This window comes from Cibotium barometz, chromosome 33, assembly GCF_041138505.1.
Source record: "Cibotium barometz isolate CiBa-2024 chromosome 33, ASM4113850v1, whole genome shotgun sequence".
NCBI classification, from domain to species: domain Eukaryota; kingdom Viridiplantae; phylum Streptophyta; class Polypodiopsida; order Cyatheales; family Cibotiaceae; genus Cibotium; species Cibotium barometz.
Window position 1 is genome coordinate 25373185 of NC_141078.1, and position 144179 is coordinate 25517363.

The 144179-nt window shown below is 43.0% G+C and overlaps 1 protein-coding gene across 5 annotated transcripts; it reads left to right on the forward strand.

Annotated features, from left to right (window-relative positions):
- The first annotated feature begins 16018 nt into the window (after window positions 1-16018).
- Window positions 16019-102489, forward strand: HAG1 (histone acetyltransferase of the GNAT family 1). Of its 5 annotated transcripts, none has more exons than XR_015261851.1 (13): window positions 16019-17036; window positions 38383-38447; window positions 38531-38611; window positions 39220-39291; window positions 39429-39597; window positions 57190-57233; window positions 66207-66306; window positions 100799-100867; window positions 100957-101031; window positions 101159-101277; window positions 101373-101466; window positions 101660-101801; window positions 101872-102489. XR_015261851.1 is itself a non-coding variant. In XM_086773096.1 (13 exons), the coding sequence occupies exons 1-13, from the start codon at window positions 16269-16271 to the stop codon at window positions 101930-101932; spliced, it is 1839 nt and encodes a 612-aa protein (XP_086629222.1). In that variant the 5' UTR covers window positions 16019-16268; the 3' UTR covers window positions 101933-102489. The 5 variants fall into 5 exon arrangements, 2 of the variants coding, with proteins under 2 accessions (XP_086629222.1, XP_086629224.1); XR_015261852.1 differs by having other exon boundaries at window positions 101159-101254; XR_015261850.1 differs by having other exon boundaries at window positions 100957-101011; window positions 101159-101254.
- The last annotated feature ends 41690 nt before the right edge of the window (window positions 102490-144179 follow it).

A 144179-nucleotide genomic window follows, 5' to 3' on the forward strand; every position in this document is an offset into this window, starting at 1 on the left:
TGGCGTTGATGTTGAGTGATGTTCCATGGTCTTTGTTCCTCTGGAAGGAATAAGAAAAGCTAGTTAATGAATGAATAGGTTAGTGGTGTATTGGGAATTCCTAACGGGGTGGGGGGTGGGGTGTTTTGCAAATGATTGCATTTTTATATTTATGTGAGCCCCTTTTTTTTGGGCTCAATTTGTTTTTGGCAATCATCGACAAGGTTACATGTGATTTATTTTAGTGTGGGGACACTAAGAGTTGTTAATAATGGGAGAGAAGAGAGGGAAGGATTCAAAGGAACGTAGACTGAATCATCAGAACGAGTTGGTGATTCTCAATTCCTCATTTGATTCATTGAAGGGGCAACATTCATCATTTGAAGTAATTGGATTGTGATTATGTTCCTTTGTGTGGCAGGATTCTTGTCAAATGTTGTTGAGTAGAACTTGATCCTGTCTTCTTCTGCCCATGTGCTTTTTATGTTTTTATGTATATTTAAGTGCTCTTATGAAGCAAATTTATATGAAGTAAAAGAATTGAGTCATATAGACTCTTATTGAACTACTCTGTGTTGAAGTAGCCACTTGTTAGTGAGGATTGAAAGAATTATGTTGACTTGTGAGGCTAATATAAGTATCTTCACTATAAGGATTGAAGATCATGGACTTGTAAAGATGGTGGCGTCATTTAGAGAGGTTTGTAATTTGAAAGAAAATTCCAGGTGATGGGTTGTACCATTGACTAGGCTTTCGCCCACCCTGGCTGGCCCATCCAGAGATGTACCTAGAAGTTATTGATGGTGAGGATTTAGTGCAAATGTTCTCCACCAGTGCATGAGTATGGATATGTACTCATGGAGCAGATGCTACATTAATTTAGCCAAAAGAATAGTAAGCAATAAGCTTAACAAAGATATAATGGTGATTGCGTGATATGGCTTAATTCGAGATGAGTCTTAAATTGTGAAAGTGCAGGTTCTTAAGCCGTGAGATGGAACTCCATGAATTGTAATTCCATGAGATGGGATTCCATGAGTTGTAATTCCATGAGATGGGATTCCATGAATTTGCAGGTTTTGACCTTATGAAGTTATAGGTTTTGACCTCATGAAGTTGCAGGTTTTGACCTTGATATTATTTTTTAAAACATTGGTCAGCTAGGTCATGACTTGCAAGCAACCGCTTCTTATGTACTTATTTCTCACATCCAAATGGGTGAAAAGAGCATTGTTATTTTGTCCTTGATGCGCTCATAAGTCTCCGTTGTTGCAGATGTGGGTATTGATTCTGGAATTTGTTGCTCAGATGTTGTCGAGGTAGTAGGGAAGACTATTGATTGTTTAGTTGAACACACAAGCTCTTGTGTTGGTGCTGAATGCACGAGAGTTGTTGAGTGACTTGCTTGTCGTAGCTTGGGCCTCCATTCTTGTCGTACTTTAGGTGAAGTTGTTGGGGTTGAAGTCAGTTGTGAGGTTTTCTTCACATTGTTAGATTTTGGTAACCATATGATGGAATTACCATCATAGTATCCTTGTTGTTGTTGATGCATATGCATAGGCACCCATCTTTGATGAACACTATAAATTAGTGGCCGATGTGCTTGGTGTTGAGGCTTTCTTCTTTGTGTAAGCGTAGGGGACTTTGTGATACACTTGGGGACCCAAGCTTTGGTATTTCTTTGGTAGTACCCTTGTGTGTGCAGCAGTGTTTTTGGTATCCACACTTGTTGCATTGGTGGAGTTCTTTTTTGAGGAACTTGCATAGGCTTTTGTGGACGATGTTGTGGAGTACTCTTCTTCTTCCTTGGCCTCTGAGTGCTGCGTTGGGAAGAGGTTTTGACTGTCGAGGCACCCAAATTTGATTGGCACCTTCATAGTAGCCTTGAGCTACAACTAGCTGCTTCTCCACCCACATTTTGATGCTATTAAGATATCGTGATTGTGGTAGTCTTGGTGGAGTTTTCTTTTAGGTTGATGTGGAAGGTTTGGGGCCCTCCTTGACTTTGGTTGGCGCTAAGGCTGTAGATTTGAGACTCATGGGCAATTGCGATGATGATGAGGTTAGAGTCTCTTGTTGATTAGCTGTCTCGCGGATGACGAGGCCTTTGAGCATGTGGTTGTCTCCTTTGGTGAGGTTTGTCTCGATGAAGATGCATAGGCTTGAGGGTCTTTCCTTTGATTTCCTTGTTAGAGATAGATGGTTGGGCTTTGGGAACTTCTTCAAGAATAGTTGAGGTTCTGGCATCCAACTTTGTAGTGAGGATGGGGTTGAAGGAGTAGATGCTTTATCAGAGTCGATCATGGTAGGTCATTGTGTAGAGGGGCTTTTGTGGAAGAGTCTTGTATCCTTTTGCATTCAGCATCATAGATATCCATTAAAGTTGGATCCTCTTCCTTGCTGTATGGTATTGTCAACTTTTTGTCGTTGACCATCATGATGACTCTATCGCTCGTGCAAAGCACAGTGGTGCTTGGGCAGCAAATAGTCCATTTATGCCCCAAGATTAAATCTGCTTCCAACACATACTCAACCATAAAAAACTTGCAAGTGAGGGGGTTAGTTTCAATATACATTGTACGTTCAAAGTACCCCAAACATGGCATGTTCAAGTCTTGTGTAAAGGTAATCCTTTCAGGATGAGCCGTGAGTGTTGGTTGACCTAATAAATCCCATAGCTCGAGGGTCATGAGATTGTGTTCTCATGTTGGATAAAGTTGTGCTTGAGCTGTGGTGATTTTATTCGTAATTTTCAATCCGACCAGAATCCTAGGGATCTTTTCACTAAGATATGTTGGAAGTTTCAGCTCTTGCAAGGTCTCTTCCTCTCATAATAGCAATTGTAAATTGCCTACAGGAGTGTTCAAGGTGACTATTTGCATGGATTTATCTAGTGAATACAATGATTCATTTATCCAAGTTTCGCCAAGGACGACATCATACTCAAGGAAATCTAGGATAACATGGAATGTAAATTCTATATCGCCACCATCGATTGTTTGAGTAGTGTGTCTAAAGCAACCTGGAACTTCACTGTTTTATCCATTGGCTCCTCTTGCAAGACTATTGCTTGTAGGGATGAGTTTCGGTTGTTCGAATGACACCCAAGTGTCTATTATCACAATGTTATGAGTAGCTTGAGGGCTAATCAATGCGTGTTTGCACTTAACATCATTACTTGTGGGAAAATCCAACCATACCATGATAGAATCTTCCAAAGGAACCATGGGTGTTTTTATTATTGTCTCGGCGCTTTAGATCTTGTTTTTGTTTCATACTCCCATTCACTTTCATCCTCATTTTGGCTTTCAGCTTTTTCAAGAGACTCAATGCGTACACTGGCACACTTGGCCCTCTGACAATTCTTAATGAGGTCTGTTTGGAAATTTGCGAATCCTCACAGTTCTATTTTATGGAGTTCTTTATGTCTTGGTATAACTCAGGTTGAGCCATTAAAGGTGCAAGTGCTGATGTGATGATGGCTTTATCATGAGAGGAGCATTCCTCTGAATGAGGTTTTGAGAGACTATTTTAATCTTGTATGGGAATTATCGAATTCCTCACGTGCTTTCTCAAGCGTATAGTTTGTACAATCTGTTTCAAATGACTCTTTTGTAGAGAGTATGTCTTCCTCTTGAAAGAGGAAGCGGTACTCCTCTGGGCTTTGTATTTTGGTTGTTTTAGGTTTGGCATTATGAGGCTCAATCACAACTGGTGACCCTGTAAGACATTCAACCAAGATAATCATGCTCTCCTAAGCTTGCTTTTTGCGTTCCACATTTGTCATGTGATCATTATTATCCATTTGGGGTGGTTGGGTGGGTTCTAGTTTCTTAATTGGTCTATGTGGTGCACTGAGTGAAGAGTAAGAACTTATTTTATCCTCACTTAGTGATGTACTAGAACTTGTTTCATTTTTTTGACAGTTTGTTGTCTTTTATTTTTCTTAGTTTTAGAAAGTTTTGTTTTCTCTTTTGGGTTCTGTTTTAAAGCATGTTCTTCTACCTATGTTGAGGTGTTGTCTTTTACATTCTTTTTTACTGTTTCTCATGCCTTGCCTTGTAAGTGTGTAAGGACATTCAAGGGTACCATGGCCAGTTGCTCGTTTTGTACACTTAAGATGTTAAGAGTTGTATTTTGTGAGACAAGTTGCATTGAAGCAACTTATCTTGGACAATCTTGAAACATGTGATCAATGCCACATCATTCACACATTGGTCACAAAGTGTTAGTGACTATGGGCATGGAAGTATTCCAAACTGTGCAGTCTGCCACCTTCTCCTTAATGCGCAATCACAGTTTTTTTTTCTTTTTATACTTTTCCATAGCCCATTACACCTCAAGAAGGCTTGGCGTACTCTTCTTGGATCAAACGAGTGTGCGTTTGTCCTAATTAGCTTAGGTGTACGCACGTGAACCTTATTTTCTAAAAAAAGCGTATGCTAGGAACTTCCCAGATGGAAGAGGAGGTCCTAAAACCTATTTTCCATCACTCTCAAGACGAAAAAAAATTTAAGAATTTTTCCCTGTTTCGCAGCATGTTTTTTAGGGTGTTCCAACAGGAATTTTGAAAATTTCTATATGAGGGAGTTGTAGTATTTTTGGAGTACTACAACTTTGTTTCCTTGAGTCGTTCATGATTTTGTCGTTTGGACCCTTTAAAAGTAGCTTCAATATGGCTTGTTGTTTTCGCGCTCTTTTTTACGAGTTTTCATGGTTTTTGGGCTGTTTTTTACCTCGATTTTCAGTCAAATTTTAAGACTGCTGGTCGGAGGCCAAAATGGTTGATTTTGACTTCGGACAACCTAGTCCAATGTTGAAGAGCTCGATGTTGGCTTTTCGATGAGCCCTAGAGCACCTTCATCGAATATACGATTTAGGAGATACGGGCCTCCAAACACGGGTGGTTTCCAGAGTCTCTTTATTTTATTTTTTTGCCGATGGACCCCTTTTCACGTCGACGGACTTCACGAGTTTTATAAATTTTATTATTTTTTTTCGCGTGAAACCTTAAGCTTTCATGCCGTGAAAAGTTAAATGGTTCACGCCGTTAACCGGACTTCACAGAATATTAAATTCGATTTTTTTTCCCGCGCGAAACCTTAAGTTTTGACACCGTGAAACCGGACTTTACAGAATATTAAATTCCGAAAAAAAATTCACGGCCTGAACTTTCACGTCGGACTTTTTCACGGCCGGACTTTTACCGACGGACTTTTTCACGGCCTAAACTTTCATGGCCTGGTTTTCACAGTCCACCTTTTTTTTAAGTCTAGTGAGAAATACGAATTTTTCTTTTTGGAGGAAAATATTTTTTAATTTAAAATGAAAGGGGTATGTGCATTTTCCCAAAAAAGTAAGTGGGAATCAAAAAAGTCAACCTTTTAATGACACCCCTTACACCCTTCATAAATGACCCCCAAAATGGACAATTTTGACAACTCATGAGCATCTACTCACATCATTGAATGCTCATTAGCCTTAATGAGTTATGTAAAAAAGTGATTTTCACTAATCTTTTTCTCTTTTACACTAATCAAGGACTCTAATTAACCACTAATCCTTAATTAATTCACACTATTGAGTACATCATTGGATAGAGCAAGGGAATGCTAATCTTTGTGCATCAAAAATTATGTAAATTAATCTAAAATAGGGATTAATTAGACTCTCAATTATGGTCTCCTCTTTTAAGGCAAAATTAAGCAAAGAGAGTCAGATTTCTCCAATTGATGTGATTAGGTGTTTTGATGCATCTAGATCTCAAAACACTCAAAAACACCAATTTCGACTACTCATATGATTAATTTAGACCCCAATTAACATATTTCCTAATTTTTTGGTCTCTTGAACAAGATTAATCACCCTTAAATACAAAACGAGTCTATTAAGAGAAATTAGTCAAATTCAAGGGTTTTTTATGGTTTTAAGAATTTTTTTGAAAGATTAAGCTACTCCTAATGCTTGCTAACACTCTAATCCAAATAATTTCAACAACAAACACATAATTAAACTAGAATTAATGATCTTAGTTCCATGTTTAACACTAAAGAGAGCTAACATTCACTAAAGAGAGAATTTTTTTGAAAGATTAAGCTACTCCTAATGCTTGCTAGTACTCTAATTCGAATAATTTCAACAACAAACACACAATTAAACTAGAATTAATGATCTTAGTTCTATGTTTAATACTAAAGAGAGCTAACATTCACTAAAAATTGCATTCTCTTGCATTGTTTGATGCAATGGATGCAAACTAAGCCTAATACAAACTATGCGCAAGCCCTAAGAACATGAAAAACCATAAAAGCAACAATAAAAATAATAAAATAATCTAAAAATTAAGCAAAAAAAACATTCTATTAAAAACAAAAAAGAGAGCTATTCTACACCATTATTTGATGCAATGGATGCAAACTAAGCCTAATACAAACTATGTGCAAGTCCTAAGAACATGAAAAACCACAAAAACAACAACAAAAACAACAAAATAATCTAAAAATTAAGCCAAAAAAAACATTCTTTTTAAAAACAAAAAGAGAGCTATTCTACACCAAATCTCACACAAATCCACATCTTTTTCATGGGAAAACATTAATCAAAATAATGGGCAATGGGTTACACGTAGATTAGAGATAAAATAATGAAAAAAGCCAAGGGATGGCTCCCTAGCACAGCAACGGCGCCAAAAATGTTATGGCTCACCCTAACCCTCCTTGAAACACATCCGAAAAGTGATTACCTAGTGAACCGCAACAACAGTCAAGGATCTTTCCAATGGCCGAGCTTATAACCCTTGAGGTCTCCAAGCTCTACAACTCCTTGAGAAGAAATTCCATCGCATCTCCCACGAGCATTGTCACACCGCCACGTTGCACTACGGGTCCTCATCCCTCCTGTCACCTCAGTTCACTCACACACTCACTCTAGCATGCATTAGAGGGAGAGAGATTAGCAAAAGGATGAGCAAGAGCAAGACTCAATTGCACAATGGGAGAGTATGTTGTATTATGAGATAAATTCACTTATATACATGGCCATAAGTGTTCACACTCACTTAAACTATGACCGACCGGGCACTTTAGGCTCATAAGAGGCCTAATGCTATTACAATGACTACTCTCATAATATATCCACATGAAGTACATCACTTAGGACTTCATCCTAGCTTGCTACCACACGCTCTTGAAGTGGGAATAGCCTTGAATACTCTGTCACACCATTACGGGTGCCCGTCCAAGTTGTAGCTTTGGACACTATTGCTTCATATCTTGAATGTATGACCCTTTGGTGTATCTGTTGTGAGTCCTTGATGTAAGATAATGGGCGGTAGCTCTTGTTAATCCTAGAATTGGATTAACAGACCATTGAATGCATGAATTTCACATGTCCTATAGTATTTTGGAAATTTTGTAACCTCAATAAAAGTAACCTCATTGTAGAGGGTTAGATTGTGCAATACCTTTCTCTCCCCCCCTCCCTCTCTCTTCCCCCTCTTGCTATTGGTTGTGCATTTTCAAACATGTATGGTATTGTAGAACATGGTCATCTATTGATGAATGGTATTCACATTACGAGCATTAAATGGTTAGAAATCTTAGGGAAATGAGAGGGGAACGGTGAGCTAAAGAGAGAAGAGAGAGGCAAGGTGTTCCACAAAGCCCACAAACCCTTATCTGAAAATTGCATGTATAAAAAATAATAATACATACTCGCTCTTCTCCAAAAAATTACAAAAATATGCCTTTATTATTGTGGTGTAGAAATTCGAGGAAAGATGCCTTTATTATTGATATTAAAAAAGATAAAATGTTTTTTTATTTTATTTGTTGTAGAGTACACCTCTCCCACTACTATAAATATAGAGATAAGCTCCATAGCACTTTTTTAATCACCATTACCGCCAAGCCTTGTTAATCACTTTGTTAGTAGAGTATACCACCCAACCCTCCTTTGTATTTTTTGTGATGGTCTCATCAAATATTAGCATTAAAGTTGTTGCTGTGCGTATCGTGAAGGGAGGCCACCAATGATGCGGAGGTCAAGCAGAAGATCGTAGATAGTGCACAAGCATGGAAAGGTCTCATGTCCTTTCCACTTCCTGGGTAATGATATGATATTTCTCTAGTGAAGACCAAAGTGGTGGGCTTAATTTTGTAATATGGCGAGTCCATGGTTTTATTGATGATGCATCTGAGCGTGTCTTGCCAGAGGAAGTGCGGAAGGGTACGAACGTCATTCGCTTACTTTATGCCTACACCCAAGAGGATAAGTGAGGCCTATAGAAGTAAAGATGATGATATATAATAGTTCTGTATTTAGAAATTATATCTAAATGAACTTGGTTCTATTTTCACTTTGAAGCAATAACCTTGATGTAGTAGAGGATGTTATGTTGTCATGTTTTTCTCTCTTTCACTCCCTTTACCTCTCTCTCGCCCTCTCACTCTCAAATAATTACGTCATGGATCCCTCTCCAACTCTCTTCGCCCCTCTCTCTCTCTTGATGGAGAGGGGAGGAATCTTTTTGGAATCCGCTCGTCCGATTCTAAAAAAGTGCTAGAAAATGCTCACTAGAAAAAATCCCCCCTTGGTGACACCCACCCTTTTGCACCAACAAGGAACCTCTTGCTATAAGAAGTAGTACCATAAAAATAGTTTTGTGGATGAATTTTTGTATATTGCCCTTAGGTAAGGACAATTTAATGTGCAAAGTGGTTACATCTATAGCCAACATTGTTTATCTTGAGAAATATCTTGTGCGCTTGGAAGGAACATGTCAATAAGAAGAAAAGGAAGCACAAATGATAACAAGTTACTATTTTGATATATAGTTTTTCAAAAAGCAATGGATTATTGAACTTAGATGTAATGATGGCAAGAACACGTGCTAAATAACATGTTAAAGGTAGGTTTCTAGATGGCTTCTTTAAAGGAAAGCTCTAGAAGAATGATACTAGAATCTATGTTGAAACCACTTATATATGAAGATGAAAAGACATGTCATGCATGGCATCCCTTCAAAAAGCATCAATTATACATGGGTATATTGAGTAAACTCTCTTTCAATAGAAATTTCCTCCATATACCAAAAAACCACAAGCATAATCTTCTTGATACTTAAGATATCTTTAGCTTGGATTTATACATGTCCTACATGAGATAGTGACTTTTTGTTGAATCACATGAGTTTTAATCAAAATATTAATTACGTGTAACACATGCTCATACTGTGTAGTATTCAAAACTAACTAAGCTATTTAATGGAATGCAAAAAATCTTGACAACCTACAATCAAGATTACTTAACCACAATTTTAACACCCTTACTCTAATCACATTTATGCTTCTCATCCTCAAAGTAGATCAAAGAACATTGTATACCATTTCACAATGTAAGGGTCCAATGAACCCAAAAAACTACTACACTATCATGGTTGGCCATTTCATGGACCAACATTTTTGAGATTAATACTAAAAAGCATTCAAGTGAATAAAAGAAGTGGTATGGGTCCAAGCTATGATCCTCCTTAAATGTAAAGGAGTTTAAACATAGAAGGTGTTGCCAGTGTGTGGATTCCATAAAGGTTGCGACAAGATCAAATTTTGTTTTGGGTTTTTGTATCATGTGTCGACATATGGGTGTTGAGGTTTGTGTGGTTGTCTTTGATGTGGATGTTTCTGCATCATGTATAGCTTTTGGCTCTTTTGTGTTTATGTCCCCTTTTGGGCTTATATTATGCATAGACTCCTTTTCCCTTTCTTTTAATTCAACCTTGGTTTTGACAGTTTTTTGTCCCTTGTTTTTCTTGGGTTTAGAAGGTCTTGTTTTCTCTTTTGGGTTTTGTTTTAAAGCATGTTCTTCTACCCATGTTGAGGTATTGTTTTTTGCGTTCTTTTTGACTGTTTGTCGTGCCTTGGCTTGTAAGCGTGTAAGCACATTCAAGGGCACCATGGCCAATTGCCCATTTTGTACACTTAGGATGTTTAAGAGTTATATTTTGTGAGACAAGTTACATTGAAGCATCTCGTCTTGGGCAATCTTGGAACATGTGATCAATGCCACATCGTTCACACATTGGTCGTCACAAGGTGTCAATGACTATGGGCATGGAAGTATTCCAAACTGTGCAGTTTGCCACCTTGTGAGGTCCACGACAATAGAAACACTGAAGTGTTCGATTAACTGCTTTCTAAGCAGTTTCTACCCTTTGAATAGTTTCTGTTTTGTGCACGAGAGGTTTTGAGTCCATCGTGGATGAAGCAGGACACATTTTAGTATCATGGTCAAAGGTTTTACAATAGATGCAGTATAGAAAAACAGGTGCCTTGTATGCACCATGAGGATTGGGATGGTCATAGTAATTGCATTCAACACAAGGCATTTCGCTCGTCCCTTTTATAGGCATTAAGGTTGTCTGGTTTTGAAGGTTTTCATTCTCTCTTCGAGATGTTGGCTGTAAGGTTTTAAGCAAGGCTGCATAAAATTTTGGAAATGTCAATTCTGAGATCGATCTTTTTTTTGCCATTGCTTCATTTGGTTTAGATGAGTAACATCTCGTAGCATGATCATCTTCTAGCATGTTGTTATCTAAACGTATTGCTTCTTTGCAACACTGATCGAATGTTTCCGGATTGGATACAATGACCAAGTTATGTAAGCTGTTATTCTTTAAGCCCATCATGAAACATCTCCTCAATTGAACATCGTTTAATTTTTCCCATGTCTCACAACATGAGTCCAAGAGTTTTATCCGAAGATCAAACCTCTAATGGATTCATTGGGTTGGCGTTCAATTGAATAAAGTTCTGTTGTTGCACTCCACCGATCACCTTGTTTGGAAAAGCCATGTATAAAGGCTGATTTCAAAGTTTTGAAGTTGGTCTTGATCACCGGCATTAATGCGATGAACCATCGACTAGCTTTTCCCTCTAAGCATAAGTTCAATGCATGTACCTTACTGGGGCTGTTGGGATTTCCAAAGGCTTCACATCTCTGTTCAAACTTTTGAATGAATTGAACAGGGTCTGTTGTTCCGTCATATTTACCCATAATTTTAAAAATTTGTACGATCGTATTTTTGTAAGTGTCATTGAAGTCGTATGTGAGTGCTCTTGTTGTAAGAGTCATTGAAGTCATTGAAGTCGTATGTGAGTGCTCTTGTTGGAAGAGACTCACTGAGTCCTTGGCCCACCCCCTTCCTAGACTAGTCAGTATGTCCAAGGTGTGGGCATCCAGGAAAGGGTTGGTACTTATAGGATTTTCGAGAATGTTAGGCAAAGGACCAAAGCCCGGTTGAATCGAAGTGACAGAGGGTGTAAAACCCGATGGCACGCTTGTTATAGGCATGGCCAATGGCATGGGGAGGTGAATTAGTGGCATAGATCTCAATGGCTCGAAGATGTCAGCCATTGGGTTTAGTCCTTGTGTAATTGCAGGCAATCCCTCTATTGTGGCCATGTCAGAGTGCCTAAATGCTCCTTAATGAGCAATCACAATTTTATTTATTTATTGCTTTTTATACTTTACCACAGCCCGTTATAGCCTCAAAAGGCTTGGTGTACTCTTCGTTGGATCAAACGGGTGTTCGTTTGTCCTAATTAGCTTAGGCGCTATATGCACGTGAACCTGAGATATTTTTTTGGAAAAAGCGTATGCTAACTTCCCAGATGGAAGAGAAGGTCCTAAAACCTATTTTCCATCATTGTCTCAAGACGGAAAAAAAATTCGAGAATTTTTTCCCTGTTTCATAGCATGTTTTTGAGGGTGTTGTTTCAAAAGAAATTTTAAAAACTCTGTATGAGGGACTTGTAGTATTTTTGGAGTACTACAACTTTGTTCCCCTGATTTGTCTGTGATTTTGTCATTTAGACCCTCAAAAAGTAGCCCAAATATGGCTCGTCGTCATCTTTGCGCTGTTTTTTTACGATTTTTCGTGGTTTTTGGGCTATTTTTTGCCTCGATTTTTGGGTCGAATTTCGAGGCTACTGGTCGGAGGCCAAAATGATCAATTTTGACTTCGGACGACCAAGTCCAAAGTTGAAGAGCTCGATGTCAGCTTTTTGATGAGCCTGAGCGCCTTTATCAGATATACGGTTTAGGAGATACGGGCCTCCAAACAGGGGTGGTTTCCAGAGTCTTTTTTTTTTCCCGCATTGAACTGCTGTTTCACGCTGTGAAACACTCTTCACGCATGAACAGCTTCACGTGGAAATTAAATTTTGATTTTTTTTTAAAAAATTTTGCCGTGTAAACTTCTGTTTCACGTGGTGAAAAACTCCACATGCGTGAACTCCATGGACTTCACGAGGGATTAAATTTCGATTTTATTTTATATTTTTGCGTCGGATTTTTGTTCACGTGATTTTTTCGTTTAGATTTCCATTCACGTGAGAATTCCGTTCACGTGATATTTTCGTTTTCACGTGAGATTTCCATTCACGTGATATTTTCGTTCACATGAGATTTTATTTTTAAAATTTTTTCCCCACATGAACTTGTTTTTCATGCCGTGAACCGGACTTCACATGGGATTAAATTTCGATCTTTTTTTGGAGTCTGGTGGGAAATACGAATTTTCCTTTTTGGGAGAAATATTTTTTTAAATTTAGAATGAAAGGGATATGGGCATTTTTCCAAAAAAGATAAATGGAATCAAAAAAGTCAACCCTTTAATGACATACCTTACACCCTTCATAAATGACCCCCAAAATGGACAAATTGACAAATCATGAGCATCTTCTCATTGAATGCTCAATAGCCTTAATGAGTTATGTAAAAAGGTGATTAAAAATTAATCCAAGATTAATTCTTTCACTAACTTTCCTTCTTTACACTAATCAAGGACTCTAATTAACCACTAATCCCTAATTAATTCACACAATTGAGCACATCATTGGATAGAGCAAGGAAAAATTAATCTATGTGCATCAATAATTGTATAAATTAATCTAAATTAGGAGATTAATTAGACTCTTAATTATAGTCTCTTTTTTAAGGCAAAATTAAGCAAAGAGAGTCAAATTTCTTCCAATTGATCAAACAATTGGTGCGATTAGGTGTTTTGATAGATGCTCTCAAAACACTCAAAAATCCTAATTTCGACTATTCATGATCAATTTAGACCCCAATTAACATATTTTCTAAATTTTAGCCTCTTTGAATAAGATTAATCACTCTTAATGAGACAAAAACCAGTCCATTAAGAGAAATTAATCAAATTTAAGGATTTTTTGATGGTTTTAAGAAATTTTTTGAAAGATTAAGCTACTCCTAATGCTTGCTAACACTCTAATCCAAACAATTTCAACAAAAAACACACAATTAAACTAAAATTAATGATCTTAGATCTATGTTTAAACTAAAGAGAGCTAACATTCACTAAAAAATGCATTCTCTTGCATTGTTTAATGCAATGGATGCAAACTAAGCCTAATACAAACTATATGCAAGCCCTAAGAACATGAAAAACCGCAAAAACAACAAATTAATCTAAAAATTAAGCAAAAAACATTTTTTCAAAGATAAAAAAGAGAGTTATTCTACACCAAATCTCACACAAATCATCATTAAATCCACATCTTTTTCATGGAAAACCACTAATCAAGATAATGGGCAATGGGATATGTGTAGATTAGAGACAAAACGATGGAAAAAGCCAAGGGATGGCTCCCCGACAGCAGTGCCAAAAATGTTAAGGCTCACCCTAACCCTCCTTGAAACACATCCAAAAAGACTTTACTTGGTGAACCGCAACTGTCGTGAGGATCTTTCCAGTGGCCGAGCTCATAACCCTCGAGGTCTCCAAGCTCTACAACTCCTTGAGAAGTAATTCCACCGTGTCTCCCACCGCGAGCGTTGTCACATCGCTGCGTTGCACTACGGGTCCTCGTCCCTCCTCTCACCTCACTTCACTCACACACACTCACTAGCATGCATTAGGGAGAGAGATTAGCAAGAGCAAGATTCGATTGCACAATGGGAGAGTATCTTGTATTATGAGAGAAATTCACTTATATACATGGCCATAAGTGTTCACACTCACTTAAACTGTGGCCGACCGGGCACTTTAGGCTCTTAAGAGGCCTAATGCTATTACAATGACTACTCTCGTAATATATCCATGAAGTACATCACTTCGGACTTCATCCTAACTTGCTACCACACGCTCTTGAAGCAGAATTGCCATAAATACTTTGTCACACCATTACGGGCGCCTGTCCAAGTTGTAGCTTTGGACATTTTTGCTTGATATCTTGAATGTATGACCCTTTGGTTTATTTACCGTGACTCCTTGATGTAAGATAATGGCGGTAGCTCTTGTTAATCCTAGAATTGGATTAACAATAGATCATCAACTTATGGGAATGTGAGTCATGATTTCCTTTAATGGTAACTTGGTAGCATCTTGGTGGCTTCTTCCTTGAGTTGACATTGCAATATGCTCATTCTAAGCTCTATGTGTTGACTTTATCAACATAGTACGAGTGGCAACATGCTAGTCTTCATTGTGTGGCCTTTGTGATTCGTCTTCGACACATTTCTATGATGTAATTGAGTGTGATAACTTTTGTAAACATTCTCTAGGTACTCGTTTCCTATTATCTCCTATTAGTTAGAGAGAGATCATGAATATGTAGCGGAGAGAGAGAGAGAGAGAGAGAGAGAGAGAGAGAGAGAGAGAGAGAGAGAGAGAGATGTGTGGATGAGTCCTTGGTCAAGCACACCCTACATGCTATGGATGCATGATCAAGATACATGTTGAAAGTTTGGGTGAGTTAGCATCCATTAGTTAGTACGAATCTTATGTGACCTTAGTCTAAGTGATCCCAAGGCGTGTGTAGTGGTCCATGAACCATCATTCATTGGATCATTACTATTCATTGAACCAACATTCATTGGATCATTACCATTAATGAGCTTAAGTTTTAAGTCGCTTGTGTTTCAAAACCATCATTGGTCTTCACTATGGTTGGGCTCAAAAGAAGCACCACCTATGGTTAGTTCGCATCTATGTGTGTAGTGGTCCATGAAAAACATCATTCATTGGATTATTGCCATTAAGCATTGCTTTGTCCAGATCTATGTGTGGTGTAGTGGTCCATGAATCATCATAATCTTGGTTAGTCCACATCTATGTGTGTAGTGGTCCATGAATCATCATAATCTTGGTTAGTCCACATCTATGCTTGTAGTGGTCCATGAATAATCATGTATTAGATTATTACCAGTAAGCAGCTTCATTTTTTAGTCACTTGTGTCACGACCATCATTTTTCCAGACACCATATAGGTACAATGATTCGTGGACATGTGATTTCCTAAAAACTTTGTCGTGGACTTAATTCCCTCCAAATTTTAGAAATATAAATTAGACTGCGGTTAGCCATTATATAGAATGGCATTTCTTTCTATGTTAGGTAATACATCCATTCTAAAGTAGGAAAGCGAGAAATCGTCGGCATCCCATACTACAAACGATTTAACCTAAGAGTGACGTTGAATCTCTCGCTATCATTGTTGAGCTCATGAATAAGGGTCCTTATCACTAAGCCAATAAAGCCAACCACCCACTTATATAGAAAGCCTTGCGATCCCATGCTATTCTTAGCTCTCCATCTATTTTTATAACTTTTCTCTAACCTTAGTTAGTTGTAGTCACTTAATCGAGCCCTTTAGGGCTAATCCGTCCTTAGTTAGTTGTTGTCAATCTCACAAAACTTAGTTAGCCCACTAACTCTGGTTAGTTCCAAGATGTAACGTGCATGTTGGTGCCCTGAATATTTAAGAATTTTATCCTTGTTAAGTTTGTGGAGAGAGGCCGACAGAGTTGTAGCCTAGTGGTAGGTCTCACTCGGGACAGGGGGTCCTGGTTTTGAGCCTTCGCAAAGCTATCCGAAGGCCACTGTCTACGGGTGAGTTTCTAGATCGCCTACAGGCGTGGCTCTCTACACACCTACGGGCATGAAAAAAGTTTAGTGATGTTTGTGGAGAGAGAGATGATTTTTTTTTTTTTTTTTTGGAGCTGTTTTCTTAGAGATTTGGAGACTATTTTTTGAAGCTGTTTTCTAAGAGGGCGTTCCTGCTAGAAAAAGAGAGAGAGCACTTAGCGCCTTGTTGCCCTTCAAATTTAGGATGGCGTGAGAGAGAGAAGCAGCTGGATATTCAAAAGGTTCATGCGGAGACAGTAACAAAAGAACATCATCAATTCGCCAGCAGGAAGAGCTCTCTACACAGCTACACTGTTTGCACTCTGCGTGGTAGACAAAATCAGGCAAAATAGGAAGAAAAATGGATGGCTTTTCGGGGCCTTCTGCCCCGGCCGGCTTGGGCCCTGGCTTCTCCCTCAGCTCCCAGTCCCCCACCCCATCGCCTTCCCCCTCCCACTCCGCATCCGCATCCCTCAGTGGCTCTGGCCAGAAACGCAAACGCAGTGATGACCATGCCTCCTCATTAGGGTTTGCAGGAAACCCTAACACTGGCCACCTCCCCCACACCTTCTCGAACCTCCACCCCACCGCCCACTCCCACCCTTCCTCTGTGTCCCATGAAAGCCGTGACGGGCCCGGAACCTCCCTGGAAGAAGATGATGAGAATGGTGGCACTGGAGGCGATGAAAGCGGCCTTAACCACTCCCAACTTGATAGCATCAGTGCAGGTGACCCTGATGGCAGAGAAGAATATGAAGAGGAAGACGATGATGATGATGGCAATGAAGATGATGGTGAGCAGGATGATGATGACGCCGATGATGATGATGAGGAGGGTGATGATGACGACCCCATGCGTACCTTCACTGCTGCACGCTTGGAAGGTGCTGGCACCCCTCGGCCACCCGGCACACTGAAGACAGAAGGCCTCCAAACTCTATCCAATGTGAAGACGGAGCCTGCTGTTGAAGCTTCCAAAGATGCAGCTCCTGCCGTGCATTCCGGGTCTGCGATCACGGCTCCGGCTGTTGCTGCTGCCGTGAAAGATGAACCAAACAAAGTTGCTGCTGCAGAGGCCATTCAGACAAGTGGAGCTTATTGCTCTAGGGAAGAGAACTTCAAACGAGAGGTACGACTCTTGGCAATTTCAAATGGAAGGAACACTTGGCTTGCTTGTTAAGGAATGTATTTCAAAGATGTCAATTGTGTCGAATATCTTTAAACAATTTGAAATACTAATTTTAGGTTAAGGATGGAGTAACTCTTAGTTAGGAGTATTTGGAGAGTAGAAAGGTCATTGTGATGTGGTCAATCTCCATAGTTCACCTGAGTTGACTTGGCCATGACATCGTAGAATCCATATGTGAGGTGGCTGAAGCTGAAGCTCAATTGTTTCGAAGTCTTGTTGCGACAAAGTTATTATTAGAAATGGTGTAGGGAAAGGCCAACCCCTACGCCTTTCTTGGTTGGCACGGTGGCTGGGAGTGGAGAGAGCACGACATGAGGTTTTGCAGAAGTTCAGTCGTCAGTTTTCCTAGAGAGACAACGATTGGTGGAGCTGGAGATTTGTGTAGCATCAAGATTTCAAGGAAAAATTTATGCGTGTTGAGTTCTCAACATTTCATATAGATTCTGCAAAATAAAGTTACTAGATTGGTTGGTTGTAGAGCATGGTTGCATTTGCATATCATTCATCCCACTTGTACATAGACCATGGCAGAAGCATTAGAAAATTATTCAGCATTTTACTACATTTATTAGTATTTTTTTTGGCATTTTCTATAATATTTCAGCATTTATCCCATTTATACAAGTCGTGTAGCAGCCGGCCAGCTTTCAGCCAGCCGACCAGCACATGAGAAGCATATAAATAGCTCAGCATTGCAATCATTCATTCCATCTCATAATCATTGGAGTCAAGCATTTTCCTTTAGCACAAGGAGCATCAACGCATGAGCATTAAGCCCTACATCATCAAAACAAAAAATCAAAAGCATGCAACCAGTAGAAGCACTTCAGTACCTTGCATTTTCAGCATACATACAGTTTTCAGCTTTCACACACTTCATTGTTTTGCTATAGCCCTATCGATGAAGGTAAAACACACGACCACCGACTTCAGTAACATGTCTACAGAGTCTCGAGAGTACACATCAGTAGGAAGACGTCTCCCCTGAAAGAGACCTTGCTCTTTCTCCTACTACAGATACCATAGCTCTACTCTGAGCTTAGAACCAGCTTCTTATGGAGCGTTTCCATCTCTTGGAGGCAACGACACTAAAACCCACTCCTCCAGTTACCCCCGACTTCGTCGACCTCTTCTTTGAACAACAAAGACAAGAGGATGAAGCCAGACAATGCGGGAAGAAAAAGCAGACAGACGGGACTATGAGGAAGCCCAACGCAGCCTTGAAGAAGATTGGCGTCAGGCTAAACTCGTTGCTTAGGAGTACCAATGAGAGCTCGATTGCGAGCGCATGTCACTCGAACACCAACGGGAAAAGGAGACCTTACATCTGAAATATTATCACCTCTCTTCAGTTTCCCCACCCATAGGTGCCACCAATTAGAATCCTGCGACATCAACAACCGTCATCCGAACTCAACCGAATTTTAGTAAGTATGATGTTCCTGTTGGCTACGGTATATATATATATGATTTATTTGTCCAAGAGCTGGCCGACCAGCAGTCGGCCAGTCCATGAGTTGTTCTCAAGCCTATATAAGGCGTATGTGCTCATCATTGTGACTCATTCAACTCCTTTGAGTTGGGTCCTTAGAGTAGGATAGATTTTGGCATATTCCACCTTTTATGTAAGGCAGCCTATGGCGTAGATTAGGGTACCTTTTTGTACCATAAGAATATGCTGAATTTCCAGCATCTCTCTCTCTCTCTCTCTCTCTCTCTCTCTCTCTCTACTCTCCCTTCTGTCTACGTTTTTGCATCAGCATGCTCTCAGTGGTGTTTAGGGCTGAAAGAAGACCCCCAGAGCTTCCGCATGTTACATTGGTATCAGAGCATCAGGCTCAGCAAAGCTAAACATTGATTTAGTCCCATATGGTGGTGTACAGGTCCAAGGTACATGAAAGTGCACGGGTACGAAGCCCAAGGCAAGGAACATAAGATCGGGAAGAGCTCCCAGGAGGTTTGTTGGTGGTGTTCCACAAAGCCAGAGGGGATGGCAGTCCTATCAGCCAGATAGGTTTTTGGGCAACGGTCCCAAGGGAGGATTATCCTCTAAGGGGTGATGTGAGTGCCAGATTCATTTCTCAGGAATGAAGACAAAGACAGTGTTTAGAGTTAGGGCAGGAACGGATTGGGGACTAGAGGGAACATATGCATAGATCTTATTCAAAGTCAGAGTGGATTTGGAGACCGGCCCGGGCATTCAGTGAAAAGATTGCCAGAGTAGGAAGGATGACACAGGGACTCTGAGAATAGAACGGGATGATGACAGTCATCCAAGAAGCAGAGTGGAATCCCATCATCAAGTTTAGCAGAGGGGGATGTCATGTGCACACACATGTACATACTTATCTGAGAGGCTAACCCCAAGGAGGCAACAAGATAAAGAAGAAAAGATCAGAACAGAACCAGATTTTTGGAGCATATACTGTGGAGCATCTTGTGGAAGGACATAGGGGCTGTCAGCCAGGCAATATTCCTTTTGGCTACAGCATATATATATGATTTATTTGTCCAGGAGCTGGCTGACCAGCAGTCGGCTAGTCCATGAGTTGTTCTCAAGCCTATATAAGGCTTATGTGCTCATCATTGTGACTCATTCAACTCCTTTGAGTTGGGTCCTTAGAGTAGGACAGATTTTGGTGTATTCCACCTTTTATGTAAGGCAGCCTATGGCTGGAGATTAGGGTACCTTTTTGTACCATAAGAATCTACTGAATTTCCAGCATCTCTCTCTCTCTCTCTACTCTCCCTTCTGTCTGTGTTTTTGCATTAGTATGTTCTCAGTGGTGCTTAGGGCTGAAAGAAGACTCCCAGAGCTTCTGCATGTTACAGGCTTTGTCCAGGGCCGCCAATTTATAGTCCTATTTGACATGGGCAGTTCTGAGGATGCCATCTCTTCCCAGTTGGCTACCAAAATGAGTTGCTCCACTGGTAGGAGGTTCGGCTCCACAAAGAAAAAAAGAATAAAATTGACCTATTCTACATCACAAAAGTGACCTAATTTTGCCAAGCTCTAGATACCATGTTAGCATTACCAGGCAACGCTGGTGCTGGAAGTCAATGATCCTGGAGAGTGGACCGAATCCCTCACGAAATAGACAGTGAAACCTCCCGCGGATCTCATAGTATACTGGGTAGCGGCATATGTAATGCTCCTCCGTCTCAACCTCTGTGTGGCATAGTCTCTCCTCTCTGGGTGTTCGTACGATCTTCCCGGCTCTGAAGATGCGCTCAGCTCTACTTGTCTCCACTTTGAGGCGGTGGGAAGATACCCGTATCTGGCCAATCGCAATCCGCATTGCATGGGACATGTGAACACTCAAGTAGCCCGGCTGTTGGATGAATCCATCCTTAGTGAGTGTGAGGGAGTGGTCTCTGTAAAATTGCATCTTCGTGGGGAGCTCCAGGGGTGTGATCCATGTGCAATGTGTGTAGAGGCTAAGAAGATCTGACCGGATAACTCGGTTGGTATCCTCGTGAGATAGCCGGAAAAAAGGGGAGTCCAAACTGTACTGAAGGGGGGGTAGGCGATCCATGCAGAGCCCATATACTGAGAACCAAGTGGAAACTAGTGCATACCATACTCTAGAGTGCCTCTCAAGTGCTAGCTGTCTAGAGGACTCCAGGGCAAGCCTGGGTTACCTGTGGGGATCCATGTGACTAATGCAATGAAGGTACGTGACTGTTTGGAAGAGTGCCTCCACTACCATCGGGGCTGCAGCAAACTCTGCCTGGATAATCTGGTATGATTAGTTTACCCTACTTCTAATTGATTGATTGATGGTTTAGAGAGAGAGAGAGAGAGAGAGAGAGAGAGAGAGAGAGAGAGAGAGTTATGTTGCTGCCTTGGGGGCCTGAGGAAGGGTGAGTGGGGGTCGGATTACGGAGGTGAACAGAGAAGACGGGGGCGAATGCAGGCGGGCGGACAGGGAGACGGGCAGAGAGAGAGAGAGAGAGAAAGAGAGAGAGAGAGAGAGAGAGAGAGAGAGAGAGAGAGAGAGAGAGAGAGAGAGAGAACACAGGTGTATACCTGCTCTCAATATCACCAAACCAGAAGCACAAGCTGGTACAAGTCCCGAGCAAGAGGGAAAGATGATCTCGTATGTGAGGGGCTGCAGCAAGCCAATATGCAGAGGTAGTAAGGCATGCAAGAGGCACAAAAGATGGAGAGAGAGAGAGAGAGGGAGAGAAAACACAGGTGTATACCTGCTCTCAATATCACCAAACCAGAAGCACAAGCTGGTACAAGTCCCGAGCAAGAGGGAAAGATGACCTCGTATGTGAGGGACTGCAGCAAGCCAATATGCAGAGGCACTAAGGCATGCAAGAGGCACAACAGCAATGAATGTGAGGGAGGGAAGGCCATATATATGCCCAAATAGGGGCAGCTGACCAGCTCCTCACGATTAGGAATAAAACCTAATGACTCCATAAAATAGGGAAAAAGTGGGAATATGATGTGAGGGGTGACCAGCCCCTCTAGCTAACATGGTCAGCCCTAAAGGCTAAAATAGGACACCACAAAGGAAGCCAACAGATGATGTCTAACAGCTACAGCAGGTACACAATCAATCAGGTACAACAGGTATAGTAGGCACCTACAACAGGTACAAAGGCGCAGAAGGCAGCTACAACAGGTACCCAGTAGGTACAATAGGTACCTACAGCAGGTACAACGGGTACAAAAGGCAGCAACAACAGGTGCAGTAGGTACAGAAGGCAGCTATAGCAGGTGCAGCAGGTACAGAAGATGCCTGCAGCAAGTACACAGCATGTACACACTGAAGCCTAGTCAATTTTCAGATAGAGAGCAAGGGAGGGATGCGCCAGCTGCCAAATGTGTGATAAATGAGAGACAGAGTTGTGAAGTAAAGTTGGTGGAGAGGTGGAAGGGGTCCAGTCCCACATGGCAATGCCCTTAAGTATAGGGCACTGCCCAAGCCATTAAATGGCCTCACATGGATGAGAAAGGAGGTGAGGGTGTCCACTAGGCTGGTTAGACAATAGTTATGGAACTGGGCCCGAGCATTGGCCAGCAGGCGGCCTGGTATTTAATGTGAGTGTGAACTCCTAAGGTTATAAAACCTTTGTAAATATAAATAAGGTTAGAAATGATACTTACCACTTGTTCACATGCTACAAACTTAGTTAGAAGACAGGGCATTGTCACGGTTTAGGGGTGGACGCCCCCTACCCATGAACTGGACACCTCATAGCAGGTAGTCACACAAAAACAAGTCACACGAAATCAGTCTCAAGAAAAAAGAAATGTGTGCACGTGCATTATACAATGGATATATCTCCCATTCGTGGAACCAGTAGGTCTTCCCAAGCACTAGATTTGGTTCAGTTGGAAGTCTAAACTAGGATCCCTGACAGTGGGTTCCACATCCTAGCCACACTACCAAGGTTGGATCAAAACGTACGTACGGATCCAATCCGTACCGTACGGAGATCCGTACGTGCGGATCGATCCGTACGCCTTTTTTTTGGGGGGGGGGGGGGGGGGGTGCTTTGCTTGCCTGCGATAAACGTTTTTTTTTTTGGGTTTCGCCTGCGATAGCGTCTGGACTCTGTACGGCGCACACCTTCCGGTAAGGGCCTATACAGTCGCACTCTCTCTCTCTCTCTCTCTCTCTCTCTCTTCGCTACTGTCGCCACTGCCATCCTTTCGCTTCGCCTCCTTCCCCACCCACCCACCCACCCTTGCTCAGGCCCCCAAGGCAGCAACATAACTCTCTCTCTCTCTCTCTCTCTCTCTCTCTCTCAGAGCCTTAGCCCACCCTCTGTGGACCGTGCATAGAGCTCTCAGCCTCTCTCTCCTTCAAGTCTCTCTCTCTCTCTCTCTCTCTCTCTCTCTCTCTCTCTCTCAGCTGAGCTGCCTACTAAATATTATGCATTGCATGATTGCTGAATCCTGATTGAAATTGTATGGCATTGTGCATTGAATTTGTTAGAGCAATCATGCATTGACTTGTGATTCTAATTTCTCACTTTTGAATTAGTATGTTTTTGACCTTGTTGTGTCTCTATTTCGAAAGTTTTATATGTCAATGTGGACATGGACTGAAATTTTATGTAGGTGGCTGAAATTTCTGAGATTTTATGTATTTTTACCAATGGTACGTATTTTTACGTACCTTATTTTTTTTCCGTACCAAACAACGTACAGTACGTAAGGATCCGTACAGTACATAACGTTTGGAACCACCTTGCACACTACGGGTGACACAAGGCTTGGCCTCCCGTAGGTGACGCGAGTCCTGGCCTCAATACAGGTGACACGAAGCTCCTTGGCCTCCCGTACCTTAGCAGGAAATAGGGGAAGACCACTTGGGCAGCCAAATGGTGATAGCGCTACAAAGGTCATAGGTGCAGCTAGAGAGGCGGGGAGAAGAGGTTTTGATACCATGTTCATGTTTAGGGTTTGCACGGTGCAGCTAGGAGCTAGGGGGGATGGAAGGTATCCAATTGCACGACTCAATGATGATTGATATGGTTGATTATAGCCTTCAACAAGGTCTTCCTTTGTCCCTTGTTAGGCCCAATGTGGCATTTTCCCTTCAATCTCTTTTTATTTCAAGTTAAGCAATGTTTTGTTTGTTTTTTTTTTGAAAAATAACTGTCCTCTTTTCAACTCATTTATTTTCTTCACTCTCTTCATCGGCATATTTGAGTTGATGCTAGTCCACTTATAGTTGGAATAATGCTGTGCATCTTGAAGTCTTGCGTATTATATTTAAGTGTTGAGTTATGCATTGTTCGTTGAGCTTGTCATAAACTGTGTACTCTCTTTCTCATAGTTAATAAGATATTTAAAAAGGGCAAGTTCTCTAGCTATTCTAGCTCCTCTTCAATGGAAGGGAGATTGTGATGGTTTCTTCAAAAGTTACAATAACCACTGAAAAATTGTCAAATCCCCATAGGATCTTCTCGTAGAACGCTCCTGCACAAGACTAGCTTCGAGGTTGGGGAAGCTTGGAGCTAGGCAGGCTGATTGACGAGCTGAGTTAGGGATAGACTAACGGGCGGGCACCCAAGTATGGACGGGCGGGCACCCAAGTGTGGACGCCCGATGACCGGCCAAGAGCCTATAAAAGGGTGGCCAAGGTTAGTCATTAGTCATATAGAGTCTCGCGTGTCTTTGTGAGAGCTCTATGGTCAGGAGCCTGGATCTAGTGTAGACATGCACCTGCTTCATGAAGCCGAGGCCGGCAGCAGTCTCGAGGCCTGCAAGGGTAGCTTCGTGGCAGTATGGGACGTCACGAGGTAGAGATTGGTCAATACGTCCATCTAGTTAGCTCAGCTCGAGGTTCGGTGGGGACAGCCAAGACTTGCACCCCCTTCATGTTTGTTTGGTTTGTTTGCAGGTTTCGAGTCTTGTACCAGGAGCGTTCTACGAGGAGATCCTATGGGGATCTTAATTGTCAGCTTGTTCAATCTCTTGTAATCTATACACATTCTCTAGGTGTTGTCCTTCTTTCTCCTAAGCAACTCAGGTGCACTCCAAGGTGATTTACTTGGACGGATCTATCCCATCCTCAAATAATCTTCGAGTTGTTTGGCCAACTCATCTTCCTCAGCTTGGCTTATCCTGTAAGGTGGAATACTAACAGGGTGAGTACCAGGGATCAGGTCAATACGATGATCTACTGCCCTTTCAGGTGGTAAGCCCGATGGCAGTTCCTTAGGAAATACATCTTGAAACGAATCAAGTATGTTCTGTATTTCTTTGCTTTTAAATACACTTAATTCATTGACATCTATAGAAGGTATGAGAAATGAAGAAAGTGGAATCAATACACAATGGAAAGCAGTATACAAAGAAGAATCCATTATATTACCAAAATCAACTGTATTTACAAGAGGTCCCTGAGAGGGATGTATACAATCACCTAAGGTACTATACTGGGTGTTCCTATGTTCAAGAGAAAAAATATGACTAGACCAATCTATATGGACTTGAAGAGTCTTAAACCACTCAATCCTTGATAACAAGTCTACATGTTCTAGGTGCATAATATAGCATTCCAGAGTATCTTTGTAGTCCTGAATCCGGATCGGTAGCGTCTCCACCTTTCGATCCCATACTTGCCGACCCGCAGGTAGATGTACCTCATAGGTATGATCGTTGGGTGTTGTATCAAGACCCAATTTTTGCACAAGTTTGTAATTAACAAAGTTGTGTGAGCTGCCAGGGTCTAGAAGAATGTGGATTCTATGGCCATTCACTTCTCCATAAACTCGGAGAAGATCATGCAAGCCAAAAACTTTAGAGTTGAATAGACAATCAGAACATGTACTAGGACGAGAAAGTACAGTAACTGACGTACCTGTCAAAGACAATTGGTTAGCTGCCTTTGGCTTGGGTCCTGCGTTGGTCTTTGCACCCTTTTGCTTCGGGTACTCGTTACGTATATATCCTTTTTCTTAGCAGATGAAGCAACGTCCCTCCTTCTTGAGCGAAGTTTTGCATTTGTTGTTTTTAACCTGTAAACGGTATGAGTCGAGTAAACCGGCTACGAAGAAACCCAAAAGAGTTGTGGAATCCATCTTCGTAGCTTTCATCTGCAAGTCCCTAAATTTCTGGAGATAGACCTCATAAGTGAGGTTTCTGCGAGGTCATGGTCAAAGTAGTAAACCGGGCAACAACATCGTAGTCATCCTCTTTCTTGAGGAATTCTTTCTTGAAGACGTCTACGAACTGTGTCCAAGTCGTTGGTTTAGGGTTGAGTTCCTTTCACCAAAGCAAAGCTTTGCCTGATAGGAAACGTGCTGCTAATTGGATCTTTTTTCCATCATCATATGGATGGAACTGAAAATGGGCTTGCCACTTATGTAGCCAAGTGTCCACTATCTCCTTGGTACGCTGCTTTTGCTTGCTCCCAAATTGTTTTGGAGTAATATTGGGGCCTAAAGGAGATGCCAAGTTATCCATACCCGAAAGAGTAGACTCTTGGAAATCTGATTTTGAAACATAATCGTCGAAAAGATCGGCATCGGTGGCTTCCGTAGTTGGCAGGTCTTCACGTTCGAGAATGGGCTCCAACTCGGATTCTTGTGTCGACATCTTAAAGAGGGCAAGGTGAGAGAAAAGGTTGATCTTGCACAAATAAGAGTGCTAGACAACTTGAGAGCTTGAGAACTTGAGGAGATGTGTGGCAAGAAGCCTTCTTGAGGGAAATTTTATAGGCTTTCCCAAAAGCATGTATAGCTTTAAAACTTTACTTTTGTGTTTTTTTAATAAAATAAAAATACCCATAAAGCTTGGTAAAAAAAACTTTAAACAAAAACACATAAGCTAGAGAAAACAAGGCACATAGAAATAAAAAAAATCTACATGCTATGTTCTTCTAAGGAATACATGCGAAAAGAAAAAAAAAAACATTTGCGTTGATTTAAACTCACACGAAGCGTTAAAAAAAAAAAACGTTGGTTGCGTGTTAAATTCAGAAAGCATACGGCTGAAGAAAAAAACGCAAGGTTAAAAAAAAAACATATGATGGCTGCCCACGCCACATGTCAGCGAATTAAAAAGCACTTTTCGCTTTTCTGAGCAGTACGGTGATCGCCGATTGGAAACGAAGTGCTTCACCAACTCGCCGCCGTCGCCTGAGTCGTGGAGATCTCAAGGTTCGCTTAGGTTATTCAGCCGCGATCATGTTCAGCCGACTCCAAACGCCACAACTCTCCTTTCTCAAGCTGTTCACACAGCCCTTAACTCTTCGCCTGTTCTCTCTCTTTTTCATGCTCCATGCTTTTCTCTTTCATGACTGAATTCACAACCTTTACCCTATGTTTCTCTCCTTGCCAATCACTTTCTTCTTGATTAACATGACAACGCTTTACAAGACCAAAATCCCCATCACCACGGGCTCCTACGATAAAAAAGCAACATGCTGAAATTGAAAAAACAGCAGTATACTCAGAAAAACAGCAAGCTTCTCGAACTCATACCTTTCTTTTGACCTCATCTTCTCTACCTACCGACTTGCTCGTTCACGAGGCTTGCTCTGATACCACTGTCAAATCCCCATAGGATCTCCTTGTAGAATGCTCCTGGTACAAGACTCGAAACATGAAAACAAACCAAACAAACATGACGGGGGTGCAGGCCTGACTCACCTTGTCACCAATTGGCCGACCATTTGGTCCATCTCCAGTTTTTGCGTCTCGTTCACTTGAGGCCAGGCCGGTGTCTCATGTGAAGAGGCCAGTATTTTGCTGACATGGACGGGAGCCAGACTGGTGCCACCCGTGTGTTAGCAGGATGGTGTCGTATGGACGGGAGCCAGACTAGTGCCACCCGTGTATGACCTGGACTGTGTTCGACCCATGGGATTGTCACGCCATGGAAGAGCCAGTATTCGTGCCGTGTTTTGCCTATGGGACTGTCACACCATAGGGAGACTCGTGGCTGGAACTGTGTCTTACCTATGGGACTGTCACTCCATAGGAAGACTAGGTTTTTATGTTTTTATGTCGTGCCAGTTTTGTGCCGACAGATATTTTGTACTTGTTCCATGAACGGGAGATATGTCCATGTTACTATTTGCACATGCACACATGTTTTGCATGTTTGAAACTGTTTTCGCATGACATGTATTTGTGTGTTTGCCTGCTTGACGTGTTACTTACTGAGCGGGGACGCCTGCCAGTGAGTCGTGAAGTCTGCTCTGTATTCTGACGAGTTTTGGTGCATGTGAACAGGTGGTAAGTATGTTGCACATGTTGTTTTTATTATTTTATTTCTAACCTTTAGTTTTATAAAGTTAAGTGTTCACATTCACTTAAATGTGGGCACTCCCTTTGGGCACACACTTAGGGGCCAAGGTGGGGAGCCCCACTTAAGTGAGTGTGGGGGTGGGCATGGTTACCTACCACATTCCCTTGGAACTGGCCACCCACATGCAAGCGTGGGGGGGGCCAGCCAAATCAAAGTGTTAAACTCCCTCTCCAACCTTATTAAAAAGAGTCATCATCTCCATACCACCGGCGTGCTCTCCTACCATCCTTCGTAGAAAAAGGAAAAAGAAACGACCGGCGCTTCATCTCTTCGCTCCCTCAGGCTGCGCTTGTACACGGGCAAACTGTTTCTGCACTTCTGTACGTGGCTGCTCACAGGCTGCCCTACCTTCAGTACAGACGAATGTACTTGCAGCAGGCGGCTGCACCTGTTTCCTCTGCAGGCGGCCAAAACAGGCTGCGCATGTTTTACCTATACAGCTGGCAACTGCACTTCAGGCTGCTGGCTGCGTTTGTGTACAACCAGGCGACCAACTCTTGTGCGTGTAATCCCAGGCGGCTGTTATACTAGCTGCGTTTCTGCTCTCCAACAGACGCCTGCTGAACAGGCTGTACTTACTGCTGATTGCTACGCCTCCAACAGACGCCTGCTGAACAGGCTGTACTTACTGCTGATTGCTACGCTTGTTTACTACAGGCATCTACACCGCCTTCTCTCCTGCAGGTAACTACGTAAGCTGCAGCCAAATATTACACCTCTCCAGAAGCGGCATGTGCCAACACTAGCAGGCCGCACTTGTCTACTGCAAGCGCCTCCTTTTCCCTCTTCATCTGGTGGCTGTATTCCTACAGCCAGGCGATACCTCTCCTAAGGCGGCTGCTTCATCTTTGTTTCCAGCAAGAGGTTGCACTTCCTTTCCATAGGTGGTGTTTTCTTTCTTCGAGTGGCTTCATCTTCTACACAAACACCACGAGTATTGGTTTTCTATCAACCATCCACAAGTAAGTGAATTTCAGATTTAAGTAAAATATTGTGTGTTTAAATCTGATAAGGGATTCCCGACTCCCACTACGGCCACACCCGTTCGGTGCAGGGTTGTCCAAGCTCTATTGGAGAACCTCGGTCCAAAGGTGCTGAGATCGGGAGAGCCAGGCGTTAGTACGAGAGCGCCTGTTTGTGTGTGGTCTCGGAACACCAGTGAGGCGCTCTCCGCCGAGTCCAGTGAAAGCACAGGACCGTAGAGACTGGACCACGCTAGTGGTCATTCTGCTTCGAGCATCTACTTCGAAATACGACTTCGAGTCTATTTGTTTGGTACTGTTTTCATATGTACATGGACATTATCTGGTTCGTGGAACCCATGGATCCCAATAAATATATCATATATTGAGGGGGGGGGGTCGGCCCGTTCCGGCCCCGGTGCTGGTGTCCATCTTTCCATTTCATTTCATTTTCAAATTCAAGTTGTATTAAGTTGTCCATTTCAAATTTGTGGTTTTAAAGTTGTGCTATTAAGCGTGTGGGTGTCCAACGGAGTCTTTCCCACTTGACGGGATCGGTTCCATTGGTATCAGAGCACGGTTGTTTCCCTCTTCTTAGTGGGGAAACGAACCTGTGTACTGGACATCCCGCTTTTAGCAAACTTAAAACACAATGGACAGCCAAGGCAACCCTTTGGAAGTGCCTAATTCGAGGGGTCCATCTAGTGCCTCTCGTGGGTCTGATGCCCTGCGAGGTAGACACAAGCCCCTTGAAAGGGTTATTGATAGTGAATCAAAGGGTCAACTGTCTCCAGGAAAGACAGTTATGCTTGAACAAGAGCCTGATGCTATGAGGGCTGAAATGGAACATATGAGAAAACTTTTGCAGGCTCAAGAGCAAGAGTTAAAGTTTTTGCATGAAGATCTCCATGTGCAAAGTGCTATTGAAGCCAAGAAGGCTTATGCTATGGTAGATGTAACTTTTGAATCAATGGCTCGTGAAGTGGGCAAGAAACCAAGGGAGTTGGCACTTGCCTGCCTCCTCCGCAAAGGTGATATCAAAGAGGGGGATGACGGAGAGCTGAAATTCAGAAATCCACCTCGTTTGAAGCATGGAGATCCCGCATCCCAAAGGTTGAAATCTTTTATGCAAAAGGAAGAGGTGACAGTCACCTCTCGACATGCATCCTCTCCACAAGGCACAAAGCCTGATAGATATATGTATGCCAGTGCTCATGGAGGGCATGAAAGTCACATGCATGCCAGACATGTATCTCATGGTGACAGGTCTACTTCTAGAAAAATTTTGCCTTCTGAGTTGTCTCATGGAGAGAGAATGCCATATGCAGGTAAGTCACATGCATCTGAATTTCGAGTTCGTGGAGCACATGCCACCGTGCTCCATGAAACTTCTATGACGGCCCATGGAGCCCATGCAGACAGGGCTACCCTGTTGGATAAGGGGAAAAGAAAAAGAGAAGACCATGAGCCTCATGCCAGGAAGCTCAAGGAATTCAAAGCAGGTGACAAATCTGTCAAATTTGATGTCTTTCATGGTGAACATGATGCTTCTAAGGTGTTAGCATTTGTGGCACAGTTCGACATTGCTTTTAGCGATGAGGATTTCACAGAAAAGTCAAAGGTGCGCCATGCTAGCATGTTTTTGAAAGGGACTGCTGCTCATTGGTGGATCACTGAAAAGATCACCAAGAATCCCATTTCTACTTGGAAGGAATTCAAGGATAGATTTTATGCTCAGTTCTTGCCACCAAATGCAGAGCAAACTCTCACTCAAAAGTGGAACAGGCTGGAACAAAGAGACAATGAAAGCGTGCAACAGTATGTTAACAAATTCTGGAAAGTGTTGCTGGAAGTGACTCCCTTTATGCAAATTAGTGAGGATGAAAGAAAGAGGAAGTTTCGTTTTGGACTGCAACCAGCATATCGATCGGGCATTGAATTGCACCCGAAACATACGTTGCAACAACTCACAGCTTCTGCTCTTGCTACGGAGCAATTGGTGCTCAAGATTAAGCAGGATCAAGCAGGTTCAAAGGGGAAGGACAAGGCTGTCCCAAATCAGCAAAAGGGTGGACAGCCACCTAAAAAGAACTTCTGGGAGCCTTACAAGGGTGGTAAAGCTGAAAATAACACATCTAAAGAACAGGGTCCGAGGAAGAACAAATTCGGCTTAACCCCGGAGTAAAGAGAGCAATATGCCAAGGATGGAAAATGCTTTTCTTGTGGTAGCAAAGACCACATGTTTCGACAATGCCCAGATCGCAAATCAAAAAACGAGGACAAGCACACCAAAGCTAATGTACATGCAGTTCCTGATGTGCAAGGAAATACAGGTCATGATGCAAAAGAGCGAATGGTTTGCAAGGCTTGGTGGCAAATCAAGGATCAGCCCGCACTCTTCATGTTTGATGACTGTGCAATTGACAATTTCATCTCTATGCAAATGGCAGCTGCATTGGGTATTGAGGTTGAAAACATGGGATCTCAGATTGAAGCTGAAGCTGCATTTATTGGTAAAGAGGTGCAGGTTACCCCTTTGATAGGGAAGTTGCGCACCCATATCCAGGGCTACCTTGATAATGAGCATTTCCTAGTTGCTCCACTGAATGGATGTGATGTATTGTTGGGCAAGCCGTGGCATCATAGGCTTGAGCCCCGCAAAGACTACAAGTCTAATATGATTTCTTTTATGCATAAAGGCCGCATGCATTTTATTGATGCTGGCAAAGAAGGGGATTCCATCCCACTTGTATCACACATCCAAATTAATAAAGCAATGAAAAAGAGTCTTTCAGCGTACTTGGTTTTTGTGCGTGATAGTCTTGTGCCAAATCATCAAAATGTGGATGCTATGTCTAATGATAGGCTGAATTTTCTTAATGCATTCAACGATTGTTTTGCTGACTCGTTGCCAGGTGAATTACCTCCCCAAAGGCCCGAAGATCATCGCATAGATCTTGTGCCAGGTAGTTCTCCACCCAACAAACCCGCATACCGAGTGAGTGCTGCACAACAAGAAGAAATCATGAAGCAGGTCAACGAGCTTTTAGAAAAAGGTTTGGTTCAGCCCAGTTCCTCACCTTACTGCTCTCCTGTGCTTCTTGTTCAAAAGAAGGACGGATCATTCCGTATGTGTGTGGACTATAGAGCTTTGAACAAGCTTACCATCAAGAACAGATTCCCAATTCCACGTATTGATGATATCTTGGATAAGCTTGATGGCTCAGCTTGCTTTGGCAGACTTGATTCGAAGAGTGGTTATCACCAGATACGCGTGGGGCCACAAGATGTCCATAAGACTGCATTCAGGACAGCCTTCGGATTATATGAATTTTTGGTAATGCCTTTTGGTCTCACCAATGCTCCTGCTACTTTTAATCGTATGATGGATAGGATATTCCGACCCCATCGCAAGTTTACAGGAGTCTTCTTTGATGATATCTTGGTTTTCTCCAAGAATGAGCAAGAACACAGAACTCATTTGGTCACAGTGTTCGAAGAGTTGCGGAAGCATAAACTTTTCGTCAATGCCAAGAAAAGTGAGTTTTTCCTTTCAGAGATTCATTATCTGGCACATTTTGTATCCAAGGATGGAGTTACAATGGATCCTGCAAAGATAGAGACCATTCGGAATTGGCCCGAATTGCAAAACGTACATCAAGTACGTAGTTTTCTGGGATTATGTTCGTACTACAAGCGTTTCATAAGGCATTTTGCTATGATTGCCACTCCTCTACATGATCTCACGAAGAAGAAAACTGCTTTCAAATGGACTTCAAAGGAACAGGAGGCTTTCTTGCAGCTCAAGCATGCGATCATATGTGGTCCAGTATTGATTGTTCCTGACTTGCACAAGTCATTCGTGGTTGAATGTGTTGCTTGTGGTGATTGCATAGGAGCTGTCCTAAATCAGGAAGGGCATGTAGTTGCATACGAGAGCCGTCGTTTGCATGATGCCGAGCTTCATATGGATATCTATGAGAAAGAGCTCTTGGCTGTAATTCACGCCTTAAAGATTTGGAAACACTACCTTCTTGGGGTTGAATTTGTAGTCAAGACAGATCATCAAAGCTTGAGATACTTTCTATCTCAAATCAAGCTTTCAGAGAAGCAGATGAGAATGGCAAACTTTCTTTCCATGTTTCATTTTCAGATTGTGCATACTCCAGGAAAGAAAAATGTGGTGGCCGATGCACTATCTAGGAGGCCTTATGTTGTTGCAGTCTCAGTGGCCTCTTATGGAGACTTATTTGCTATGAGAGATTTGTATCATTTGGATGCTGATTTTTGCCATATATGGACTGATTTGATGGCTGGTCATTCACATGCCTCTTATGCTATCAACGAGGGTTATCTCATGAAGGATAATTGCCTATGTGTGGTAAAGGATTTGCGTCCAAAGGTTATGGACGAATGTCACGCTGGTCATCGAGGTATTATGCCTACTACTCGCATGATTCAGAGGTATTTCTTTTGGCCGAGCATGCGTAAAGACATTGAGGCTTATGTGCGTGCATGTGTTACTTGCCAAAAGGTGAAATTTGACAGGCAAAAGCCTCTAGGTTTGCTTCAGCCATTGCCTATTCCCTCGCAACCTTGGGAAAGTATCACGATGGATTTTATTATGGATTTGCCTAGATCCCAGCATGGGAATGATGCTATTTGGACTATTGTGGACAGGTTTAGCAAGCAAGCTCATTTCTTGCCCGTCAAGAAAACCATTAAAGCTGATCATATGGTAAAGCTTTTTCTTGCTAATATTTTCAAGCATCATGGTATGCCTAAATCCATTGTTGGGGATAGAGATCCCAGGACTACAAGCCTATTTTGGAGGGCTTTATTTGATAATATGGGTACTAAGCTTGAGTTTTCATCAGCTTATCATCCCCAAACGGATGGCCAAAGTGAAGTTGCAAATTCAGCTGTGTTGGATTTATTGAAATGTTATGTGGCAGATCAAAAGACTGCATGGGAGAAGTATCTTCCACTTGTTGAGTTTGCCTACAACAATACGATCCATACTTCCACAGGAAAGGCTCCGTTTGAGATTATTTATGGCAGAGTGGTCTTGCCACCCATCCTTCGTACAAAGGATGAGATTTTTGCAGCTGATGAATATGTTCGTGACTTGGATGTTGCCTTTGGTTAGCTGCGGACAGCCATTGCAAGATCTCAGGATAAGCATAAAATGGCTGCTGACAAGCACAGAAGGGACATGGAAGTCAAAGAAGGTGATTGGGTATTGCTGAAATTTGAGAAGGCTAGGCTTCGGAAGAGCACGGGACGAGAAGGATCATATCCTAAGCTTTCTCCTCGCTATTATGGACCCTTCAAGGTGATTCATAAGTTCAATGAAGTGTCCTACAGGCTTGCTTTACCTAGTCATTGGAAGATTCACAATGCTTTTCATGTGAGTCTATTTCGGAAATATGTGGGGCCAGATCCTGATGAGCCTGTCACAGAAGATCCGCCAGAAATTGAAGAGCTTGAGGAGATCCTCCAGCCAGAACAGATTGTTTTTTACAAGGAGAGAGAGCTCCCTGCAGGAAAGCTTTCCAGGAGATACCTTGTGAAGTTTAAGAATTATTTGCCTATTGATGCCAAATGGGTAAATGAGGATTATTTTGTAGATTATCCGCAATTGTTGCAGGCATATCTTGAGGCTTTTCAGTTGAGGTCAACTCTTTAGAAGCCCGGGGGGATGTCACCAATTGGCCGACCATTTGGTCCATCTCCAGTTCTTGCGTCTCGTTCACTTGAGGCCAGGCCGGTGTCTCATGTGAAGAGGCCATTATTTTGCTGACATGGACGGGAGCCAGACTGGTGCCACCCGTGTGTTAGCAGGATGGTGTCGTATGGACGGGAGCCAGACTAGTGCCACCTGTGTATGACCTGGACTGTGTTCGACCCATGGGATTGTCACGCCATGGAAGAGCCAGTATTCGTGCTGTGTTTTGCCTATGGGACTGTCACACCATAGGGAGACTCGTGCCTGGAACTGTGTCTTACCTATGGGACTGTCACTCCATAGGAAGACTAGGTTTTTATGTTTTTATGTCATGCCAGTTTTGTGCCGACAGATATTTTGTACTTGTTCCATGAACGGGAGATATGTCCATGTTACTATTTGCACATGCACACATGTTTTGCATGTTTGAAACTGTTTTCGCATGACATGTATTTGTGTGTTTGCCTGCTTGACGTGTTACTTACTGAGCGGGGACGCCTGCCAGTGAGTCGTGAAGTCTGCTCTGTATTCTGACGAGTTTTGGTGCATGTGAACAGGTGGTAAGTATGTTGCACATGTTGTTTTTATTATTTTATTTCTAACCTTTAGTTTTATAAAGTTAAGTGTTCACATTCACTTAAATGTGGGCACTCCCTTTGGGCACACACTTAGGGGCCAAGGTGGGGAGCCCCACTTAAGTGAGTGTGGGGGTGGGCATGGTTACCTACCACATTCCCTTGGAACTGGCCACCCACATGCAAGCGTGGGGGGGGCCAGCCAAATCAAAGTGTTAAACTCCCTCTCCAACCTTATTAAAAAGAGTCATCATCTCCACACCACCGGCGTGCTCTCCCACCATCCTTCGTAGAAAAAGGAAAAAGAAACGACCGGCGCTTCATCTCTTCGCTCCCTCAGGCTGCGCTTGTACACGGGCAAACTGTTTCTTGGCTGCTCACAGGCTGCCCTACCTTCAGTACAGACGACTGTACTTGCAGCAGGCGGCTGCACCTGTTTCCTCTGCAGCAGGCGGCCAAAACAGGCTGCGCATGTTTTACCTATACAGCTGGCAACTGCACTTCAGGCTGCTGGCTTCTGCTCTCCAACAGACGCCTGCTGAACAGGCTGTACTTACTGCTGATTGCTACGCCTCCAACAGACGCCTGCTGAACAGGCTGTACTTACTGCTGATTGCTACGCCTGTTTAGTACAGGCATCTACACCGCCTTCTCTCCTGCAGGTAACTACGTAAGCTGCAGCCAAATATTACACCTCTCTAGAAGCGGCACCTCTCCTAAGGCGGCTGCTTCATCTTTGTTTCCAGCAAGAGGTTGCACTTCCTTTCCATAGGTGGTGTTTTCTTTCTTCGAGTGGCTTCATCTTCTACACAAACACCACGAGTATTGGTTTTCTATCAACCATCCACAAGTAAGTGAATTTCAGATTTAAGTAAAATATTGTGTGTTTAAATCTGATAAGGGATTCCCGACTCCCACTACGGCCACACTCGTTCGGTGCCGGGTTGTCCAAGCTCTATTGGAGAACCTCGGTCCAAAGGTGCTGAGATCAGGAGAGCTAGGCGTTAGTACGAGAGCGCCTGTTTGTGCGTGGTCTCGGAACACCAGTGAGGCGCTCTCCGCGGAGTCCGGTGAAAGCACAGGACCGTAGAGACTGGACCACGCTAGTGGTCATTCTGCTTCAAGCATCTACTTCGAAATACGACTTCGAGTCTATTTGTTTGGTACTGTTTTCATATGTACATGGACATTATCTGGTTCGTGGAACCCATGGAGCATTGTATTCATTAAATACTCCCAATAAATATATCATATATTGAGGGGGGGGTCGGCCTGTTCCAGCCCCAGTGCTGGTGTCCATCTTTCCATTTCATTTCATTTTCAAATTCAAGTTGTATTAAGTTGTCCATTTCAAATTTGTGGTTTTAAAGTTGTGCTATTAAGCGTGTGGGTGTCCAACGGAGTCTTTTCCACCTGACGGGATCGGTTTCACACTTCCCAACCTTGACAGCCATGGGCGAGCCCACAAGTCTTGGTTGTCCCCACCAAGCCACGAGCTGAGCTAACTAGATGGACGTATCGAGCAATCTCTACCTCGTGACATCCCATACCGCCACGAAGCTACCCTTGCGGGCCTCGAGACTGTTGCCGGCCTCGGTTGCATGAAGCAGGTGCATGCCTGCACTAGATCGAGGCTCCTGACCATAGAGCTCTCACAAAGACATGCGAGACTCTATATATCTAATGATTAACCTTGGCCACCCTTTTAATTAGGCTCTTGGCCGGTCATCGGGCGTCCACACTTGGGTGCCCGCCCGTCCATATTTGGTTGCCCGCCCGTTAGTCTATCCCTAACTCAGCTCGTCAATCAGCTTGCCTAGCTCCAAGCTTCCCCAACCTCGAAGCTAGTCTTGTGTGCGTGTAGCACATGGTAGATACACACTGTGCATATGACAGAAACAAGTAGTCATTCTTCCCAAAGGATGATGATAACTTCTTATGAAGATTTTAAAAGGTTCTTAACAAGAACTCAACTTGGTTTGCTATAAGTCACGCCAAGCTGTTTTTTTGGTTAAATAATAGAGGTTCTTGTTTCTGGAAAAAAGAAGAAGTCATGCTAAGCTTGTAGACACAACATGCTGCTAGCCCAGTCCTCTCTTTTTGGCATCCAAGGGCAAAAAAGAAAGCAGTCACAATAGCAGCCAACTGCTTTTCTTACTGTTGCGGGGCTCTCTCAGCAAGACATTAAAGATAGCAATTAGTGGTCTTGTTTTGCAGGATGACGTTAAGTCAAGGCACGTGAAGATTGAATGGGTTCCTTCCTCCTGTGCTTGCAAATTTGCAGGTTTCCAAATCTGGAGAGTTTACTTTGTTCTTATAAAAATTGCGGAAATTGCATGACAGAAGTTGTGGCTTGATCACTGTCAGTAGACACATATTGACTAAAGCAAACTTGAGCTCTGTGAGTACGGTCAATGGTCATAGCAATAAGAAATGATTGTTTCTTAGCCAAAAATGCAGAAATGCCGTTCCTCTTGAGTCGCTCTCCAATGTCTTCTCAAGATAACCCCCACAACTTTTTTTAAAAATTTCCTCACTATTTCCCTCAAATCATGATCCACCCCAAGTTTTTCCTCTATTTCTCCAAATTTATTTTTCCCTCATTTAATTTTCTTTTCCCAAATTCAGTTTTTTAAAAAGTAATTATATATATTTATATTAAACTGTCAGAGAACTCAAGTTTTTTACATACCAAAAGGGGCCCAGCTGTATACAACATAGCTCGACATAAACCAAAGGGGGACCAGCTGTAAGATAACCAAACTTTCAACACCATACTAAGTCCTCATCAGATAAAATGGTCTGCACAAAGTTATCACCCAGAGAAGAAGAAGCCCGGTCCATAGCCACGTACATATCATGTTAACAACCTGCCGTTTATTGGTTGTTTCGATTTTTTAGTTCAAGGCCATTCTGTTTTACAGACATCAGCCATTCCCCTTTCACAGACATCAACGTTCCCGTTCCCTTGTCTCTGTATTTATGAATACTGTACAAGTGTGACCAATTACTTACCCTACGGTATCTCCCTTTTCTCCACATCATAGCTTTTGTTTAAGTATGCCTTTTTTGATGTGCAGGTCTTGCTTAACTTCTAATTATGTCACTCAGGGGCTATTTGTTAAAAGTTTCATGTTTAACATCTATTGGAAGAGAAGGGTATTGAAAGGCATAATTGTAAAGCTTGTCTACCTTTTTCTATCGTTTGAACTTTGAATGTGGTTTTGACTCACAGGAGGATGTGGGGCGGTTAAAATTTCTCTGCTATTCCAATGATGGCATTGATCAGCATATGATCTGGTAATATGTTTTAAACATATGGTTTGAAGACTTGAATTTGAGTATTTAGTGTGTACTGAATCTATTACCTATCTTAAAGGCAGGCTTATAGGTTTGAAGAACATTTTTGCGAGACAGCTCCCGAACATGCCCAAGGAGTACATTGTGCGGCTTGTTATGGACAGGTAGAGATTTGGATATGCCAGTTCTGACTTGCACTCATCAATTGCTCTTCATGTTTGTTTTTGATGAGAGTACATTATAGTGAGTCAAAACATTCTCACTCGATTTTTTCCAACATCGGATACAAAAACTTCAAAAATTTAGACTTTTGTTAGGTTTGTTGTCAGCTTTTGTATTGTCATTGTCATCAGTGACCTTGTTGATGTGGCCAAGCAATCAAAATGTGGAGGTGAGGTGGATGCTTCAAACAGGGGTGTGCAAGAAATGCAAAACAATGGGGTTAGATATAGGTACCCCAAAACAATGCCAGCTTGAAGAGGTGGACTCTGCAGCATTGTAATGCATGCTGGTTGGCTATCAAAGTGCTCTAACATGGACCCAAAACAATGCCAGGTTGGAGTGGAGTTGGAGTATGTATGGTTGTAATGCATGGTGATTGGGCTGATCTTCACAAGTGCACATAGAAGATAAGAGATGAATATTTTTTGTTCGTAAAAGGTGTGACAGTTAACTTTTAGCATACGGTGTTTGACATGATGAAATGGGTGCTTCTCTGCTCTTTCATCCTTGAAAACACTTTTGATGCTACACATAATTTGGTGTTGTGCAGGAGCCACAAATCAATGATGATAATAAAGCAGAATCAAGTAGTTGGAGGCATTACATATCGTCCATATGCAAGGTATTTGGATTGTATTGAAGGACTTTTGTTGATGTTTGAACTTTTTGTCGACATGCACGGTATGCTTAAGTGTTGCATTGATATGTGTGTGTGTATGCATGTGCGTGTGCGTGTGCATGCATGTTTACATGCTGCAGTCAGAGGTTTGGAGAGATAGCATTTTGTGCTATCACAGCAGACGAGCAAGTGAAGGGTTATGGAACTCGGCTGATGAATCATTTGAAGCAGCATGCTCGAGATGATGATGGGCTCACTCACTTTCTAACATATGCTGACAACAATGCTGTTGGTTATTTCATCAAACAGGTTCTTTGCAGCTATCCTTGTGATTGCTATTTTGATAGATAGATAACACACACACACACACACACACACAAAATTTGAACAATTTTGAAACTGGTTAGTGACATGTTATCAATGCCATTTTTGAAAGCAAGCTTAGCGTCTTTCTTTTTGATTATGAAACTGGTATTTCGCAAGCCGCACTGTAGGACACTTGTGCCTAGTGCTAGGGTTTTCAGAGATGGTAAGTAGAGTGCAGATGAATTACAAACATAGCACACACAAGAGTCTTAAAAACTAGGATCTGTATTATGCACAAGAAATAGTACAACTGAAATCAAGTACACAATGAGAGGGATCTGAGACGAAGACATCACTGCTCTGCTGAGTACACCTCTGGCTGAATTCGCCCTGTACAGGGACGCTCTGGAGAAGTCCAATGCTTTGTGTTTTGCAGATGATTATGATGATCTCCTTATGCACGTATGTGTTTGCACTTAGTGTGCTGGTCGGCCAGCATTACCACTCTTGGCCTGTTATAAATGCCAACGACTAGCAATGATAGCTTTACATTTTCACACATGTGACCCAGCTGCACTGTCCAGGCCTTGCCCGGCTGCCCATGCACGCATCTGCCTGCTCTAGGGGCCTGCCTGCCCGCTTGTCTAGGCACCTGTTGTACCGGTGCGTCAGCCTCAGCCAGTGGTCGGCTGCCACATTGGCAGTACCACGTGGCACTCCTGCAGTAGAGGTGTGGCACACACACTTTTCGGACGGTCCTCCAAAGAGCATTTGATGTGACATGACATTGCGTTCAGCAGATGTCCGGTGCCTGCTACATGCTAGATATTCAATTTTCTTCTTGCTGGATACTACCAGACATTTTGATTCTCTCACAGATCAGGGCCTGTTACATGCAAGATATTCATTTTTCTTCTTGCTAGATACTTCTGATCTGCCCTTTCCTTCTTTTTTTCCACTCTTTTTCAGTCTCAATGCCGAGTAGTTGCCCTTCTCCGACCTTTCCCACCACCAACTGAAGGAGAGCGCTCATTCCAGTTCTTGGATCCTTGTGTGGGACAGTCTATAATCATGATGGCATCCTTTAAACAGAATCATGAGATGTCTCAGAATCCTCCTAGGGAAGAGACATTGCTGTGTAAGCCGAGTCTATGTTAGAGCCCTCAGAGAGGTTTCTATAGGGCATGGTGTAAGCTTAACCAAGGAGTCCTAAGGCGTGGAATGGATTGGTATGCTTTTCTATTTTGCCTCTCAAACATTGTTTTGTGTGACACCCCTCCATGTCATCAGGGCACATGCCCAGGCAGGTTGTACGGACCCTGGACAGCAGTGTGTGACAGCCGGGCAGCCCTGGAGCAGCCGGGCAGCTGGTTGGGCACATAGTTCATATCTTACGTTTCATACTGCCATACGTCAGGGAGAATGATAGGTATGATAAAGTATGATTCAGCTACTGGTGGAGTTTCATATGTGGCCTTAAATTTGAGGCTATATATGCATGTAGGAGTTGGGACTTAAAAATATTGACAATTTTACACTTGAAAGTTGAAATTTGAAGGCTGAAACTTAAAACTTGAAAGTTGAAGGCTGAAAACTTGCTTGCACGCCTCGTATAGGGGGTTTGTACTAATCACTCGTGTTTTGTGTTCAGGAGATGCGTAGGTTGTAACAGCCACGTGGCACCTGCGCGTGCCACCGGCCTATACATGCTATCCTCTGTGTGTACCACATGTGAGGTGTGTCACATGAAGTCTCCCAACAGGAAGATGGATGGTGAAGTTGTCACGAATTCGACTTGCAAGATGGCTACCGCTCTCGTTGTTGCAACAGGCGGTTTTGATGTTTTTTTTATCTTGTTCGTATGCCATTGATCGGTGCCACTCTCTTGTGGTGGGAAGACCATGTGAGGCACCGTGACATTACCTACTTGGAAGGTCTTGAAAGAGTTTGTTCGTGTGATTGAAGGAGCCTCGGTGTCTCACCTCACCCTTGAAGAACGTTGCACCAAGCTGGTCACTGAGTAGTGTTTCTTTTGTGACTCCACCGAACATATTGGAAAGGGCTAACCAAAAGCACCCAAAGAAGCAGAATGGTAAGGGAAAGGAGAAAGCTAATTTGCCTGCAATAGCAATCATGATGACACCGGCAATGCCTGTGTGATTCAATGATGTGCCGAGGGACGACCCATGTGTTAGGATTTGGGACTCAAGCTGTGTGAACACCCTTTTATGAGATGATAGGATACATGTGCCATGTGTGTGTGAACACCCTCGTATGGGAGGATATGATAAGTGTGCCATGTGTCATCAGGATAGTATGTGTGTGAACACCCTCTTATGAGGGGATAGGATTTGGGGCTCAGTGTGTGTGAACACCCTCTTATGAGAGGATAGGATAGTTGTGCCATGTGTCATCCTCTTATGAGAGGATAGGATAGTTGTGCCATGTGTCATTGGTATAGTATGTGTGTGATTTCTGTGGGTCAAAATGTAACTATTTGGCCTTCTAGCTCTATTTCACATGATTAAATCCATGTCCGCACACCAGACAGGTGGAAGAAGACATGGGGACAGGGTCCATAAGGTTTGATTAGGAAAAAAGCAACATTCTTGATCAAAAAGCAAAAAGTCAAACAGGGTTCACCGTGAGCGCACCATTGGAAAGAGGAGACTGAGCCGGACCAAAAAGTCAAACAGGGTTGACCGTGAGCGCACCATTGGAAAGAGGAGACTGAGCCGGACCAAAATCTAAAAGGCGCTTTCTCAAAAAGCAGCCTGAAGGTCAAAAAGCAAGGCCTTAAAGCTAGAAAAGCAAAGCACCAAAAGTTGAGTAATATTTTATTAATAAAAAAAGCAAAGGCAAAAAGAGAGAAGCAAAGCGTAAAAAGGCAAAGCAAAAGCATTGAAGGCGTTTTGGCAAAAAGTAGGGTCTCTTACAAGTATAAAAAGGATTGGACTTCTCTTGTAGTGCCATGAACAAGATCATTGAAGATTGAAGGAGATCGTGGAGTGTGTGTGGACATCATTATGATCATGAAGAGTTTCTTCTTCGCCATCAACACCTTCTCCAACTTGCTTTTCAGATGTATGGTCAGTCCTAGACTTGTATGGGCATATGCATGGGCGATACGGACGCACGTACGGACATGTATAGATAGTACAGACATAAATTTCAAAAACCCTAAAAATTTTAGAAACCCTAAAACTGCTCCAAAAACCCTAAAACGTGCTTTTTGGATGTTTTTATCACCCAAAAACCATTAAAACAGGTTTTATATCAGTTTTCTTGCGGGAAAGAGCTTTTCCATGGTTTTCTTCATGGACAAGGCTATAGGAGTTGTGGAGATTGCTCATGGGATGAGCGAGTGTTTCTATGACTTGGACATGGAGAACTGTTAGTAGTCATCTCCTGTCTGTACACTATGTCAGGGCCTTTGTTGTGGGTGTGCCTGCCTAGTTTTGGTGTTATTTTTTCCATTTTTTGCTACGTGACTACCTGTCGGCTGTTCCATTTGCTGGCAGAGTGATGGTTGCATACCCGACTGCTGTCTAGCCCTGGCCGATTGCCCTTGTGCTGGCCAACTGCATTCTGTGCTGGTCGTGGGCATCTGGGTTGCTGTCGACTGTTTTAGTGCTGGCCGACCAGCAGCCTGGGGCCATATAAAATGGCCCCTTGCCCCCCACACTTGTCATTGAGCACTCCGGGATTTCTTGGTGTATATATAGCAGAGTTTCACTCTTGCATGTGTGTATTGCTCTCTACAGCAGTTGTCTTCATTTCCGCTGTGCATTTTGACATGGTATCAGAGCCCCAGGTGGCTTGAAGCTTGGAGACAGTGGGACGTCGAGGGTTTGCTGATATAGGTGCTGATTGGAGACTATTTTTGGCTGTATGGGACTTGGAGATCGGGTAGAAGGCGGCCATCACCGTTGGACAGCCCCTTGCATTCTATTTGCAACCTCTTCTTCTTCTTTTTTCCCACCCACCCTCCCTTCACAAGACCTTGTGAACCCTTGAGATGGCTGAGAAGCACGTGAAGATCCCGACACTCCCCACGTTCCTGTTGGACCGCCAGTTGGACGGAAACAACTACGGCATATGGAAGGTAATGATGGAATGTGTTTTGGAGTCCTATGACTTGGTTGATTTCATTGTTGTTGGGGTTCCACGGCCGGAGTTAGAGGAAGGGGAGTTTCCTTCTATTCGGAAGGAACGAGAGGCACAGGTACAGTTATGGGATCGTGTCAATGCTAGAGTCCGTTCTTTCATCTTCCTCAATTGCACACCACAGGTGATCAATCATATAAAGCATATGACGCTGGCCAGAGGTATTTGGCAGCATTTGGCTTCTCTCTACAACAGGGTAGACGTTGCGGAAGCACATCAACAAGCTTCAGGCTCTTCAGGCAGGGAAAGAGATATCGTCAGAGGATATGGCCATAACGTTGCTGTCACATTTGCCCTCGCAATACTCAGCCTTTTACTCTTCGTTGATCACCAGTGGCAGGCTCAGCACCATCACATGGGAGGAGCTTGTGCCCTTGGTCTTGGACCAGGAAGAGCGATTCACGAACCCTCCACAGGGCGGAGGTTCTGAGGCCTTAACTGGCCAATGGTCGAAAGGCCGTAATAACAACAACAAGGGCAAAGGGAAGGCTTCATCGGAGAAGTCTTCTGAGAAGAAGCCCGATTTAGACCGAGAGAAACTGAAGGCCGAGAGGACCTGTAATGATTGTGGCGAGAAACGTCACTATTGGAGGAAGTGTCCCAAGCGGACTGGGAAGAGTGTTGATTCTTCAACTTCAGCGGCAAAGACTCCAGCCTTTGTGCACTTGGAGATGCACCAATGCTTCATCTTCTTCGAGTGAGGAGGCAGTTGGCTTCACCGCAAAGGATACTCGAGAATGGATTCTTGATAGTGGTGCTTCCAGGCACATGACTCCTTCCCGTGACTTCTTTCAGGATCTGAAACGGGAGTGAGGTCGCATTTTCATTGGTGACAATTCCACCATATCGATACACAGTGAGGGCCGGATGGAGATCATTTCCGATGGCAGAGGGGGATGCATTCCTATCGTGTTCTTTATGTCCCCGCACTTGGTTTTCATTTGTTTTGTCAGTGCATGAGGTGTGCAAGACTGGCTTCCGGGTGGAGTTTGAGGAGCATTGTGTTGCTCTATGGGACTGCGAGACTGGCTAGGTTGTTTTGGAAGGTTGTGTGGAGAATGGTATATACAAACTCTCCACACTCTCCTCTTTGACAGGTTCCCAGATTGGTGATTTGTGGCACTTTCGGTTTGGCCACTTGAATGTGGATGCGCTGTGGCGAGCTTTCCGAGACCAGATGGTGGTTGGCTTGCCAAATGTTGGCAGCAGGCAAGGACGTTGTAGTTCTTGCATTCGTGGTAAGCAGCACAGGGAATCTTTTCCGAAGCAGGCTTCCAGGCGGGCTTCGAAACCTTTGGAGTTGGTATACACTGACTTGTGTGGACCTATGCAGACAGCATCCTTGGGAGGTTCTTTGTACTTTATGCTGCTTGTTGATGATTGTTCCAGATTCACATGGGTTTATTTCCTTTCATAGAAGGACCAGGATTTTGCTCGGTTCAAGGAGTGGCATGTGATGGTGGAGAAAGAGTCTAGCTTGTAGGTGAAGACTCTTCGGGCCGACAAAGGAGGATAATTTTCTTCCAATGCTTTCGTGAGATTTTGTGTGCGGAACATGGCATCAAGCGGGAGCTGGCCAATACAGGTTCGCCGTCAGAGAATGGAGTAGTTGAGCGTAGGAATAGGACTGTGGTGGAGATGGTGAGGATGATGCGGGAGCATCGTGATCTTCCTTGTCCACTTGGGGAGAGGCTGTGGCTACGGCTGTCCATATTCTCATCCGTTCTTCGACGACTTCAGTACCGAACATGACTCCCTTTGAGGCATACTTTGGCAGGAAACCTGATGTCTCCTATTTCCGTGTGTTTGGGAGCGATGCATATATTCACATTTCGAAGAAGCAGAGGGGGAAGCTCGACTCAAAGTCACAAAAGCTTGTCTTTGTGGGATATAACTCTCTTTCTAAGGGATACAGGTTATATGATTCAAAGAGGAACGAGGTTGTTGTCAGCAGGGATGTGGTCTTTGATGAGCATGTTCCGGTTTCCACTGTTGATGAGCCGCCACTTCTTGGAGACCCAGAAGATTCTGATGATGATTCCCAGTCTGTTGTTCCAGTTGGATAGCCTCAGTCAGTTGAGGAGGTTGAGCCCGCAGCTGGAGATGAGCTCCCGTAGTAGCAGGAGGCTCCGCGTTCTGTTCGAGTACCCAGGTGGTTGGTAGACACACTTCGGGAGTCATGTGTCACGGAGATTCCCTCCGAATGGACCACAGAGGACGGACCTCAAAGATCGCGCAGAGTTCGTGATAAAAGTCATTCAGTGGAGCTTTTACAAGTAAACTATGCTTTGATGTCTCGGATCATGCGGGACAAAGAGCCCACTTCCATCAAGGAAGCCCTTGCACATGATACTTGGAGGAAAGCCATGTAGGTGGAACTGGATGCCATTGAGAAGAATAACACTTGGGAGTTGGTACCGAGGCCGTCGAAACGGTCTGTCATTGGTGTCAAGTGGGTTATTAAGACCAAGTATACGTTAGATGGGTCGGTGGACAAACACAAAGCCAGACTTGTGGCTAAGGGTTATGCTCAGCGGCTTGGCATCGACTATCAGGATACCTTTGCACCGACAGCGAGGATGACCACGATTTGGACCGTTGCCCTTGCTTCTTCTCAGCGGTGGCTCGTATATCAGATGGATGTTAAATCTGCGTTCCTTAATGGTGACCTGCAGGAGGAGGTGTATGTTGAGCAGCCTCCAGGCTTTGAGGTTCCAGGATCAAAGGGGATGGTTTACAGGTTGCGGAAGGCCTTGTATGGTCTTAAGCAAGCTCCCAGGACTTGGAATGAGAAGATTGATTCCTTCTTTCTACGGATTGGATTTCAGAGATCGGTTGCAGATCCCAGCCTATATCTCTTTTGGAAACGCGGCATGGCCACGTTGATCATCCTTTATGTGGATGACCTCATTCTCACCGGCGATAATATGGAGCGCATTGCCTTGACGAAGGCTGCCTTGTCAAAGGTGTTTGAGATGACCGATTTAGGCTTACTCCACTTCTTCTTGGGATTGGAGATCTGGCAGACCCAGAGGGGTTTTTTTGTCTCTCAGCAGCGGTATGTTCATGAGTTGCTTGAGGCCTTTGGAATGGAGAACTGCAAGCCTATCACGTCGTCGATGGACTTGAGTACGAAGCTTACAGTGAATGATCCTTGTGAGCCAGTTGATGCCTCTCTGTACCGGAAGCTGGAACTGGTTGGTTCATTGATTCGGTTACTGAACACCAGATTGGACTTGAGCTTTCCTATGGGGCTGTTGAGCTCATTCATGCAGATGCCGTTGAAGTCTCATTGGGACGCAAGATTGCGGATCTTGCGGTATCTGCAGGGTACAAAGGATCTTGGACTCTTCTACACCGCTGGAGGTGACACGAAGGAACGAGTTTGACTCCAAGGCTTGAGTGACTCAGTTTGGGGAGGAGATCCAGACACAAGGAGATCCACATTAGGCTATAGTGTTTCCCTCGGCTCAGGAGCGGTTTCATGGAGCAGCAAGAGGCAGCCAACTATTGCCTTGTCCTTGACAGAGGTAGAGTATCGGGCTGCTTGTGCTGCTGCTTGCGAGGTTGTGTGGCTGCCGAGGTTGCTTGACGAGATTGGGTTTTTACAGAAGGAGCCCACGGTCATCCAGTGCGATAACTAGAGCTGTATCGCTATTGCTCGGAACCCGGTCTTCCATGCCCGGACCAAGCATATAGAGATACAATATCACTTTGTTTGTGAGAAGATTTTGGCTGGTGACATCTTGCTTCTTTATTGTTCGATGGAGGACAATGCGGCGGACCTCTTCACGAAGTCTCTACCTCAGGCTATGCTCCGGCGGCACTCCAGCTCACTAGGGTTGGTCCCACATCCAGGAGCTGTGAGGGGGTGTTAGCAGTCATCTCCTGTCTGTACACTATGTCAGGGCCTCTGTTGTGGGTGTGCCCGCCCAGTTTTGGTGTTTTCCCATTTTTTCTCACTTCCGTGTATTTTTTCTATTTTTTGCTACGTGTGGGAAGTTGTCTGCTACCTGTCGGTTGTTCCATTTGCTGGCCGACTGATGGTTGCATACCCGACTACTGTCCAGCCCTGGCGGACTGCCCTTGTGCTGGCCAACTGCACTCTGTGCTGGTCGTGGGCATCTGGGCTGATGTCGGCTGATTTAGTGCTGGCCGACCAGCAGCCTGGGGCAATATAAAATGGCCCCTTGCCCCCCACACTTGTCATTGAGCACTCCGAGATTTCTTGGTGTATATATAGCAGAGTTACACTATCTTCTCTCTCTTGCATCTGTGTATTGCTCTCTACAACAGTTGTCTTCATTTTTGCTGTGCATTCTGACAAGAACTTGGGCATAGAGCTTGGACATGGAACATGATACTTGGACATATAGCTTGGGCATGAAGCTTGGACATGAACGTGGAACTTGGTTATTGGACTTGGACTTGGATTCATTGGACTTGGAATCATTGGATTTGGATTTGGATATTAGATTTAGTACTAACCCAGTGAGAGTTACTTGTGGGTCATTCCCATGGAGTGCTCGGCATCAGAGATCTCGTGCCTCGACACCGACATCGACTTGGATATTCTACATCGGCATATCTATTTGTTTTGTATTCATTGATTGTATTGATCCTGGCCAGCGTGCCTGTGGATTGTTCTTGAATTAATTCCTGAAAGGGAGCGGGGCCTGTTCCCGCTCAATGTGGTGTACTGTGCAAGATCCCCATTCTCTTCTCTCTCCCCCCTCTCTCTCTTTATATTTTTCTCTCTTGGACACGTGGTTGAGTCTGTCACGGCACGCCCAACTGGGCTTACACAAAAGATAAGGCTACTAGTCTACAAAAGGATGTACTTGTGAAGGGTTTTATCGTCAATCAATAATCCATCATTGACTCGTGTAGTTCTTTCTCTCTCGAGCCTTGTTATATCTCCTCTCTCTACAGTCGCCATGGTTCTCTGTCTCTCTCTCTTGCATATCTGCCCACTCACCTTCTGCACAACTCGTGACCACCATGTAAAACATACATGGTATTAGAGCCCGGTTCTCTGCCTGCTTTTGCTTCCCTTTGCTTTGACGTGCAACTATGAGTGCACCGCCCCTACACCACCTCTACCTCTGTGCACGTTGCTTCCTCAGCTATGAGCCTGCTGCAGCTTACCACCAGTCTCCGCCTCCTCCACTCCGCCTAGTCGGCAGCACTACTACCCGAGTCGCCACCTCCGCTTGCTCCACCTTGCCAGAGGTGACCGGGTTGCCCCACCTCCGCATGTCCCACCCCTCGAGAAGAGGCGGCTCTAGTGGGCAGGGCACTATCTCCGTTGGCGCTGCCCCATCTCTGCTCGCCTCCGCTCACTCACCTCCACTAGCGTTGCCCCATCTTTGCTTGCTTGCTTGCGCTCATCTTTGCCTGCCTAGGGCCCATCTCGCCACCTAGCACGTTGTTGCCCAACACGCCTTGCTGTACCTATACGTCGCCGCCTCGAGTTGCAAATCTTGCCAGCTGTACCTCCAAATCAGCACCTCTTGCACACCAGCCCACAACAATGCATTTCCCCACAGATTTTGGTGTTTCCATAAATTAGGTGACATTTGTCTAAATACACAACTTAAGCATTTACAAAATTTCGGGCTTTTTCAACTAGAGCTTCATGGAGACCGGGCTTGGGTCAGATTGTTTGACAACCTGATTCATCTCTTGGATTTTACCAAGAGCTCAAAGGAGGTATGGGACAAGTTGGAAAACTTGTTTGGTAATAAAAATCATTAACTCCAAGTCGGGGGGCTGACATGAGAGTCCAAGTGTTGGTGCCATTGTGTCTTTGTTGAGCACATGGTGCAGTCTAGAGTCCAAAACACGATGACTATTGAAGGTTCAAGGGCTATGTGATCAACAAGCTTCTTGGATCAATTGACATATGAGTCTTGACCGTTGTTGAGAGCTTACCAAGAAGCCATGCAAAGCGAGAATAGTTGCGATGCAAGTGGAGGAGAGTGTGACACACTTCCACGTGATCAAGGCATAGGACAAAGGGCTTGAGCAAGATGCAGAGACCGCGTGCAGCTATGTGTGCTAGCGAACTCCCACAGGAAAATATACGATGCAATTTGTCCCAATCCAAAGATATTCCAACTATTGTTAGGCAAATCTCATGAAGGTATATATTGTTAGGCAATATATACCTTATGAAGGTATATAGTTCAGTCACTTAGCGGACATGCAAATCTTTTGATTTTCGTCCGAGTGGTGATCAACTGTTGTTCTTCAAAGTTATATATCTTGGGAGGGTGTGTATACCCCAACAGCTTCTTCATTCTCAAATCTCTTAATTCGTAAGTTCAGATTTTTCTGACCTTATGAAGGTATATAATTCAGTCACTTAGCGGACATGCAAATCTTTTGATTTTCGTCCGAGTGGTGACCAACTGCTGTTCTTCAAAGTTACATATCTTGGGAGGGTGTGCATACCCCAACAACTACTTCATTCTCAAATCTCTCAATTCGTAAGTTCAGATTTTTCTGACCTTATGAAGGTATATATTGTTAGGCAATCTCATCCTCCCCCAGCTCGCTCATCCTTGGAGGTTGAGACCCTTGGAACCAAACAATCATGTGATCAACTAACCATCTAGCTAGAAGACCACAACCTAACTCAGCAAAGGAAACATCTACCAGATTGATGCTTTTTAGTCCAGTGTTCCCCAAACATCTAACTTAACCGTTATAAACCACAATTAACATCAAATGAAAGGTTACCAACACATTTAAACACTTCATACCAAATATATATTATATTATGAAGTCTTGCTGAGTTACAAAAAATAGAGGTGGGACCACAAAATCACCCTTCAAAACACTGAGCATCTTCCATTACAAATGACAAAACATGACCCTTTCAATCTACATGGACGCATAACTTTGAATACATATCAATATAACTAAGACGCACGCCTGTCCCCACGTCTATGCAAGTCCCACTGCCAAGCTCACACAATACATGTGATCACTTGGGTGTGTTTTCACTCCCGACTTCTGCACGAGTTTAACATTAACGAAGTTGTGAGTGCTACCAAGATAAAAAAGGATGTGCATAGTCTCCCCTAACACCGACCCATACATACATATCAAGTTGTTAGGACCGAAGACTCGTGCTGAAAACACATTCCATGCAAGCACTCTAACCTAAAACAATAATATCCACGAAAGAAATTTGAGGGTTACTTGTTACTTCGGTCAAATGAGCTGCGTTGCTCTTGGCCTTCGGACAACTTGCCTTCATGTGGCCCTCCTGACCGCAAGAAAAACACCTGCCAACACCTGCCCTCCCTAATGTTCTGGAGGATCTGCTGATGCTTTTGATCCTTCTTTGGACACGGTTCACTCGAAGACTGGGTTTGGTTTTGTGGAGCCTTCTCTGACTCAAACTTCCATTTACGGCTGGAAGTGGTTTGAGGTTTCTCAGAGATGTTCTTCTAAGTCTAGCCGGCCATCGTCTCCTCATAAATCCTAGCATATTGGATGGCATCCTCCAGTGTCTTGCTATGATTATTCTTGGGTTTAGTTTTGTGGGGCCTTCTCAGACTTAAACTTACGTTTACGTTTGGAAGTCTCCTCAGAGTTCCTATGGTTTGAGGTTTCTCAGAGATGTTCTTCTGAGTCTGGCCGGCCATCATCTTGTCATAAATCCTAGCATATTGGGTGGCATCCTCTAGTGATTATTCTTTACTTGGAACTTGTGTTTTCGTGCTAACCCACAGATAAAAAAACTCACATGACATTGTGTCATCCATGTGTGCAGCTCGGGACTGCAACTCTCTGAATCTCTGTAAGTACGTGTCGAAAGACACATATCAAACTCATCCACTGCCTAAAGGAACTCATCGTGAAACACCGTCTCAAACTCTACTCAAGTACTCAGTTTATCTCTACCATGTCAGGGCTTTCCCCTTCATGGACCCCTAATTGTTTGAATCTTCCGAGCTTCTAGGAAGAAGTGAAACTCAAAGTGTACGTTCCGACGGTTGAGCCCAGAGTCAGTCACCTCCTAGGTCCTTTTATTAAAAAATAGTATGACTATTTGTTTTAAAAAACAATAACCCTATCGATGGAATAAATATGCTTTTTCTCTGCCCAAGAAAACAGATTGCTGCCTACCCCTGCTTTCTCTCTCTCTCTCTCTCTCTCTCTCTCTGTGCTGCCCTGCTGCTGTCTGCTGTTGTCCACATTCTCCAACCTGCACCTGCTTGCTTCAGGCCCTGTACGGCCTGCTACAGGTACTGTACAACCTCTCTACGCATCCAAGACAACTGTTCAACTGCGCCAAATTTGCCACAGCCTGTGTGTACAACCTGTCCAGACCTGTGTGTACGGACTGTTTACAGGCTTCTTTACAGCCTGGTCCAGGGCCTATAGCCCTGTGCACAACATCACTAGATGGGCCTTGCTGGCTGCAACACCAGCGCATCATCTGCTTGCTACAGTATCTGCAGTTGGCACCCAGTTCAGAGCACATGCAGCCAAAATAGACAGCCCTCATGGCACCCACACACGGTCGCTTTTCCCTGCATGCCTGGCTGCAAGCACGCAACAACCATGCACACCATGAACACAGGAAATCTGCAGCGCTAACAAGAGAGAAAACCTAGGGTTAACATAGCTAGTGGGAATAAGAGAGAGAGAGAGAGAGACGATGATCAACAAGATAATTAGCACAAGCTCAAAGGGATTGAGGAAGTACAAGATGTGGTGGAAAGCATGAATTCATTTAGACATAGGTCCTTTTTATAGGAGACTGTTAGCAGTCATCTCCTGTCTGAACCATATTACACTGTAGGGAGTGAGGGCTGGTGTTGTGGGTGTGCCCGCCCGGTGCAAACCGGCCTCGGTCTTTAGACGAAACCAAAGGGCGGTGCAAAAACAAACTTGCCCACAAAACACTTCAACACCTTTGAGGACTTGGAAAAGGAAAACAAACAGGGGGGGCTAGAGTGCTCCTGCAAACACTACACGGACACCAATTGGCCCCAAAACGCAGTGGCGCCCCTTGCGGTATTTCTTTAATTGATTATATGAGCGCTGATTACAATAAGGGTGGAAACTCAGCCGTCACAGTAGAACTCTTGAAGCTTGCAAAGAGCTTGCATCATGGCTTCATATCCACTCGGCATCCACAAACAAGTCCAGCCATTGTTCACATCAAAAGACTCTCACACATTGAGGCTGCATACAGAAGCTTTCTCCTATGATCAGGGCTGCCACAACCATCCATAGCCTCTCACCCTATGAACAACATCACACCCTGACACATCCAGTGCTTCTGCATCACAACACAGACTCCCAAACTGTCTCCCAAAAGAGAACTCGCATCACAGCACAATATGCCATATAGTCGACACACCTGTACCAACTCTCTCTACCTTCCAAGGGTACTATCCATCTCTGTCATGGATTCCCTGTCCCTTGTCCAATTAGTAGCAAGGCTGTACCAAACATGTGTCCATTCTTGTACCTTCTGCCTGCAGCTGTCCAGCCCTGCCAGTCCTCAAAGAGAGAGAAAACATGCTCAATCCAGCCCCCTCCTAGCAAGAGAGAGAGAGAGAGAGAGAGAGAGAGAGAGAGAGAGAGAGAGAGAGAGAGAAATGAAATGAAATGTTATATTAACGTCTTCAAAAGGCCATAATGACCTATGAGACCAAAAAGTTACATCATGGTGGATCTGATACAATGTCTGGATAAAAAACCAGAAAATGAAAAATAAAGATGATACTACTGGCACCTAGAAAATGAAACTGGAACCGGAAGGTAAACAGAAATCCTTATAGGGTGTGAATATAGTGAGGGGGGGGGTTACGCTATGGAGGTGAGTGGAGTACAGTGAGGGGATACAATATCATATGGGATGGGGGGGTACACTATGGAGGTGCCTCCATCTCATAATATGTGCCGCATCGGACGCTGGCGGATCTCCTCAATATCCTCTGTGGTCAGCACCCTGACTGGGTGTCCCGCATGTCTCGCAAGAATAATCCGAATCCGCCGCTGCAACGTCCGTGCAGCAGTTCAGCCCTCCTAGCAAGAGAGAGAGAGAGAGAGAGAGAGAGAGAGAGAGAGAGAGAAATGAAATGAAATGATATATTAACGTCTTCAAAAGGCCAAAATGACCTATGAGACCAAAAAGGTTACAACAATTGGTGGATCTGATACAATGTCTGTGTAAGAAAAGCTAAAAACAACTAACTGAAACTGAAATAACTATGAGGAAAAGTACGGTACCAGGAGCTCCTAATGGATAACATCTGGGAGGAAAACTCCAGAGAGAGAGAGAGACATGGCAGTTCAGCCCGCCGGTCTGTTGCACAAAAGAAAGGGGTCTGTGTGTGCTGCTACCCGACTTGTAGCAAGAGAGGGAGAGAGAAGCCCGTGGGTGAGCCTGCTGAACTGTACGCTGCCTGCAGTCTGCCCGCATGTGCTCCTTGCTGAGCTATGCGCTGCCTGCAGTCTCCCCGCCACCCTCCAAGGGGGAGAGAGAGAGAGAGAGAGCGCACTTCAGTCCTGTGCACCCTGTTGACCAACCGTCCAAGAGAAAAGCAATGCTACAGCCCAACCAGCCCGCCAGTCTCCTCTCGAAAAAGCATACCCCTAAACATGCGGCTTGGTGCCTCCCAAAAAACATGAGAGAAAAGCGTGTCTCCCAAAAGTGGAGTAGCCTCCCAAAATTAGCTTTTGGGCCACCAAAGGTTATAAAACCTTTTAAATTAAATTCTCTCTGTCCCCTTCACACTTGGGGTTGTCCACACATGGGTTTCCTTTTTAACTCCAAACTGATGCCATTCACACTGTCCACCATTTCCCCGGGCACACCTGCATACTGTCCAGAGAAAAACATAGGGTTGTGACACCCGGTGTGAGTGTTTCTCCATTTTTCCCATTGTCCATATTTTCCCCAGTTATGCTAGTCGTTGGGTGCTATATTTTTCCTTGGTTGGCTGTAGGTGTTTTGCTAGCCAGGAGGGGCCGACTGTATGCTGGCTGACCAGGTCTTTTTCTAGCCGGCCTAGTCGTGGGCTCTTTTCTTGGGGAGGTCGGCCTGTACACTGGCCAACCAGCAGCCCCAAGTTGTATATATACCACACTTCCCCCCCTCCCCCACTGAGTTGTATCGGATATCGTGTATATATCAAAGTTTATACAACACTTCTCCCTCCAGCACTTAATGCGTTTCTTTTCTCTCAGTTGTTTGGCCGCTCATTCTGACATGGTATTAGAGCGCCAAGTGGCTTGAAGCTTTGGAGACGGTGAGAGCAGTCGGGATCGCTGCGTTTGGTGTTGATTGGAGTGTTTTTGGGCCATATGGGACGTGGAGAAGTAGGTAGAAGGCGGGCGTCATTGTTGGACAGCCACCTTGCAAGCAAGTGCAGCTTCTTCATCTTTTTTTCCACCTAGCCTCCCTTCACAAGACCTCGTGAACCCCTGAGATGGCAGATTTGCTCGAGATGGCAAAGAAACATGTGAAGAGTCCCACCCTCCTCACGTTTTCGGTGGCTTGACAGTTGGATGGGAACAAATATGGCATCTGGAAGGTAATGATGGAGTCTGTCTTGGAGTCTCTCAACAACCCCATATGGAATACTGAGTGGACACGAAAGTTGCAAAGTATTCCAGGGATTTGGGATCTTCGTTAAGCAGGGTTTCTATATTTTTTTTAAGCATTTGGATTTTTTTTCAAAGTTTTTTGGGGGGGGGGGGGGGGGTGGGGCCGTACGATATCGTACCGTATGGTACGAATGGGTTCGTACCGGTACGAGAAACAACTATGGCTACTAGGATGCCATCTTTCATTTGTTGTAGGGAGCAATACCGATCCTTTTGATTAGTCATAGGATTTGACTCTTAACGCTCCATTCTTGATGATCCAAGATCCATTGTCTAGTTGAATGAACTTCTTTTGCACAAATTCCTTCGATTGCCACAAACAACTCTAACCTTCGTATTGTTGTGTGACTCTTCTTGGACATTTAGAGTACCACTCTTGGCATCTGCGTATTTCTTCTAGCATTTATTCTAGACATGGTACAGTCCAAGGCAATGTACAACAAGGACCTCAATGCTCTATTCTCCAGGTGGGTTAAGTTGACATATACTGACATCTAAGGCTTTAGATGTGACCTACGTAGCTCGTGCCTGATAGGTCCTTGAACTAGGGCGCACAATGGGGTCACGGCATACGACAAATAAATCCTAGAGAGGTTCTACTGATGTACAAATGTAGCACTAATGATGAGCCAGTGCGCCACATATAGCACCTCAGTGCATGGGTGCATGTGACAACTATTCTGATGATATCTTATGAATTGGATGTTGTTAGAGCATGATTAGCTATTTTATACCCTTTGGATGTATTTTTGGTATTGCTTTTTGATATGTATGGTACTGAGATCTGTGAGAGGGCTATAGGCTTATGACGTTTTATAGAGAAGACATCAAATGCGATTATTGATTCATGGTTAACTGATTTTGGACTATGCAATACACATGCATATAACTTTGTTCTAGTGCAGAGAGGTCCTTCGGCTAGGCTGTTCATGTACTCTGAGAAATGGCCCTTGTTCTTCATTGTATATATTCATGTTTTTGGCAATATACAATAGATTAGGTCTATCTTGCCTTGTCTTTCTTTATTTGCAGCTTTATGTGTTTATGATGTAGATTAGGGTTAATCACGCTTAGCTTTTGCAATCAATGTTACACTTTGTTAGTAGATTCTCATGGAGTCAAGATCACAGTTTGGGTTTTGTTAAGTTTGGGAAATAACTTGAACTTTCTAAGATTGGTATATATAGAGGAAGTACATGCTTGATATTAGCTTGTCTAGGTCCAATAGAGAGGAAGGGTGTGCTTTATCTTAGAGAATGTATTGCTGTTTTGTGGATTGTAGGAAGGCTTCATGGTCCAACATAGCATACATTATCTTAGAGAATGTATTGCTGTTTTGTGTAGAAAGGCTTCATAAGTCCAACATATTATGCTTTCTAGATAGGCTTCAGGGACTAGTACTTCGGTCAACTCCAGTAGTAGTATTATATAACCAGTTCATTGGATGGGCTACTCGAGGAGTGGTGTATATTGTGATAAGTAGCAACATTGTGGTGAAGTAGAGCTGTTCATGTTCATTGGATGGGCTGACTTGATCAATAGATCGGGTGTTTAAGTGGTAGGGGGTGGGTGAGCGGGGGGATGACACCTTTTGGGTCAAGCCATCATACCCAGCCTCTTGTATGTGGTGTGTGAACGTCTAATAATTTTTTGAATCTGAACATAAAAGTTTGCTGTTATGAAAAGGTAGAGGTTAAGGCCTTCCATAGTCCATTTTGACTTCCTTTATGGCTAACTGCAGAAATTTATAATTGTGTAGTAATATGTGTTATGTGATATCGCTTTCAGGGTTTTACCAAGGAGATTAGCATGGAAAAAGACCGATGGCAAGGGTATGGCCTCATATTGTATACAAGTTGGTGAATAGTGCAAGAGTTTGCTGGTATCAGATTCATGCATCGTGACCTGGAAAACGTTTTTAAAGGTTTCTTATGTAGGAAAGGAAAAGAGGCATACACAGCACTCAAGTGCAGGAAGCCTAAACTACTTAACTGAATTATGATGGGCAATCTGCTCTTAGAGCAATACACAAAGTGCATTTTGCATGCTGCAATACTAAGAAAAGGCTTGCTGAAACACGTCTCCTTTGAGGCTATGGGGAGTGGAAGACTCTTCCTAGCTGCTTTGTACGGAAGTGACGAGAGGGGGTGGGGGGTAGGTTAGGGCCCCAATTTGTTTTTGGCTTCTGTTTGATCAGCATACTGGAACATGTTTGGCCTGAGTAGCCCATTCACAGGTGTGTTAGGCCTTCACCATACATGACAATGCTGCCATTTGTTACCCTCGTTGTGTGCTTGCTGGGGCCCTAATTGCTTGTTGGCGTCTGTTGATGATAGCACGAGGGATCTCATTTGGCCTGAGTAACCCATTGATACATTGTGTTTTTAACTCCGAGATGTTGGGTTTTATGCTGTGTATGCACCCAGAGGAGTGCTTGTGATCATCAGTAGATTACTGGGACACTTTTTACGTTAGTGGAGGTTTTTTCCCCCAGTTTAGCTTAGTTTCACTTATAAGCAGTTTATAAGTGTTTTGGTCCACCCGGCACATTTTATGGCCGGACATGTGAACACATCTCTTTAGGTCACTTATTATGTGGCTATTGTACTTCACTTTTGATCATCTGAATACAAAGAAGTCGTGTTCTCTCTCAGTGTTGCTCTCCACGCCTGTGTTTGTACCATCTCCAAACCCTAACCCTAACACTCCATAGGCCTTCATTTGGTATCAGAGCTGAGTAGGCCTGCCATTGCCCAGCTTGTACACAGCCGCCTTCTGTTTGTGTCCGTACTGCACTACCCGTACAGACTCGCCAGCAAAAGCTTCGCCTGCAACAGCTGCCGTACCTGTGCGCTGCCGTCAGCAGGTGTACTGAAGCTTTCCGTACAGGTACCCGCCCGTACACTGTGCGCCGCCTACAGCACCTGTCAGCGCCGACTGCACCTGTCAGCACCCTTCGTACTGTACCTGCCTGCCTGCATACAGTCGAGTGCACAAACATACGACCTGTACCAGCTGTACCTGGTCGCCCTGCTCCATACTGTGCTTAGTACAGTAAACGTACCTGCACAGTACCTGTCACGAATATCTGCCTGTAGTCGCCTTCTGTTCTGTACAGCACAAGTCGACTGTACCTGCACAGTACAGTCAACTGTACTTGTTCTTTTGGTGGACTGTACCTGCATATGTTCATTTGGTACCACAACCTACTCAGTCAACTTGTGGTAAGCATTACAAATTTTGTTTTTTGGGCAATTCTATTTTCTTTGTGAAAATCTACAGGCACTACAGGCAGACTTTCTTGCAAAGAAGTCTACAGGCTTTTTGCACAGTTTTGGGTGCAGTAAATTTGGGCATTTTTGGGGCATTTTGGCATTGTGTACGCCATTTTTGCTGCTCTACTCAGTCATTGGTGCATTGAGCTGCACATTCAGAGGATTGAGAGTGCAGGCATATTTGGGTGAACTGTATTCAGTGGAGTATAGTTGTTTTCAGGGTTCTTGCTATTGGGTTTTTTGATACACAGGTACAACATTGTGCATAGGCATAATGGCAAATCAACAGCAGAGTGATGTATTCACATATTTGTCTAAGGAAGACAAATTGGACGGCACGAACTACTCCTTGTGGAGTTTTATGCTGAAAAATGTGCTTGTGGCAAAAGGTCTTTGGGATTTTGTTAGTGGTGATGAACAACGTCCAGGGCCATTGGCTCCAAAGACTCCTCCCCAAGGGGGTGCTCGTGGACGAGGACAACAGGTACAGGCTCCATGGCAGCCATTGCCTGTTCAAAGAACAAATGCTCAGAAGACATGGGATGCCAGGGATGCACAAGCTTTGTCACTCATTGCATTGTCAGTACAGAGGTCTATTATACCTCATATTCGTTCAGCTGGCTCTTCACAGAATGCATGGGTGACTTTGGAGCAGATGTATGCTGCTCGTAATGAGGCTCGGATCTCATTTTTGAAAAGAGAGCTGGAAAATCAGAAAATGAATGAAGGAGATGATATGTCTAGCCACTTAAACAAGCTGCAGGATTTGAGAGAGCAACTCATCAATGTGGATGAGATTATTCCTGAGACATAGCTTGTGTCCACCATCTTGCACTCTTTGCCAAGATCTTACTTGGCTTTTCATACCTCTTTGAACCTCAGCATGAGGAAAGTTGTTGAACCCCTTAAGTATCAGGAACTTGTTGCTCTCTTGCTACAAGAAGAGCAAATGAGGAAGAATATGAATATGAACACAATTGCTGAACAAGCATTTACTATAGGTCAAAAGGGGAAAGGAAAAACTCAGCCAAAGAGTTCAAATCAGAATTCAGGTGATGGTGGTTCTTCTCAGGATACCAAGAAAGGTGATGGACAGCCCAAGAAGAAGGGCAAATGTCATTATTGTAAGAAGCCAGGTCACTACATCACTGAATGTAGGAAGAGGATTGCCAAAGAGAAGGCAAAGGAAGCTGGGATGTCTGTTAATGATGCTTCTAAAGCTCCTCCAGAGACTGCTTCTTTTGTTGAGAACAGGGATTCCTGTATTTATACATGCAGCTATGATGCCTCTTGGTCTTCACAGGCACTCAGTATGACAAAGCATGCATGTACTTGGTATTTTGATAGTGGTGCCTCAAAGCATATCACATCTCGCAGGGATTTGTTTTGTCATGTTGGCCCTGCCCCTGTTGGCAAAACTGTTCAGTGTGCCAACAATGCTTCATATCCAGTTTGTGGCATTGGGGAGATTCAACTCATAGCCATTGATGGCTCCATTCTCCGCCTTATAGATGCCTTATATGTACCAGGGATAAAGAAGAATTTGTTGTCCATTTCTTCTTTAGCACATTGTGGTATGCAAGTCCACTTTGATGATGATAAATGCATGGTCAGAGACAAAGCTAATGCTTTGACCTTGATGCTTACTGGTACATTATGTCATGGACTTTATCAGTTGGATGCATTTCAGCCAGTGGATCAGTCTGCTTATAATGCATTCACTCTTACTCCAGCTATGGTTGATGCGGAGTTATGGCATGCTCGCATGGGGCATGTAAATTTTGGTAGTCTTATGCTTATGCAGCGACATAACATGTTTACAGATCTACCTCTCATGGAGAAGCCTCTAGATCACATTTGTGAAGGATGTATTTTGAAAAAAATGCATAGATTTTCCTTCCCACGTGATCAGGCTCTACGAGCAACTGCAAAGTTGCAGCTTATACATAGTGATCTTTGTGGTCCCATGCAGACGAAATCATTAGGTGGTTGCTTCTATTTTGCAACATTTATTGATGACTTCTCTCGTATATGCTGGGTCTATCCTTTGACACAAAAATCATAGGTATATGATGCATTTTTGGCCTTTGTAGCACTTGCTGAGACAGAGTCAGGATGCAAGGTCAAGACTCTCCGTTCTGACCGAGGGGGGGAATATATGTCACACATGCTGAATTCCTTTCTTGGGAGTAGAGGTATAAAACATCAGTATACTACTCCTTATACTCCACAGCAGAATGGGGTTGCAGAAAGGAAGAATCGGTCACTCATGGAGATGGCCAGATGCATGCTAAAGGCAAAAAGGCTACCACATATCTTTTGGGTGGAAGCTGTCATGTGTGCTTGTCATATTTTGAATCGATGTCCCACAAAGGCATTGGTTTCCATTACTCCTTTTGAGGCTTGGCATGGCCGTAAGCCTTCTGTATCACATTTTCGTATCTTTGGGTTTCTTGCATATGCACACATACCCAAAGAGTTGAGGAGGAAGTTGGATGATAAAGCCACAAAATGCATTTTTGTTGGGTATAGCCGTGAGAGCAAGGGCTACCGGTTATATGACCCACTATCCAGGAAGATATTCACTAGTCGGGATGTGATTTTTGTATGAAAAATCAGAAATATCCATGGCTGGTTATGATGCAAATCAGGCTGAAAATGATTTGAGTGTGTTTGGTTGCGTCGTCTCATGACTGATATGGATATTTCAGTGGAGGAGCCTACACCTATCTATACTGATAGTCAGAGTGCCATTGCTGTGGCCAGGAATCCTGTGTTTCATGCTCGCACGAAACACATTGAGATTCACTATCATTTTGTTCGGGAGAGACTCCAGGCAGGAGATATCAGTCTGATCTACTGTCCTACAGATCAGAATGTGGCAGACATCTTCACCAAGGCATTACCACATCCGAAATTCGAAGCATTCCGCACTGCTTTGAATTTGTTTCCTTTTGGTGGATGATGTACAGTGATCACATATCACTCCAAGGGGGTTTGTTGGGTTTTATGCTGTGTATGCACCCAGAGGAGTGCTAGTGATCATTAGTAGATTACTGGGGCACTTTTTACTTCAGTTAGTGGAGGTTTTTTTCCCAGTTTAGCTTAGTTTCACTTATAAGCAGTTTATAAGTGTTTTGGTCCACCCGGCACATTTTATGGCCGGACATGTGAACACATCTCTTTAGGTCACTTATTATGTGGCTATTGTACTTCACTTTTGATCATCTGAATACAAAGAAGTCGTGTTTTCTCTCACTGTTGCTCTCCACGCCTGTGTTTGTACCATCTCCAAACCCTAACCCTAACACTCCATAGGCCTTCACGAGAGCGGGGCAGAAGAAGGGGTTTCACAAAATACTTGACCATGCATGCTAGTAAACACTTCAGTTGGCCACAACCTTAAACATATGCCACTTAATTTCACAAAACTGTAAAAGAGAGATGTGCACATTTGACACCATAGAGAGGCCGAAATGGACCCCCCCCCCCCCCCCCTTTGGAGTATTTTATTACCCAAGGGAAAAAATAGCATGTACAAGCTTTGAGGGCCTTACTCTCCCAGGGGAGAGGAGAGAGGCTGTTGGAAAAGGCTAACCCATGACAATATAGCTTGCACCAACATGTACATCAATACAGTTCGACCATACACACAGGCTCATCAAAAGAAGCCCCATGAAAATGCCAAGAATATGTATATTGCATGTGGATACTGGCCAACATAGCTTATCCAATAGCCCACATAGCTGTCCATGTACCCATATGGCTGAATCATAAGCCCATAAACCTGTCCATGTACCTATATGGCTGAATCATAAGCCCAAAGAGCTGTCCATGAACCCATACGACTGAATCATAAGCCCATAAAGCTATCCATGAACCCATATGGCTGAATCATAAGTCCGTAAAGCTGTCCATAAACCCATATGATTGAATCATAGGCCCATAAAGCTGTCCATAAGCCCATATGGCTGAGATACAATACCCCATGTCAATAGCAAGTGTGGCTCAAACACATGCCCAATTGCTGTAGCAAGTGTCCAATGGCTGTCCATACATAACCAATTATTAAAAGACAAATGCCCAATGGCTAAAAATCATAATATAACTATCAAATACCCTTGCCTTCAAGGTTTCTTCACGACGAAAGCCTTCAAATGAGCTTCACATACAGAGGGGATCTTGTGGAGATTGTCTCATCCTATGTCTACCTTGGTGTCACTTTCAGTGGCCCACGCTTCACCATGCTTCCTGCAGCACATGCCACAGTGACATGGGGATATGCGCCTTGAGGTTACTTGAGCGGCAGTGCTTCCAGGCACATTTCCAGGAGTCCAAGATGAAGGGTTGGCTTTTTGACACCCTCGTCACACTAGCCTTGATGTATGGAGCAGCCTTCTAGGGGCTAGATTTATCCGATGAGGATTGGCGGCGAGTTGAGAGGCCCCAGGTCATATGTTCTCTTGTATGAACCCCAACAAACCATCAGTCCCACACCTTGTTTGCTGTAGCCCCAATGGTAGTGGATGCACCCTTCCAGATAGTAACATACCTCCATCCCATCAGTCACATGGATCCCTACAGGTACCCAAGGCTTGCCCTGGAGTCCTCCAAACAACTAGCACTTGAGGGCTACTCTGGAGTATGGTGGGCTCCGCATGGACTGCCTACCACCCCTTAAGTATAGTTTGGACTCCCCTTTTCTCGGGCTCTCTCATGAGAATATCAACCGGGTTATCCCGTTAGATCTTCTCAACCTCTACACCTATTGCACATGGATCACACCTTCGGAGCTCCCAACAAAGATGCGCTTCTAGAGAGATCACTTCCTCACGCTCACTGAGGATGGATTCATCCAACAGCCTGGCTACCGGAGTGTTCACATGTCTGATGCCATGCGGATTGCGATAGGCGAGATACGGGTTTCATCCCACCGCATCTGAGTGGAGATGGGTAGAGCTAAGGGCGTCTTCAGAGCCGGGGAGCTCATACGGAGACCTAGAGGATTTTCCTATTATGCTACACATAGGTTGAGATAGAGGAGCATTACATATGCCACTGCCCAGTATACTATGAAATTCGTGGAAGGTTTCACTGTTTGTTTCATGAGGGATTTGGTCCATTGTTCAGAATCATTGACTTCCTGGACTAGCATTGCCTAGGGGTCTTCCTGCTTGAGCTCCGCAAAAACAGGGACACTTTCTTGAGAGAGCTTCGGCCTCAGCCACCCCGACCCCTCCCTCGCCAGCCAACCATCACGAGTTTCTTCTGGGCCCAGGTAGAGGACACCCATACGGTGGATCTTGTGGACCTACCTCGGGTTGCTCCGGACCCACCTCACCCGAGAGGAGTTACCTTGGATTGGGCCTCTGCATTCCTGCATGCTCGACACCCCTGGCCCCTTGGACGTTGGCCACGATCCCCTCATCATCTCCAGATCCAGGACATGCTCCATTACCATTGAGCTACCTTTCCACATGACGTAGCTGAGGGAGACCTCTCAGCCATACTCATTAGCTCCATGCTCGATATTTTGGAGAGTTGTATACCATCTACTGGGGGACTGATGCTCCTCTCATGTTTCTATGTTACTGGTGTTCCATGATGAGTTTCCATGGACAGTTTTGTATCACCTATGTTTTTGTTTCTGTTTTATTTTCCATCCCATGATGAGACATTCCATGGACATTATTGTATCACTTTGGTCTCATTATTCATAGGCCCATTGGTTCTTTAGTAGACGCTTAATATATCTTTCTTTCTCTCCTGTGTGCTTGAGGGCATAAATTATGTGGATACCATGTATATTGTCTTGCATGACAATAATCCATTATGCTTTGGCAGACATCACAAATCATGACCAATAATGCAAGGCAAGATGGACTGGGAAATTGTAATACACCACCCTTGGAACCACCCTTGGAGCCTGCAGCCCCAGACCATGAAGAGTGACCAGATTGAAGCTTGCCAGAATGATTGCATTGGCTACCATCTAATTTGTGCTCCTGCATGAGCCGTGTCAATTGGAACATCTGTAATTGCAGGGTGGAGTTGGTCCCTCATGTTTGGCGGTGAGGAAAGATACCGCCTATCCCCTGTATATTCCGTGAGACAATCTTCATGGGTGAAGAGTGTGAAAAGTACGACTAGACCTCGTGGTCGATGTTATGCATCACCTCTCAAGGAGGTGGAACACCTTGCATAAGTAGCCGCCTGTGGGGAGGCGAGAATAGGAAGTCCTTAGGAGAAAAAAGTCTTCTATGCCAGCGCATGGTTGAGCTCTCCCTCCCATTCGTGGGAAAAATCCTCTCCTAGGGAGGAGGGAATATGTGTGAGCTTTACTCCACCTGCGAGGAGCCTGCATCAGAATTGGTGAGAGAGGCATGAGGGTTGGGATGCTCCACGTTTGGGGTAGGGCCCACCTTTGAGGAGTCTGCATGAGGGTTGGCGAGAACTGCTCTGAGTTTCTCAAACTCAAACATGGCTGTGAACGAACACTGTGAGCAAAGAAAGCAGTGAGATAGAGGCATCAGGGTTGGATGCTCCATGTCTGGAGCAGGGGGTGGGATTCTGGGATGCCTGCCTTCCCTAACGATCACCCAATGCTGGGCTGGCTGTTGCAGTGCTGGAGCTGCCGGGGGCGGGGCAGAAGATGACGGCATCTGTTGAGCATGTTCACCCTGTCTCATAGTGCGCTTCCTGTTTCTAGGGTAGTCCCTAGCAATGTGGTCCTGCTATCGATAGAATCGGCACTGGTTCGTTTTCCCAGCAATCTCCATCCTCTGTCTGAAATGCGAACCATCCGGTCTCTGTAACATGATGTGGTCATATAGAATGGATGGATCAGAAACAAGGACAATAACTGTGGGCACCCCATCAGCGCCGCTGGCAGTGACCGCTGCTGAGGCAGATGAGGGTAGCCGTGCCCCTTGGGAAGGCAGGGACCTCCCAAACCTGACCAAAAGAAACACCTTGGGCCTCAACAACTTGCAATAGGTGCATGGGGGGCCTGTAAACCTTAGTGACATGGGGTTGAGTTGCTGGTCCTTTGCCATGGGATCAAAATTGTACAATATTTGAAGAGGAAGATTTTATTTTGAACAAGGGGGAAGAAGGCCTTTGGTGGAGGCCATAATGCCAATCAGAACGGAAAGGACATCTTGAACACAGTAAGGAGGGCTCGATGGTGGGCAGGAGGCGGTGCTGGATATAACGGGCAGGAGGGGGCGGCATGCATGATGGGCTGGAGGCGGGTAAGAAGGGGCGCAGGCAGGGAGGAGAAGGGCGGGTAAGTGGGGGCACAGCAGTACAGGGAGCTCTCAGTCTTAGTGAGGCTATAATTTCAGTCACAAACAAATTTTATTGAAATACTTAGCTAAGGACATGTTTGAGCATATGCATGTAGAAAGCATAATTTAGTGCTTTTGGGTCGTTTTTTGTACTTGAGCTTAATTTCTTTGTGTTTGAGCCTTATGTAGAAGTGCTGTAGGAATGCCTTTGTTTAATAACTTTAATTGTCGTCTCTTGTAGCTTTATCAAGGATTACGATGGTGGGACATTGATGGAATGCAAACTAGATGAAAAGCTACCGTACACAGATCTTCCAGCCATGATACGTCGCCAAAGACAGGTTCTGGCATTACTAAAAAAATCTGTTTTTTTCCAATCTTGCAAAGTAGCTGAGTGTACCTTTTTTTAATATAGTGAGAGTTCATCCAGCCACAACGTTCATGGACGTTTGTGTGGGCTTCATTTTCATGGGTCCTTTTGCAACCTTTTCAGAAAAGGTCTTCAGTGTTTTCGAGTTGATGGATGAAGGCCATGGGTCTTAGAGGTCTTAGCCAACAACTAAAGGTGACTGCCATCTGAGAGAGATTTTACGAAGCTTAGTGAAGTCAACTTTTGCTTTTGAGGTGCCTATATAGTTTGGATTTTACGTTAGCTCCAGTAATCAGAATGTAAAAGCCATATGTTCATAAGAGTCCTGTAGAGATTCATGCAAAGAGTGTCTGAAATAGGCATAGGTATCAACTGATCAGTCGGTAAAGACTCTCTGATTTCAATCATGCCAAAGAGTCCATAGTGCCTTGAATCTTGTCCACACAAGAAACTGTGAGTAGTCTGATAATTCATTGGAGTTTCCACCAAAAAGCCAGAATTTATGCCAAGAAAAATGAGCCTTCAAATATCCAGAAAGCCTATCAAGAAGAGCACGTGAAGACGGACAGTGCCAAAGCAAATGAGGCACCGTTCTTGTGCATGATAGCATCTCTAACAGTGTGTCTCTTGGCCAATAGTATACCGACAGGAAGCACCCCAACCAAGCATCTCCACAAGAAGACTCTGTTTCAAAGGGAGTTTATTTTTCCAAATGTTCTCGAGGCATGTTTTGCACCAACGCAATGGTTTAGATATCCGCCAGAGCTGGTCAGCATGCACAGCAATCCGTGGGGGAGGAATAATCAGCTTATATGCTCTAGCTACAGTCAACTGACCAAATGAAATAAGCTTTTACTAGGTATCTGTTTATCTAATTTCGAATGCATCAGCATGTTTTGTGCATTAAAGGGCGGAACAAGTTGTATAGACTACATTATCCGCATAATCTCTTGCCATATTGGTCTGTGATGCATGCCCAAATCATAGATGATTTGCTTGAGGAAAGCTGAGAACCTGTGTATTTGCATTTATAACATTGTGTACATATCGAATACCTTTGGTGGATAGAAAATAAGCCTTTCGAGGTTCCAATAATGCTAGTGGTTCCTCAGAGACTCTGCTCTAGTGTATACTTTCCAAAACCAGAGAGTTTCCAGTGTTAGCATTCCTGCGAGATCAATTCAAGTGTGATAGGTTATGTTTCCAATCCTAAATAAGCCTGGTGGAATATGGACTGCAAGGTATTTTACCATTAAAAAATGCAAGAACAATGTCCCAGTGTGTAGGGATCCAATTGCCAAATGCCAATGTTTGCATATTTGCATATAAAGTGGCTAGCATAATTGCCTATGGTTGTTTTTGTTGTCGAAAATCAGCAATCATAATGGCTGTTTTTGTTGTAGAAAATCAGCAGTCATAGTCGCTTTTCTGGCCAAGACATGATAATGTAAGTTGAGAATATTCAAACCACGAGTGCAGTTGTACGTTCGTGCGCAAGCTCTTGACCTCCCACCCCTTCGCGTCTCCTGCCCCCCCACCCCCGCCTTCCCTCTATCGCGTTGCTGCCCCCCTCTCTCTGGTCGCTGCCCCCCTTCTCCTCCCTCCTTGCCCGCCCCTCTGTTCGCTGTGCCACCCACCCCTCTTTTTCTTCCGCTGCCCGACTCCCGCTCTGGGCACATATCAGCGTCCCCCCCCCCCCCCCCCCCGCTTGGCCTTTTCGCCCCTCTCCTCTCCCTCGTTTCTCCCGCCTTCTCCTCCTTCACCTTCCTTGCCCCCCTTCTCTCTCGTCTGCCTAGCCTCGCCCGCCCCCCTTTTTCCCTTTTTCTGATCCACCTAGCCTTTCCCGCCCCCCCCCCTTTTTTCCTCCTTTTTTTGTTTTTTCCCTCGCCCTGTTTTCTCTGCCTCTTGTTTCACCTCTCCTGTGCAGGTTGTTGCTTCAGGCTTCTGGGTTTCTTTGCTCTATTAGGCAAGTATCGGCCTTTTTTGGTCTTCGCCCTCAGGAGGACTCCATGGCACCCGCTTTGTCATCCCAGACTGAGGCCACTGTTGCTTGCATTTTCTTCTCCGAAGCGGATTTTCAGGTTCTCGCCATGACGGTTGCCTCTCTTGAGGCCTCCACCCTGGTCTGCAAAATTGTTGGTAGTCGCTCTGCGCGCGGACAACATAGGGATCTCTTTCAGGCTAGCCTCATTGGCGTACTTGCGAAGATCACCGATATTCACCCTCTGGGGCGTGGATACTACCAGATGGAATTCGACTCGCCAGTGGCATAGGCTGAGTCATGCAGCTGAGTCCCCTTGCATTGCGTACAACGCAGACCTTCTTTGCACGGTGGCAGCATGGCTTCGATCCAGCGTCTGATCCAGTGGTTGGTGTTTCGGGCTTTCCCATGAGAGTTTGTTTTCCAGGCCTTAGGAAGGAGTACCTTCCTCTTCTCCCGGTGATTGGTAGTGCCATCGAGAGAGTGATGGACCCCCCCCCCCCCCACCGTTGCCTCGGCCCTCGCATGGGTAGCTGGGATTCCCTCCCTTGGTATTTGTGTGGCCTCGCCGGAGTCTGTATCTCATTGTATATCTCTTCCTAGTCTCCGGGGCGATCCCATACAGCAGCGTGTGGAGTATTCAGGTCTCCTAGGCCAATGTTTCATTTACAGGGAGATGGGCCATCTAGCTAGAGCTTGCCCTCGGTGGCAATCCAGGAAACCACCTCCTGTGGTTCCTCCCCCAGTTTTCCTCCGCAGGGGCAGGGAGAGGGGCAGGCCCTCAGGTAGAGTCACAAGCCCCGACTCTGGATGACCGAGCTATCGGTGAAATTACACCAAATAGGGCTGAGCACAATCTTGTCACACACTTAAACTATTAATACTATTAAACAGGATGAAATGGCACAAAACCAAATGAGATAGCAATGCTGAAATTTGAAATCACATTGCAATAGGGCCGGAAAGGGCCGACCTCCCTTGTAGCTTGATTGTATTACGAAGGTAAATTACATACAAGCTTCATGGGCAATGCTTGCCAGATTTCCAATGACATCCATACACATGCAAATGTGTGTGCTAGGCCGAGACATAGGAGATCTTAATGGAACACAATAAGGTCTTACCCAAAAACGGTTGCCAAATGCAGACTCTTTCCAGCTTTAGGTTGAAGTAGTGATGAAAGAATTCTCCATTGTACTCCTGCCTGAAATTAGGGTTTTTGCAAATTAGGGTCTTAGTTGAATTTCGGGGTTCTACAACACTAGGGTTCTGAAATTGGGTTTTCTGCAAAAATTAGGGTTTCAAAAATTTAGGGTTTCAGAATTCAGCAGCACCATATGTAGAGATAAGCATAAGCAAAGGTTGAATAACCTGTTTTTGTTGAGAAAATTTTGAAAATTAGGTTCTTTGCAAAATTAGGTTTTTCGTAAAAATTAGGGTTTTGAAAATTAGGGTTTCACATATGCGCCCATCTAATGAGAGAGAGAGAGAGAGAGAGAGAGAGAGAGAGAGAGAGAGAGAGGATAAGCTTTGGTCCAATTTTGGCAAAAGATTTTCATTGGGCCGCTTCCCAAGTGTCCATAACTCTCCCAAGAGTGGGAGGGTGGCCAAGTTTTGGTCACGCGCCTAAACCCACTTACAAGCTATCCGCCCATACTTTAATGAAGTATGAATGAAAGTCACTTATAACTTGTCCGTCCACACTTAAACGAGGTGTGGACATGCAAACAACAAATTTAGCCATAACTCTTAAATGAAGAAACATAGAGTTTAGATGCACACCTACCACCTGTCTACAGTCCACAAGCTAGGTCAGAATATAGATTCACGGGCGGGTGTCCCTTGCCTGTAAACTACACATATAGATCTTGCAGGCAGTAAAACAATGCACACAAAAACAGTTTGGTACATGCAAGTATGCATATAAGAATGTATTGGACAATCTCCCTTTCATTTAGCTTGTAAGAAACGGTCATTCCGGGCGTAGATATTACATGCCCAGGCCAACCGTAATCTTGACATGGGCGCGGACAAAAATCCCCAGTCTCTGTGACCACTCCCTACATGAGGCCTTCAGATCGGAAGACAATATAACCATATTTAGAACACTTAATTTAACTGATATTAAACAATGGAAACAACATCAGCAACATAAATATTGGAAATACTGAAAATACACATGACACCAGCATTGGGGCCGGAAAGCCGTCCCCCCCCCCCCCCCCCCCCCCCCCGGCCTCAATACATTCTGTATTTCTTGGAGTATTGATATGTACAAGTGTCACGGGCTTGATAGGCCAGATCTTTCCACCCACGGAGTGAAAACAACCAAACAAACTGGTTCAAGTCGATGAAGATGTGTTGGTTGGAGTAGCCTCAAATCACAGGCTCATTCCCACCTTCACAGGGTGGACACTTGCCTTTCATTGGTCTTCCGGGACCGTGCACCAACAGGCACGCCCGTTCTAACGTAGGCCAAGGGGTACACCATGGAGGGAACATGGCCTGGTTCTCCCCAATGAGCTTTGTTCCCAAATTCCCTGGTGAGTCAAACCTTCAATGGCTCTCAGAAGCTCTGAGAGCGCGGTTAACACCACCACACAGGGAAATATACTGACCACACCAAGAAGAATATTCCTGAGCATGGTTAGCATATACATGCTTTGCTCCTGCACTACACAACTTAAAGAATTCTCTGAATTTAAATTAACAAATTTCAGAATTACACAAATGAGAAAACATGAGGGCACCTGGTACGGTGAGTACAATCCAAGTACAACAGGTATAATTTGTAGCGGGTACAATCAGGCACATCAGGTACAGCCAGATAGTATTCAGGTTTTGTACTTGCAGCAAGTACAAGTACATTAAACGCTTCACACGTGTGTAGGTACAACCAGCCAAGTACTATGGAGGTATTGTACTTGTAGCAAGTACAGGAGGTACATTAAATGCTTCACACGTGTGATGGGACAACCAACCAGGTACTATGCAGGTATAGTAGGTATATTAGATGCCCCACACGTGTGCAAGTACAACCAGCCAAGTGCTATTTAGATTTTGCAGTAGGTAGTGTACTTGCAGTAGGTACAACAGGTACATCAGGTGCTGTACTTGCAGATTCAGTACATGGGCAGCAAGTATAGGCTGGTTCAAAGCAGGCAGGTACGGTTTTCATTAGCCTTACAGCACACGTGTGCAGGTGGGAGGTAGGTACAGCAAGTACTTCAGTCGTACAGCACACAGGCAGCCTGTTCCATTCAGGTGGGCAGCAGGCGAGTACAAAAATGGAGTAGAATACCAGGCGATGGAGAGAGAAAGAGAGCAGGCGATGGAGAGAAAAATTTAGCCACCACCCACCTGGGGCATAAAATATTAATATTTCATGCGATACCTTTTTTAAAGGTTATAAAGCCTTAAAACCAATTTAATACTATGGGCACCATCAAAAGAAAATGTCCAGTCTCTTTTTAAAATGTGTGTGAACACATTGGCTTATAAACATTAAAGTTAACCATAGTTTATGGAAGGGCCAAAATGGAAATACTTGCCACCTGTTCACACGCCACACCATTGAGTCAGTAAACAGCACTCCACGGTACACTGGGGGCGTCCCCATCCAGTGTATTGGCACAACATAACAGGCAGACACACGCAAATAAGTCATGCAAAAACAAATTTATGCATGTAGGCATAAATGCATGTGCACATTAATGGACGAAATCTCCCTTTCATGAAACTTGTACAAGAAATTCCTGTCGGGCACAAAACTGGCGTGATAGAAATATAAAAATTATGCCTTGGTCTTCCTCTGGAGTGACAGTCCCATAGGTAAGACGCCATCTTGGCCATACACGGGTGGCACCAACAGGCTCCCGTCCATACAGCACAAAGCAGGTCACACACGGGTGGCACGAAAGTGGTTCTCGTCCATGTGACGCAGCACTAGTCACACACGGGTGGCACGAAAGTGGTTCTCGTCCATGTGACGCAGCACTAGTCACACACGGGTGGCACTAATCTGGCTCCCGTCCATGTGACACCAAAAGACTGGCCCTTTCACTTGGGACACTGGCTTGGCTCCATGTGAACACGGCACAAATTTGGCCGGTCTATGGAGTGACAATCCCATAGAAGTGGCTCCAGAAATGGAGATGGACCAAATGGTGACATTCCCCCGGGCTTCTAAATAGTTGTCCTCAATTGAAAAGCCTCAAGATATGCCTGCAAAAGCTGAGGGTAGTCAGCAAAATAATCCTTGTCTACCCAGTTTGCATCAATTGGCAAATAATTTTTAAATTTCACAAGGTATCTCCTGGAAAGCTTCCCATGTGGTAACTCTCTCCTTATGAATTAATCTGCTCTGGCTGAAGGATCTCCTCAAGCTCGATGAATGCCTTGAATGCTCGCTGAAGCTCCCGCCTTCGCCCCCCTGCGCTGCTCGCCCATCGCCGCCGCCTTCGTTTCTTGCTCCCCCCCCTTCTACTCGCCGTTGCGCCCCCCCCCTTCTTCTCGCGGTCTTGCCTGCTTGCGCCCCCCCCTCCTCGCTGCTGCTGCGCCTCCCCCCTTCTCGCCATCTCATCCCCAGCCTCTTCGCGCCGTCTCACCCCCTCCCCCTCCCTCTTCGCCTATTCGCCCTCCCTCCCCTTTTTCGCCTGATTCGTCCCCCCCCTCTCCGCCTGCTCGCGCCCGCCTCCTCTCAGCAGTGCCCCGCCCCCCCCCCCTCTCGTTGCTGCCGCCCCCCCCCGGGCTTCTCCTTGGGGTTTTTTCGCCCCCTCCCTGCTCTTTCGTGCCTTTCTTCACCCCCAGGGGGGTTTCTGTTTTTTTTTTCCCTCTTCTTCCGGTCGTCCGCCTCTTCGTGTGCAGCCCCGTTTCTTGCAGGTTTCCCGTTTTCGCCTCGCCTTCGCCTGAGCTTCAGACTCTGATGGAGACTCCTCCCGCCTCGCCTCAGAGGGACTCATCCGCAGCCCCCTCGCCCGCCCCCGAGGACATCCCCATCAGGCTTTCTCTTTCGCCGGAAGAGGAAGCGAGCCTCACCGCAGAGGTGGAACGCCTCCAGGCTCATTCCACCATCTGCCGTATAGTCGGCACTCGCCCCAGCAGAGGGGAGATCAGGGATTTTCTTCAGGCCCGCCTTCTAGCAGATGTGGGCAAGATCCTGGATGTACAGCTCTTGGGCCGGGGACATTATCAGATCGAGTTCGAGGCCGCCCAGAGCGTTGCCAAGGTCCTTGCCATGAGTCCTCTGGACATCAGGGGTGCTCGGGCTTTCTTCAGGCCTTGGCAGCATGGATTTGACCCAGCTGCGGCGGAGCAGGGAGAGCGCCTCTTCCATATTACAGTTTGTTTCCCTGGTCTCCGTCTCGGGAGTATCTTCCGCTCCTCTCCAGGCTCGGAGCATTGGTGGGCTCGGTTCTTGAGACGGGCCCCTCAGCAGCTTCAGTGGTGGCCAGAGCAGCTGGGCTACCTTCGGTCAGAGTGTTGGTATCTGACATCTCCTCCCTTCCTAAGGTCATTCAGCTACCTAGGATAGGGGGGGGGTGGATAGATCAGAGAGTGGAGTTCTCGGGGCTCCCGAACCAGTGCTTCATTTGCAGGCAGGTCGGTCATCTGGCCAAGGCCTGCCCTCGTAGGAGACCCCGACCCTCACCACCACAGCAGCAGGCTACTGATGGCCCGCCCACAGATTCGGCTCGGCAGGCTGCCTCCGGGACACCTGCTCAGGCCACAGAGACCTCGGAGTGGCAGCCTGGACAGGGGCGCCGCCGAGGGAGACAGCCACAGCAGCACGCCCAGAGACCGCTGCAGCAGCAGCCACAGTCTCAGCCTCACTGGGTTCCCGTGAGGAACAGCTTTGCTCCCCTTCAGGAGGAGACCCCTGCAGCGACTGAGGACCAGGAGATGCCAGCTCCCCCTTCTTCACCCCCCCCACCCCCGTCCCCCCCCACCGCCTCGTCTCCACCTTCGCCTCCTCCCGCCTCCGCTCCGGTTTCGGCAGCGGCTCCCTCTCCACCTCCCTCGCCTCCCCCTCCTCCCCCTCCGCCCGCCTCACCTTCCCGGGAGACCCTGGCAGTTGCCTGGCGCTCACCTGCAGTCCGGAGAGCGCTGAGCACTGACCTCGCTCGAGCATCGACCTCGCTCGAGCATCACAGAGGAGACCTATGCCGATTAGGGCCTCACGGATTTCATCTATCCGCAGTCGGCTGAGTCGCCTTGGCATTAGACAGCGCTCGGAGGCCTTTGATTATACCTTTACACGGCTTTTTGGAGCAGAGGGCCCCCATGAGCCAGCACCCATTCGAGTTCATGTAGTGATACCTCCGGCCCGCGGGGAGGAGGCACTAGACTCAGCGGTGGCCTTCTCGTTCCCTCTATGTGGACCTTGTGATCGGGAGTGGACTCTAGAGCTCGCTCTCAGCACTTTGAAGACTCAAGCAGTTGAGTTTTCTCACCACATGAGCGATCTGGAGGTGACTGATGTGATAGGCCGACTTTGGGAGTTGGCTCATTTTTTCTTGGATCCCGGGAGTGTGGATACCTCAGGGATTCGGCATTTGGTCGTGCGCATAGTGGCAGACTTGGCGCGCGACCCTGGATATGTGAGTATACACGAGGTTTCTCTGTCAGAGCAGGAGGCAGTCGCCATGGGCCACAGCCACTGGCGCCTGATCCGGGATTCTTGCAGTACACCGGGTGGGCAGATTCGCAGCCGTTCGGATGGGGACTACTCTCCATCCAAGCCGCTTGCGAAGGCCCGCCGTACGGCTGAGACAGCATCCACCTCAGCAGGGCATCTATGAGGATCATCTCATGGAATGTACAGGGCCTTGGCGGAGCACACTTTATACGCTATCGAGGTTGCTTGAGGCAGGAGCTTCAGAGATGCCTGGTTGGTGGCAGCATTGACATTTTGATGATGCAGGAGCACCACTTGGGTGAGAGCAGGATCCGGAGATATGGTTCGGTGATGCCTGGTAGATGGGACACTTTTTGGTCTTCAGGGTTTGGTCCTTTGGGAGGGTCACAGACCATATGCGCACAGTTCTAGGTGCGCCTCTGTCAGAGATTGAGCTTGCCGAGGCCTTGAGGGTCCTGCCGCGACATAGTTGCCCAGGGGAGGACGGACTGACGCCGGCCTTTTTTATGCGCTATTGGGACCTTTTGGGGCCAGGCCTCCGCAGGGGCTTTCAGCATGTTTTGGACACTGGGGTGATGCCGCAGAGCTTTTCAGAGGGCTTGATCTATCTTATCCCCAAGGGGGAGGGAGTATCGGATGACATTCGGCATTGGAGGCCTATTACGATCCTCAATACTGTCTACAAGGTCTTAGCAAAGGCCTTGAGTTTGAGGATCCAGCTCTTCCTGGGGGAGTTGATTCATGCTACTCAGACTGGATTTGTCAAGGAGCGCAGTATCCTTGACAACATCTTTACTTTCTGGGAGGCGACGGCCCGAGCTAGGTTTCTTGGCGAGGACTTGGTCGTGATGCTTCTCGATTTTGAGAAGGCATACGATAGAGTTGATTGGGGATTCTTAGAGGGCACTATGCTACGCCTGGGCTTTGAGCCAGGATGGATCAGAGGGGTGGCAGCTTTGTATTCCACAGCTCGCAGCCAGGTGCTGATTGCAGGAGGTCGGGGGCCGAGTTTTGAGCTGACCAGATCAGTCCGTCAGGGGTGTCCTCTCGCCCCTTTCCTTTTTCTCTTCTTTGCGGAGGCTATGAGTATGTATTTGACGGCAGAGGAGGTTGGTTTGAGAGGACTCCAGCTCCCAGTCCGGGGGGAGGATTTGCTTGATGCTGAGTTTGCAGACGACACGGGCTTATTTTTGCATGGCCAAGAGGCCAATCTTATTCGGGCAGAGCAGTCGCTCCAGGTTTTTAGTGCAGCTTCGGGAGCATTGATCAATTGGCGCAAGACAGTGGCCTTTTGGATCAGTAGTGCTCCCACTCCGGCATGGAGCCCGGACCCCGGTTTTAGATGGATCCCTCCAGGCACAGCAGTGCGGTATTTGGGATGCCAGATTGGCCTCGATTTGTCACCTGAGCAGCAAATTGCCCCGCTTCTTCTGAGCATTCGGAAGAAGCTATTGTATTGGAGTACAGCTCGACTATCCTTGGCAGGGAGGGTGGTGGTGGCAAATCAGGTGCTGTTAGCGACTATGTGGTACATTACGTCTTGCTGGATTTTCTCGAGCTCTTGCATCAGCCAGGTACAGAGGCTGATCAGGAACTTTCTGTGGTCTGGGCGGGACGGTCAGCCAGCTCGGGCAAAGGTTGCATGGGCAGTGATTACACTTCCGCTGGCTCAGGGCGGTTTGGGCATTATAGATCCAGTCGATCAGAGTAGAGCCTTATTGGGGAAGCTTATTGTTCGGGGGTTGCTTCCAGGCGCTGAGCCTTGGAAAGAGCTCCTCTTGCAGCGACTGCAGGTTCGGGCGCCTCCTGCAGGGGGTACTTGGGCACCAGAGATTCGCTGGATCTTCATAGAGATGAGGAGGACAGGCCTCAGTAGAGGATGGGAGGACAGATTTGCTTTGAGTATCCTGAGAGCTTGGGAGCTGCTGAGACCGGGGCTTTCTCAGCGGCCTCCTTCTTGTGTTGAGGAGCGGGCCAGGCAGCCGCTCATCTGGAGCCCAGCGGTTCGTACAGAGCAGGGTCATATGCTGGGCTCTCGGCCTCGTCTAGCCTGGGGACCTTTAGCGGCAGGCCCGGCTTTCTGCAGTCTACCAGAGGAGACCCAGGTGGAGAGGCTGAGTCACTTCAGAGGGGGGTTGATTATGAGGGATGATATTCAGGAGGCACTTACACAGGAGTGGTTCACACCTCTCGAGCCAGTGGCCCCACGGTGGATGGGAGCCTTTACACAGTTGGAGATCCTGATTGCTGTCAGAGCTAGCACTGAGGATGGCAGATGCCTCTATTATGAGATTCAGGATGAGGGCAGACTCCAGAGAGTGGAGGTGGAGTCACCTTTGGTTGCAGAGTGCACCTTTCAGAGGATTCGGGTAGTGGCTGCCGCTTCTCGGAAGTGGCACATTGATCCCGACCCTGCTGACGTGCTCCCGGATTGGCGCATATGGGCATATGCAGCGCGCCCCTTGGCCCGGCTACAGTGGGACCCCGGGGAGTACGAGTGGCATGATCCTTATGCATCCCTTGAGGCCACAGAGATCACCTTTTTCCAGTATACTGTTCGGCTGGGACGGCATATTTTGACGGCGAGGAGGACGGTTTCTCCAGCGGCAGCGGGGCATTGGCGATTGCAGGGACTATCACAGGAGTTCCTGGAGGATTTCTGGGCTCGGCTCTGGGCTAGTCGACAGGCCCGCAGGATCTCGGCTTTTCAGTGTGGCTGGTCGCCCACAGGGGCTCAGCAGTTGGCACTTGGCTTGTTTACAGCGGTCTTCCGGCGGCCTGCGTCCGATGCGGCCACCCTATGGAGACACAGAGACATTGCCTTTGGGACTGCCCTCAGGCACAGCAGATTTGGCTGCGGATGCTGCGTATTCTGGCCCCCCTCTCTCCAGAGGGTATGTTTACGTGGGGTGCCGCTGCTTGGTCGACTTCGTCAGGGCCTGCTATGGGCTATGAGATGGAGCAGGGCAGTCAGGCCATCAGATTTATTAGGGGCCAGCCTCGCCTGGTTCCGGCACCGGATTTCTCGTCCGCCAGCTGGACACAGGAGAGGGATTTACGATGGGAGCTCCTCAGCAGCCTCACCATCTGGTTCACCTGGAGGGCCCGGTGCTTTACGGCCTTTGAGGGGAGATTAGAGCCACTAGCAGAGACTGTTCGGGGGATTTGGCAGGAGTTGATCCACACCCTGCGAGGACAGTACGACCGCATCCGGGGAGACTCGGATGAGGCGATCTTACGGCGCCAGGCCTTTCACACCACTTGGCGCTGCGGCCCGTTCTACACCCTACACACGGGATCCCGTTGGCACTACAGGCCACCTGTGTGGCTCTTCCCCCCCCTATTGTATGATTTAGCCGCTCAGTTCTTTAGACTGATGCTTGTATTTTGCAGCACCTAGGGAGAGTCTCCCGGGCTGCCATGATGTATTCACTGCTCTTCTCTTTGTTAGGAGCAGGAGAGATCTCCTTTGTAGCCCTACGGGCGTTTTTTACATAACTAATGAAAGGATCTTTTCTCGGAAAAAAAAAAGGATCTTCTCAAGCTCATCAATTTCTGGCGGATCTTCTGTGATGACAGGCTCCTCTGGATCTGGCCCCACATTCTTCCGTAAAAGATTCACATGAAAAGCATTGTGAATCTTCCAATGGCTGGGTAAAGCAAGCCTGAAGGACACTTCATTGATCATGTCAACCACTTTGAAGGGTCCATAATATCGAGTAGAAAGCTTTGGATATCTCCCTCTCGTCCTCGCCTCTTCCGAAGCCTAGCTTTCTCAAATTTCAGTAATACCCATTCACCCTCCTTGACTTGCATGTCCCTTCTATGCTTGTCAGCAGCTCTCTTATGCTTGTTTTGTGACCTCGCAATGGCTGTCCACACTTGAGCAAAGGCTACATCCAAGTCACGCACATACTCATCAGCTGCAAAAATCTTATCCTTTGTACGAAGGATGGGTGGCAAGACCACTCTGCCATAAATAATCTCAAACAGGGCCTTTCCCGTGGAGGCATGAACTGTGTTGTTGTAGGCAAACTCTACAAGTGGAAGATACTTCTCCCACACAATCTTTTGATCTGCCACATAACACTTCAACAAATCCAACACGGCTGAATTTGTAGCTTCACTTTGGCCATCCGTTTGGGGGTGATAAGCTGATGAAAACTCAAGCTTAGTGTCCATGTTATCAAATAAAGCCCTACAAAAGAGGCTCGTAGTCCTGGGATCTCTATCCCCAATGATGGATTTTGGCATACCATGATGCTTGAATATGTGAGCAAGAAAAAGCTTCACCATATGATCAACTTTAATGGTTTTCTTGACAGGTAAGAAGTGAGCTTGCTTGTTAAACCTATCCACAATGGTCCAAATAGCATCATTCCCATGCTGGGATCTAGGCAAATCTATAATGAAGTCCATAGTAATGCTTTCCCATGGCTGCGAGGGAAAGGTAATTGTTGAAGCAAACTTGGAGGCTTTTGCATGTCAAATTTCACCTTTTGGCAAGTAAGACATGCTCGTATATAAGCCTCAATGTCTTTACGCATGCTTGGCCAAAAGAAATCTCTCTCAATCATGCGTGTAGTAGGCATGATACCTCTATGACTAGCATAAGGTGGAGCGTGACATTCCTCCATAACCTTTGGACGCATATCCTTCACCACACATAAGCAGTTATCCTTCATAAGATAACCCTCTTTGACCACATAAGAAGCATGTGAATGACCAGCCATCAAATCAGTCCATATATGGCAAAATCAGCATCCAAATGATACAAATCTCGCATGGCAGATAAGTCCCCATGGAAGGCCACTGAAACTGCAGCCACATAAGGCCTCCTGGACAATGCATTTGCCACTACATTCTTCTTTCCTGGAGTATGTACAATCTGAAAATGAAACATGGAAGGAAAGTTTGTCATTCTCATCTGCTTCTCCGAGAGCTTTGTTTGAGATAGAAAATATCTCAGGCTTTGATGATCTGTCTTGACTACAAATTCAGCCCCAAGAAGATAATGTTTCCATATCTTTAAGGCATGAATTACAGCCAAGAGCTCTTTTTCATAGATGTCCATATGAAGCTCGGCATCATGCAATCGACGGCTCTCATATGCAACTGCATGATCTTCTAGATTTAGGACAGCCCCTATACAATTCCCACATGCATCACATTTCACCGTGAATGGCTTTTGTAAGTCGGGAACAATCAATACGGGTCCACATACGATAGCATTCTTGAGTTGCAAAAAGGCATGTTGCTCCTTTGAGGTCCATTTAAAAGTGGCTTTCTTCTTTGTGAGATCATGTAAAGACGTGGCAATCATAGCGAAATGCCTTATGAAGCGCCTGTAGTATGAACATAACCCCAGAAAGCTACGTACCTCATGTACATTTTGCAACTCTGGCCAATTTCGAATGGTTTTGATCTTGGCAGGATCCATTCTTACACCATTGTTGGATACAATGTAGCCCAAATAGTGTATCTCTGAAAGAAAGAACTCACTTTTCTTGGCATTAATGAAGAGTTAATGCGTTCGCAACTCTTCAAATACTGTAGCCAAATGAGTCCTATGCTCTTGCTCATTCTTGGAGAAAACCAAGATGTCATCAAAGAATACACTTGTGAATTTTCGATGGGGTCGAAATATCCTATCCATCATACGATTGAATGTGCCTGGGGCATTGGTGAGACCAAAAGGCATCACCAAAAACTCATACAATCCTAAAGCTGTCTTGAATGCAGTTTTGTGGACATCCTCTGGCACCACTCGTATCTGGTGATAACCACTCTTCCAATCAATACGGCTGAAATAAGCCGAGCCATCAAGCTTATCCAAAATGTCATCAATGCGCGGGATTGGAAATCTGTTCTTGATGGTGAGCTAATTTAGAGCTCTATAATCCACACACATGCGGAATGGCCCATCTTTCTTTTGTACAAGAAGCACGGGAGAGCAAAAAGGTGAGGAACTTGGCTGAACCAAACCTTTCTCCAAAAGCTCATTAACCTGCTTCATAATCTCTTCTTGTTGTGCGCCACTCACAGGATATGCGGGTTTGTTAGGTGGAGAACTACCTGGCACAAGATCTATGCGGTGAGCCTCGGGCCTTTGAGGAGGTAGTTCACCTAGCAATGTATCAGCAAATTAATCTTTGTATGCATGAAGAAAATTCAGCCTATCCTGAGTCAAAACATCCACATTTTCATGACTTGATTCAATGTTATCACGAACAAAAACCAAGTACGCTAAAAGACTCTTTTTCATTGCTTTATTAATTTGGATTTGAGATACAACTGGAATAGAATCCCCTTTCTTGCCAGCATCAATAATATGCATGCGACCTCTATGCATAAAGAAAATTCTGTTTGTCTTGTACTCTTTGCGAGACTCAAGCCTATGATGCCATGGCTTGCCAAGCAATACATCGCATCCATTAAGAGGTGCAACCAAGAAATGCTCATGATCAAGATAACCCTGAATATGTATGCGCAACTTTCCAATAAGTGGGGTAACCTGCACCTATTTACCAACAAAGGCAGCTTCTGCTTCAATTTGAGGCTCCATGTCCTCAACCTCAATGCCCAAGGCGGTTGCCATCTGGGTAGAGATGAAGTTATTTGTTGCACAATCATCAAACATAAATAGAGAGGGCTGATCCTTGATTGACCCCATGCTTTGCATACCATCCTCTCTTTACCATCATGCTTCGTGTTTCGCCGCACATTGGGAACTGCATGCACATTTGCCTTGGGTTGCTTGTCCTCATGCTTTTGTTTGCGGTTGGGACATTGACTAAACATATGCTCTTTACCGCCACAAGAAAAGCATTTCCCCTCCTTTGCATATTGCTCCCTTTGCTCGGGAGTCAAGCCAAATTTGTTCTTCTTTGGCCCATGATTCTTGGATGTGGTATTTTCAGCTTTACCTCCCTTTTGGACTTCTCGAAAGCGCTTTTTAGGTGGTTGTCCACCTTTTTGCAGGTTTGGGACAGCCTTCTCTTTGCCCTTGGGACCACCTTGATCTTGCTTGATTTTGAACACCAATTGCTCTGTAGCAAGAGCAGATACTATAAGCTGCTGTAAAGTGTGTTTCGGGTGCAATTCAATGCCCGAATGATAGGCTGGTTGCAACCTGGAACGAAACTTTCTTTTCTTTTCATCCTCGGAGAGTTGCATGAAAGGAGTAACCTCGAGCAAAACTTTCCAAAATTTGTTCATATACTGCTGCACACTCTCATTATCCTTTTGGTCAAGTCTATCCCACTTTAAGGTGAGTGTGCTCTGCATTTAGTGGCAAGAATTGGGCATAAAATTTGTCCTTGAACTCTTTCCAAGTGCATATGGGGTCTTTGGTGGTCTTTTCAGTGATCCATCAATGGGCAGCTGTCCCCTTCTAAAACATGCTTGCATGATGGATTTTGGACTTCTTAGTGAAGTCCTTTTCACTAAATGCAATATCAAACTGAGCCACAAAAGCAATCACCTTAGAGGCATCAAATTCCCCATGATAGGCATCAAACCTCACTGACTTGTCCCCTGCCTTGAACTCCTCGAGCTTTTTGGCATGAGGCTCAAGTTCTTGCCTCTTTCTCTTGCCCTTGTCCAACGAGGCAGCTCTCTCTACATGAGCTTCATGGACAATCTTAGGTGTTTCACTAAGCAAAGTGACATGGGTCTTTGGTTCATGTGGCCCCACTGCATGTGACCTCACTGAAAGATGCCTTGTCTCGCCACAAGACAACTCAATAGGCAAGGTCTTTTGGCTTGCATGCCGACCAATGTCCCCATGATGTACATACTTGGAATCCATATGGCCTTCAACATGCATGAATTTGTTTCCTCTTGTGCCATGAGGAGTGGATGCATGGCGAGAAGCGACTGATACTTCTTCTTTATGCAAAAATGATCTCAACCTTTGAGAGGCTGGGTCTCCATGCTTCAAACGGGGTGGATTCTTGAACATGAGTTATCCATCCTCTCCGTCTCTTAGGTCACCCTTTCGGATAAGATAAGAGAGTGCCAACTCCCTTGGCTTCTTGCCCACTTCTTGAGCCATAGACTCAAAAGTCATGTCCACCATAGCATCAGCTTTCTTGGCTTCTATGACACTTTGTACATGGGGGTCCTCATGCAAGAATTTCAGCTCTTGCTCTTTTGCCTGCAAGAGCCTCTTCATGTGCTCCAACTCAGCCCTCAATGCATTGGGCTCTTCCTCATGCATGGGTTCTTTATCACGTGATGGCTATCCCATGAATGAACTGTCATAGGCTCTCTCAAGAGGCTTATGCCTTAAATGCAATGCATCGGAATCTCGTGAAGGACTTGATTGGCCCCTCGAATTCGGCACTTCCAATGGGTTGCCCTGGCTGTCCATTGAGTCAAGTGTTCGTACTTGCTTCTGATCTCAAAACTCCTTGTCTCCTCTTGAGAAGAGAGACGACCGGGCTCTAATACCAATGTGACCGCTCCCTACAGGAGGCCTACAGATCGGAAGACAATATACCCATATTTAGAACACTTAATTTAACTGATATTAAACAATGGAGACAACATCAGCAACATAAATACTGGAAATACTGAAAATACACATGACACCAGCACTGGGGCCAGGAAGGGCCGCCTCCCCCTCAATACATTATGTATTTCTTGGAGTATTTATATGTACAAGTATCACGGGCTTGATAGGCTAGATTTCTCCACCAGGGAGTGAAAACAACCAAACAAACTGGTTTAAGTCGATGAAGATGTGTTGGTCGGAGTAGCCTCAAATCACAGGCTCATTCCCACCTTCACTGGGTGGACTCCTGCCTTTCATTGGTCTTCCGGGACCGTGCACCAACAGGCACGCCCGTACCAACGCAGGCCAAGGGGTACACCGCGGAGAGAACATGGCCTGGTTCTCCCCAATGAGCTTTGCTCCTAAATTCCCTGGTGAGTCAAACCTTCACTGGCTCTCAGAAGCTCTGAGAGCGCGGTTAACAACACCACACAGGGAAAAATACTGACCACACCGAGAAGAACATTCCTGAGCATGGTCAGCATATACATGCTTTGCTCCTGCACTACACAACTTAAAGAATTCTCTGAATTTAAATTAACAAATTTTAGAATTACACAAATGAGAAAACATGAGGGCACCTGGTACGGTGAGTACAATCTAGGTACAACAGGTACAATTTGTAGCGGATACAATCAGGCACATCAGGTACAATCAGATAGTATTCAGGTTTTGTACTTGCAGCAGGTACAACAAGTACATTAAATGCTTCACACGTGTGCAGGTACAACCAACCAAGTACTATGCAGGTACTGTACTTGCAGTAGGTACAGCAAGTACATTAAATGCTTCACACGTGCAGGTACAACCAGCCAAGTACTATGCAGGTACAGTAGGTATATTAGATGCTCCACACGTGTGCAGGTACAACCAGCCAAGTGCTATTCAGATTTTGCAGTAGGTACTGTACTTGCAGCAGGTACAGCAGGTGCTGTACTTGCAGATTCAGTACATGGGCAGCAAGTTCAGGCTGGTTCAGAGCAGGCAGGTACAGTTTTTAGCAGCCTTACAGCACTGAGCACACGTGTGCAGGTGGGAGGTGGCAGGTACAGCAGGTACTTCAGCCGTACAGCACACAGGCAGCTTGTTCCATTCAGGTGGGCACCAGGCGAGTACAAAAATGGAGTAGAATACCAGGCGATGGAGAGAGAAAGAGAGCAAGCGATGGAGAGAAAAATTCAGCCACCACCCATGTGGGGCATAAAATATTAATATTTCATGCAATACGTTTTTTAAAGGTTATAAAGCCTTAAAACCAATTTAATACTATGGGCACCATCAAAAGAAAATGTCTAGCCCCTTTTTAAAATGTGTGTGAACACATTAGCTTATAAACATTAAAGTTAACCATAGTTTATGGAAGGGCCAAAATGGAAATACTTACCACCTGTTCACACGTCACACCACCGAGTGAGCAAACAGCACTCCATGGTACACTGGGGGCGTCCCCGTCCAATGTACTGACACAACATAACAGGCAGACACACGCAAACAAGTCATGCAAAAACAAATTTATGCATGCAGGCATAAATGCATGTGCACATTAATGGACGAAATCTCCCTTTTATGAAACTTGTACAAGAAGTTCATGTCAGGTACAAAACTGGCACGACAGAAATATAAAAATATGTCCTGGTCTTCGTATGGAGTGACAGTCCCATAGGTAAGACGCCATCCTGGCCATACACGGGTGGCACCAATAGGCTCCCGTCCATACAGCACGAAGCAGGTCTCACACGGGTGGCACGAGACTGGTTCGCGTCCATGTGATGCAGCACTGGTCACACACGGGTGGCACTAATCTAGCTCCCGTCCATGTGACACCAAAAGACTAGCCCTTTAACATGGGACATTGGCCTGGCCCCATGTGAACACGGCACAAATCTGGCTGGTCTATGGAGTGACAATCCCATAGAAGTGGCTCTAGAAATGGAGATGGACCAAATGGTGACAGCCTCTCATGTCCAGCCTACTGGCCCCGAGTGTAGACATCAGTCCCCTACCATGAAGTGCCAGTCCACATGACCATTGGTGTAGACATAAGTTCCCTGGCATGAAGTGTCATGTCCACACAATGAAGTCCGTCCATAGGTCCTGAAGCGTAGAGAATGTTCAGCTAGTGACCCCCCCCCTCCCTAAGCAGTTGACCACAAATGAAAATCTTCCAAGTGTGCTGCTAGGAGTTGTGTATACTCCTAGAAATATACCTCATCCATTCATTTAGCATCCGTGGGTGAATAATTTTTGAATTTCACAAGGTAGCGTCTTTGAAGTTTGCCACTTGCAAGCTTATGCTTCTTGTGAAACACAATGTGCTCATCCACTTCAGGTGGATATTCCATAACCGGCTCTTTAGGCTTCGGCTCCACATATTTGCGCAAGAGACTTACATGAAATGCATTGTGTATCTTCCAATGATTCGGCAAAGCCAACTGAAGAGCCACTTCATTGATCTGCTCAATGACTTTGAATGGTCCATAGTACCTGGTAGAGAGCTTAGGACACATCCCCTCTTTCCTAGGCCTTCTTCTAAGTCTGGCTTTCTCGTACTTCAGCAATACCCAATCATGCTCTTTGATGTCCAATTGCCTTCTATGCTTATCTGCAGTCTTTTTATGCTTCTCTTGAGAACACTCAATGGCTGTCCTTACCTGTGCAAATGCAATATCAAGGTCCCTGACAAATTCATCGGTGGCAAATATCTCATCATTTGTACGAAGGATGGGTGGCAATAAAACTTTTCCATACATGATCTCAAATGCGGCCTTTCCTGTAGAAGCATGCACTGCGTTGTTATATGCAAATTCCACAAGTGGTGAATACTTCTCCCAAGAACTTTTTTGATCGGCCACATAGCATTTAAGCAAATCTAATATGGCTGAATTTGTAGCTTGACTTTGTCCATCCGTTTGAGGATGATATGCTGATGAAAAATTCAGCTTAGTACCCATATTGTCAAAAAGAGCTCTATGGCTGAGTTTGTAGCTTGACTTTGTCCATCCGTTTGAGGATGATATACTGATGAAAAATTCAGCTTTGTGTCCATATTGTCAAAAAGAGCTCTCCAAAAGAGACCTGTTGTCCTAGGATCTTTGTCCCCCACAATTGACTTGGGCATACCATGATGCTTAAACACCTGTGACATAAACATTCTAACCTATCAACTACTTATTTGCTGTACCAATTCTTTTTATTTGCTACTTTCCTTAGTGCTAGGCTTCATTATGGCTGAGTCTGCTCTACATTTCCGGAGGTTTGACAGAAACTCAGTACGAAGGGCTTTGTGTGAATATATGCTCTTGTGTGTGTGTGTGTGTTTGTGTGTGTGTGTGTGTGTGGAGTGTGTGTGTGTGTGTGTGTGCTGCTGCTGCTGCTGCTGCTGCCTGTGCCGACTGCCCTGCTGACCTGTGCGCCCTCCCTGCTTCTACCTGTGCTAGCTGCCCCGCAGACCTGTGCGCCCTGCCTGTTGCCTGTGAAGCGCGACCTGCTTCCCTGGTTGCCCCGTCATCAGTCGCCGCCTTCACTTCTGCTGTATCTAATTGCACTCTGCTCCATGTTTCCCGCCTTCATTTGCCCTCTTATCTTTTTCCCTCACCGGCCTTTTTCCAGCCTGTCTACTGCGCTTACTGCCCCGCCTATTACCTTCCTTTACCCGCTACCTTTGCCTCTCTCCTAGCTCTTCTATAATCTGGTACTGCTGCTCTTTTTTTCCTTCTTGTCTTGTCGTATTTCAATCATGGCTTCAGATTTGGATGTTTGTACATATGCTCGAAAAGAAAGACCTACAGATGCTAAGCGCCGCCCATCAGAGCCTGCATCACAAGATGATGAACTTACTATGGAAGCTCAGTACGTCTTTGACACCCTTAAGGATGACTTTTAGCAGTCACGACAGGAATGGGGCAAACCGGTTCCAGAGGTCACGTACAAATTGAAATTGCCGTCCCTCGTGAATCCTCTCAGGAAGTTGTCTCAAACTGCAGTTATAATTTTCTTTCCAGGAAAAATCCCAGCGGCCAGTGATGTCGCACAGTGGATTAAGTCCATCCTTGGAGGATGCTTTGTAGAGGGAGTGTATTTTGCTTCCAGAGGCTTTTATGAGGTGCATTTATCAGATGCTTCGTGCAAGCAGAGGCTTCTTGAATTCTCTCCCTTGTTTTACGAGAAGCAGATGGTACATGCTATGCCCTGGTCCCCAAACAAGGATTATCAAAGTCTTATACGACATCATTGTCCTGTATGGGTTCAGATTGTTAACTTCCCGGACTATATGCGTGAAGAGTTGCCTGGCCTGGCTGCTTCTTTGGGACAGGTCATTTGTCCTCCACGCCCCATAGGAAACCGTAACAGGTACTGCATTCTCTGGGACACTGATACACCTACCCCTCCTTCTATTGCAGTGGAAGTTGAGGGAGTGCAATTGGGAAAAAAGTATTTTGAATTGAAGTGGGGTGTGTTTGCAGGAGCTTGTTTTGCCTGCCACAAGTCTGAGCATCTAGCCTCTGAATGCCCAATGGTTCTGCATCAGCCCCCTCCCAATGCCTTGCCGCCCCAAACACGGGAAAAGAATGAGAATTTGCAAGCTAAGACAGCAAATAGAAATGGAGCAAAGAATGACGAACCAATCAATCAGGTGCAGTCACTTGCTGGAAAAGGAAAAGATAAAGGAAAAGAGAAGATGAAGGAATCTGTTGGGATTGATCAGGATGGTTTTCAACAACCTAAGAAGGTGGTTGTATTGAAGCAACGCCCCCTTCAATCTCGTCAATGGGATGCTTCTTCTCCCTCACCAGGACAGGCTTCTACTTCAGCTCCTGTCCTTCAAAATTGGGTGGGGGTTTTGAAGAAGGGCATCCCCATATGTGATTCAGAAGAAGGGGAGAATGCTATGTCTTTCATGGGTCATGAAGGAATGCAGCCCATGCAGGCAGAGGCTTTGCCTCTCTGATGTCTTGTTTTTATATCTGATACTTTGCTGTAAAATATTGTTTGTTTGCAAGAGCATAATCAACACTCCATGGTTGGTCATCATGTTTATTTTGGCGGTTATGATATATATTATGCTGGTACCACTACCTACTCAGGTGTATGCATACTGGTTAGACATGAGTTGGAGCCTCAGTTAGCCTTCAATGACAGCAGTGGCAGATGGATGGTCATACAATGTAATGTCAATGGTGATATTAGAGTTTACATCAGTCTATGCTTCCCAGACCTCTGCCATGAGGGCTTCATTATGGGATTCTTTATGCAGATATCCATGGAGATCCAATGCATTCATCTGTGGAGATTTTAATAATTCCCCTCTGCCAAGAGATAACACCACTTCAAGATCTCATATGCTATCATTGGAAAGGCAGAAATGGGACAGCATGCTTCTTTTTGTGCAGGCTGAAGATTTATGGGTGCTTCTCCAAGGGTCAGTGCCTGGATATACTTTTCATCATAATGCACTTACTACATACTAGGCAAGGCTTGACAGATGGTATTTGTTTTACCCTCAACAATTTACAGATTTTAGCTCTCATCTCCTTATAGATTTCTCATTGGGCTTGTCAGATCATGCCCCATTGTGGATGAATTTGCAGCTTGGCATGCCTCTGGATGATTTGCCACCCCTCTCTAGTAGATTATTGCATGTTAATCAGGTTTATTTCCGACATCACTATTTCCGGCAAATGATCAGACTTGCAATTCATCCCTTGCCTTTGCATGCCCAAGAGGACATGAATTATGCTTGGGACAGCTTTGTCTGAAACCGACCTGACGGGTGGTGAAACAAACACTCGCACATAAAACACTTCAACGCCATTGAGGACCTAGAGAAGGAAAACAAACAGGGGAAGCTAGAGTGCTCCTGCAAACAGTACATGGACACCGATTGGCCCCAAAACGCAGTGGCGCCCCTTGCGGTATTTCTTTAATTGATTATAAGAGCTTTGATTACAATAAAGCTGGAAACTCAGCCGTCATAGTAAAACTCCTGAAGCCTGCAAAGAATCTGCATCATGGCTTCTTGTCCACTCGGCATCCACAAACAAATCCAGCTATTTTTCACATCGAAAGACTCTCTCACATTGAGTCTGCATACAGAAGCTTTCTCCCATGATCAGGGCTGCCACAACCATCCATAGCCTCTCACACTATGAACAGCATCACACCCTGACACATCGAGTACTTTTGCATCACAACAGAGACTCCCAAACTGTCTCTCAAAAGAGAACTCGTATCACAGCACATCATACCATATAGTCGACACACCTGTACCAACCCTCTCTACCTTCCAAGGGTACTATCCATCTCTGTCATGGATTCCCTGTCCCCTGCCCAATCAGTAGCAAGGCTGTACCAAACATGTGTCCATTCCTGTACCTTCTGCCTGCATGTGACCTATCTCCTGGAGAAACCCAAAAACATGTTTTCTCGAGAAACCTACGACCTATTTCCACATGAAACCGTTAGGCTTGTTTCCCTTTGAAACTTCTGTCCTGTTTCCATACAGAACCATTCATGGCGCCATTCAACAACAGTGCCAACAACGGCATACATCAAGTTACCTGTTCCCTCATGAAACATCTGGCAACATAGAGATGCCCATATCTGTAGGTCCCCATGTTCCTTTCTAGCAGGAAGAAAACAATCTCCTCCATGAGCATGCAGCCATGCGAGCTTGCTTCACTCCCATGCCAAGAAACATAACCAAGTGACCTGTACTTGCAGCCAATAACCCAAGTACAAAGCTGAATTTGCAGCCAAACAAAAACAGCCCATAAACAGTCCTCAAACTGATCTCAAAACAGTCCCGAGCATTGCTCATGTTCATAGCCACATGAACTGCCACGAAACAGTCCATAAACCCTTTCCAAAACAGTCCCGAATCCAAAGCAAAGAGAAGCTGAAAGTTCCATCAGTTGAACGCCATCGACACGATGTCTATGTTCATGAAAAACCAGCCCCTCCTTTCTGCAAAAGCACGCCGTCCTCGAAAAAACACACGCGTGCAGCCACCTATCAGAACAGGACAATACCAGCAGCCACCCGTACCAAATAGTGTGCAGCTGCCTCCTGTATTAGCTGTCGTACAGCAGCAGCATGTACCAGCTGTACCTGTCCGTACACATGTGCATGCAGTCGCACACCTGTACCTGCAGTCGTACACCTGCCTGCGCCGCCTGAATCTGTAACTGCAGCCACCTGACCCGCAGCTTCCGTACATTGTACCTGCAGTATCCGTACACTGTACCTGCTGCAGCCGTACAGATCTGCACGAGCTCTTTTGTGCGCAGCCAACAATCAGCAGCCAACATATATGCAGTCGACTTCTCCTCCCTTCCACGCATGAGAACTAGCACGCTTTCCAAAAAGCTAGAGAGAGAGAGTCATGGACCTCCAAAAGTGGAATAGCCTCTAAAAATTACCCTAGGGGCCTCCCAAGGTTTTGAAACCTTTATAACATTAATTTTTGGCCACCAAAGGTTATAAAACCTTTTTAAATTAAAGTCTCTTTACCCCCTTCACACTTGGGGTTGTCCACACATGGGCTTCCTTTTTGACTCCAACCTAATGCCATTCACACTGTCCACCATGTCCCCGTGCACACCTGCATACTGTCCAGAGAAAAACACAGGGTCGCGACATTGTCTCTCGTATGCATAATGTCATTAGGGAGTATGGCAACTGGCATATGACTGAATGGAGAAATGAGGTTAAATGGGCAAAAAGGACAGCACAACAATTGACTGAATTTTCTCAGTTAAGGCCTCTCTCTGATTCAGAAAAGGATTCCCTTTCACATGCTCAGTTTAAATTGACTGTATCAGAGGAAATTGCACAAATGGCAGATTAGGGCAAGAATGAAGCCCCTCATGGATAAGGGCTGCTCATCAAAAGCCTTTTTTCAGGGCTTGCATGCTACTCGAAAGAAAAACTCATGCCCAAGGGTAAGGAAGCTAGATGGCTCTTGGACACACTCTTTCTCTGATCTCCAAGATGAATGCCAGAATTATTTCCAGAAATTATTCTCCGCTCCTAGTTCCCCATCAAATCAAATGACTGAGGCTAGGACTGAATTTCTCCAATATGTTTCTGGAATAGTGGAAATGGATGATGCTCTTACCTTGGAGAGACCTTTTACTGACACAGAACTTGATAATGCATTGTTCCACCTCAGCAAATACAAGTCCCTGGCTGGGATGGCCTTACGGTGGAATTTTATATTTCTTTTTGGGATGATTTGAAAGAAGTCCTTTTGCAAATGATCAATGTTGTCTGGCAAGAAAATCAGTTGCCGCACTCTTGGAAGCATGGCATAGTCAAACTTGTGCCCAAAAAACATCTGTGTGACCATATGTTAGATTGGAGGCCTATTACTTTGATGCCTGTTGTTTACAAACTCATACCAAAATGATTGTGCATAGGCTTCACAGGATACTGGATGCAGGACTTCATCCTCATCAGTATGGGTTTGTGCCGCGAAGACAAATCCATGACAATATATCCAATGCCTTGACTGCAATTGAATATGCTAAGTATTCGCATCAAGATCTGCTTATATTGCAGGTGGATATTGCTAAGGCATTTGACACTGTTCAATGGGATTTTATCTCTCAAATCATGACCAAGTTGGGCTTTGGTCCCAAGATGGCAAATGCAGTTTACTGGCTTTATTCTGGCTCTACTTCTCAGTGCATTCTTGGGGGTCATCTGTCTCGGTCATGGACATTGGGTCGATCAGTTAGACAGGGCTGTCCTCTTAGTGCTCTCTTCTATGCCATTGCGACCCATCCCCTTTTAATGTATCTTGATCATCTTACAAACACAGGACAGATGACTGGTCTTAAAATCCCTGGGGCTACATCTTTTCTGGCACAAGCATATGCTGATGATTCCTTCTTTATGTCACAGAATTCTTCCCGGGAAGTTCAAATGCTTATGACCACTCTTTCATTGTATGGCTTGGCAGCGGGATTGCATGTCAATTTTGACAAATCTAAATTACTTCCCCTGAAACAATGTGACTGGCATTCTATTCTTTGGCCGGGTCAGGTGGTGCATTCCAAAGATGTAGTCAGGCATTTGGGATATCCCATAGGATGACATATCACCAAGAAGCAGCAGCTAAAATGGATCTTCCAAAGACTTCAACATAAACTGGAATACTGGAAGATTTCTACTTGGCCTCTTTATGTCAGGCTCAGCATAGTACAGTCCATTGTAATGTCCTATGTCCAGTTCTATTTGCCTTTGTTGCATTGTCCTCCAGGGATATTTCAGCCTTTATGTCTCAAGCTATGGAGATGTTACGGAGGACAAAAACTGCTGTGAAAGCATTGAGACTGATGAAGATGGAAACGGTGTGCTCTCCTAGGATGCATGGTGGACTTAATGTCCTCAATATAAGATGTCATGTACTTGCAAGGAAGGCGACTATGCTGCATACTTTTTTCCGCCAACAGCAACCATGGACTTGTATGCTAGCATCCATGTGTTGACGTCAACATGAGGACTTGTGCTTATGGTCATTGGATTACTGATCATTGGGAGGTTGTCATTGGGAGATTTGTAGGGAAGAGACCTGGGTGTCCTTTCTCTACTGCTCTGATACTTGACTGGAAACAAGTACTTTCTAAGGTCAAATGGGCTCTTGATAATTGCTCGGGGACAAACTCAATGAGGAAAGAAAGTATTCATTGGAGTGCCATCTTTGACATTCCACTCGCTTTACAGGAACCTGTTCGGGCATACAATCTCATGAAATTGGGAATTAGATACATACATGATGTGGTAGATGATGAGGGCTATGTCTTATCTTTTCCTCAGGCCACTGCTTTCTATGCATTGGGAATGCATCATAGGTCTATATGGAAGAAAATTGCTGATTTATTACATCCTTTTCTACCTGTTCCTCCTGTGGTTGACACAGACAGGCTTACGGATTGGCAATTGCAACCCTCTGCTACATGCACTCATCCCGTTCCTCTTCCTGCCTTAACCTCCATCAAAGCTTAGAGGCTTCTTCAGCCTGCTCCATGGATTCAGCAACATGCTAATTCTCTGTGGCATATAAGGAAGCCCCTCTCATGGTGGCGGAAGAATCTCGGGATGTTATGGAAGTGTAAAATGCCATTGAAACAAAGACTTTTTCTTTGGAGATGTATGACAGGCACATTATCAGTGGGGGTCACACTTGCTAAACGTCGCATTGCACCATCCACATGTTTAAGATGTCAGGCTCTTTCAGAGACTGTTCTTCATTTGCTTTGGCACTGCCCGTGTTCTAGGATCCTCCTCAGGAGAATTTCAGATTATCTTCGGCTCCGTTTCCCGAGTCACAGATTTGGGAAACATTTCTGGCTCTTTGGCAGATTTATGAGGTCTTTGTCTCAATACTCACTATTTCTCTCTTGGGTGAGATATTGGGCTCTTTGGACAATCTGGAGTGAGCATAATTCGGCATACTTGGGTCGGCAGATTCACAAGTCATATGAATCTTTCCGAGCCTCATTGCGGCAATCCTTATATGATGCCTGCCATGAGGGTGATATGGATGCTTCTTGCATAGAGCTTTTCTTTTTATGTTTCTGATCTTTGGGATACTCTCCATTTCGGAGACCTCCCATCATGTAAATTTATGAGCATATAAATATACTGCACTGGATATTACCAAAAAAAAAAAGTGTGTGTGTGGAGTGCATGTGTGAGAGCATATCTTGATATAGAGTTTTCTACACCCACTATTGGGCACTGATGACGTTAGTGGGGATGTGGTAGTATCTAGTCCATACTATGCATAATGGAGTTGATAGTTATATAGTCTTGTGGGTTGACTACCATGAGTATATAGCATGCACGTTCCTAAAAGGTGAATTTGGGTATGTTCCTGTATTCATCTAGGTATATATATATATATTCTAATCATATGCTCAGCTTTTATGGTCTTTTTGACAGGGAAGCATTGAGCTTGCTTGCTAAACTTGTCCAGAATAGTCCATATTGCATCATTGCCATACTGTGCACGAGGCAAATCCATTATAAAATCCATGGCAATGCTTTCCCATGGCTGGTTTGGAACTGGCAAAGGTTGAAGCAAACCGGGAGCCTTTTGTCTATCAAATTTCACCTTTTGACAAGTGATACATGCACGTACATGTGCCTCTATGTCCTTCCGGCTGGGTGTAAATCAAGCTCATTTTCTTTTCCTTCATCAGCTCTTTTAGCTATAGTTAGCCTCTCATTCCTTCTGTGTGAGTTCATAATTTGTTTCCTTCTCTGCAGAGCGGCTTGGATTTGGTTCATCAGAGACTTCCCCCTTAGCTATATCAATTGGGGGTAGTCTGTAATATTGGACCTTTTATAACTCTTCCCCCTAGTCGTCTATAAACTTTTTACGTAAGTCAACTGCACCGCTCAATCAGGTGTGTCGTAGGCATTATGCCTCTATGACCAGCATATGGAGGAGTATGGCACTCATCCAAAACCTTTTGCCTCATGTCTGACAGCACACATAGGCAATTATCTTTCATAAGATAATCCTGTTTGATCACATATGTGGCATGTGCATGACCAGCCATCAAATCAGCCCAAATAGTGGCAAAATCACCCGTGAGCCGGTAGAGATGACCATTGCCGCTTTCCCCGTGAGGGCTCTTCCGCTAGAGTCCCCAGGTGGGGCTCCCAAGATCCTGGGACAGCCAGTGGACTATATTTTCTTCCGATGTCTGCAGATGGAAGGGACTGACATTTTTGAGGAGAGAGTTGCCCCTGGTCGGGTATGTGTGGTTTTTCACCACTCTAGGTCCTCTATGCCAGATAATGGCATGATGATCTTCTCTTTCCCCTCCAGTGCAGCCCCGGGGACAAAGTGGGATCCCAAGACGGTGGCAGTTGCTATCAAGGCAAGGCAGTCGAGCTCTCCCAGCACCTCCAGGATCTTCGCATCATCAACATTCTCACCCATTTCTGGCCTTTGGCTAGGATAGATCTTGGAGGTTCTGCCCATCGAGGCCAAGATGGGGAGATAGTAGTCTCCAGCTTGGAGGTGCTGCTTTTTGTTTTCATGCATACTTCTGTCGCGGTACCTCTTCCCCCCTCTTACAGATACCTCTATTGTGATCGATGGAATCCGGAGCATGCATACGCTCACGCTCGTACAGAGTGGCGCCACATGGAGGACATGATTAGTGCCCACCTAGCGCGCCTTCACCCCTGCACGGATTGTGATTATTTTGCGTCTAAACCCTCTCCCGAGACTCTTCGAGTGGAGGGCAGTTGCGCTAGTGCCGCATCACACAGAGTCTGATATGTGGATTGTTACATGGAACATTCAGGGTTTAGGGGGGCCTCAGTGCTTTGAGAGACGAGGTGTCCTACGAAACGAGCTCCAGAGAGCCATGGTTGGGGAACCCATAGGCATTTTATTCCTCCAGGAGCACCACCTCTCAAAGGGACACACCCACTGATGCGGGAAGATTCTTCCAGGCAAGAGTCACACTTTTTGGTCCCCAATTTTTGGCCCCTCTAGGATGCGGGGAGGGGTGTGTATTTCTGTCAGTGAGTAGCTATTGCCGGCAATGACTGGCTAAGGAGTCATCATCCCGGGGTGTGCAAAGTGGATTACCATCATTATTGGAGAGGATAGTGTTGGCTTCCTCAACGTTTATGCTCCGAACGCTGTTGCAGATGTGATAGAATGCACAACGGAAGATGGAAAGTGGAAACATAGGAGAGAGAGTGAGAGAGAGAGATGGAGAGGAAACACAGGTGTATACCTGCTCTCAATATCACCAACCAAGAATACAAGTCCCGAGCAACAGGGGAGAAGGCCTCGTATGTGAGGGACTGCCGGCAAACAATGCTAAGCAATGAAAAAGAGTGAGGGAGGGACTGGCTATATATATGCCCATGTAGGGGCAGCTGACCAGCTCTCCACGGCTAGGATAAAATGTCCAAGACTCCATAAAACGGAGAAAATATGAGAAAAATGATGTGAGGGGTGACCAGCCTCTGAAGCTAACCTGGTCAGCCCTAAAGGCTAAAAATAGGACACCACACATGAAGCCATCAGCAAGGGGATGATGTCTAACATCCCCTCTCAACATCGGATGCTGAGTGAACTTCAAGAAGCTAGAGACGTCGTCCTTGATCATAGATGAAAGACTGTAGCAACAGGTACCAAGAAAGCTCAACACCACACAGGAAGCCATCAGCAAGGGGTTGATGTCTAACATCCCCTCTCAACATCGGATGCTAAGTGAACTTCAAGAAGCTAGAGACGTCGTCCTTGATCATAGATGAAAGACTGTAGCAACAGGTACCAAGAAAGCTCAACAAGCGATCTCCTCAGCAACTCAGCTACAAAAGCAACAGAACAAGCTGCCAGGTACACCGCTCCTCTAAAAGAAAACATCCATGTACGTTGCGACGTGCTTCTCCAAATAATGGATCCAAATCCAAGTGTAAGAACACTCCCCGAAGTCGAATGTTGTGTTTCTAGCTTGGAGAAGGTATGAAAAACCTCAAAACCAATCAAGATCAGATCTTGAAGATAATCAATCTTGGGAGAAGCAGGCTACTCCTCACTGGAACCCTGCCCAAACTCTGTAACAAGAGTTGCCAAATGCTGAAAAGAAGCATCATTTGAAAAGGTAAGCATCGCAAGATGTAAAGACTCTATAGAAAAGATGGGGTCCATCTGCTCAAACTCTATACCATGAGTTGCCCAATGATGTACATAAGCGCACGCCACTGAGGTGGGTATCGCCAGATGAAAGGACTCCACATCCCCCTTTAAAGATGTTGTCTCGTACAAGCCCAACTTGATTCTGATCCAAATCCAAAAAACTTTGGAAGTACCAATGTGTCCTAGGTACGGTTAGCAACCACAGATCCAAGCATCCCACCGGGTCCAAAAAACCATCCTCCAAAACAACAAACTTGCACACTACAGCAAGCCCAATGCAAAATTGGCAGGGGGAGGGGCATCCTCAGAAGCATCAGAAAGAGAGGCAGAGGTAGACTCCTCACAATGAGGAAGGGAAGCACGAATATAAACTGCAATGGTAACAAGGTCCTCAAAAGCATCACTGATAGCAGAAGACTCTTCCATAAGTAGAGTTAGCAACAAACAAGTGATCCATGTGAAAGGATCACACCTCACAGGCAAAACACCCTCCTTTCTTTGCAAACATTGCAAAGAACACAGGCTCGGACAAAATAAACTTTGCTCAGGATCTCTGAAAAAGATCACTACTCTCCTCCAAAATTTGTAAACTCCTGTCATAGAATAAAGTCTCCATAGATACAAAACAGCTCCCGAAATTGATCCTCAAGTGAAGTAGTTGGAGATGGGCCCCCTCTTGAGTGTAGAAAACTCCTTTGGGAAGCAAAATGCAGCCAAAACACTGCTGTCCAACAAAAAAAAACAGCAGTCCACTGCCAACAGAAGGCAAGGAACATGAAGAAACCGGGTAACTGTGTAAGCCAGGAACAAAACACAAGTATAAAACGCTGACTGAAATCAGAAATTCAGTGTCCTCTTGAAGTACTGAACTGCCTCCAAAGCCACAATCCACACAAAACCCCCTCTGCAAGTGATATGTGTCCACTGGAGAAGAAAACACAGCCAACCAGAGGGCTGCAAACCTGAAAATTCAGGCCAACCCACCTCATATGAGGAAAAACGCTGAAGAGAAGGTACCTTTGGGTTCAACGGATGAAGCCCAAGTGAAGGTAGAGCTACCAATAGAAATCAGTCCAGAAAACGCAGCAACTAGGGCTGGAAATCTGAAAATACAGAGGTAACAGGGGAAGTGGATAGGTCAGATTCTGGAAAACGTAGAAGAGATAGTTACCCCAAGCCTCAGATCAGCAAACAGCATCAGAAAACTTGTAGGAGAAAAAACCAAGATGGAAAGTGGAAACACAGGAGAGAGAGTGAGATGGAGAGGAAACACAGGTGTATACCTGCTCTCAATATCACTAACCAATAATACAAGTCCCGAGCAAGAGGGGATAAGGCCTCGTATGTGAGGGACTGCAGCAAACAATGCTAAGCAATGGAAAAGAGTGAGGAAGGGACCGGCTATATAGATGCCCATGTAGGGGCAGCGGACCAGCTCTCCACAACTAGGTTAAAATGTCCAAGACTCCATAAAATGGGGGAAATATGGGGAAATGATGTGAGGGGTGACCAGCCCCTCAAGCTAACATGATCAGCCCTAAAGGCTAAAAATAGGACACCACACAGGAAGCCAGCAGCAAGGGGATCATGTCTAACAGCAGGTAGAGCCCTCTTTTGGAGCTCAGTACGGCAGGCCCTCCCCTAGGCTGACTTTGGTGCTTGGGCGGTGACTTCAACATGATAGAAGCAACAAAGGACAGACTTGGGGGTGGCACGGCCGCGGTTTCAGGAGCAGAGTACTCAGCCTGGCAGGAGATGATTCTTGTAGTCAAGGGACAAGACCCTTGGCATCTTCCAGAGTTTGGGCGTAGCCCTGGGAGCCTTCGCTTCTTGAGATCAGATAGGAGCACCACCGGCCCCAACCACTCTAGACTTGACAGATTTTATGTGGATGAGGGGGCTTGCAATCAAGGGGGTATGATTGACATTTTGGCAAGCGCTTCTTTTCCTGACCACGCCCCGATTATTTTGTCCTTAGAGGACCCTTGGAGGCATGACAGGCAGGCGAGCTCGAGAATCCCAGACAGTCTCGTTCAGGACCCAGAGATTTGCAGCAGGATAGAGCAGATATGGGTGGGATTGGATTTTCTTTCAGGCCCTGCTGCGCGCACTGTGGATGAGGGTTTAGGGGAGATCAACTGTTTCTTGCAAGAGGCAGCCCAAAGCCGATTAGAGGGTTTCCAAGAGGAGGAGAGGAGTTGTCTTGCCTCTCTTCAACAGCTTCAGGAGAGGTCCCCGGATAGCCAATGGATGGAGAGTTAGCTTGCTGCCGCTCGCACGGAGATTAGATCCATAGAGGAGAGGAGGGTAGAGTACAGGTATCATGCCAAGGCCTCTTTCTGGATGTAGGCAAGCGATAGAGTCACATGGGATTTCTTTGAGATAGCCGGCCCCCACAGGAGGAGAGATGGTATTCGCAGGTTGTGTGGCTAGGATGGAGCTATTGTTTCAGATCTCTCCCAGGTGAGAGCCATCGCCATGGACTTTTTTCGATCCCCCCTCACTGCCCATGCTGTCCTTGGTTGTTGTCCGCCTTGTACTCGTAGGTGGGTCACACACCACACACGTGCACCCGTACACGCATGCGCACGCATGTACACTTTTTTTGGGTGAAAACCACTATATTGGAGAACCCTCAAAACGAGAGGCTCTCATTAAAGTACATCTAAAAACCAGTGGAAAATCACTTTGTAGTTTTGCCGATCTGTTGCAGCTCAAAACTATCATGCAATGATTGACGTAATGATCGACGGAAGTAAATATACTTGTCGATTCGAGGTTGTGCAAACACCTCATAATTACGATCCACCCATGTTTTCTATATAATGTCACCCCACGGAATCTTATTGTCATATATGAAGATAGACGATTCAAAAACTCCCTTGTGTTAGTGCAAAAACCATAGTAAATGAACAGTACTCTCCATTTGATGATGGCACCACAAACAATTTGGGGCCACAATTTTCTGTTTCGCCACACTTATGTTTTTCTAAAATGCTATGTTCTATTGCTTCACTGTACAAAGAGAGAAGTCCACAAAAAAGAGGCAAACTTCTTAAAGAGCAGTCACAGAATCTAAAAGCACTGAAAAAACAAAGCCAACTGGCCATCATCAATTTGATCTAGGTGGATGGAGTCAAACAAAGATTGATGCAAGGATTGACGAAAGTAGAGATAGCGTGCAATCCTTACGGAATGAAAAACCAATTGTTTTCTTGCATGCCATATTGTCCACAAAGCCCAATATCTAGTCCAATGCACGCGCGCACACGCGCACAAGGTTGGTAAGCTTGATATTACGATTTTTACATACTAAAATATGGATACATCTTATAGTGGAGGAGAAGGTTTTTGAATATAGGCATGCTATATGCTTTACAAAACATCAATACATGTTTTAGATAAAATAAGATAAGAAGGGTTTTTATGTAGCAACTTATGTGTTTTCAATATACGAAATATTTGATATAGTCATGCTGCCTGCTTTTCAAACCAATAGAAAGGGTTCTTTAGTGGCAACTTATATGTGTTTTCCGGCATACAAAATGCATGTGTGCACAGCACAATTTGGTGAAAGGACGTTGCTGTGGATGGATTTTATCATTTGCAGGCTATTGATGAGAAGATACGAGAGCTGTCGAATTGCCATGTTGTATACTCAGGCATTGAAATTCCGAAGGTGTAATCAACACTAATATTATATGTATGTGTATATGTAGACATATACATGTATCTATATGCATAGCTTGATTCTGTATCTTTTTGCAGAAGGAAGCAGGCGTTCCTCGCAGACCTTTACGAGTTGAGGACATACCAGGACTGAGTAAAATCACATTTACATTTTTAAGTTCCAACTCTAAGCTAACCAAAGTTTTGGGTGTCCGTTTCAAAGGTCATAGCTGCTTTGAATGTGGCATTGGTTAAACTTGTGCTATTGACGCTTGCTCCTCAACATGTTGCTGTTATTCAGAGGATGCAGGGTGGGTGCCCGAGCAGTGGGGCAATAGTCGGATTCGTCTCATAAACTCACCCACGGAGGGCCCTCCGACTCGACAAGCTTTGCATGGTTTCATGCGTACTTTGCTGAAAGTAGGATTCATATTTGTAAATGTTCTAGAGACAGCAATTGTTTCAATTTCTTCTCTTTGCAAAAGAGAAACCAATTCCTAATTGCTATCATGCAGGCTGTTATTGAGCATGCAGATGCATGGCCATTCAAGGAGCCTGTAGATCCTCGTGAGGTGCCCGACTACTATGACATCATCAAAGATCCTATAGGTGAGTATGAAAGCAAATAACACCATCATGTAACATGCACATGTGCGAACACCCCCCCTAAGCACATTGATTTGTGTATTCACATGTATGATCTTAGCACACTTGTGTCAGCACAGTACCTGCACAATTTTTTGGGTCTTTCAAGTACCCTTTTAGCAAAATGGATTTCAGAGGTTTTCTGGATTCTTTATAGATCTGAAGACGATCAACAGAAGGCTAGAAAGTGATGTCTACTATTTGACCCTGGACATGTTTGCTGCGGATATGAAACGAATGTTTGCGAATGCTCGGACTTATAACTCCCCTGATACTATCTATTTCAAATGCGCCAACAGGTATTTTGTTGTGGGATGTTGAGGCATTATTCAAGATCAAGGTTGTTATAACAATTTGTTATTATTGCAGGCTGGAAGTGTTCTTCATCAATAAGCTACAGGCAGGTATTCAGACTGTGAGTCGGCAATAGCTTGGTTAGCCAACTTGATGAGTCAGGGCATTACACAAAAATTGAAGGCAGTAGGAGCCTGTCATGGTGTTGGTGGTCCCATTTACGATGATAAATAGATGTAGTTCACAGGTCAAAAGCAAATTATTTGTTGGAGCATAAGACCCAATTATGGGTGGTTGCTTTGCAAACCTGCACTAAAAACAGGAGGAGAGAACCCCCTTTAAACGTGTTTTGGAGCTTGTTTGTGCTCAACTTCTCGATGGGCAAGTTGGAGGGGTGGTATGCTGCTGCATTTGTACCCTTTTAAAGATAAGATGGACCTATTGAACCATGCGGATGGCTGCTGCATTATATACCCTCTAAAGGTATGATGTCCACATTGCTATTTGGCAGACTTGCACAACGAGCCTCTGGTTGTAGAGAGAGCCAATACAAAAGGATGGATGACTCGTCCTAACAAGAGAGAGAGAGTTTATTAACGTTTCCGAATGACTGAAAAGGGCTTCTGAGTCCAAAATTCGAGTATATCATGCATTGTTTTTCATTTGCTTCTATATTGTGTGGGGTTTGTATTAGGCACCTCTAGTTTTTGTACATTCTACACATCAGCTTCTGGAATGAAGGCGATCCTTACATGTCAGCTTCTGGAATGCCATATTCTAATCAGGCATCGCCCTCCGGAGGACCGTGACGGCCGGGAATGGTCCCCAGTCAGACCATTCCAGCTGTAGGCTCCTGGCTACGCCGGTCGCCTGACCAGCTGGAATGGTCCTCCCGGGGACCATTCCCTACTCTGTCTATATCTTCCAATTCTCCAAGTCCTTTCAAATGTCCCAAAACTTTCAGAATTGTGAAATCTTCAAGATTTCCATTTCTTTCAATTTTCTCAAATTGAACATTGTGCTCAAATTTCTGAATCTCGAAATCCTCCAATTCTCGACAAAAATAACAATTTAAAATGGGTTTTTTCTTTAGACGTTTTAAAATTTAAAAGTAATTTAATCCTCAAAATTTTCTATTTTGTTGAGTCTCGTAATCTCTTGGCAACTACTTAAGTCTCTATTTAATTTTATCCATACAGAGTACTCCCAATTTAAATTATTATGCGTCAATTTATCTGTTCTAAATTTAATGAAAGGCCAAATTTTGTTGAACTAGCTAATATTGAGTTCACGGAAAGGTCTTCTAATTCCTGTTTGCTAATTTCCAGCTTGTTCATTTCACAAAAGGCTACTATCTCTTATTGTGCTGCTCACATCATTATCCTCAATGTTGCTTCTTTGATCAGATTGGGGATTCATTATGATCAGCTACATTATTACTCATTAGTTGAGTATTGGGAGCGAGGAGATTTGTTTCTATGGGAGATTGTAGATGTTGTAATTAAGGATGGAATTTGTAAGGAATCATTCTTAGTGATGATGTGTTATTGAATCCTTTGCAACTAGACTTGACCATAAACTTTAGCCATCGCAAAGGCAGGATTCAAGGGCGTGAGTATAGCCAGTTTGGGTAGTGTTTTGATTGTCCAAACGAGTACAAATCAGACCAGTTAGATGCGGACAAGATTGTGTTTTAAGTCAGTCGACTAATCCTCTGGATGCACAGAATAGCATAGGTTGAAAATTATTCAGAGCATGAGAAGGTTTGTAGAACTAGAGTCACGGTTAGCAAACAAGACATTATATCAACAGTTCATACAGTTTTGTATAGACAGATTTGAGTTTGGACCTGTGTATTCGTTGTATATATTCATGGTTTCCAATATACCATAGTTTCAGTCTATTGCATTGTTTATTATATGCTTTCAATTCATTGTGATCAGTTTAAATAGTTTATAGTCAATTCATACAATAGTTCGTCTATTCCATTCTTTGTTGTGATTAGTGTTAATTAGTTTGTCATCAACTTGTAATGAGTATTAATGCTAGTCTAGCTTTTGGAATCATGTTTCATTGGTGTCAAAGCCTCCAGCTAGCCTTCTCTCTACTAGTGTTCATTAGTTTGTTATCAACTTGTAATTAGCATTTATCATAGTCTAGCTTTTGGAAACATGTTACATTGGTATCAAAGCGTATCTAAGCCTCGATCTAGCCCTATCTACTAGTGTTTTGTGTTAGTTGGTCTTATGTTTGCTTTTTGCATTTGAAGCTGTACATTAGGGTTTGCAAGCAAGTCTGTGCTTTAGGGTGTTCACTACTAGCTTTGTCGTGTAGGATTCATGTTAGGGTCTTGCATAGGTATTGTTAGAATCTCGATGTGTATGTGTCACGTTTAGGTCAGAAGCAAGAATATGCCATTCTTGAAAAGCAGTACATTAAAAGCTTCGATTTCAAAGCAGCTCCTAGAGCTATTTCATAGAGATACCAATAGAGGGGCGGTTGCTAGAGGAGGTTAAAGTGCGTCTCTCCAAATCCAATACAGAGTAGGATGTGGTTTTTGTTGTTGTAGCAATTCCCATGGCAACAGATGTGGTAGTAGAGGGGCAAGAGGGGGGAGTAGAGCCTATAGCTTGCATGGGTATAGAAGTGCTACAACTTGCATTGGTATAGAAGTGAAGCAAAGGTGCATCATGTGACTTAGTGCTCCATGTTTAGCACGCTAGGATGTCGTGTGTATGCAGTGTCTACATGACCATAAGCTCCAATTGCTTGAAAGGTAGGGTGAGTATAGCTAGCATTTTGGCTGCTGAAAGGTTTCAAACTAGCTACCCATGGATCTGCCATGTGTGTACATGACCATAAGCTCCAATTGCTTGAAAGGTAGGGTGAGTATAGCTAGCATTTTGACTGCTGAAAGGTTTTAGACTAGCTACCCATGGATCAGCCATGTGTGGATAAGTTTATGCACTTTTTATAGAGTCCTGGGGGTGTGCCCAACTTGTCTGTTCGAAATTAGCTGGCGGACTAGCCATCAAGATGCATATAAAAGAGCAAGATGAGGATCACTTATAGCATGGAGGATTAAGGGTTGTAGAGGCAAAGTCAACCAACAAATGGAGCGTCTATTAACAGTTTGTACAATTATGTTATAGACATATTGAAGTTTGGATTTGGATGCCCATTGTATATATTCATGTTTGGTAATATATAATACTTTAGGTATGTTAGTCTTGTCTATTGTGTTCTTGTATTTCATTGTGATTATTATTGGTTGATCTTTAATTTGTAAATAACTCGTGTTAATCCTAAAATAGATTCAATAATTATGTTATACATCTCGTTTGATGATTCCAGGAGCAAATAATGGAGGAGGAGGATTGTAGATGTTGCAGTCATGGGACACTTGAATGAGTGGACATGGCTTGATTACAACAAGATGAAGATTGCCATGTTAGAGGAGAAGGAGAGGATTGAGGCACATCTCTAATCAATCAATGAAGGTTGGAAGAAATTCAAATATACTATCATTACTAATAATTTGAGTGATACGAGGTGTCACATAATTAATATTCTAGGTTTTTGCCTTGGCACAAACTTTTTGCCTGCAAGGCAACTAATGACATAACAATTATGTATGATATACAATGGCTCCAATTGCAACAGCATGGTGATGATAAAAGAGTTTTGAAACATTTTTGTGAACTCCTTGTACTAATTCGTTGAAGTTTCTCATGGAGGAAATCTGAGGATTAAATAGAATTAAGTCCATTATGGATGATGTGATATGCATAGTTTCTTTCTTTGAGAAGATGCACCAAGCTTTGGCTATCTTTCAATCCCATGCCAAAAATACATTTTAGAGTTCATATTTGTATTTATAAATAATAAATTTATGATGTACAAGATGATGTTTGGTAATTAGAGAACTTAAAGTGCATTATAGTATAGATTAATTAATGTGACATTAATTGATTAGTATGAGGTACATTTTGATTGATAAAATATAAGTAAAGTGAAACATTGAATCCAATTTAAAGGGTATTTGTGATACGGATCCAATTCTAAGAAAATAGAGTAAAAGGAACTTGCAAGAAATTGATTAAATCAAACCAAATAACTCATTAAAAAGCACAAGTTCACAATATTCAATATTTGAGTGAATAACAAATAATACTTAGCTCCAAAAATCACGACTTTAACATTGGGTGCAATCATCCCCCTTCATGTGTGGTCTCTTTCCACACATGAGTATTTAGGCAATACTTTATTCCAAATTAGATCATAGCCTCCAAAAATACAAAAAGGTGTTTTTTTTACACGACACTCTCTTATACTCAAAATAGAGTCACGACTTTAACATTGGGTGCAATCACCCCCCTTCATGTGTGGTCTCTTCCCACACATGAGTATTTAGGCAATACTCTATCCAAATTAGATCATAGCCTCCAAAATTACAAAAAGGTGTTTTTTTTACACGACACTCTCTTATACTCAAAATAGAGTGTTTATAAATTGAGGCTAAGGTTAAAGCATATCATATTTTACTAAATATTAAAGTTCAAGTCTAAGCTTGATAAACCAAGGCTTTTTAAATTAAATCAAAATGTGCACAAGGTAGTATATGTATATACAAAGCTTGTTCACAAAAATGTGTGCCAAGTATTAATAATGTGCAAATTCTTCTTAATCTTTCGAATCCTCTTAATAACCAACAATAAATTGACAAATAAATATTTCATAAGTGTACAAACCATAATCACACATGTTTGTCAAGCGTAAGTAATGTAGGAGTCACCCTTCTATATAAATTAAATTGTAACAAACATTGAAGGTCTCAATCATACCTAAACAAATTAATATTTAAAATGGCATCACCCATGATATTAACATGATTTGGCTTGATGCAAATATAATCCACAAGTGTCCACAAATTATCTAAGAGTAGAATAATATTTTTAAGAGGGCTTAAAATATATTTCCATAACACTCTCTCTTGCTGTTTGAGTTTGCAATTGGTCTCAATTGCGAGTTTAGTGAAAAAATGGAGGATCTCAAGAAAGGCACGAAAGTATTTTTCAAGCATCCATCTTGCATCTTTACGAGGATGATTTTGAAAAGTTACCAAGTATTTGATATATTGATTTCCAGTACGAGTTGTAATCTGATGATTAATGATAGTATCCGGAAGTAAAACTTTTCCCTCACTCTCAAAAAGAGGTGGTTCCTCATACACAAGATGAGTGGGAAGTTTTTCCTTGAAAGGTTTTAATGAACTCACATGAAATGAGTTATGAATTTGTCAATGAGAAGCTAATTCAAGTCTCTAACCAATATCATTAATTTTGTGAATCATCTTAAAAGGTCCATCAAATCTCGGGACAAGCTTAAGAGCTGAAAATTTTTCAACACTCTTAAGTCGACACTTTTCAATTCTCAAAAGTACATAATCTCAAATTTCAAAAGTTGTAACTTTACAATTATGATTTGCTTTCATATTGTTCTTGAGCATGAGCAATAGAATGTTTTTTACATAATTCAAAATGCTACTAAAATTGATAGTGAATTGATTAGCAACTTCGATTTTATGGAAAAGTGTTATCGGAATAGGTAAAGGTTTTTCATATACACAATTTTAAAAGGTGCTGGACTAGTAGCAAAATGAGGATTATTATTGTAAGCAAACTGAAGAAGATGAATATTCTTATCCCATGAATTAGGTTGTTGGGTAACATAGGCTCTGGTAGATCTAAGATAGTACCATTAGTAACCTCAGTTTATCTATTCGTTTTCGGATGGAAAGCAGTGAAAAATCTACCTTAGTTGCTAAGTTTGAGAAAAGAGTGATCCAAAAGTTACTACAAAATCTTGAGTCTTTGCTAGACACAATGACTTTTGGCAATCCGTGATATACAAAGATTTATTTGATAAACATAATCGTGGCTTGCTAAGAAGTGAAAGTTTTCTTACAAGGTAAGAAATATGCTTGCTTACTTAAACGATCAACTATAGTCCAAAGCATATCATTATGACTTGATGTAATAGGCAAGCCTATAATGAACTCCATAGATATTTGTTTCTAGGTATCATTAGGGATTGGTAGAGAAGTAATAAGTCCTTGGGTCTTACCTTTGTAGCTTTTAATATTTTGATAGAATATTCAACTATAAATTTTACTACATCTTGTTTAAGATAAGGCTAAAAGAATTCTCTAGAGACTAATTATAGAGTAGTTAAAACACCTCGATGACCCATATATAGTGGTTGGTGCATTTTGGTGGTTGGTGCATTTTCTCCAATGAATTGTCTGAAAGATTGTGTAATACACAATCTCTTTTGGAAGAAAAGATAACCATCATGGCATGAATAATCGCAATAGAGTTTCAATCATTCTCTCTAAGTTTAGTCAAAACCTTAAAAAAATTTGGATCCATATCATAGGATTCTCTTATAAGATGGTTCACTTTGAATAACAGAAATGCTGGAACACTAGGACATCTACTTAAAGCATCTAGGAGATCTACTTAAAGCATCTCCCACAACATTTTCTTTGCCTGGTTGATATTAAATCATGGGTTGAAAACTTTGGATAAATGAAGTCCATTTAATATTTTAATCAAAGATCACAGACTGGGTCAACAAATGACAAATGCGTTGCTGGTCTGTCTTGATTAAGAATTCAAATCCCATTAAATAATGTTTCTAAAGTCTTAAAGCATGAACAACAATAGCTGATTCCTTATCATATGTACTATAATTTCTTTCTCCCGATTTAAGCTTACAACTTTCATAAGCAATGGGATGTCCATCTTGCATAAGAACATCACCAAAGCCTTGTTAACTTTTATTAGTAACTACAACAAAGAATGGTCATTGAAAATTTGGTAGTGTAAGAACTGGCGCATGAGTTAATGCTTTCTTAAGTTGAGAGAAGGAACCATCTTGTCTACTAGTCCAATCAAAATGTCTAGCTTTCTTAAGAAGTTCGGTAAAAGGATGTGCAATATATGCAAAATTAGTAGCTACATAATCCAAGAAAAGATCGGAGTTCGTGAATATCACCTAGTCTAGGCCAATTAGCAATGCTTTCGATATTTTTGGGTCTACTCAAATACCATTAACAAAGACAATGTGCCTTAGATATTCAATTTCCTCTCTTGAAAGAATTTTCTCTTTTCGCAAATTGACATAGAGTTGATTCTCATGCTCTTAACGATTCTTACTAAAAACTAAGATATCATTAAAAAACACTAGAACAAAATTTTGATATTGCAAGAATATTCTATTTATCATTCTGTAAGTAGTCGGAGTGTTAGTCAAACCGAATGGCATAACTAAAAACTCATAATGACAAGTTTGGGTTCTAAAGGTATTCTTGAAGATATCCCCTTCGTCCATTCGATTTTGATGATAACTGGAATTTAGGTCATCTTGCTAGAGACTTGGGGTCTCTTGAGCTTATCGAACAAGTCATCCACTGGTCGAGATATCAAATATCGATTATTGACAGTAATGTTATTTAGTGCACGATAATCGATACACAATCGATATGTTCCATTCTTCTTTTTAACGAGAGAACTAGAGCACTAAATGTAAAACTGCTAGGTCTAATCAATTCTTTCTCTAATAGTTCTTCAAGTTACCTTTGGATCTCTTTTTGCTCAAGCATGTTGACTCGATAAGGAGATTTATATGGCAGTGAGCTACCAGGAATTATTTCAATTCTATGAAGGTAAGTCATCCATGAAGCTGTTAGAGAACTTGGAGATGAAAGGATCATGAGACACATTTGATTTAAGCTGGTTGACAAGAATAAAAAATGTCAAACATTGGAGATAAATTTATTTGTCACCTTTTATTAACCACATGGTATAAGTTTCATAGTCAATCTAGGGATTATGCTCATATCTCCATGGCATACCTAAGATAACATCCACTCCTTCTGCAAAGAAGCCTCTAGGAACGTTTTTTTTATTATAGTGAATCCATTTCCAATTTTAAATCCTTAACCTCCTTTGTGTAGTTGTACTTAGAACCTTGAAATGCAACTTTAATTTTGTAACTAGAGTACGGTGCATCTAGATTAAGTGCTCCCAATGCTTTCTCAAAAATGAAATCATGCGAGCTACTGTCATCATGCAATATAGAAAATGATTTTCCTTTTATTTTGCCTTGAATTTTCAATAAAGCATGAATTGAAATCTTACCTTCATTCGAATAATCAGGATCAGAGTTACCCTCTTGCTTGAAAGAATCATTGTCATCTTCTTTAATAACATTGAGTCGAGCCACCGATGCGGAATTCTTCTTCTTCTAAGGACATTCTCGCATGCGGTGTCCTTCCTTGTGACATCTGAAACACTTGATGATTTGATTATTCGGCTGACCATTTGAGGATTTGTTGTTGTTGTCCTTTCGAGCATCTCCTTTACTCACATCTTTACCCTTGTGCATTGTGGATTTATCAAAAGTACTCAAGGAAAATATGGTTTAGAAGACTTTGTAAAAGACTTATCGTGCATCCTGTAATAAAAATAGATGTTTCATGTTCAGAATTTAAAGCGAGATCCATAGCAGAACTAAGATCATGCGGATGAAACATATTGAGGTGAGCCCTAATAGTAGGCTTAAGTCGAGCAATGAATTTTCTTCATTGCTCTTTTTCCTTGACTTTTCAATCACTTGAACCTGTAAGAACATTCCAAAATTTATCGATGTAGCCTTGGACATTCTCTTTCTCGACCTAGCATAAAGTGTCCCATCGGTGATGCGCTTTAGCGTTGTATTGAGAAGGTAGAAAGCGTTTCTTTAGGAGTTTTTGGAGATCTTTCTATGTTGAAGGTCGATGTTTATCCCGCTTGATCACATTCCACCATAAGGCAGCGCTTTTAATCAAGTGGTTACAAGCACATTTGATCTTATCCTTTTTCAAGAACTTTTCGCTTGAAAAATAGTCATCCAATTAGCTAAGCCATGCAATAAGTACTGGTGCATCTTTCTTGCCATCATAGTTCTAGAAAGTGAACGCCTTTTGGCTAATTTGTGAATGTTTCCCGAAACTTTGAGTACGCGAGGTAGTTTTGACAGTGCGCCTAACATTATCACTTTCCTCCTCGTCAGAGTTGAAAGAGTCACGCTTGCGCTTGGAACACTTCACTTGACGCTTTAATTTGCGTCATTGTTCATGCTCACTTGCAATTTGCTCTTAAAGTGCTAAAATATTCTCTTGCATAGTGGGTTGTGAAGGTAGAGTGGCCATTGCAAATAAATAGATGAAGAAAGTGCAATTTAATAATGTAGATAAATAAATAAAGATGAGAAAATTAGCTTTTGAATGATGTTGAATTTGGGTTTGAAGGCATCAAATGGTTGATCTTGACACCGTCCTTTTACTCCAATTTCGAATAAAAAATCTGCGCGTGATCAAAGAGCTGAAGTCTCGGTCGAATTTGGTAGAATTTTTAAAGCCGCTTTAAAATCCCGTTGAAGCTTGATATGATGAAGAAACAAAAATAGCACCCCCAAGAATTTTCTATTTTTAATGCCCTTTGATGCCTAAAACTTTCGTTGCGAGAGGCTTCCAATTTTTTGAAAAAAGAAATAGACTCTTTTGTAATTTTTATACAGATTTTCTGCAACCCTATAAATCTGAATTGGTCTTCCCTTTGTGTAGAGCTCCTTCTTCTTCTATGAGACCTTTGAATGCTTTGAAGATAAGCTTTATAAGCTTATATTACACGGCTTTAGTTTTAGACTTTAAAACTTATAATATTCAGCTTTTAAAAAAAAGCATACAAAGCCCAAAAATAAATGAGTCTTCTCTTCACTGTAAGAACCCGCCGCGGGTTGCGTAATAGAGACAAGAGAGCAATTCAATGATTTTCATTGCGCTAATTGGAGAGAGAAATTGGTTGCTTTCATTGCCGCCACTACCGTGGAGAAGAAGGAAGAAGAAATTTGAAGCCTTTTTTTTAATTTTTTTTTCCTAAAAGTAATTACCCCTTCTACAGGCTATGATTAAGCACTTTTCAAAAGAATTGATTTGTAGAAGCATGGGCACCCTCCATTATGGAATTTTCTCTATAACAGTGGTTTAGCAATTCGATTATGGGGCTCAAACGTCCTTCGAGAGCTGATTTCATACATAGGGGTAGATCATAAAGGCATAAATTATTCCAAATTAGGCCTAGCCTCCAAAAATTAAAAAAGGTGCTTTTCTTGCACGAGACTCTCTTATGCTCAAAATATAGATCCATAAATTGAGGCTAGGGTTAAAGCATATGAACAAAATATTAAAGTTCAAGTCTAAGCTTGATAAAACAAGGCTTTCCAAAATAAACCAAAATGTGCACAAGCTAGCACATATATATACAAAGCTTGTTTACAAAAATGTGTGCAAAGTAATAATAATGTGCTAATTCTCCTCAATCTTCAAAATCCTCTTCACCTATAAAATAACCAACAATAAATTGATAAACAAATATTTCATAAGTGTACAAACCATAACCACACACATGTTTGCCACGCGTAAGCAACCCAGGAATCACCCTTCCATATAAACCAAATTATAACAAAACATTGGAGGCCCCAACCAGACATTATTACACACCAAACATATTAATATTTATAATGAAATCACCCATGATATTAACATGATTATGCTTGACGCAAAGATAATCTCTGTGTCCCCAAATTATCTAAGAGGGTAGAATAATATTTTTAAGAGGGCTTAAAATATATTCCCATAATAATTTATCACTAGAAAGAAGTTATGAATAATAAGATTGATAATTGGAAATTCAAATATTCTATTCTCTATTGGTCTTGTTAATTGTCAAAGCGGGGAAATCTCATGTGTTGGCATATAATTTATTTAGGTTATTAATCTCAGATCAAGAGGTACAAATAGATGATAATTTACCAGGTGCTACATTATTTGTAGTGAAAACAAAAGTGCCTTGGTACATAGATATTGCTAATTTCTTGAGTATAGCGTAGTATTCTATAGAAGCTAATAAAAGAGAAAAGAAGATTTTGTTCCAATCTCATTTGTATAGTTTATTTGGTGGGTATCTATATAAGTATTTTTAAAGGGAGGGTATCTACAGACACGATGTTATGTGAGAGAAGATGAAGTTTCTATTATTTTAAAAGCTTTACATGATGAACCTTATGGATGATATTTTGCAAGTGAGACAATAACATAGAAGGTGCTCCTTGCAGGGTATTGGTGTGGTTGACCTTGTATAAGGATAGTTATCATTATTGTTAGAAATGTAATAAATATCAGCGAGTTGGTTGACCAATGACATAATTTGCTACTCCATTGACGCCAATCTAAGCCATGAGTCCGTCTGAGAAGTGGGGTATTGATTTTATGGATCCTATTGATCCTCCTTCTCGATTTTAGTTAAATAGATATATATTAGTCTATACAGATTAGTGACAAAGTGGGTACAGGCAAAACCTTTGAAGATGGATAGAGTGCATGGCGTGGCAATTTTTTTTTGTATGAAAACATAATATACGTTTTGGTTGTCATCTTGAGCTTGTTAGTGATTGAGGTTCACATTTTCTAAATGATACAATTCATGAATTAATGAACCTTTATAAGATTAAACATAGTAAATCTACACCATACTTTCCAAGAGCAAATGCTCAAGTAAAAGTTACCAATAGAATTTTATGTTGGATATTAACTAAAATGGGCAAAGAATATACAAGATTGGGATGAGCGACTATATGAAGCATTGTGGGCTTATCATAGAACCTATAAAGTAACTATGTAAAATACGCCTTTTGATTTAGTGTACGATATCAATGCAATATTTCCTATTAAACATGAAATCCCAACTTTAAGGGTGGCATTAGTGATGCAGTTAGGTTGATCGAGAGTCCTTGGACCATCACTTGTTGAAATTGGTAAAATTGGACGAAGAAAGACTAATGGCTCTTCAAAGTTTGGAGGCTATGCAGAAGCATCAAAAAGCATGGCATGATCATCACCATGTAAAAGTGCATAAATTTAAAGAAGGAGATTTTACTGTTTTATGATAGTAGGTATTATAAATTTCCAGGTAAGCTAAAAGTTAGATGGTTAGGACCTTTTAGGGTAATGGAAGTATTTGATAATGGTTCGTTAAGTATACAAGATTTATAAAAAATAAAGAACCATTTAAGGTTAATGGGTTAAGGGTTGAATCTTATGTAGTTTGAGATTAGGATATTAAAGGATATGAGAGCATAGTGAAAGGGATCATGGTTTTAATTTATTAGGTTTTCTATGTGGTGTTTGAAATGGGAGAAGCATATATTTTCGATGGATTTCACATGGATAGACATGAGTACACCAGTGTTGGATAGGGATAGTGAGGAGAGTTTTTAGCATACCATCATTCAGACTTAATCTCGGTATCTTTATGCTCACCGAGGGGAGATGTGATGTCAGACAACTTTCGTGGATTTATTTTATTTGAAATTCCATCTTATTACATTTTGTGATGTGTGTGAGCATAGAATGTTGAATGCAACATCTTTCTTATGTTCGCAGTGTCACAAGTATTTTAGGAGATATGGTGTTGGCCTTATTAGAGTTCTAACAAGGGTAACTCCTCAAAGACATGATGAGGAAAGTGTGTTTTGCCCAGTAGAAGGCCCTTTTCAAATGAGGATTGAGGGTCTAGAGCTAGAGGCTAAACATTGGAGGGTTGCTAGATTTTATGACCTCACCCCTTCTTTTTATTAGATATTATTGCCTCCTACTCGTCCTTTTTGAACTAGAGTGCTAGATGAGACCGATTTATTAGTGGGTCGTCGGTGTATTTAGAGTGTTTACCTACAGTATCCATGTCTTTTTTTTATCGCTTTGAGGAAGTGGAGCCCTTCAGTGAGCATGACCTTAAGTGTTCCTTTGGGCTTTGGGGTGATGAGGAGCGAGAGATTATAGCATAATTGACCATGTTGTTGGAGGATAATGAGGTTATAGCCTAAGAGTGAGGTATTACATTGATGGAATCTTTAGGTTTTAGTTTCTTTCTTTGTTAAGTGTGATAGTTATAGGGTAGTGTTTATTTGTTTTTCTTTCTTATAAAATATTAAAATAAAAATTAAAACTTAAAAAATTATAGTAGTATAATCTTATTATCCTATGTAGTATTGGATAATATGAGAGCAAGTAATGCAATGTAAAAGACCTAGAAGCTACAGCATACGAAACGATGGACTGAAGATTTTAATGATGAATGATCATGTATAATCAAACCTTAGTTTTGATGTTGTTTGTTGTGTTAATGTGTTTTTTAAAAAATGAATTGTTAAAGAGTGTGTGTGTACGTGGAAGATTAAATAAAATGTGCGAGTGAGAGGACTAATGTGCCTAGTAGGCTAGTATGCTTTCGTATTAAAATTCATGGGAAATAAAAGAATATAGTGAAACTTGGGTATAAGTGGAATAATGGCTCACTGTCATATGTAAAGTGACCTTTAGTAACCCATTTGATTTTGTATGAAATCTAATTTCATATAAAATGACCTTTAGTAACCCATTTGATTTTGTATGAAATATAATTTCTTTGTATTGTAATGGATGTTTACCTTAAAACTTTCATTGTTAATTAATCTCCTTCTTTCCCTTTTGTTTTTGACTCATTTTGTTCTATATTATGGTATAATTGTGATAATTTGCATATTCCATGGATTTTGGAGTCCTTAAGCCCTCTATTGAGTTCTCATATTGCGGGCATCATTGAAGTGAGAGATTTATGCTTTGTTATATGAAAACTAGAGCTTCTCTCAGGATTAGAGATTTATTCTTTATTGACAAAACTAGCGTACAACTTCTCTAAGGATTAGAGGTTTGCAGAGAAGTAGGGGATATAAATGAAATATGAGTGGATATTGTTAAAAGTAGATTGTTGCGAACACCACATTATTAAAGATTCTAAGTCCTAATTGATAATTTCATGTGCTATAAGTGCATAACTTCAATAGAATAGAAAACTAGAGGTTCTCTAAGGGTTATAGATTGATGCTTTGTTGAGAAAACTAGCGTATAGCTTCTCTTAGGATTAGATATTTATGTTGAGAAAACTAGCATATAGCTTCTCTTAGGATTAGACATTTATGTTGTATTAAGAAAACTAGCATATAGCTTGCCTTAGGAGAACTAGCGCATAGCTTGTCTTAGGATTAGAGTTTTGCTCTTGCTTGAAATCCATATGTTGAGAGGAGTAGGGGATAATAATGAAATATGAGTGGAGCTTTTTAAAAGTTGATTGTTGGAAATTAGAGATTCCAAGTCCTAATTGAGTTCATGTGCTATTTTCAAAACAAACATTATGATATAAGTGCATAACTTCAATAAGAAAAAAAAACATACAACCATACAAAATATATGTGACAATATAGCATAGTTATATATACATACAATCATTGAGACAACCATTGAGATATGTTTTTACAAGTCACAAATGGTGAATAGTTGCATTAACAAAGATACACCATTTCATATCCTAATAAATAAACCACTAATTAAAGCTAATTTGGTCCATATTTCTTTTTCTTGGTATTTAATATGGATATTTTTGCATAGCATGAGACTTGGCGCGTAGATACCTCGATCAAGGTATCTACATGGCATATGATGTCAGCTCTATCGATGTGGGTAGAAGTACCTTGATCGAGGAATCTATGTGTCATATGCTGTGTTGTATCAATGTGTCCAATGACCTCTTTCAAGGTTTGGGTTGGCATTGATGTGGCATTGATCAAGGTATGTGTTCGAGGACACGTGTTTCCCTTTCGTGGTTTAGGAACCTCGATCAAGGTAGGGTGCTTACTTGAAATTATCATCCAAGGGGTGTCCCACTTTTATAAAAATGTGTCACCCTTATCTTGCAAACCATCTAGGTTTCCAACATTTAGAGTTTCTTACCTTGTCTTAAATCTGAGTGGCAGAGACACCTAGTGGGTCAAATGCTACAGAGATAAACTTTAAGTTTGTTGAACAAGTCCAATAGCCAATGTAGCCAAGACCATCTTTACAAACAAGTAATTGAGTAGTCAAAGGAGGAAAGTGGAATCTTGGATACTTTGAAAACACAGAAGAGTACTAGAAGTGGGTAGATGCCTAATCCACTTCTAAACATGTTCTATAAGAATTGATTAAAAATGCAACTAGATGTAGCTTTGAGGTAACTTAAGCATTTCTCTAAAGTTATTTGATCTAGGAATCCTACAAAAATCTTTGCAATTGGTAGACAAAGTCTTTGGTAGCACAAAGGATTTATGTTTAGGAAACAATATAATTTATGGTGCTAAATCCAATGTTGGAAGAACTAGAAAATTGGAATTCCCTTGGGCGTAGCAATGGGACTACAACTAGAAGAAGATGAAACTTATTAACATATTTCCAATAAGAAAGAAAGGGCTTCTTAGACTCCAACATAGTACCTAAGCAATGAACAAATATGCACAAGAAAATAGATAAGCAAGGTAGTGAGGTGGCAAGCAGTAAGCAATAATGTAGATACGGAAGCACAAAAGAATATATGGTTGCAAGCGAATTTTCTCAAAGGCAAGATGACAATAGGTTAATGGAAACTAATCAAAAGAAAGCCTTCAATATCAAAAAAGATCTTGATCTACAAAGCTTCTTTTGGGTAGGTAAACCATAGGTATGCACAATGATGCACCACTCCCTTGAGCTAATTTAAACCTTCCATATACAATGGATGGATTGCCCCTAGCTATAGCCACTTAAAGCTTCTTCTTATTATTTCCATTCTTTATTGTGTTAGCCCAATTATCCTTGTTCTAGCTTTCAAAGCTAGGGTCATGGGGTACGATCCAAAAATCTCCTCCAATTTAAGAAATGTGAAGACTCTAGGGAAGGCCATTCTAGTGACCAAAACTCTAGGCCATGACCCATGGGGATTAGTTTGACCTAATATTGGTCCACCATCTTGGTTACGAAAGAAGCCAGTTTCATGTAATGATACACAATTCTTTGTCGTGGCATATCAACCCACCATTGAGAACAACTATAAAATATTTCACCCTTGGATTTGTTGTGACCTCTAGCACTTCATCTCAATACAAATTTGGCTTGGCATAGTAGACTTGTCTTTTCTTTCCCATTTGGCTTGATTCATGTTTTGCTTTCTTGAACCACATCATGCAACTACAAAATAATAATGTATCAAGTAAATTTAAAAATTTTAAAAAAATATTATAAATAAAATAATAGTCTTGCTTTTGTAAAAAATTATCTCTTTTATTGATAGAAGGTATCTCGCATTAAGAGTATTTCTACACTACAAAAGGGTTTTCTTTAACACGTAATAGTTATAGAGAAATAAATTCTTTGCAGTCTTTAAAAACCATAAAAATGATATTTTTTAAAAAGACAAGACAATGCTATGATAAGCTTCATCCTTTTAAGATCCTCGTAGAGTTTATATCTAAAGTTTGAAAATTCTAAGTTGTATTTTTTAAACATTAATTGACATGACCAATCGGTTCCAACTATATCGATTGACTGGTCTTACCTAGCAAGTCCTCTAGGTTGTAAGGGCATTTGATAAAATTGATGACGAAGCTTCTCTAACTCTGTTATCTCTATCTAGCTTAGCAATATTCACTTATTTCATGACTTCATCTTGCACTATCTTTTGGTTGTCCCAATTTTTTGAATGCCTACTTTAGTGACAAAGACCACATTCTTTACATCATCTAAACTCTCATTTCTATCACTAGTTTATTAAATTATAAAAACAATCCTTTGTGTTATGGTTTCGTTTTAGCATAGTGCTTTGTCCATCGTGTCGTCTCTCGAGCACTTTCTACAATAGTTATGGAGCGTCCATCACCATGGCAAAATGTTGTGCTCCCAAATGGGGGCTACAAAATCATGATCCTTCACATCATCACTATAGGGAGGATTTGTAGCGATTTATATGGTAGTGATGTGTGGATGTAGGCTAATAAAAACGGACCAGGGCACCTTTTCCCTCTTTAGGAGGTTCCCCCCCCCCAAGCGTATGTACACACTCTTATGAGTGTGTGTAAGTGACCTTATCATGTCACTTCATTCATACTTTACTCATTCTTATCAATCTACTTTGAGTGTTGTGCTTTCATCTATCCCTTCTTGCTTGCTACATGTGTGTGTGTGTGTGTGTGTGTGTGTGTGTGTGTGTGTGTGTGTTGCTACCTTTGTCTCCACTCCAACATAAAAAAACATTTAAAAAAATTAATCTTTGTTGTTTGTTGTTTGTTGTTTTCTTACATTCTTTGGTTCATTTGATAGCATTTGTAATTCAAAGCAAGATCGGGATTAATTTATTATCATTAAAATGAGGAAGCCCAAAATTGGCAATCAAAAACTATTTAATTACTATCGAGAAGCATCTCTATAACTTTTGGTTCTAGTGATGAGTACATCAACAAGTTTACTACACCAGACTAGTGCACTTTTCACATGGACCTTTTTACTACTAGACTAGTTCACTTTTCACATGGACCTTTTTACTAATCTAAAATGAAATAGTTTGTTAATAGTTTTATCTTTAATATCTTGAAAATGGTATGATAAAATACTAAGTTATCTCCAAAAGAGATATTAGTTAAACTTATAAGAGTCCAAAAAGATTTGGAGCAAACATTTAAAATTCAAGTAGCAATGAATATTGACATTTAAAATAATTATTCCAAAGCTTTAAATGTCCACAATATTTTCTTGTTCTTTTTAAGTATTTTTATCATTTTTTGTGAAGGTTGAAAGGGAATGTCTATTTCTTTTAAAAATATCTGCATTCCTATGGCTACATTTTAAAATAATTCTTCCCTTTTTAAAGCACAAGGCATTATGACATTAGTCATATTTATGATATCTACATATATATGTTATAAGTTTAGCACATCACACGTATCTAGATGAAATACTTTTTTAAAAGGACATCTATATCTATATCGATATCTAAAAGGACTACCTATATCTATATCTAAAAGAACTACCTATATCTATATCTAAAAGAACTACTTTGAAAATTTATAGGTTTTTAATACATTTAGAATAAGAATGACTCAAATATTTTGCTTATATTTTGTATGCCCTCTTGTAAGCTATTTGTTCACCCTATTTTTAGTTACTGTTTTGAATTTAGTTGAGTTTTCCAATTATCACATTTGATGAGCCTATTTGTTCCCTAGGATAATGTCCTTACATAGGAGATAATAATGCTAACGATGTCTTGAAAAATGGGCCTATTTCCCTCCTTTATTCTCTTGTGCTTTTGTTTCACTGAGTGTGCAAAAATGGGCCTATTTCCCTCCTTTATTCTCTTGTGCTTTTGTTTCACTGAGTGTGCAAAAAAGATTTTCTTCAAAGAGCAAATGACGATTATTACTTTTTACAAAATATAACTTTTCTATGAACATTGTCATGCACCCGAGTTCCAACAATGTATTATTGCATGTTGTGCAAGTGCTTACTACCATAGGTGACATACGATATTAGGGGGATGTGGGGCATTGTGGGCTAGATGCAAGGTTGACACGCGTCTAAGCATTTTGGGCCACTTATTTTGAGTGGTCATCATTTCGAAGGATGACCCAGTCCATCAAAAATCATCGTTGTGTGAGTGCTTGCCCTTGCACTAAGTTTTTACAAGTTGGCTAGTTTAGAGAGTATATTCCTAGATGAAATTGACAAATCCGGGTTAATATATGTTATTGTGTTGAAAATTTGAAGGGAAAAACAAAATTGGTTGGGAGAAAGAAACATATTTAATAAAGTTGAAACTTTCAATGGACCCAAAAAAAAACAAGAATTGGCTACTTTAATTTGGTGGAGAAAAACATATTTATTTATGTAATGTTGATGGTCAAGTAATGAAAGCTAGTGCGTGGGTTGCTGTCCATATGCGCAATAATTCACTTTAAAGGTTTTCTTTTGCTCCTCTTGGACTTAGTCAAGGTGCGACATGATGTTCTCAACTACTTGCTTCATTTCCTTGAAGCCTCTTGCAGCTGTGTGTGTGCGCTTGATTGCAATGGGTTTTTTTTTAACAAACGCATGGATCAAGGTTTTTCTCTCTGTGTGTGTGTTTTTGTGTGTGTGGGGATTCTACAAGCAGCATGTTGTTTTGATGGCATGGTGGTAGCCCAACAAATGTTGATGAATCAATCACCTTCAATCACCCCTTTTGTGATAAGCTAGCATATCTCATCCTCAAACCTCATCTTTGAGTCCTTTTTCCTTCTCTCTCTTTTCATCCTATGACTTCTTCGTCTAGGGTGCTTGCCCTCGTTGTTTTTAGTTTTGTGAGTTGTTGAGCAACATTCTCATGAGGGTGCTTCTCTCTATATAGTAAACTAATAGAACGATGGTTTTACAAAAGAAAAAAGTGTGTGTATGCGCGCACACACTCGTGTGTGTTACTTTAATAGTATATACCTTAATACATTTTTAGCCATATATGTGTGTGTGTGTGTGTGTGTGCGCGTGCGTGTGTGTGTGTGTGCGCGTGCGTGTGTGTATGTTTATGTCTATGTATAGCTTGTGTGTGTGTGTGTGCATGCCTACTAAGCACTTATATTTGAGCGATAATTTGTTTCTGGGTGCCATTCACCTTGAAAACTTAGGGGATGTCCAACTAAGGAGAGCCATGTTGTGGCTAGCTACCCAACTCTACTAGCATGGTTGTGGTTGCCCTTGTGCTTGTGAACCAAACCTAAAGAAAGCCTCCTCTTCACCTTTTGAAGGTACCTTGTACTCATTATTTATTTTGAAGGTACCTTGTACTCATTATTTATTTTGAAGTCTTGTTCTCTTGTGCAGTAGCACTAGTTTAAAGTTTTGCTCACGCTATTGAATTTTCTTAATTGAGTAAGCCCTTCCCTAAACTTGACTCTTATTTTTTCTTTTCCTTTCCCTAGATGATATTTTAATGTTTGCCATACTCAAAAGGCCCCTTTCTAAGGTTTAATGTTAAAATAATAAGCCAAGAGGTGGGTCTCTCTCTCTCTCACACACCCACACACCCACACTCCCTTTCTTTATCTCTCTCTCTCTCTCACACACACACACACACCCACACTAATGGGGTGGGTGACATAGCTTTCACACACACACACACACGTCTCACGATCCAAGCAAGCCTAAAGGCCAGTCTAATGGGCGCCCTGTTCGGCCTAATGTGGAATGGACTCTCATTAACAGAAGCATACGATAATGCATGCAAAAACGACGTAGTACATTTAAAGTCTCTCCGTCGATTGGTCTCTCTAGATCAATAAGTCGACGTTAAGCAGTCTCCTCTTATCTCTCACACTCTCTCTCTCTCTCTCTCTCTCTCACACACACACACACACACACAAACGACTCCCAAGCTTCCCTTCATCTCATTTAAATTTCCTGACTTCTCATTTCATTTCATTGAGCTGTTTTAGCGTGCGGAACACTTCTCTACAGAATTTTACAAATATTATGTTAATTGCTTCTCTCAGTCCTAATTTTCTCTAGCACACTCACATTAATTCCTTCCTGCACAAAAACACCCTAATCCCTTGCATCATTCTGCACAAGAAAACCCTGGTTTTCAATGGAAACCATCAGCTCTAACACAAGCAAGCCAGCTTATAAATCCAACAGCTTCTGCAACCTGCCACCTAGGAAGTCGATCACCATGCTGGCCTTTCAAGACATGGTTAATCTTTGGGCACACCTTTTTCCACACCAGGTATGTTTGTTTCACCTCTCCTTGCATGGTATATATCTGATCTACTCTCATGAATTCATTGTCCTAATTCTCTACTCATGTTAGAGTTCTCAGAATTGATCATCTGATCCACTTTTGGGTAGTTCTGAATCCTTGTGGAAAGCTCCATCAGATCATAAAAAAGGTGATTTTTGCAGGTAGCTTTTCATCACCATGTGGCTGCATGAGATTTCTTTTTTGAAATTCTGTTGAAGCATTGGCCATTTCAACTTGCTTTCCTTTTCCATCCCATTTATGTGAATCCTGGACTGTATAGTATGGCAATGATTTGTCTAACCAGATAACTAAGAGGGCATTGAAAGAAGATTAATGCAAATACCATCTTTAATTCCTGTCTTCATGGAACCCATGATAGCATATTAATTCATATAGGAATATGTATTCCTTCTTCCTTCTTCCTGATTGATCTTTTGCATCCAAAAATAGGTCCTAACACCCTTTTCCAAAGTGAATCAATCCAAGTTTAAGGCTGGGCACTTTGAGTCAAGTCTAGCCAGCAAAATAGACCTTATAGCAAGTATATGATGGCCAAATATTAGTACAACAGCAACTTGACCATCGTCAAGAGCAGTGCTTGAAAAAATGTTTTTAATTTATAGGTGAAAAACTTCCATCTCATGGAAACTGCAGGTAATTTTGACTATTTCATGAATTTTACAAGTAGTATTACTGAAACCTCTTGAAAACCACCAATTTTCAAACCATGAGTCTCAGAATTTGAAGGTATATACCTAGGTTTTCCTTGAGCACTGGTCAAGAGTCATGCCGATGTGTTTAAGAGTAGTGATGCTGACCATTTTGACTTGCTTTTCTTTTCCACACCATTTATGTGAATTCTGGATTGTATATGTATGGCAATGATTTGTCTAACTAGATAATAAATGAGGGCATTGAAAGAAGATACCATCTTTAAGTCATGTCTGTCTAGAATAACCCAAGATAACAATCCATATGAATATGTGTATCTTTTTCCTGGTTGCTCTTTTTCATCCAAAAATAGGTCCTAACATAGTCAAAAGCAAGTTCTTGATGCTCAAAATATAGTTTATCCAGTTGTAAGTAGAGAATGAGTTGTAGTTCACCTTGCAACTCTTCGATTATTTTTTGAATGATGGTGATTGTCAAATTAGGATCATTATGAATGTTAGAAAAATTAGCAAAGATCCTTGATGATATAACATGATTGAAAACTAAGGCTCCTACAACATGGAGTTGGATAAAATTTTCCTTCTTGAGATTCTTAGGAGGACACATAAAATGACGCAACATGGTTTTCTTTTCATCCATACCATCAATGACTAAGCCTAAATATTTTTCCTTCTTCTCTAAATACTTTTTCCTGTGCTTTGCTTATTTTTGGCACTCTGTGCTCTGCTCGGGGGGTGCACTATATGGAAGCCCCTCCTACGACGTGCGTTCAAGGGGTATTTAAAAAACCCCTTATCTGTGAATTTTGAGCTAATAAAACTACCCCTTTTTCTTTATAGACTTACGGGTTTTTTTCCAAAGTACAATTAAAATACCCCTCTTGTAATTGTATTTCTGTAAATTTACCCAATATTTTGGATTAAAAAAACCCCACCTGATGATCGCACGTGGTAGACTTACATTTTTTGAGGTGCACCCCCCGAGGTGCTCTGTTGCTCCCTGCTGTGAATCCTCAAGGCCTATAGAATGGGCACTACAAAAGAGATTCAAGAGTGTCAACATTTTTCCAATATGAAAAAATAATTCAAAATAACCAACACAACCACTTTAAAAGATCTAGAACTTCAAACTTAACTTACATTTTTCTTCTTTAGTCTTTGCTGTCTCTCACTTTTCTTTCAACTCCGCACATATTTGGCAAACACCCATCCTACTCTTCTTGGGAATTTTGATGTGAGAGAAATCTTGTCTCCATATTCTCAAGAAAGAAGGAAGTGAGAGAGTGGAGTTTAGACTATCTTTTTGTGACCACATATAAATTGTACACCTCTCTTTTAGTAAAATTGTCGGGCAGATGTGTGAAGTTTGAGTTAGATAGTACTTCTCCATTGAAGGGGATAACGTTTCCTAACCATTGCTTTAGGAAACAATATTGGGGGGTTTCATGTGTGCTAAATGTTAAAGAAAAACTTTCTTGGGCCACATTTGCTAAGATTTTTTGAATTCTCATATTTCTTATACCAAATACCTTTAAGAAACTTGCTCTGCAAATTGCAACATTTGAGATCGCATATTTAGTTGACACAAGACCTTAAGAACACATTTTGTAGACCTTTCTTCAAACTGAAAAAATTGCTATGCTCTAGTTGGATTTTTTGAAGTCCTAAGCTCCTCAAACAATTTTTGGCACAACAAAATTCTCTACATGTCTCTCGAATTGTTAGCCTTGAAAGAAGTTGCTACTTTCTCTCACATTCAAGGTCATCATTTTTGCTTGCCATCTCTCTCATTGACCGCTACATTACCATTAAGTTGTTGTGGTTCTTGTTTGACCACATCAAAAGAAACTCTTCTTGAGCACCATCTAGAACAAGAGGTTTCTTCATTAGCATTCAAATTTGTGTTTACAGAAGTTGTTAGCGAGATAAAAGGACAAAAAGATTGCAAATTGCTAAGACTACATAGAAACTCCATTTGCTAGAGTGTGACAAATAAAAGGAACTAACTTGGACTTCTCAAGGGGTGACTTAGTAGGGTTATTATTTTTTTCAATTGAAAATAATTTAAATATTTAATTAAATAAATAATTCTAAATTTAAAAACCATGAGGCTTCAAAATGGGAGGGAGGGGTTCATTTTTCATATGCGCAAGTTGTGTTTGGAGCTCTAGAGCACTCAGCTAACTTCTCTACAAACTTGTCTTTTTTTTTTTAGCAATCTCTTCTTCAAGGTAAGCATGTCTTTTTGAAATTTAAATTTTTGAAATTAATTTTGTTAAGTAATCATTTATTTTTATTTTCTTTTTAAATTATTACGTTGCCTCAAAATCCTAAAACAAAAGTATAAAATATTCTACAACAACAAATAGAAAAAACGAAACATTTTTTTGACCTAAATTTTTTTGATTTTTTTAAAATTTTAAAAATCATGTTGGAATTTTTTACTCAAAATGACTCTTTTCTTTTTTAAAAAAAAATTTGGAGTGAAAAATAATGGCCTACATCTCAAGTGGAAGAAACATTTGGATTCTAGAATCCTTTTTGCGATTCTGTAAAATATGAGCTTGCAAAAACTCTTTACTGAAATGAAATCCAAAGTTTAGAGGAAAATATGTATTATTGTTAAAATCTTAATTGTTCGATAAAAAAACTAAACATATAGTGCATGTTGTTTTTTAAAATCCATGCTTTGAGCAAATTTTGGTTCCAAAACCTAGCTTGTGAAAACAGAGTGGATTCCAAAATCTGGATTTTAGAATCGAGCCTCCTTGAAGAAGTGGATTATGGAATCCAAAAAGCACCAAAAGCACAAGGGTTTATGAGGAAGAAGGAGAGAACACATGCACATCTTGCAAGCTTGGGAAGGATAAAAGCAGAATCAGGTTTGTTCCTTGTTGTCAGGCAAGTTGGTGGCGGTGTGCGTTAGCTTTGTTCATCCCGACTATGGCGTCAAGTTTGTGCGGGAGGGGGCTACGAGTGGCTTCGGTTGTGTTGTGTACGTGTGTTGCCGGAGCATCCTTGCGCTGCCGCCACTGGCCTCTTGCGCTTCGGGGTCCGGCCTCTTACACTATCGTGCTGCTGCACCCACCCCTCACGCTGCCGCCAAAAAGCCCCGGCTCGCTTGCGCTCCCCTTGCCCAAGCTCCCTTGCACCGCCCCCCCGCCGGAGACATCTACCCCCTTGCACCGCCACTTACCGCCCCTCGGGAACATGGCACTTGGCATGCTCGCTTTCCGCCCCGACTCCCTTGTGCAGCCATAGCTGTAGCCGCCCGACTCGCTTGCCGATTACCACCCCGGCACCCTTGCGCTACCGTTGCCACCCTGGCAATCGGCGCCAGCCCCCCTTGCACTGCCATTGCTGCTCGGCTCCTTGTGCAGCTGGCCCTTAGGCCCCCCTTGCACTGCAGGCCCCAGCCCCGGCCCCTTGCGCTACCGCTCCCTTGTACTGCCGCCCCATCCCCAGCCCCTTGCATTGCCACTCCGGTCCCAGCTCTTTACACTGCGTGCCTGCAGTGTCGACCCCGGCTTTTTGCGCTACCGAACCCAATTTCCTGCACAAAACTACGTGCACTGTTAACCACCGCGCACGGCCTTATAGAATTCTATAATCCCACTTCTCTTTCTACAGTTTTTTAATTCTAGTTTCCCATACACTTCGCTCGTCATCTCTGGTGGTTTCTATAATCTATAATCCACGATTAACTTTTTAGCTTTTTAGCCATGGTTGTTCCTTTTTTGCAAGTCATGGCTTCTCAATCTCAACTTTTTCATGCAAGCAAGAAGTCTAAAACTTCAAGACAAGCTTCTCTGCAACCTCAACCCGATTTAAGCTCAAGGAGGGGACACTCAAGTGCGTTGATGTAGACTTTTCAGTTGGTTCCGCAACACAGAGTTCGGGTTTTGAATTAACGAGGCTTTTTGAGTGTCCTTCTTATTCTTCTTGCTGAGAGCTTCTTGATGCTAAACAATTTCCTCTCGCGAGCCAGTGACTCAGCACACCAAAGAGCATCGCCAAAAAGTTAGAAAGGGGAAAAGTCAAGATCTTGCATCTATGAGAGAGGAAGAAACCCTCCAAATCTCTCAAGAAAAAGACATATGGGATAAAGTTCCTCCCAAAAGCAAGTACGAGCATGCTTGGACACAGCTTTGGGCGTCATGGGGAGCACAGGCAATTAATCGATTCAACAACCCCTTTTGATTGTTACAAAACACAAAGGACCTTTAAGTGATTCTAACAAGTACTCTTTTGCTAGACGCATCGAGAAAGTGCAAGAGAACCACTACTACATGTTAGCCTAATACCGGCGCTTATACCGGCGCTATTTAACGGGGTCTAAAAAAGCTTCATCATCGGTATAAGCGCCGGAACCGTAGCGTCGGTATAAGCGTCGGGTTATAATACCGGCGCCTATACCGGTTAATATACCGACGCTCACCGGGGGTAATACCGACGCATAAATCGGCGTGAACACCGGCGCATATACCGTCTTATATACCGGGGTAAATACCGAGAAGTATACCGACTTTAATACTGAGATATATACCACTGCATATACCGACGTCAATACCGGGGTATATACCGACGCTGTAGCAGAAATTTTTTTTTGGGCAGAATAGTGCTGCCTGGTTGTTGCCTAGCTGCCTGCAATGAGCAGGATCAACAACAGCAAACAGACAGCACCATTCTGTCTAAAATAGAGCACAAAAACAACCGTGCTCGTTTGCATATTTTCCTGATCGACAAACAAGAAATTAAATTAAACATTAATACTCAAGAATATTTTGATCATATTTCATTAGTTTGAAGGTCATCTTACATCATGGTAATGCCTCCCAATTGACGGTCTCTCCTTCTTCTTCAAGCATCTCAAACAAGGCCACAAGGCCATGTTTGTGAGCGTACTTCTCCTCTCGCCTACTTGGTGGGCGATTCATGGCCAACTCCTGCACACACGATTAACAATTATAACTTTTAGAAATCAACATTTAGCCCACATACATACATTTAAATAAATAAAATTGCTACAAACACTTACGAATTCATGGCGCATGGTTTCGTAACCACCACTCCCGAGATGAGAAGCCCCTACTGTTTGGAGTCTTGCCCTTGCCGCCTCTCTTTGTTGTTGAAACCTGTCTGGTGTCTCGGTGAGCTCCTGAGCAATGGCTGCCCACTCCCTGTCATCTAGCCAAACAGGTTTCTCTTTCCCCTCTCTAAATGCATCCCTCGCCTCTGACCTACGATGCCCCATCAAAATGCGAGCTGTATACTGTATCCACTCATTAGAGACGACATTCATAGGGTCAGATGGCTGGAACTCTTGCTTTATCTTTGTGTTTATATAATTTTTCTTCCCCTTGTCTTGCTGATCCCATTTAGTCATGACAGAGTCATGAAACTGTATAGTGCACAATTGTCGAATGCATGTCTTCATTGCCTTCCCTGCACTATCCATTATTGGTGCCCCATCCCTAATTGTGTAAATCTTGCTGTTGTCATGGTCATGTGCACCCCAGGGAGTGGAAGGTGACCCTATGGGTGTGCTATCAACAGATGAGAGCGAAGGACGACGCTCACGTGGTGGTGGTGTCACAGCATCTGTAGCACTACCACCACAACAACCTCCCCCTGAAGACCTACTACGTGAGCGCCGTCTATGTGAAGAGGTGGTAGATCGAGCTGTAAGAGGAGTGGAAGGCTGTGTGGTATGAGATGTGGGAGCTGCTGTCGTACCCACGGGTGTGGGAACTGGCGTCGGGAAGCCAGATGGTGAGGCAGATGTCCCTGCTCCAGAACCCCAATAACTCTGAGCCATGGCTCTCTGCTCTGGAGTCATGGACGAAAGAAAACCATATAACTGCTGGGGACTCATGCCCTGCGGTGTAGGATTAAATGAGAAATCTGGACTGTAGTCGTAGGGCAGTGAGTCACCCATGGCCTGTTGGACAAAAAACCATATGACAAACTTGTGCGAAATGAAAATTACACGGTAAACAATGAATGAAAGAACCATAAGACAAACATTAACAATGATAAACAACATTGGTAAAACTATATCAACTTGCTCCTACAGTAGTGATTATGATGGTAAACATTAACAATGGTAAACAATGAAAGGACCTTCAATGTCATAAAACCTGTAGGAGTCCGAAACTCTGAAATTGTCCTCTTGACTTGTTGTTCCTCCATCTTGCTAAAAACCCATGGGGCTCTTGGAAGTAGCACCTTTCCATTGGGTCTAGTGCGAGCCCACAACTCTTGCATGCAACCAATCTCTTCCAAGTCATCCCTTTGGCCTTTAGTATCCTTTTTTCCTGTCATGGTCTTCCACAGAATGTCAGCTACATTCTTGAAAATATGCATCGGGTCAAGCAAATGGTTTATAAGGAGATCACCCCAATAGGGGAGTTGGTGAAAGATAGAGAGCCTCTTCATCCCAGGACATGCCAAGTTGCCACATTCCTCCCATTTGATCTTCCAATCGCTTGCCTTCAATGCACTTGGAGGAGGTCTTCCTAGATTACCATTCCGCAATTCATGATTTTCTGGAAGATACCTAACATGTCCTTGGTAGACATTCTTTCGTAATGCTTTTGAGTATCTTGAATCAAGTCGAGGACCACATACAGGACATGCATTGTAACCCGATATAGACAAACCTGAGCATTCTCCATAGCCAGGCCAATCATGCATTGTCCACATGAGAATACCTTGCACAGTTGTAAGTCTTTGGCCACTCTGCTGCTTTGACATGTCCTTCACTTCAATTCCGTTCCACAAGGTGCGTAACTCATCAATAAGTGGTGCCAAATATACATCCATGTTCTTCACCTTGTACTTTCCTGGAACTATTAATGAGAGCAACAGATGACCTTTCTTTATTGCTAACCATGGCGGAAGATTATAATTCACAAGGCAAACAGGCCATGTGCTCCATGAAGAGCTCCTTAAACCAAAAGGGTTTACACCATCCATTGCTAGGCCAAGACGGAGGTTTCGAGGTTCTTCCTTAAAAGCCGGCCATTTTTTTTATAATGTGAGGCTCCATCTAGCAGGATAACATGTATATGCAGCTCATTAAACACAAATCATTATGCATTACACAAAGCACTATGTAAACCATAAAACAGGGCTTCTTTTTCCCAGCCGTGAGGGAGATTTTTAAAAATAACATTTAAAGCGTCAAACGGGCTTCTTTTCCCCAGCCGTTGAGGGAGACTTGACAAATATTTAAAAAAGCGTCAAACGGGCTTCTTTTCCCCAGCCGTTGAGGGAGATTTTAAAAATAACTCATACATTAGCTTATCTCCTCTTATTTCATGTGTGCAATCCTTAGGCTCGGGGGTGGTTGGGTGGTAGAGTTTATACCTGATTTATGCATGTTAATTATCTAGAGAGATCTTAGGGTTTTAACAGTGGTATCAGAGCAATCTCTAGTTAATTGTTATTGTTTCTACTTTCTTATTCCAAATTTTGGTATTTTAAAAAAAAATAAATTTTTATATTTACTAGATAAAATGTTATTTTATTGGTTTGTTTTGGTGATTTTGCACATGGATCATCGATACTGTTTCTTTAGATATTTGGGAAAGTAAAGTGTTAAGTTCCATTAAAAGTGAATTTTAGGATGTATTTCCTGATGAATTACCTCATGGATTACCTCCTAAACGAGAGGTGGACCATAAAATAGAGCTAGTACCAGGGGCAAAACCTGTTAGTATTTCTTCGTATTGGCTTAGCCAATCTGAGGAGGATGAGGTAGCCAAACAACTAGCTAAATATTTGAGGATGGGTCAAATTAGACCAAGTAAGTCTCCTTAGGGTGCACCAGTTCTCCTGGTTAAGAAAAAGGATCAAGGTACCTGGAGGATGTGTATTGATTACAAACATCTTAACAAGGTTACAATTAAAAATAGATACCCATTACCTAGATTAGATGATCTTATTGATAGGTTGCATGGAGCTAAGTATTTTACAAAGCTTGACTTGCGAACAGGTTATCATCAGATCCGTATAGCAAAGGAAGATGTTCCTAAAACTGCTTTTAGGACAAGATATGGCCATTATGAATTTTTAGTGTTACCCTTTGGTCTCAGTAATGCACCAGCAACTTTTCAATAGATGATGAATGATATATTTCGAGATCTGTTAGGAAAATGTGTGGTGGTTTTCTTAGATGATATTTTGATATACAGCAAAACTTTGGATGAGCATGAGAGTCATCTTAAAGAGGGTTCTAGGAAGGCTCAGGAAGAAAAAACTGTATTGTAAATTATCTAAGTGTGATTTCTTTAAAAAGGAATTGTTATATTAAGGTCATAAGATCTCTCGGGATGGCTTAAGTATAGATTTGGATCGGATCCAAAAGGTTTTGGAATGGCCAGTTCCGCGTATGGTCAAACAGCTAAGATCTTTCTTAGGTTTTGTGGTATTTCTTCGAAAATCTGTTAAAGATTATTCGAAGCTGACTGTACCTTTTACCAATCTTCTTAAAGGTAAAAATAAAAAGTCCAATTCTCCAATTGGTTGGAATGATAAGCTACAGGAGACTTTCAAAATTTTGAAAAATAAAGTTCGAGATGCTTCTGTGTTAGCTTTGCCAGATCTAGGAGACCTTACATTGTTGAGACTGATGCTAGTGATTTTGCGGTAGGCGGAGCTTTATTCCAGGATGGAAAGCCTGTGGCCTTCGAGAGTAAGAAACTCAATGATGCACATACTAGGTACCCAGTTTAGAAGAAAGAGTTGTATGCAATCATTTATGCTTTAAAGGCATGGAGACAGTATCTTTACGGGTCTCACTTTATAGTCTTGACAGATCATCAATCTTTACAGTATATTTGTGATCAACCGGACTTAAAAGGTGGAAAAGCAAGATGGGTTGAGTTGATGCAGGATTTCGATTTTATGATTAAATACAGAAAGGGTAGCTTAAATCGCATTGCTGATGCATTGCGTCGAATCGGTGAAGTTAATGAGCTTTGCTTCACTGAGGTTACTTCTAACTTGTACGATTCACTCAGGGAAAAATGCAGCACAGATATTTTCTTTAGAAAATATTGAAATTTGGCAAAATCAAGGTCCAACTATGAAGTAGATCAAAACCTGGTGAAAGGAAAAGCCAACCAATTTTTTCTTCGGAATGGTCTTTTATTCCAAAATGATAAGTTTTGCGTGCCAGATGTGCCAGAAATTAAGTTAAGGATCCTATTTGAGTGCCATGATGCACCATCCGGGTAGGACATCCTAGCATACAGCGTACCTTGGCTTTAGTTAGAAGGACATTTTATTGGCCAAAAATGAAAGATCTTATTCAGAGTTATGTGGTCCGATGTCATCAATGTCAAATAAACAAGGCTGAACGCCTTAAATCTGCTGGGTTATTACATCCTTTGGATATTCCGTCTAGAAAGTGGGAAAGTATTTCCATGGATTTCATTACGAGACTTCCACATACCAGCAAGGGTCACGATGCCATTTGGGTAGTCGTGGATAGATTGACAAAGATGGCTAGGTTTTTACCCACAAAAACAACAATTAAAACTTCGAAATTGGCGTACCAATTTGTCAAGCAATTGTTTAGACTATATGGTCTACCTTCTAATATTGTGAGCAATCGGGACTCTAAGTTCACGGCTAATTTTTGGCAGGAAGTTTTCAAGAAATTGGAAACAACTTTAAGTATGAGTTCCTTTGATCATCCGCAATCTGATGGTGGGCAAACAGAGCGGGTGAATCAGGTTATAGAGGATATGCTTCGTGCATATGTCTCTGGAAACCATCAAATTGGGAAAAGTATCTTCCACTGATGGAATTTTCCTATAACAGTTCTAAACATACGGCTATAGGTTTTAGTCCGTTCATGCTTATGTATGGGTATCAACCCAGAGCACCTATTGATGTTAGTCTTAAGGACATTGAGCTTGATGCATTGAGGGATTTCTTGCGTGACATGCAGGAAATTCTGATCGAAGCTCGGGATTCTATCAGGAGTGCTCAGGATAGAGCATGGTTTTATTCTGATGGAGGACGCTCATCTCGGTCTTTTGAACCAGGAGCGTTGGTTTATTTAAAAGTTCCTAAAGACTCTCTAACTTTATCAACGGGAAAATGCTCGAAATTATCTCCTAGATATTGTGGTCCATTTCGAGTTATTTGTCAAATTGGCACGGTTGCGTATGAGCTAAAACTGCCTCCACATGTTAGAGTTCATCCAGTCTTTCATGTCAGTAGATTGAAAGAGAAGCTAGGAGGTGAGGATAACACAGTTACTCCTCAAGAACTCGTTGAAGTCGAAGATTTATCTTATGTTCCACATGAACCTGAAAGGGTACTTGAATTCAGGGAAAGGAAACTTCATAGTCGACTAATCTCACTGAGGTTAAAATTTTGTGGAAAGATAGGGAAATAGAGGATTCGACGTGGGAGTCGGTTGAGAATGTTCAGCGTAAATTTTCTTCTTTTCATTGCAAGAGTGCAATGTTTTGAGAGAGGGGAAGTATGTTATGTACACATTATATGTGCATATACTAGGAGGTTAACCCACATTAGGCTTGTGAGCATGGGAGCATGGGAACAAGCTCTAGTGGAGCATAGGTTAGGACTAACCTTAAGGGTTAAGGTTAGGGTCAAGCATCCAAGGGTCACACATGGGAAATGGAGAGTCAAGAGTCACTTGAGGGCCCTCCTATATAATAGGGGCATGGGGCACACTCAAGGGAGGTTCTCTTGTGTAGAGGATTGTATCTACATTCTTGTAATTTCACTATAGAGCTGAGTGCTATTGTATTGGAGTTATACCTCTTGGTGGTATGGGACACTAAGGTTAAGGTATGTGGTACTCCATTATATTTCATGTGTGCAACCCTTGGGCTCGGGGGTGGTTGGGTGTGGTAGAGTTTATGCCTGATTTATGCATGTTTATGCATGTTAATTATCTAGAGAGATCTTAGGGTTTTAACATGGGGGCACTCATTCTTTGCTTGCCAAGCAAGATCTTGTTGCCGAATATAAGCATGTTGACACTTTTAAAATGGCCATGTGCTAGGTGTATGCTGGTTTAACAAATGAGGAGGCAAAGGTACTTGCCCTTGACCATAATATTGACTCAAACTTTCAAATGGAAACGAGTTTCATTCAAAAGATAAGGTTCTTTCATAATGAGTGGATTGATACCTTGAAATGTGGTGAGAAAATTGATGAGAAGTTTCGAGTTGCACTGTGAAAAGTGTGGTCTTGAAGTGAAAAAGAAATGTGGTCGTGGAGCAAGTCAGAAGCCCAATGTGAAACAACATGATAACTATTTTCAACTTGCCTTTCATGATGGAGAAATTTGGGATCAACAAGAAGATATTTTTAAGCTACATGAGCAAGGAAAGTTAAAAGGTCAAAAGTTAAGCAAGTTGCCTATAGCCATGTCCTACAGCCATGTGTTGGGTGTATGTTGGTTTAACAAATGAGGAGGCAAAGGTACTTGCCCTTGACCATAATATTGACTCAAACTTTCGAATGGAAATGAGTTTCATTCAAAAGATAAGGTTCTTTCATAATGAGTGGATTGATACCTTGAAACGTGTTGAGAAAATTAATGAGAAGTTTTGAGTCGCAATGTGAAAAGTGTGGTCTTGAAGTGAAAAAGAAAGGTGGTCGTGGAGCAAGTCAGAAGCTCAATGTGAAACAACATGATAACTATTTTCAACTTGTCTTTCGTGAGATGGAGAAATTTGGGATCTACAACAAGAAGATATTTTTAAGCTACATGAGCAAGGAAAGTTAAAAGGTCAAAAGTTAAGCAAGTCACCTACAGCTTCCAAAGGCAAAGATGTCTCAAATGATGACGCACCAAAGCCCATTCCCAAAGAAATGAAGATAACAATGTGGAGACATTTGCAAGAAATTTGTGAGAAATAATTGATCATTGGCAATTCTCTCATGCATGAAGGGTGGAAGCATCTCTCTAGAGCAAATGGGAGAAGAATTTGAAAGGTTTATTTGTTAAATTGACTCTTTTGTTTTTTGAAGTTTTACTTGTTTCATCAACTCTAATTTCTTTGGTTGTCTATTAGGCAAAAAACTATGATTCACATGCAAAGAATAATGATTGAAAAGTTGAATTGCTCTAATTGGGATGAGGTAGTGCTCTACCATCTAGACTCAAGCAGACCCCAAGTGTTGGAGATTTACATATTATTTGGTACCACAGTGAGTTTTTCATCTTGCCTTCACTTTCTCTTTTCTAGTAGCATGTCTAAAATTCAAGTGCATTCACCATGGTCTTTGAGGAAAAATGACTTTTAATATCTTTTGGGTTGTGTCTTTGAATCCCAAGGGAAATTCCATTTGTGTTTTATTTATGGATTTAGTTTATAGAATTTTTAAAACAACCCCCCTTTTTTGAAGATTCAGGATTTTAATAACCAAAAATTGGCTTGGTTTCTAACGCTTTTTTTTTTTTGTTTGTTTTTGCTTTAGATTCTAGAACCCATTGATACCTTACCTTTTGAGATTTAACTACGCTTAAGCTTTCATCTTTGCAAACAGTTTTTTTTCACCTCTTACATCTTGCTTGGTTTATTTAGATCAAAGATCCATGGGTTGCCATCAAGAAAAACGCTCTTGAATTTGAGCAATTTCTTTCCCATTTTTGTCTAGAGAGGAGGAGGATTTCATTCCTGATAATGTAGACGAGTCTATAACTCATTGGTGTGTTCATGAAGGTAGAGTTGAAGACATGAATACTTTTGTCACAGCATGTCCTTGAGGCATCCTTTCATTACCCACTGCACCTTGATTCATGAAGGTTGCCTCTCCATATGTAAATATCAGAACTTTGTAGCCCACATGTTGCATCTTAATCCAAGGTAACCCTACACATGCAAACTCTAAAAGGCCCTAATTAAATTTGATTTAAAACCCTAACAAAATTGAAACCATGTTAGAGATACAATACCATACCGTTCAACATTTAAGATCTATACTCTAGCTCTTTGCAAAGTATGAAACTACAATAGTAATTCATTTCACAAAAAGAGCTTCAAATAACACCCCCCCAAAAAAAAAATGCCATACCTCTCAAGTGACTTAAAACCCCTAAGTTTTGCAAAGATAACATTTGCAAAAACTCATGGTCTATAAGGCACGGTAACCTGTTACACATGTGCATAGACTTCGAAAATTGTTACTAAATATTTACTATTTACTATTTAGGCAAAACTACATGTAAAATAATTTACTAAGTTAACATAAATAATCAATCAAACTAATGATTTATTGGATAAATCTACACTAACATATTTATATGCTAGATTAATTTATTACATTCAAATTAGTCAAATAATCTATTTGGTAAGATATTGATTAATGAAGGCTATTAATGGGCAAAGGCTAGATAAGTGATTCATATTTTAAACAGTAGAACAAGATTAATCACATGTATTGATTAAGAACACAGTAACTCACCCCCTAAGTAAGGGATGAGGCTTAATAAAAAAATCATTACAATTAAAATAATAATAATTACATGAAGTGATTATTAATTTTAGCCTCTCTTATGAAGTATGTTAAATTACTGGCACACATGAAGCTCTCTCACCTCTTCATTCCTGTCTTGAGGCATCCTTTCATTACCCACTACACCTTGATCCATGAAGGTTGCCCCTCCATCTATAAACGTCATAAACATATAGCCCACATGCAGCATCTTAATCCAAGGTAACCCTACACATGCAAACTCTAAAAAACCCTAATCAAATTTGATCCAAAACCCTAATAAAATTGAAACCATGTTAGAAATACTACAGTACCACTATTCAAGATTTAGGATTTGTAGTCTAGCTCTTTGTAAAGCATGAAACTGCAATAGTAATTCATTTCACAAAAGAGCTTCAAATAACCCCCCAAAAATCCTATCTTACAATAGAGCTAGACCTCTCATGTGACCCAAAACCCTAATATTTTCAAAGATTACATTTGCCAAAACTCATGGGCTATAAGGCACAGTAACTTGTTACATGTGCATAAACTCTAAAATTGTTACTAAATATGTACTATTTACTATTTAGGAAAAACAACAAGTATAACATGTTACATGTGCATAAACTCTAAGAGGTGTGGTTCTATCTTACAATAGAGCCATACCTCTCATGTTGCCTAAACCCTAAGTTTTGCAAAGGTAACATTTGCAAAAACTCATGGGCTATAAGACACAATAGTCTATTACATGTGCATAAACTTTAAAATTGTTACTAAATATTTACTATTTATACTATTTAGGCAAAACAACATATATACCAATTCACTAAGCTAACAAAAGTAGTCAATTAAACTCATGATTAATTGGATAAAATTATCTACTCTAATGTATTTATATGCTAGATTAATTTATTACATGAATTAGTAGAATAATATATTTGGTAAGATATTGATTAATGAAGGCAATTAATGGGCAAAGGCTAGATAAGTGATCCATATTTTAAACAATAGAATAAGATTAATCACATATATTGATTAACAACATAGTAACTCACCCCCAAGTAAGGGGTGAGGCTTAATAAAAAATCATTGTAATTAAAATAATAATAATTACAAGAAGTGATTAATTAACTTTAGCGCCTTATGAAGCATGTTAAATTACCCACACGAAGCTCTCTCTCCTCTTCATTCATGTCTTTCATTTCCCACTACAACTTGATTCATGAAGGTTGCCCCTCCATATGTGAATGTCATAACTATGTAGCCCACATGTAGCATCTTGATCCAACTAACCCTGAACATGAAAACTCTATAAAAACCTTTAAAAACCATCATGATCTCTATAACTACTACCATCGAGTCTAATCTCTCAAAGAAAGAGCTCAGTGACACTATCGACTCTCTAAAAAATGGGAAAAGCCCAAACCTTGATGTACTATGTGCAAACTTTTATAAACAATTCAAGGAGATCCACTCATTGAAGTTTAGAAGGAATCCATTGCCTTCAAGGTTCTACCCACTTCAATTAACAAGGGGGTCATAACTTATACACAAAAGATATGAGAAAGAGATTATGTCCAATTGGAGACCCATTACCATGCTTCCCATAGCCTACAAGGTATATGCAAAAGCTATTTGGGCACATGGACAAAAGGGTTTTATAAAGGGGAGCTCACCTATCAGGATTTTATATTCTTGAATATCAACTTTGACAATGCCTATGACAAATTGGAATGGGATTTTGTTCTCCCATCCTTACATGACATGGGACTTGGCCCCCTCTTCAAGTTTGTCAAGATCCTTTTTGGTAATGCTAAAGCTCGAGTATTGGTTAGAAGCCTTGTTATTGGAGCCTTTCACCTTGAGGAGGTCCATTAGACAAGGTTGTCTTCTTGGCCCCTCTTCTCTTCACCATAGCAGATGATGCCCTAGGCTAGCTGGTTAAGGATGCTACGGAGTGGGGAACCCTTGAAGGAATTAGCCTACCGCATGACCAAGGATAACTGTGTTCAATAATTTGTTGATGATACAAACAATATGGTTCATAATAATCCTTAATCCATTGAGGCCTTTTGGAAAAACCTCCAAACCTTCTGCTAGCGTCAGGCTCTGCTCTATCAACCATAGCAAAATAGGGATTAAAACTCTTTTAATGGAACCTCCCGAGTGGTTGCTCGATCAATGGTGTAGAGTTATAAAAGAAGGGAAATTTTTGAGAGTTTTGGGCATACCGGTGGAATTTGGTGACATTGGGTTTTGAACAAGGTACAAGGTTTATAAGAAATTTGATAGATGGAAGGGATATCAACACATCTTGTCCAGTAGGTTTATGGTCTTAAAGCACATTCTCATCCCTTCAACCATTTTTTTAAATCTTACTGAATAGTGACCTCAAGCTTCTGGAAGCTGTGTAGAAATTTTATTTAGGAAAGGGATCCTAGTTGTAGGTAGAAAATCCCAAAAGTGCTTTGGAAAGTTTGCACTCTCCCAAAAGATGAAGGAGGTATGGGACTATCGGATATAATTATGATTGTTGATAGGTTAGTTTCCAAATGGGTAGTCTAAAGTTTGGTCTTCCCCCAGGAAGATTGGTCCATCCTCTTACGCAAGAACATTCACCTATTTTACACAGAGAAATTTAAGAGATGAAGGGACTTGCCTTTTCTCCCTCTCTTCTTTGGACCTCTTAAGCCCAAAGCCCAGGAGAGCCCTCTTATTAGGGTTGTTTGGAAAGCTTAAAGCTAAAATTATTTTAACTAGTAATGTGAGGTTTAAAGCTTACTTCTTCCATGTAGATTCTAAAGCTAAAACTGTTTTAACTAATAATGTGAGGTTTAAAGCTCACTTCTTCCATGCAAATTCTATATAGTTTTTTCTTGTATTGAATGATATGGTTCCATGTTAAGGAATAACATACTACCTTGCACACACAATAGAAGGAAGAAGAGAAAGATTCATGCAAGAGTCGAATCCGGTGGATAGCACTTGGCCAACCCTATGAGGGTTAACTCCTCGATGTGAAGCCGCTAGGGACTCACTCCACACTCTCCTTGTGTCACCCAAGAAGGGATCCAATGATAGGTAGTGAGCAAGAGGGAAGGAGCTATGGAGAGCTCAACCTCTACCTCATGCTAATCGTATGCAAATGGAACATGGTAGGTAGTAATGAGAAGGTAGAAGAGAAGAGAAGGGAGAGCATTACCATTCCTACTCACATACACCAACAATCAAAGCAAGCAAGCAACCATAAGCTCAAATGAGAGAGAGAGAGAGAGAGAGAGAGAGAGAGAGAGAGAAGGCAAACTCAATTAAGACAAATAGGATTGTCCCTTTCATATTCAATCAAATGTCTTATATATTTACAATGTCCAGCCACCAAAGTACAAATGGGGGCCCAAAACTAGTCTTCCTAGTTTTATTAACTCTATGTACATCAATTCCTCTCATGACCGGAATTACACAAGCCATAAGCTCGGTCATCCCATGTCTCATATGCAATTAGCGCATTGCACGGTTACAAAAAGATGAGTTACAAAAGGGCATAGTAGCTGCGCAAAGGTCATGTTAATCGGAGTGGTTAACATACCCCCCTTCCTAAAGCAGATCCGTCCTTAGAACTGGCTAGATCTATCGATAATAGATGTAGTAGGTTTGGACAAAATCCCAACCCTGGAGGTAGAAGTGGGAGGGGCTCAATGGAAGACTCGATAGCAAGCCCAAAAAGTGGTCTCCATCATGTCTTCAAAAGTTTGAAGCCATCAAGCAGGCATCCACATGACACACTCATAATATCCGAATAGCTACTTGAGTGTGGGCCATTTGTTGATGTCAAATTCCAGGCCTTGGGCACCTTGGTAGTAGTGGTCCCAGTTGGGAAATGACTCCAGCTGTGTGATAATAAGGTTGAAGAACCAGATGGTGGTGATCACAGAGCTAGGTTGAAGAACCAGATGGTGGTGATCACAGAGCTAGGTTGAAGAACCAGATGGTGGTGATCACAGAGCTAGGTTGGGAACCTAGTCATATAGCGGCTAGGTTGGGAACCTAGTCGTATATCGGCATATAAATTCATTGAAATGCCTGACCATATGCTCCTCGATGTAGGGATGCCACGTAGATGAGGGTGCCAACCACAGGAAGTTGAACGGATCTTTGGGTTCTTCAGCTACTCTGCATCAAAGGTACTCCAGGCCCACTAGCAGTGAATGGGGAGGTAGTCTGGTGTGATCCTCATGTGGCGTGTGATAATATGTCTCTGATATTATGAAGGGTTGGGCCAGGAATGGCCGCCGCCAGGCCGGCTGCTCACCCATGAGATCAAACGTGATGGGGCGAGTAGCGGTAGGTGGCCGGTGTGGTAGCTACCACAGGTTCGGGATGGGTGGGCACACCACCATTCCTTGTGCTTCACACCGAGGTATGAGCAAAGGAAGTGGACGTTGAGGCGGACGGTGACGTGGGTAAGTGGCTCCTCTTGGATTTGTTGGCCGAGCAAGATAGCTATTGCCTACTCAAACTTCGTGCAATCCAGGGGATCACACCAGTTTAGGGGGTTGAGCAGAGGGTCAACTTCCTCGCACTCAAATGGGGGTGGCAGTGGGGTCTCCCCTTCTTCAAGTGGTTGGGTGGTGGAGGATTGTTGAGCCGACGGCGGGTGGAGGGCCTGCTGATGATGAGGGTCATGTGGCAAGGCCGACATCGAGTAGTGGTGGTGGTTTGGCAGAGGTGGAGGGCATATCCCGAAATGTGGTGCGCATTCCTAAGTGAAGGGATAATAAAGGGGGTGAGGGGGTGGAGCTGGAAAATGAAGGGGGGGGGTGAAGAAGTGTGCATGAAAAAGAGGGAGGGTCAATGTGCTTGAGGGGGTGGTGAGGGTGGGGGTTGGTTATGGGGAGGTGCATATGATGAATTGGGTGGTGAAGGTGGAGGTGGATGTGGGGGTGAAGAAGCTCTTGGGGGTGGAGGTCGCAAGCTGTCCTGTCCATCATTGTCATCATTGTTGTTGTTCGGGGCAGGGCTAGCTTCAACGGCAGCCTTAGGGCTGTGATCATACAAAAAATGGACAGCAGTATAGCAGCCTCAGCTTTCAGTGTACTCCCAGGGAAGGCTATGTGTGTATTGTCAAAGTGGCAAATGCCAGTGGTGGTGGCTGCCATAACTTCAATTTGCCATGAAGCATCTGTGGTATAGGATGAGCAATCCATCCACAGAGTATTGTGGTATAGGATCATGCTGAAGAGAAATGTAAGCATCATTAACCACATGCCATCCAATGGTGCATAAGTACTCCAACACCCCTTGGGAGATCTAAGAGGGGTATGGTAAGGGCAGACACCGTCGGGGATAGCTAAATCGAGTAGGTCAGTGAGTTGGGCGGTGTCGGAGGGAAAGCCATAGTGGAGGAGGAGGCTCCAACCTATCAGGATGGCTTGGAGAGGGTGCATGGGAAGCTCAAAAAATTCATGTGGGTGCTGGAATGAAAGGAGGCCCTGGAAGAAAAAGTGTGGGATAAGGGTAAGAGTGTCGATAGGGAGTTTGGCAAGGGCATAGGCATATTGTTGGTGGCAGGAGAGTGACTCATCAATGTAGAGGTTATGTTGCAAAAGGTTGAGCCAGATGTTGCAGAATTGAAGATCGACCAACTGGTATGGGGTTTGCAAGGGAAAAGCCAAAATGGGGAGCTTAGTTACTGTGTCTATTAAGGCGTTCACATTCTGCTCTAATGTGCTGGAGGAGGGAGCTGAGGGAGTGGATAGAGGCGGGGCTGCTCGGGCCTTAGCATCTCCAAGATGCTCTTGCAATGTGTGGATGGTAGCCTCGGTGAGTGCCTGATGCTTTGCAAAGTTTGACTGTGTGTGGGCAGTAAGAGCGTCCTCCACAGCTTGTGCCCGAGTCTATGCATCCTGATGCAAGCCTCGGTGAGTGCCTGATGCTTTGCAAAGTCTGACTATGTGTGGGCAACAAGAGCATCCTCCGCAGCTTGTGCCTGAGTCTGTGCATCCTGATGCAAGCCTTCGATGTGACAGTGAGCTCGTGATGTGCTCTTTCGATCCCTACATGGGCTTGGGTGACTTGCTACTGAAGCTCGGTGATGCATGCAATAGCAATGCCCAACTGTTCTCTGATTATGCTGATCAAACTTCTTCTACAGCTCCATAAACTGGAAGTTTGTCTAGTATAAGTCCTCAAACACAACACGTTGGGTGATGGTCTCTATAACAACACCAATAGACACACAAGAAGAAAAGTAAAAGGGATTAAAACTGGAGGCCACTGAAATCCCAGCTCTAAGGGCACCAATCTTACCTACCTACTACTGTCCTCAACTGTGGCTGACTCAATTGGACACCTCAACACACTCTAAACCTACCAAAATGATGAGTTGACTCCTCCAGCTTTCCTCTCAAGTCAGCGCCTCCAAAAGCTTTGATCATTCTCCTATAAGCCTCACCTGACCCCAGTTGATATATCCAGCTAACCAAAACAATTTCCAGATGATACACAAGCTAGTCGGATTCTGACTGTAACCTGATTTGCAAGTTGGTTGCTAATCCCAGGTAGATATATGTCCGCCTAACTCCCAAAATGTCCTCCAATATCAGCAAACTTCATAGCCTTGTTTGATTTCTCAAAATGTCCTCCCAAGTCAGTCTAGTCTTGCTACAACCCTGATTGCTATGTCTCACAATGTTGCTGACCTCCTCTGACCCCTGAATAGCTCCAACTGACTAGAATCTAACTAAAAAATCCTCCTCTTGTCCCCAATTAGGTAAATGCCCTTCAACCTTCCTCCTATATCAACTAATCTCAATTTCTGATCCTCAAAACCTCTCTGAACTAGCTAACCTCTGCTGGTGCAGGGTTAGGAGAAGTGGATGGAGAGGGTAAAGAGGTCACAGTTGCATCTAGCCTGCTCAGCTGGTTTGCACATGGCAATTCCTCCCATCCGGCTGCATAGTAAAGGACCTTGGTCAACAATATTACGGCCACCAGCTTTCCTTAGGGGTTTGAGCAAACAGCGTGCAGCTCTTTGAAAATGTAATCCGACCAATTCACCATCTGGCCTTGGTGGATGCAAGCCAAAGTAGTCATGCTACAACGGTTGAATTGGTCTGTCCACCTAGTGGTAAGTTGAAACTGTAAGGCCTGTGCGAGCATAACCAGGTCATCTTGTGCTATATTTCCCCACTCAACTCCATCCTTATTGGGACTACACTTGTATAGATCTCTGGTGAGCTTTGTTGCATTGTTGAGGCGTACATATGGCTGATCCATATGGGAATGTGACAAAGCGTCCCTTACAAGCTCCACATTGAGCTGCACACCTGGTGCCTCTGCCCCTCATTGTCCAAGACCTCGCCTGTGTGCTGGTTGGCGTCATAGGTCTCTGTGAAGTATAGGTCATTGTAGAGGTTGGGCCCCTAAGTCTCTAAGGTTGGCAACATGCCCAAACCTAGCTGTTCCAACTTTTTCACCACTGCAAGGT

Excerpts from the sequence above, each read along its gene's own strand:
- HAG1 (XM_086773096.1), top strand. The coding sequence starts at position 16,269 with ATGGATGGCTTTTCGGGGCCTTCTGCCCCGGCCGGCTTGGGCCCTGGC. Across the intron at positions 17,037-38,382 it reads AAGAGAACTTCAAACGAGAG|GAGGATGTGGGGCGGTTAAA; the intron begins GTACGACTCTTG and ends TTTGACTCACAG. Across the intron at positions 101,012-101,158 it reads TGAGGACATACCAGGACTGA|AGGATGCAGGGTGGGTGCCC; the intron begins GTAAAATCACAT and ends GCTGTTATTCAG.